The following is a 137,772-nucleotide window of genomic DNA, read 5'->3' on the forward strand; positions in this document are numbered from 1 at the left end:
CAGGAGCGAAATTTCCGGGGATGAAATGTGACCGGGACGAAACGTTCTAGGGGCGAAATTTGCGGATCCCGTATTGTATGTACATAGTAATGTTTATGTGCGTCACCAATTACATAAAAAAGGAAATTTATAATATGTATATAGCGTATATTATGTAAATATATGTGAGTGATTCAAATGTGAACGCCCTGCACTATGAACGGAGGCTCTGTGTTTTCTGTGCGTGTGTATATTGCATATTCCGTTAAAAGGAAAGGGAAACAAAACTTCCCAGAGCACAATGTGTGTGGACGGAATGTTTGTTTCTTCGTTTCCCGCGGGGCCGGGTTTTCCTAGGAATAGGTTTTTTGCGCCACGTGAATCGAATTAGACCATTTCGCGCCGGGAGAAAAGCGTTACATAATTACGCTACGCGTTTGTGTTTCCCTAGCGAGGCGCATCAGATCGAGGGCGGCTATATTATAGTACATGGCCATGGCATCAGCTACACTGTAGTCTGCATGTTCCGGTTCGAAGGGAAGGGGGAAAAAAAACCCACAAGAAGTGAAGAGAACATCTTCAAAACGCGCGGCGCACGACGCATTTGACTCCTCCAGAAGCATTCCGCCAGTCACGCCCGACGTAAAGCACCGTCGTGAGGCGTATTACGCTCTGTAGGAAAACAGCCGTACTGCTTTTCGTATTGGTGAGTAGACGGCATGTCGCGCTAGGTGAATCACGTTGCGCGCGGCACAGGAAACCTGCTCCTAGGAAAAGAAATGCTACCAGGTGTAAATTACAAACTTGAGAATGCATTGTTCTATAAATGGCCATTCTAAGATTCAATGGTTTCTCCTTGGAGTGTTGTCACAGCCTTTATCTCATCAACCCTTCGTCGTAGTGGTAGGGTTCTAATTTTCAAAATTCTCAAAATGCGACCAGAAATCACCCTGTATGAGTTTTGAGGACGAAAATACAGTGTAAACAAAATAAAAAATGTAAATTTTTATACGATCCCCCCCTCCTCTAACTTCCAATTACATGGTTTCTCTTTTGAGCCCAACAAACAAATTACATGTTTTTAACTGTATTATTCCCTGAGATATTTAAATTCCAAAATAGCAGACAGGTCCGGGCTTAGGAGTAATCCGCGGCCCAATGCAAAAAAATTTTTGCGGCCCCTATAAAAAAAATGTTATGCAGTTGCTCCCCGACTTACAAACTTTTCAAGTTACGAACATAAAACTCGAAGGGGAAACTTTTTTTTAGAAAGAACGCATTTTATTGCACTAATTTTTTTTAACATTTCAGGAACACGTTGATAGTCCGTATCGTAAGGGGCCATTCAAATATTACGTAAGCAGATTTTCATCCTTTTTTTGACCCCCCCCCCTATCAGCAAAAAGTCAGCAAAACACTTATCCTCCTTCTCCCTGTCAGCAAAATTTTGTCAGCAGCTTAGAATCTTTCATATCTTCAAAAAGGGGTGGTGATGACATAAGCAACCTTCAAACCTCCCCCCCTTGTCATCAAAAGTAAGCAAATCCGAAACCCCTTCCCCCTCGATGCTGACGTAATACTTGAATGACGCCCTAATCAAACACGATCCATTGAGAGGGAATGACATTTAAATTAATTTTATAAAATTCATAAATTATTAATGATAATTAGCGCGTGGTCCACCTGCTGACACTTCATCGTGGCTCGAACCACATTGAACAGACATAAATTTTTATCACACGTTTAAAGCGCCTTCATCACCTCTTCATCAAATATACGTTGCAATTCGATAAAAGATCGTTTTTCGAATTTTTTATTGCTGTTTTTGTTTAATTAATGCAAATTAATAGAAGTAAAGGAATCAAATACTGGAATTACATGACCCCCCCGGGGGCCCCTCAGGGTGAGGGCTGACAGGCACGAAGGATCGTCATAAGAGCATCATGGGCCCCAGAGCCAAGGGATTTTTTTGGAGGCCCCTACCTGAAAAATTCAACTACGTCTAGTTTTTCTGAGGCACCTCTTCTCTTGAGGCCCTTCGGGCACGGCACAGGGCCATCTTTAGAGTATCACGGGTACCCGGGCGAAGTGATTTTTCTAAGATACCATCGAAAATTTTAACTGGTTCTCATTTTTGTGAGACCCGCATTCGGGCACGGCCCGGGGCTGGGCCCATGCGTTAAGACGGCACTGGCGCGGCCCCAGGGTGGGGGAGGCATGCGTTAAGACGGCACTGCCTAAGGTTCGCACCAGGCGTCCTTTTTTTTTCAATTTTGGTAACCCTATCTGAAGAACCACATAATCCGTGTTTTCATTCACTTATTCGTTCGATCATCCATTTGTGGAAAGAAATAATAATTTTTTTCTACATAAAATCGATTCTTGCAAATGTACGAATTTTGTTACCGAATTTTTCGTCTCATTAAAAAATTTTATGCTAAAAAATAACAAAGAACTCTATAAACTCTCTCACTCTCTCCCTCTTTTCATCATCGCATGAGTTGTTTGAAATTTCGGCATTAGATGGCAGCACAAACAGTATACAAATCAAGCCTGAGAATCTCTGTCGTCTGCTTCCCTCCAGGTTACCTGTTTTGGGCGTCTCCTTGTGTCCTGAAAAAATTACTGAACTGGCAGTTCGAACTTCCAGTTCTGTTTGTGAGCTTAAGCTTGTAGGGAACCGAACAAACCGACTTCTTGTCTGTCGTCTGCTCATTAAGAGGTGATTTGTTTTCGACGTCTCCTCATGCTCAAGTAAAATAACCGAACTTTCAGTTTAAATTTCCAGTTCAGTTTATGAGCTTTGTTTATAAGGAACTGAGCGGAATAAGGAATATAGTTTTTTTTACTTAAACTTCATTATCACCATATGAGCCACTTTTAAATTCGATATTAGATGGCAGCATATAAGATAGAATTTGGAAAAATTTACTTTTTACTATCTTACCTGTCGTCTGCTTATGTGGAGGTCCTTTGCATTGGATGTCTCAAGGGTCTTGAAAAAATTACTGAACTGGAAGTTTGATCTTTCAGGTCAGTTTATAAGCTTTGTTTATAAGGAGCAAAGCTGAATGAAGAATTTAGTTTTTTATACTTGAGCTTCTCTCTCGTCATCACCACATAAGACACTTCTGATTTTGAAAGTAGGTAGCAGCACCAACAATATTTTTAAAAATGAATGTCTTAAAGTATTGTAGAGTATTAAATTAATTTTAATTCCCTTAAATCTGTTAGTGCCATTGTGAATTCGCGACAAATGCTACAAGGGAAGAAAACTGCTATTGGTAGACGGCGTAACGTATCGAGTCATCCGGTAAATATATACTGGACTCATTACTTCCTAGATACAATATCTATAGGACGTACTGGCCTAGTCGGGAAGACTGTATACATTTATCGCACCCACGTCCTGCAGCAGGGCTTTGTTGGGGCCTTAGAGGTCAGATTTTTCACCGGGCCCTCGATAAAGAATTTATATAGTAGTAAAAAAACAAATATTTTATAAGAAACTAGGCCGAAGCCTTTCAGCCCAAACAGAGGCCGTGCGACCTGTGCAGCCATATGGGGCACCTCTCTAGAAAAGGGTGCCAAATCCGAGTTGGAAGGTAAAAAAAAATTTGTTGAGTTGATGAACGTCATTTGGGGTACCAAAAATAGATCCCGCACGGGCAGAGATTCCTTTCTCTTTTTCTGCCCCTACCCATTGGTACATCAAGGCCACCTTAAGATCATCGTATACCCGGGGTCACAGCTAGAGGTTTGGTCAGCTGTGTCAGGTAGGCATTTTGGTTTGTAATGTTGAAGCAGAGATTAAACGGAGAAATTTGTTCCCCCACCAGCACCCGATTCACCAAACCAGCCGGCTCCGCCCTAGTTGCGGCCCTGCATAAGCCTGCATAAAGTGATTTTTCTGAGTCCCCCTCTTATATGGCTAGAAAAAATACCTGCCTACCAATTTGTGTGTTTGTTCTCAAATTTTTCTATCAGATCGTATATTCATGAGGCCCCCCTTTCTACACTTGAACCCCTAAATGAAAGTGGTCTCCCTCCAAACAAAATTTCTGGCTATGGGCCTGCGCCCAGGAATGGTTCTATTATCATATTTTTGTTTTTTACCACCATAAATTCATTTTAGAGGGGCCCGTCAAAGATCCCAGCCTAGGGATCCTGCTGCAAGGTATTGCGGGGGGCGGAGGGCACCGATTTTTTCACAGGACAAGTGGAGGATTTCTCGGGGTCTCATAAAAAGTTTTCTCGTTTAGTACGACTTATTTTCGTGATCCTAACTTTTTACTAACACTTATTGAAATTTCCCGTTCAAAACGTTTTCCCGCCAACAACGTTTTTCATGAGTTTTTGGAAAACGCTATAAGTGATATTCACTGTATATGAGCTCTTCAATGTTATCACTTCTTTAAAACCAAGAGTTTCTTGTGCCACAAATAAAATCCAAGATTGCAATCTCAATATTTGAATATTCAAGTTCGAAATGACGCTCTGGAACAGGTTGTGTCGAATATTAACAGCATTAGCTTCAATCAGCCTAAACCTCAGATATAATTTATTTAATGGTAGGCAATGAACTACCGGTAAGCAACGTAGCTTACATCCTAAATGTTCGGAAATTTGTGCTCTTAAATGTTTTTTATGCATGAACTCTCTATTCATGAACAGAAATGTCGGTTCTGGACATTTTTCAAGTGTAAGCGAATGATGTTTTGGTGCTAAAAAAAAAATCACCCCTTTCTGTTGGAGCCTTTTGCGGCCGCCTAGTTCGCAGCATTCAAGATTCGGCTCCGTTCATGAAACAAAATATCTCTAATGTTGGTACTGTACTAAGTGAATAAATAGATTGAGAAAAAAAAAAATCAGAGAGAAACGTCTTACCCTTTTTCGGAAGTTCAGTAGTAAAAACTATCAAAATTTAGAATTCATATATTGTATATCCGTCTTCCCCAGAATATATGAGAGAATGATTCGGAGATGTGGAGTGGTGTTTATGAATGAAAATTTCGAAGAAGTTCTCAAGCCTCCCTAGGGTTCCCAGAAAGGCATGCATTTAACACTCCGAATGACAGTCGATGTTGTCTCTCACCGGGTCAAAATCGTCATCTAGAGATATCCATACTACAGTCAAGCGAGTGACCGTATTAGTTATCTAGTTGGTGACCATGAGTCCCCTGGTTATATATATCTCTTTGTTGAGACAAAGCGGCGGGCTAGGTTCTGGTCAGAAGGAGGGAGTGACCGTATGAGTGACCACACTTGGTTGCTCATACGGTCAATCATCCCTTCAAATGGTCACTTATTCCGGTAAAGGCATGCGGAATGTCAGGGAGAAATGTACCGGGAACAAAATATGCCCAGGAGAACAGGGCCGTAGCTAGGCTGGGGCAACCGGGCCATTGCCCCGAGCCGAATGGGGGGGGGGCATAAAAGCTTACATTTGTTTTGCCTAATAATAAGAATTTCAAGAGGCCCCCCCCCCCAAGGAAACGTCTGCCCCGGGGCCCCCGAGAAGGCACACTACGGGACTGCAGAGACAATGAACACTCCGAAATGTCGGAGGCAAAGTTTCCGTAAACCACCACAAGATACGACCCACGAGGAGACTTCCGAACGTGAGTAGCAAACGTATGACTATGAGAAAAACCTTGTCATGCAGTCACTCACGTATTTCATGCACGAATTGATGAATGCATTATCTTGACGGGAGAAAGAGAAACGTATACCACAACAACTTCTTTTAATGCCTAATCGGAAATGGCACCGCGAATGGGCCTTATCTCTCTGCTATACTTAGGCTACATTCATTTATAAGAGCGAACGCACTTCCGACTAATCTCGAACTCGACGACACAAAGATGTAAGGAACTAGTGCTTTTTGAAAACATAAGATATACAGGGTGTCCTGTAAGTGCTAATGCGGCCTTTATCTCATCAACCGTCCTTCTTAGAGGTTTGATTCCAATTTAAATAAATGATCGAAAGGTGTTTAAAAATTTCCCTGAATCAGTTTTGAGAGTGAAAATACAGTGTGTAACAAAAATGGAAACAAATCTAAATTTTTATATAACGTGGGTCAGTGTGTCCTCTAAATACCAATTAGAAAGCTGTTCTCTGAGTCCAACGGGGGGGGGGGGAATTACGGGTTTTCCAAGTGCAATATGTGCACAACGGAAACGACGACATGACCACAGAAGAAGATTGCTACCGCAGGGAGCCCCACATCGAGGGGTTAGCGCACCAACTTCTCGGTGAATATATAAAAAAAAAAAAGCTGTCGTTCGGAATCGGAAAAAAATTGAAGGTATAATTAGCCCTCGCGTGCAGAGAATGACCGTGGTGCGACAAAAATGATCTAAGTGCAATATTCACTGCAATATTTGAATTCGAAAATCGGGGGGGGGGGGGGAAGATGGGAAAGAATAGCAGAACACGGCAAAAACTAACGGACAACGAACGCCCCCTTTCCCTCATTTATGCTGTCCTTTCCCAACAACAGGGCAACAACTTTCTAGTTGGAAGCACAGGGGGGAGAGGCGTGGACGTATAAAAAAATTTGATTTGTTATTTTGTGACACACTGTATTTTTACTCTCAAAACTAATACAGGGAAATTTTTTTAACACATTTTCAGCATTTTTTAAATTGAAACTGTAGATTGCTTCAAAATTCGGAAGATGGCTTTAGTTCTTGTACATGACATCATGCCATGGCGAATACCTTACCCCCCCCCCCTTATGCCCTGTATATATGGGGTCATTCAAGTATTACGTCAGCATCGGGGGGGGGGGAGGTTTCGGATTTGCTGGTTTTTGATGCCAATGTGGGGGAGGGGGGTTTTTGAAGGTTGCTTACGTCATCAACCACCCCTTTTTGAAGATATGAAATATTCTAAGCTGCTACATTACGCCCGGATAGCTCAGTCGGTAGAGCGTTAGGCTTTTAACCTAACGGTCCAGGGTTCGAGCCCCTATCCGGGCGGGTGCAACTTTTTTGTGGTCGGCTGAAGATGGTTTTCTGTGGTTCGCAACTTCAAGGCGCAAATGCGAGCCGATCTCCCTATTAAAAAGTCTCGCCACAGAGAGCAACAGTCCTACAACGATAAATCATTCAATCATAACACTTCACTCATAGTTAGAAAAACTAGTGGCAGATGGCAGCACTACACATAACAAGCATTACAGAGAAACAACAAAACTTCACGTCAGGTTTCACTACACGTACACGCAAATTCCCGCATGTACCGATTCGTTGGGGAGTTCCGGGGGGGGGTGTAGTAGTAGTAGTAGTAGTAGGAGGAGGAGGTAGGGCCTCCAAAAAATGGCTCGGGGATCCATGATGTTCTTAAGTCAGCCACCTCGTTGGGCAATTTGTCTGTTGTGGCATTGTATTTGTATTTGCTGACGGGGGGGAGGGGTCAAAAATGGCTGAAAATCTGCTTACGTAATACTTGAATGGCCCCTATGTGTTATGTAGTATTCATATAGCCCATTGCTAAAAACAAATTGCTTGGAATAAAAATCGAATAACACTATGAAAAGTTAGACTGCACGTTTGTGTGCGTAAAAGAAAAAGATGTTTTATTGACGCCGCTTTATACACCGGTCCATACGGGATCGAAGAAAATGTTGCGATTCTGTTGAAGAGTCCTCTCGTTATAAACGATGTTGTCGACCGCATGCAGCACTCCGTTGTGGGCTGCGATGTCACAGTCTATGATACGAGCTTCTCCTATCCTCAGCACTCCTGCCGGATAAGATAATATTCTCAACAGAGATCCATCGACGGACCTCACCTGGGGTGAACCGGACATGATGTTCTGAGCCAAGTGATCGCAGCAAAAGTAATCTTGAAAAAGACAGAACATAAATTAATAATATCCTTTTAAATGCACAAATGTGGTCAAAAAATACATTTGCACCTGAAACGTGTCTGCACCTGATATGATGTGCGTCTTGAGAAAATGCGTAGCTCGTAATCTATCCGTCCTCAAATTTTCCAGAAAACTCCGAGGCAGCCTGAGGAAGACTTCATCAACGGGTGCTAGCACAGTAAAAGCCTCGCTCTGCTCCGATAGTCTGCGATCTAGACCACTGAGCTTCAAAAGTTTCAGAAACACTGAAAATTCGGGTCTGGATTCCAATTCTTCGACGACCGTCTTTTTCGCTGGCGGTAAAACCTGCATAAAGAAAAATGATTCTACATTTTAATAGATTTTCTACATTATATTCAACATGTAAAAAGTTGATCCAACATCATTTTTGGAGGAGTTTTGAGAATGACGTATTAACTATTTAGCAACTCACCCTGTCGACAACATGGAGCGTACTTCCACAAAGCCTATTATCGGGACTGATTATATTAGCGCATTGTATCGTCATCGTTTTTGTAACAAATGGAAACTGAAAGAAAAGAAAAACGAGATAACAATGAATAATAGTCTATTGAACACGCAATATGGTCAAAAATATATCTGCATGTGAAATGCGTCTGCACATGATATAATGTGTGTCTTAAGAAAATGTGCGGGGCCCGTAAAGTGTCTGTTCTATTCTCGAGACAACATAAAATAATATTCTGTTAAATACACAATATAAGGCAGAATTACATCTGCAGACGCTCACCGTGTGCCTCTGCACTGTTTGCCATAAACGTCATTCAGACTATACCTAGCAAGTTTGCACTAAATTAGTTATAATGATTTAGTGAAATGTGATGATTGAATTGTGATGATTGAATAATGATTTAGTGAAAAATGAAACGTGGCATCTAAGGTTTGTTAATGAGCGGACGGGGAAATCACTAAACGGGGAGGTAAAAAACTTCTGCCATAGGGTTACAACGAAGCTTCTCGTTGATGAAGAAAGAGGGTAAAAAGAAATAGGGCGAGACCCGGAATGAATTTCTTCCATTCGCGTTAGGATGAAATATGGCGTCCGTGATCGTTAAGAGGGTTAACTAAACCAACGAATCACATAATTACCGCTCTATGGGTCCTGACCCTTAAGCTTCCGTTCTGCGAAGCCGTGTGTAGTTCTCGAACGTTCTCCATGTCAGCGACGGCGACTTCGGTCCTGATCACGTGGTTCAGCATGAGCTCGTCCAGCTTCTTCTTGTCGGACACAATGCTCTGCATCTCATTCTGTGGATATTTCTAAACACAACGAAAGGATTAATCGATTCATCGATTCTTACTTCATTAAACGGGACAACATACATTCCAATTTCATACTTACTCTGACAGCAACGTTGCTGGGCACTAAGAAAGTAACGTTCTGTATCTGATCGAAGTAGGATGCAAGTTCGGATCTTTTCAACAAGTCCAGGAACTGATTGATGCTCGTCTCTTCCAGGACTTGAATCACGCGCTTCGCTATTGGAGAAAAGAAACGTGTAAAAATTCGACTTAAAAACCTTTAATACACTCGTATGCAAAATTAAGAGTATTATGTCGAATTTCTGAAAAACTAGTGGTCAGATTTTCAAGAAATAGTACGAATACACTGTTATAACGGAGAAAGAGATGTACCGTGCAAAAGTCATAGTACGCGCACATGATTGTCAGTAAAGCTCATCATTGCAGGAATGCCCAAAATCCAATCGAAAATGAGTCTGATATGGGGTATGGTCCCCTCTCACAGTCAGACAAGTCGCACAGCGCGATTGCATACTGGACACGACGCAGTTGAGAAATCCCTGTGGCAATCGGTCCCACTCCTGCAGCGACGCAGTTTTCAGTTCCGGGATGGTTCTCGGAGGGGGAATGGTGAAATGCAATTGCACTCCCAAGAGTGTCTCAGACATGTTCTATAGGGTTTAGGTCAGGAGATCTGGCTGGCCAATTCATACGCCGAATATCCTTACTTTCCAGATAATCGTTAACCAGGTGAGCCCGATGTGGACGAGCGTTGTCGTCCATGAACAGGGACCTTTTCAGGGCCAACTGCGCCCCTGAAAAGTCGGACATGGGGCTCTAAGATCTCTCTATATAGGATCCTAGCAGTCACGGACCCTCGGCCAAACACATGGAGGGGTGTGAGGCCGTCCAACACGATGCCTGCCCAGACCATGACATCTCCACCACCATAGTGGTCCATTTCCCTGATGTGGGAGGGATGGTAGGGATGATACCAGACTCTCTCCAGATGTGTGCAAGTGGAGAATAAGTGTCCAGGCTGAATATCGACTCATCTTTGAAGAGCACGGTGCTCCACCGAAGTCTGGTCCAAGGCTGATGTGCTACACGCAGATAGCCACTATGCTACACGCTCTCCCTTGTGTGGTGCTGCAGTTAGCGGGACGCAAACAACGGGTCTTCTGACATAGAGCCCTCTCTCGTGAAGCCAGCGGGCAACAGTAAACCGTGAAACTCGAGTTCCAGTGGCAGCATGCAGCTCACGTGAGAGCTGTGATGCCGTAGCAGTCATGTGGTGCCACGCTGAAAGTGCCAAATAACGATCCAGATTGGTCGTCGTGGCTCTTCGACGACCTTGTCTAGGTCTTCTCGATATGGATCCAGTGTCCTGAAACTATTTCCACAAATTGCAGACGACACTAGGCGTAACATTGAGCTCTGTAGTCACCTGCACTTGTGATTGTCCTGCCTTCGATCTACCGACGATTCTCCATCTCATTCCGTCATCCATACGTTTGTGGCTAATCATTTCACCCGATAGCTTATAAAATTTACCAAACTCTTGCGAGAAACACAGCGAATGTTGCAGAGGAGCCCAAGCACACGAATCGTGGAAAACACCTCGTACCTTTATCATCCCTTCCGTGGTCACAGCTCCGCCCACACGCACGTGTACGCTTACGTATTCGACACTGAATATTTGCATACTTCTTCGGTGGCATTATTAGTACCTTTGGTTCAATACTTTTTGTGAAAATAGAAACACAATGTGCAAATTCTCCTAATTTTGCACACGAGTGTAGTTACCATCTCCTCTCTCTTAGATCCGAGTTTAGACCGGTCCCAAGATCTTCACTCAAGTTAAGACCGGTTCGTACAATTCTTTCAGTACCTAACAGCTACTATACACGGTGCACTATAAGTCTTAATTTGGCCTTTATCTACTCAACCGTTCGTCATAGAGGTGTGGTTCCAGTTTAAAAAATGCTTAAAATGTGTTCAGAAGTCACTCTGTGTCAGTTGTAAGAGTGAATATACTGTTTTCAACAGCTATTTAAATTTAAAATCAGAGAAAATTTGGGGAAAGACCACCATAATGAGGTTTTCCGTTAGAGTTTATCCGTTCCTTTCCCACGTTTTTCCTCCTGTTTTTGAATTCAAATGTAGCAGCAAATATTGTACTTGAAAACGTGGAACTTGTTGGGTTCAGAAGAGACAGGCCCGCAACTTTCTAATTAGAAGTTAAAGGAAAAAGGGACCGTATATTAAAATTTAGATTCTTTATTTTGGCACATGATATTTTCACTCTGAAAACTGGTACCGGATGATTTGTGAATGCATTTTGAGCATTTTTTAAGTTAGAAGCATACCTCTACGACGAGCGGTTGATGAGATAAAAGCCGGATAAGGACTTACAGGACACCGTACGCACACCTCGTGCACATTAAACTGCGGAATTTCTAAAGAATTGGTACATGCACAAACATGTTGCATCGTCTCTGAGTGTGTGTGTGTGTGTGAGTGAATATGCGTGACCCTAACGTATTTATGTTTTCGAAGTTGCGATTGTTTCGTTTATACTGGAGCTGCCATCTGTATTCCATATTTTGAAGTGAAAATGCAAAATGCTTCAATTTTTTAAAATATTTTTTCAGTTCATTTGTAACCATCATTCTTATTTGACTAATGAAGTAAAAATTTTGGCCAAAGTCTATTTTTCATATATGATTCGGGTTGGGGTTTACATTGGCCGGCCATTTCGGGAAGTTTCCGCAGATCTCTGGCCAAAGTTCGTAGTGCTGATGTAAGACGCTCCGTTAGGCACCAAATCCATTTTTTTCATCGTCAACTTGTGATACATAGCTATATATAGCAGCCATATTGGGACAGCTTGATGTGATGAGAGCAAAAAAAAATTTGAGAGAAAAATGATAAAAATAATGTAGACAGAGTTTTTACTGTCAAATTTTGAAAAAGAAATGATAACCGCATAGTGACTGCGGTTTGATAAATAGCCATAGCTAACGTGGCCATAATTATCACCAAAAAATACGCCAACTTGGTGATGACCTCGAATCATGTCTTTTGTTATCGGACTTTGGCTTGGGATCTACGGCCACATCGCGAACTGGCTGTCCAAAGCCCGAAATTCGAAAATTGGCAAGGCCAATCCGCGAACTGGTCAATTTCGGGCTTTGACAATAACATATACACGTAAATAAATAAATTATAAATTATAATGTGAATGTCGTGCTGAATGTCTTCCTGCTGTCTGTGGGGAGACGTTTTCATGTGGGAGACTTTCTCCCATTCACGCCCACCTAGAAGTTAGAGAGAGAGAGACAGAGACAGAGAGAGAGAGAGAGAAACACGGCATTAAACCTACTTCAGTCATCCGCCACTGTGCCATCAACAAAAATTTTACGAATAAGGTCGATCTTCGGTCCCACGGGCTGGAGCTCAGTGAGCTTCCCCCTTGTCCTACTTCTGAGCAGGGTCGTCCAAACGTCATCAGTCCCCGGAAGAGATTATGTTCTAGGGCTCAATACTTAGCTGATTGTAACAGCTGATATCAGGACCGTAACTAGGATTTTTGCCGCCCGCGCAATTTAAAATTCCATAATATTACAACGGTGTTCTTTGTTTTACCTGAAACGGCCGTCCCCCTAAATTTTGCCGCCTGGGCAGTTCCTGCCCCTGCCCCGCTCTAGTCCCGACCCTGGCTTAGATACTGTATTTACATAGGCCTACTTACTGTCAAATCGTAGTACCAGATCTCATCATGCAGGTTTCATGGCTCCCACAAGAGTACGGCTGACAGAGTTCCATGCTAGGATGATTCTTTTTTGTTTTTTACACTATCGGAGGAGGGGGTCTCAACCAAAGACTCCAGCTGAGGATGCTATCATGGGTAGGCTCCCCCCCCCCCTCCCCAGACATATGAAGCCTCTCAAGTCATGCGCGGATAGGCCCACGATGGCCTTGGCTGTACGGGCAGTTCTGCTGGATTCAGAATTCCATTCACAATTTTTCCCACCATACTTCAATTAGAAACTTCGTTTTTCTTCTCGTCTCAATTTTTCCCCCAGCTGTTTGTGGCCATCTCAAATATTTTCCATGGCTCCCTTCAACGTGGTTTCACCCGGGACCCCCCCCCCCCACCCACTTCCCATTAGAATATCCCCGGCTCACTAAGAGAGCATATGATCCAGGTTGAAAAGCACTGCTATGGAGGATATAAATTGACTTATGACTCTATTGGACGAAATTTTCATAAAGATTTCATGAACGATTCGTGGTCTGACGGTTCCTTGAAAGTAAAGTACCTTGCCTGGGGTTTAGAATCCCGTCGATGATGTGAACGACCCCGTTCGTCCCGACGATGTCCTTCACCACGACCTGGACGTCGTCAACGTATATTTTACTGTCCAAATGTCTCGAAAGCGTCAGGAATTCTCCCAAGAGATTGGTTGTTTGAGCTTCGTTCGCCAGTGCCGAGGAACAGATCACGTGATCGACGATATGGTTCTTCAGCAAATCTGTAAAAGTTTTTGATCGATGAAATCACGGTATATTGATGTGTAGATATTAAATGGTATTTTTGTAAATAAGCGGGCATCTCTTTATTATAATCACTTATACGATCAATTAGCCATCACACTCACTGTCGACACACGCTGTGCCATCGATCAACGAATCCAACATCAGCGGATCAATCTGAAAAGAGATGTCGCTCGGTGCAAAGACAGTGAAATTGCCTCTCGGATCTCTCAGCGTCGGTACAAGTCCAGCTTGGCTCAATACTATGTAAAGGAAAAAAAAGTACATAGTGCAAGGGACATTTTACAATATTAGACATATCAATATCGTCATGACAAGTGAATTTATCAAGATATTCGGGAAGGTATATTCGATGGTGTGACGGAAGCTATCTATAAGGAAGCCGCAATGCACTTGTGTCGGATATAAAACAGCCATCCGAGCAGCTTTCAGACAGCAGATACCATCCGTGAATGCAGGCCCATTATTTAGAGGGGGCAGGGGAAAGCCGTAGCCCCCCCCCCCGGCTTTTGAAAATACACGACAAATGGTATATATATATATGCGTACCTTTAATATATATATGCGTACCTTTAGTAAATGATCTTTGCCCCCCCCCCCCCGGAAAAAGTTGAAATGAAGGCCCTTCATGAATGACAACTTCGGTCAGCTCACTACACATTGGGCAACCTGAGCCCATCACAAGGGGTGATTTATTGCACGACGACGATGTTTGTAGTTATTTTGCGAACATTATGTTGAACCCTACATTAACATGAATATGGTATGGGCTCTAAATAACCAATCCAAACCCCAACTTGTGATGATACGATTTTGCTCTGAAAACAAGTCTAAAGCTGGTGAGCACAACTTTCAGCAGGCGGGGCGAATAATTAATAATAATAATAATAATAGTGACGTGATGGGCATTTTTAAATGTCGGATCTTTTTTTCTTGAAAACCGAGCACAATTTGAACCTATCGCTATGGGCTACCCAGTGAGCCTACTACTACCTAGTGAGTTGTGCGGGAAGTGTAACTGCGTGTACTTGACAGTCTGAGTGCGTATGTAGTGATGTGTCTGATTTTTCGGTGCTGCCATCTATATTTTAGAGGGCGCGGTAGCCCGGTCGATAAGATGCTCGCCTAAAGTACCAAAGGATGTTTAGAGGTGTCACGAGTTCGATACCCAGTTCGTCCTTGTCAGAAAACTTTCCTGACACAGGGGTACAACAAAAAAAGGCGACTTGACCGAAGCAAAAATTGCTACCGCAGGGAGTCCCCCATCGAGGTGTTAGCGCACCAACCTCTTGATGAGTATGAAAAACAAGCTTGTCGTTCGGAATCGGCAATAAATTGTAGGTCCCGGTCTAATTAGCCCTCGTGTGCAGAAAATGACCGTGGTGCGACAAAAATGATCAAATAATGATCATATATTTTAGAAGTGCAGTGGATTAATGATTGAATATATGTACCGTTTGAAGACCTGTTGCTCTCTGTGGCGAGAATTTTTAACGGGGAGATCGGCTCGCATTCGCCTAAGGTCAGATCTGGTATCAGCACCCCCAAAAACTTATTAAGAACAGCTAAATTTTTTCCACGTTACGTAAACTTTGTAGACTGGTGCAATTAACGATAAAAAAGTTGCCGTTTATCACTGAAAAACCGCCAATGGAGGGAAATGAAGCGCTACAGCAAATTGCAGTGGATTAAAATGTAATTCACGAAATAAAGGTTCAGTTTTGAATGATTATAATTAATTACAATTACAGTCATAGCTATCACGATACAATTTAAAAGTTTTGAAAATAGTCTCAATCCTTTGATTTTAGAAAAGAATTAGGACACGAGAGTAAGAGTATGTTGAAACTTCCAGATATTTTGATAAAGTCAGTACGGCCAAAATTACGGAAATGCCCGGCAAAATGTGGTTCGCTCAGTCATCCAATATTCAACAGTTCCTGGCTCGCGAGGGGGTAGCAATATCGTAAAGCTGCTCGCGAGGGGTAGCAATATCGCGTAGCTGCCCGCGGTCTGAAAAGTTTGTGCACAACCCCCCCCCCCCCCACTTGCTTTAACACGTTCTCAGTCCCGTGAACTACACATGGCTCATAGTGTGACGTTCTCAGAGCTACATGTGGTTCACGGGACAAAGAACGTGTTAACCATTTAACTGCGGGAATAGACGAAGAAATGATTCTCTCTGTGCGGGAGCGAACAAGAAAAATCCTTTTTTTTCCAGTTTTCTTTCTTGAAACGTAGATGGCCTCCGACTCAGCCGTAGCTAATTCAATACAATTTGAAAAAAAACGGGACGTTAAAAACATCAAACCTGGTTCGAACTCACAGTCACCGACACTCTATCACTACATCATTACGTGCATCCATCAAGCCATTGCCTTTTAGATACAAGGCCAGTCAACGCGTATCTGTGACATCATTATAATAGGTCGTTCTCTTTCGTGGCCCCTGTAAGTTTTTTTCCTTCATACAAGGGGAACATAGCTTCCTTTCCTTGTCAATTCGGATTCGTGCTTATATGTGTGTATCTCTAGGAGGTAATGATCCAACCCATACAGTATACGCAAACTTGTCAGAATAGAGAAAAAAAACTCCCAAAAATAACCATAACATGCGCACGCCATCTATATACATGATTTTAAGAGTTTCATCTTGAATTTTTTTTCCCTTCAAATTATAAGAGGATAACTGAGTGGTCTTCTACGATCATCATCCATAGCTGATGGGAGCGCTATAAAGGCTAAAGAGACATGAATGATGGTAAGAGTTACGCAACTGAAAAAAAAAATCACGCAACTTTTTTTCCGCACACTAATTCCAGTCATATCACCCCATTCAGCAATTTACTATCGAACGAGTTGGGTCAGAAATGAAGGCGCCGTCTATCGGTGGTCACCTCAGGTTCGGTAGGGAAAAAACTTGTTTCTATGTCCACCAGGATTGAACCTGCAGACTTGGTGGTAGACGAGCATGTTACCACTGAGCTACTCGGGTGCCAACAAAACGACACTAATTAAAACTAAGCCAGACCACATGCAGCTTGCTTTGTGTCATGCAGTGAACTGACCAAGGTTCCCACAAACGGACGGTCTCTTCCTTCTTCACAAGAATTTGGATGCCCTTCTGGATGCCCACGGTGACATTCGAAGAGCTTTCTGGCTCCCTTACAGATTGCTGCATTCGCACCATCACCTTTCCGTCAGCCTCAAATTTGATCGACGCTTTTGAAGGTAGAACTTACGGCGCTTGAGGATGGAGAACTGCGAATCACCAGCGATGATGTCAGCTACGGTTTTTGTCGCGACCGGCAGCTTCTTTTCGACCGTATGAATTATACCATTACGGGCATAGTTGTTGTATGAAGTCACGGGCACGCAGTTGGCCATAACCAGCTACAATACAAAAAATAAACAAATTATTAATCCCATTATATATATATATCCGATTATTCCAACATATTTAAAGTCGCAAGAGTACTTGCCTTGTAAGGTATATTATACACGTTGAGCCGGATCCGGACGTCCGGGTTCTCGGTGTCCACTACGATCTCGTCCTCCAAGTCGTCAAGCCGAATGAATCCCCGGGTCAAGTGGGACGTGAACGTCTTCAAGTTGGCGTCGGCGGATTTGGACCTTCTCGTTTCCACGTGGTGCTCTTGAGGTATTACGTTGCTCTGACGTAGGGAAAATACAAAGAAAACATACACGAGTGTGATACACCAAACCTTTTTTTTCACATGTTAACATGCGGGGATTTTGCTCCGCTAGAATTTCTATTTGAACCACCAGTGAAGAAAAAAAATAGTCACTGGTGGGCCAATGCCTTTTTTCAGTAGCTTTTTATGCAAATAAAGGTCACAACAGGCAAAATGCCCAACGAGGTGGCTGAGAATAGAATCAAATCTCAGCAGGCTTCAATTTCAAACACTAATAATGTGACGAGGAGTTGAAGCTTAAAGCAAAAACGTACGAACATCGAGCTTGGATGCTCCAATGAGAACCGCGGTGCTCACGAGCATACCGGCTTTAAGCTCCATGAAGTCTTAGGAGTGCCTCAATTTTTCATCTTTTTTTTCTCAAATACTATTCGAGATGAGATTATTTTGTGCTGGTCGCGATGTAAATCTTTTAAATTCCACCAGAATATGACTTACCATCTCGTCGATCATGGCATCGTCGTCTGTGTCTTCGAAGCTGTTGTCGGGAGGACAGAAAACAGTGAAGTTCTCATCGTGCAGTCGATCAACGTAACCCGCCATTTCAGACATCTTGACGAACTTCGTCGCCTTCAAATCCCTTAGGGCTGGTATCAGATCTTTGAGGTCAGCTGTAGAAAGTTTTAACACGAATTATTTATTTAAGATATTTTTATTGGCTATGATTATGTCATTTACGTCATACTTGATGCCTTCGTTAGTGTAAATATTACAAGCATAATGTGATCGATCGTGTTATAATTCATTGGATGGAGCTGAAAGAAATGGTGACGAAGGCTGGAAACAAAAAACATACACAGCAAGATTTGCCAAAGCTGAATGTGGAGTTCCGCTTCGTGCAATCGGAAGCTACAGTGATCTCTCAATTATGCGTCGGTGCAAGGGAAAGAAGACGTATAAGTGAGACAGGCTTATGAGTGAAAATAAGGATAAAAATAAAATAACATATATAACATGGAAATTTTGATATACATATATATTTCGATATTTGTGAAATCTCGATATAATATTATTCTGCGGACGATAAAAATATCGTTGTAGAGGGGTTTATCATTATATCGAGTATCGTTGTAGAGGGGTTTATCGTTATATCGAGTATCGTTGTAGTGAAATTTTACTGTATCCAAGTACCAAATAAGTATTGTACAAAATAAGTATATATTGTACCATGTAAGTATTATACAAAATAAGTATATTATACCATGTAAGTATTATACAAAATAAGTATATTATGCCACGCAAGTATTATACAAAATTATAATAGTATTTCTTCATCGAAATCTATGTGTCCCGTGATTAAAATATTATTTTGCTGTATTTTAATTTTTTTTGAGTAGCTTAAGTAATAATTTTAATGAAATATAAGTAAAATGATGGATTAAAATATTACAATTTAAATCAAATAATGAAAGAAGAAAACAGACAGTTTTTGTTGCCGTCTATGATGAAAAACCGCTCTTGCGAATGAAAGAAAACCACATCAGCTTCTGAAGTACACTATGCATAATTACGAAGAACTCCTAGTGTTTCTAAAGCTTTTGCAAATGTCCGTGGGCATTCTTTTTAAAAATTATCTTATTATCCGCATCGACCTCTTCATCTGTATCTCATTGTCCCCATTTCCTTCAGCGTAATTCTCCAAACTCAGTTATCATCAAACTTCCGTGCTTTCATTTACCCACTGATTTTACCCATTCATTTACCCAGTGTATGAGAGCAAAACAAACTGGAATAGTCAGACCTCGACACGAAGTCTGTGCAGCAAAAACGGGAATTCGTCATTTTTCTGAAACTGATTAGGCGCAAGTTTATTATCCGTAACACCATTGGTTAGAATTTTTTTTGTCATTCACGGCTTCCTTGCTCGATCCGTGGCTCATCTGCGACTCCTCAGAATAGTTCAGTAAGAATTTTCCTTCCAAAAAAACCACCTCAAAGCGTGAATAGACACATAAATCAATAACTCCAGTTCCCCGCGACGCACACTTTGAGAATCACCAACTAACACCATTCTATAATCACATGACTTACCAGTGGATAGTAAGGTCCATTTATATCATCTTTCATGGAGTAGTACGGTATATTGATACAGATAAGCCTCTCTCTCTCACAGGACAGAGTGATGATACATACCAGAATCTCAGTTTTCAGATGTACGGAATGCAAAAGAATCGGCAAAGAAAAAAAATTGTTCAAAGGAGAACCCACTCATTGATGTCAGTCCCAAGACCTGGCCTAGCCACGAAAGAGGGCTCATCCGAGTCCCCAAGCCGAGAGGAGAGATGCGGTACGGCACCTGGGCTGGTCACCGCGACACGATTGGCTCACCCGACCCACAAAGGTGAGAAGCGTAGACGTTGTCCAGGTCATGGCTTGGCCATAGTGAACAACATAGGGCTCACTAAAGCTACAAAGCTATAGACTCGAAACCAGCTCACTAGGTAGTAAATTGCCCATGGCGATAGACCTGAATTGTGCTCAGTTTGAAAAAAAAAGACTCGAAACCACAGTGGATCACTATGGTAGACAATAGAGGGCTTACTGGAGCTGCCAAGCCGAGAGAGAGATGTGGGGCCCAGCATCTGGGCTAACCACAATGACACGAAGAACTCACCCGAGCCTACAAGCCGAGAAGCAGACGTGGTCCAGGACCTGGTCGAAGCTCAAGCCGATCTCACCACTGGTTGAATCTTCCGACGCCCTTGAATTTATCCCCGTCCACTGAAACTGAGCTTTTAGATTCTAGTACCATGCATAAATCAGCGACGTAGAATGAAACATTTATCAAATAAAAAGAAAGAAATTGATTGTAAGAAATCCTCAAGTGCAATATCTTGTCGAAAAAGAACGATTGGGTATAATATAATATGGACAGATAACTATATAATGCCTAATAAACTGCTAGCCAACTATATAATATCGAATTATCATGGGTGTATATTTGTATCCGGTCAATGAGCCCAAGCCCACTCAATATTTACCACCATTTCCATAAGGCCTATAAAAATATTATGTTCAGCCCCCTCCCATAATATTTTTGAGCCCTTCCAATATTTTCAATAATTTCACGCCTTTGCATATACTTGATATCATTTCTAATTTGATAACGCACTACACACACACGGTGTTAAATCCTCTCCCTACGATATTATGTTTATGTACGAGACCCCTCGAGCAAAGACAAGCATAGAAACAACGGAAAAGGAAATTTCGAGTTTTTTGAGGAAAAACTACTCACAGTACGGAAACTTTAATTAAAATCACCCTGTATTGTATTAAAGAGACATATTTTTACTTATTAGTTATATTAATGTTAAATTTTCTAGAAATAACATATCTACTATCCATAAATAAAATATTTCATTCCCCCTAGAAATTGAAATTCAACTTCTTAGAAAAATTAAAACATTTTGTCGCTAGATGGTGCTTGCGAATACGTTCTTATTTGTTGCAAATTAACAATAAATAAAATAATAATAATAAAATACCTACGTTTCCCTATATTTTCCACAATATGATAATACAAGAAAAATAACTATGTAATTTTTTTTTTAACATCGATATCAATCATGCCGTCGTAAAACATGCAAAGTTAAAGAATTGTTAGAACAGCTCTAGAATACATACGTAGAAGAATCCGTCTGATATCGTGGAACAGCGGGCCGGATAACAGAAGAAGCCGGGTAGGCCGAAGTTATATAAATCTCCTACTCTCACCATATCAAAGGCATCATTTTAGTACCAAAAACCGCTCCTATTCATATTTTGTAACCTCTTGGTACAGGTCAGTACGGTACTCGATACATAATGCAAATGTTTGTTATGTACCGCAGTGGTTCTCAACCTTTTTTTAGCTTATGGCCCACTTTGAACCACATTTTCTTCTCGTGGCCCCCCCCCCTCGTCTTACCTAGGGCCCCCACCCTCATTTCGGACACATCATTATGGGTCTGCACCTTACCGTGGGCTGAAGTTCAGTGAACTTCCTTCTTTTTGGGGTTCTATGCATGGCTGTTTCACTATAATGATTCCCCGGGCAAAATTATATTCTGGGGCACCCCTTTACATAATCGAAACAGCTTACATATTTACACTCAAAAATTATTGTACCATATGTGACTATGAAGGGCCTCCATGAGCATCCCAAGCCACATAGGTTTAGATGGCTCCTGCTTCATGGACAGCTTTGCTGGATTTTGAAAGTTAAGTCACACTTTTCCCCCCCAACATATTTCACTTGAAAATTTCTATATAATTTATAATTGTGTTATAATTTTTTCATATCTCTCTGCGGGCTCCTTTCACCACTTGTCATGACTCCCCCTTTCCTCTGATTTTCACTCGTGGCCCCCTTAGAATATCCCAGGACCGCAAGGAGGCCATATTGCCCCAGGTCGAGGAACACTGATGTACTGTACAGTAAGTTTCAAAAATATATAAAGAGAAAGGAAGTCCAATAATATATAAATATTGTTATGAAAATTATGCAAAAATTAAAATAATAAAATAATTTTGATTAATATTAAAATTATGTAAATAGTTCTTATGTATTTATCATTTACTATACCATTTTTAACCTGTAAATATAAATTATCTTATGTATAAATGGAAATTAACGCATTCGTCTGTAAACAGCGCCAAATTGGCAAAAAACTTAGTGAAGTTTGGTGACAGTTCCGATGATTTGGCGACGTCATGGCGTCAAGCGATTAGACCGGATAGTTTTATCATCTGTGTGAGAAATAAATTTTTTCACTCATTAAAAAATTAATTTTTCATTAACTCCGATTTTTTTTTCTAAGCACAAAATTTTTTGTTCATTCATCATAAAATTATTTTTCATTCATGAAATTGGTTTCTCTTTTCGTTATAAATATTTTTTGCTCATTTTTCACTTATAAATTTAGTATTTTTGCCCGTTACAAAATTACTTTTCAATAATTATGAAATTCTTTCGTTTGTGTTGAAATGTATTGTGTTGATCATGTATGGCTTTTTGCATGCTGCAGGAATGCTTGTTTCATTGAGCTGCATCACACTCAAAGTATTGCCACACGGAATTTTGAACCACCCTGTACACACAAATATTTTTGGGTGAACACAAGATATTAATCAATCCTCACTCGCAACTGAGATATTGTATCTCAAACGGTTAAAAATAATTATGAAATTACATTTTTTTCACTCACTAGAAAATCATTTTTCAATAATTATGAAATTATTTTTTTCAGTCGTTAAAAAAAGTCGTTTATTTTGGGTGGACACAATACATCAGGGTTGCACAACCCCCTTCTCACGGGCTAAATGCGGTGCGTAAAAGGACTTTACCCGGCCCGCGAAAATTATTTCGGCAAAGCATCAATACTAAGGTTTTAACAACTGGCTGTTGCGAAGATATATTTTGGAAAGAGAGAAAATTCCACTGCCCCTGCGGGGAATCGAACCCACGTCCTTTCACTTTCCGGATGAACGCCCTAGACTACAGAGGCACCGAATCTCTCAATCTTTCTCTTGGAGCTCGTGCTCACTGAAAGGGACCGTACATGGACGGCCGGACCAGACTCAGGCCAAGCTCACAACTGCTGACGCTGCCACCAGATGGCGACTTATACAAGGATGACGTCACTCTCCGCTACCATACGGAGGTTTTAACAACTGGCTGTTGCGAAGATATATTTTGGAAAGAGAAAAAATTCAACTGCCCCTGCGGGGACAACAGCCAGTTGTTAAAACCATCGTATGGTAGCGGAGAGTGACGTCATCCTTGTAAAAGTATCAATACACGCCATACGATAGATACCTAAGGCCTATAATGCTTAGTAGTGCGTTAATCGAATTAGTATGATTTGATGTGTAACATGGTTGTTTAGATAACAAATAAACTCCTCGAAAAGTGTAAATTAATCTGTGTACCATGTCTGGCAATAACATTTAATTTGAATACTCCTAAATTCGAATTCTCCTTCTGGACCATAGTTATGTTCAGTAAATTTACTATTGACGACTAATTAATTTACTTAATTCACGATTTACATAACGATTACTAATTTACCAAAAGAAGATTATGATTACACATAATCTTCGTTGAGTATGATTAAATTATTAAATTATCGGCTTGTGATAAAAAATTATTAAATTAGAGTTTTAGGAAAGGAATTACAGTTTGCCCGATATTACTGTTCACCAACGGGATTGAAACACATTGCAGATGTATTCCACGGGACCAGGGATCAGAAAAGTGTTCGTTAGGAGAAGTTCCACTGCATAATTAATTTTGATAATTAGTGTTCTATATACCATTATATAATTTATAAGTCATGGAAATAATCCTGATTCTTGATTTCAAAAATTCAAATACGCCTTGTTGAAAATAACAGAAAATGGGACATTATATAAAAAAAAAGATTGGGAGGGGCCAAATTACGGGAAATGTCCCGTAAAATACTGGTAATATGGTCACTGTTTATATGCAAGTTTCTCACACACACCCAGCAACACATCAATAAAGCGTCACGTGTAACTGAAATGAATGATATTAGATCTGAAACGGTGGAATCACTTTATTATCATTATTGCTTCAAAAAAAAAAAAATACTACCGGTAATACATACAGTGTGCGGAGTAAAAAGAACAGGAGAAAAAGAAAACCATAATAGGGAAGAAATACATCACAGAATACGTATTAATAATTATACGTTAAAAATACAAATCCAAATACACCAAATCACATTTAAGAAAATATTAATTTCAATTTTTTTTTTAGTATCGTCCCCATTTTTGTTGTCACGATATTTGTTAGCTCATGTTTTCCGTATCCCGTGTTGTAATCTCATTGGCTCGGTTTTTCCGGATCTAGAAAATCAAAGGAAAAAGAACAACAACATCAAAAGAAAAAAAGTACCTAATAAAACGTACATTACTTAAATCAATACTTTATTAAAATTAATACATTATTACAGTAAAACCCCTCTTTTGCGGACACCCAAGGGCCAAAAAAAAAATTTTCCCTAAAAGAGGGGGGTGCCTGTATCAGAGGGGGTTCTTGTGTTAATTGTATTATATAATATCAACAGTAATTGAAATGATTCTTTATTTGAATATGAATTCAATTCTGTCAATATGAGATGCGTTTAAGGTCAGGAAAATACATAATTATTGCATAGATACGAAATTACATTACATACTGAATAGACATTTTTTGGAAAAACTGATCAGTCGCAGTGTGGCGGGTTTTGATAAGTGTTTCAACTCCTTCAAAACGTATTTTAAGCTGAAAGACCTAAATGTGATTACGGGAAAATGCATTTAATCAATGCATGAATTCGTTTTGAAGAGCACGAAGTCCTATTTTACGTTTTTCACTGCATTTGAGACATGAATTTTGTTTTCTGTTATTGATAGACAGTAGAGCTGGCGACATTAAACAGCGGGGGAATAGTGTAAAATATAGGAGCACAATCAGCAACACATGATTTTAGATTCTAAACGGACATCAGAGGTGCCAAACATTAACAAACTTCAATCCAAAATTCCATTCATAGGAAGCCAAATATGAAAAAGTTGATCAAATATTTAAACGTTTGCTGCCATCTAGTGAGCGTAATTCGAACCAAAATTGCCACTATCGGTGTCCGTCCCGTGTTCTAGAGATGGATCGTACAAATCCACTAACAATCAGGCCTATTGATCCAACTGACTTCACGACCGAAACTCGATTCGCGGGAAGGGGGGGGGGCATCTGATATAGGTCGTACAAATCCACTTATATGTAGATAGGGATTCTTGATTTTTATCACGACCCAAACCTCTGAATCGCCGGGGCTACAACCCACTAACAAACAGGGGGTCTTGAGGGCTTTGGGCAATGACGCAAACTTGATTCACAGCGGCTTCCTAGATGAGTCGTACAAATCCACTTACAGCCCTTTTTGAGTTCCTAGAGCCCCCAAATAGCATTGAAATTAACAGAAATAGGTTATAATAACATATTACGGAATTTTCGCAATGTTGATTTTTTTTAAAACACTTTTTGCATGAAAATAAAAATTGGTCGTGGGGGTGGGCTCCCCCTGCTCATCGGGGGGAGGGGTGGGCTCCCCCCCCCAGGCTCGGATCCCAATATGCGTTAGGAGGTAATGGGCAGAGCTGACGAATTTTTGCTGACAAGATGGGCTGGGGTCAGAAACGGCTAAAAATCTGCTGACGTAATACTTGAACGGCCCCTAATTATGTTCACGTACTTTACAGTGTAGGACATTTCCGTATACCCATAAATGTGTCGGTCCCAATTTTTTCCCCCCGTAAAATACGTTATAATTCCCTCAGGGTCTCTTATGAGCATCATAGGCCGTCCGGGAAAGTAATTTTTTTTGAGGCCCTCCTCCTGGCTAGAAATTTCTGACTATCAACTTCCTTACATAATCTCGAAAACTGCAACCAGATCTCATTACCATGAAGCCCTATCTACACTTGAGGCTCCCCGAGCCATATCCAGGCAGGCCCATGCGTTAAGACGGCACTGAATTCACAGTTGGCCCTGAGTTTCCCACCCATTTAGTGTTGCCCCACAGTCATAAAATCTTCCAACTAGACATCTTATTCATCACAAAATTACTAAAAACAAACAGAATAAATTCTAGTCATTATTTGGATAAACCCGTGTCGTCCTCTTCCTAATAAGAACAAGGACCGCAGCTCTGTTTCGACGAAGAGATATGTCCCGTATTTTCCGGGAAATTCCAGTACAGATACAAATACAACGCCACAAAATGCCCAACGAGGTAGCTGAGGAAAAGATGCCCATAAAAATATGGATGTCATATATTTCAAAAATATAGCAACCCAATTAAAAATGCAATTAACAAAAATTATAATCAATATATAACAATAGTATTTTCATGTAATTTAATAATAGACTACTGGGACATAGGAAAAGAAAAACAACTAGCAACTAGATGGATATTTTTCCAACTAAAATAGCCAAGGGGGGGGGGGAAGGGCAGATCTAGCTCGACAATAACTAAGTTGGCGTCACTTCACCCATTAGAAGTTTTGCAAGCGCGCTTCCTAACTCTCGTGCTTTATTTTTAGTTTGTGCTGCCATCTAGTTCTAAAGATAGCAGTTCACTGAAAAAAATGTGTCCCTTATTTTGATTTCGAAATCTGGCTATTTTTCGAGAAACATGAATAAAATAATTAAAAAATCTATAAATAAGGAAATTGAATATATTTAGGAAAATCTCAATGCTTACCAGGCTGCTTAAAAAGAATAATTAAACATAAATAAATTTATTTTAATCTATAATTGAATTAATTGTCGATAGAAATTAATGCTTCACACCTACAATGGAATGGGGTGCAACCACTAATGTAACCTGTAGTGAAATCAATGTGAATCTACTTATATATATATAAACTGGATTTGTGTGTGTGTTCTCTATACAAATCTACAATTTTAGATCGATCGCCGCCAAATTTTGCATATATACCAAACGGACCCGACGATAGGCTACTTTAAAATTTCGTCAGAGCAGGGCAAGTGCCACAAATGGGCAAAAAACTGCCGGGCAACAATGGTTTTTGGGCCTCAACAATCACTTTCGGAATGTTTATTTTAGTTACCTTGGTTCCCTAGCAATGCGTTTCAGACATGCATATGCCTTTATAATGGTTTGCCATTTCTTTAATGCTGCCAGTATTATGAATGGTAGTTCATGACTTAGTAATGGTTGTCAATTTTTCAATCCTCTCAGCAATTGAAGGAAACACGGGTATTATAGCTAGTTATTAATAAAAATAGCACTTTTTTTTTTTACATAAAAACGTAATGAATTGGTAACGTAGGGTCACAAGGTGTCTATTCTTTGATAATATTCAAGTGACTCGTCTATTTAATGATAATCACTCATTAATAATAACCAAAATATGTAAGTTTCAAGACTTAAATTTTAGAAATTATTCATATACATAATGCCAATTCTCAACTTACCCAGTGGTACGAACGCCATTTGGGCGTTACCGAGGTTGGAGCTGCTGCTGCTACTGCTACTTTGGAAAGACGATTGCTGGTAGTTTGGATTTACTGGTGGAACGTTGCCGTTACCTGAAAATTGTTAGTAGTAAGTAGCAGGTATGAAGCGTCAAGAAAAAGCGTTATAAATATATTAAATGCAGCAAAGCAACTCGATTAAGTAATGCAATATAAACTATACATTATGCTAAAAAAAAACCCTTAAAAAAACATATTTTTGACACAAATTTGACATTTTTTTGTGTTTTTTTGGAGACTTCCGCTGGTGTGGAAAGAAAATAAATTTTGACACCATTGCGTGTCGAAGGTGTGTGAGATAAATGGAAGTATGGTAGTATATGACGTCTGGTCTGTGCGTTGGGTGTGATAAGGCATCCCAGTCTATGTCTTGCAGAGAGCAATCAGGCCCGCAATATTTAAAATTCAGTGGTAATTACAACAGGAGGAATAACCTACCGAATTTTTTAGATTCCGAATTTGCATGACAGATGGCAGCGCTTTTTTTTATACACATGACGGCCATTTCTCAGCAACTGACTCCACGTTGAATACACAACACATACACGAACCAGTCCAACATGCACCAATTCGTTAGAAGTTCCTCAGGTGAATATTTACGAGATTATCTCACGACATTTTTTGAAAATCAGGCCTGAAACATTGGTTTGAAAAGTATGACTCGCTGAGAGATCTATACTCTCAATTTTTTCCCACGACCAATTTCCCAGTCTTTCAAATTGTAGAATCGATTTCAAGTCTCAATCTTTCTCTTGAGGCCAAAAAAAGAAAATCCACGTTTCCAAGTGCAATTTCCATTGAGATATTCGAATTTAAAAATCGTAGAAAAGTTGGGAAGGGACATTCATTCATTCAAACCGAGCACAACTCCGTAGGCAATTTACTACCGATTGAGTTGCGCCGGAAGTATGAGTGAGCATTCCTTGGCAAAATGGAGTGGACTTGCCGCTCCTCCGCATATACAATGACCGTTGTCGGAAATTTTGAAACGCTTGGAGTTGGTGGGAAACGGTCCATGGCCCCGAGTAGAAGATTGTCTTTTCCCTACTCCAGGTAACGTTCTTTCCACTGGACGTTTGGGATGACTCTTTGAATAAGCCGTCCGTTTGTTTTTGGATCATTCCAATGCTTCTGCCATTCCACTATTGTCTGCTCTTTAATCATTCTTTTGACCACCGTTGCCATCGGGATCTTCTTCTCCTGGGACGTTGTCTCCAGTTTCCTTCGCTTCCTTCGCCAACTGATATGCCTGCTCGTTTCCACGTTCGCCCGCGTGGCCTCTCACCCACATCAGTGCTGCATTCCCCCCCTTCAGTATTCTTCTTATGGTCCTGGCATCTTCGTGTCTTGTTAAAGACAGCATAAATGGGGGAAAGGAACATCGTCCGTTAGTTTTACCTGTTCTTTCATAACTTTTCTCCGATTTTGGAATTTCAAATATCTTGGCGAATATTGCACTTGGAAACGTAGATCTTTCTGTTGGCCTCGGGAGATACAGGAAAACATGTTTCTAATTGGAAACTATTGCACAGGGGGAACCGTATAAAAAATTACGTTTTTATTTTGTTACACACTGTATTTTCACTCAAAAAACTGGTACAGTCGAATCTCGTTTTAACGAATACCGTTATAGCGAAAATCTCGTTTTAACTAACACTTTTCTAATACTTCAAATAAGTTCACATAGGAACAATGCAAACAACCTGAAATTCTTTTATAACGAAATTTCGTTATAACGAAGTGATTTCTCCGGTCTCTTGGAGTTCGTTGTAACGGGATTCGACTGTGCATGATAATTTTTGAATGCTTTTTGAGCATTTTGTAAATTGGAATCATACCTCTACGACGGACGGCTGGAGAGATAGAGGCCGCAATAGCACCCTGTATGTCTTTTATATAATTTCTTGGCGTTTTATTGCACTCAAAAGTGCTTTTTGAAGTGCATTTTATTTTTACACAAATAACAAATAACTGTATTTGGTTGCTTGTATTTTATAGTCTGCAATTTTTTCATGACACGAAAACTCAAGCATTTACTATCTTCACTTTAAAGTATGGAAGACTGAGGGCAGCACCACACAAGCACAACTTTGACACCATAAATACGTTAGGGGCGATTTCTATGCATATACACTCACAGAACACGTTCCGCCATGTTTGGATTCGTCAGAAATTCCGCAGGGTAATGTGAACGAGGTGCATGTACGGTTAAATAGTAGTAGTCTGTAGTTATTTCTGTCTGTTTATCTGCACTCGTACGGAGTTCATGCAAGGCCATCGCAACAACACCACGGGTCTGCGGACAAAAGGATGTCTGAGGCTCTGACTACTGTCAGGGAGAAGTAAATGAGTTTTCTGAAGGCTGTCTGTGTTTCCGATTAATTTATTTTGATCATATCTGTAAGTATATATTACGGGTGGCCCATATTTAGGACACCATTCGAAAGACTACGGTTTTCGCAACTTATGTGATTAACCACTTCACGTACAAGGTTTTGGCAAGAAATTTGGATAACCTCTATTTAACGAATCGGCGATGAATCTGGTAACCTTGTCCTAACCTAACCCCACGTTAGAAAAATAAAGAAGGGGGAAAGAAAAAATATGAAAGGAAAAAGTATAATAGATAAGGTGAAGCTAAAAGGGTAGTAAGTAAGGGATAAGGGAGTTTGAGTTCCTCTATTTATTCTCATCCTACGTGTTCTCTTTCGCTCTCACATGTATTTATTAGAAAGATACATTATAAAGAAAGGAGGGGGAAAGAAAAAGCAACTTCCAACTCTTGCAAAATAAGGTCGTTATAAACTTCCGCGATAGTGAAGAGAGTGGAAAGAAAAACACGTAGAACTTGTTTGAATTCATTCCCACTGGTGTTTAGACGTAATATTACGCCCCCGTGATCGTAAAGAGGTTAAACTCATTATAAAATACACGGGATAAGCGCGGAGTATTTTAACATTTCTTCTGATATCTTGATCGTTACAGGTTGTGTTAAAACGTATAAAAATCTTGAAAAAGAGACATATCTTGCTGACCAGATCTCAAAATGAAACATGTATCCCACATTTGGACCTTCTCCTGTGGCGAAGTTTCGCCAACTCTTGGCGTTAAAAGTGACTCCGCAGATTACGCGCGCCAAGCGACCAAATCACAAAAAATATACAGTTGTTGCGTGTCAGTATAGGTCCTTTATAGCATGTTGATGTCTTTTCGTGTGTGGGGATTTTTGTAAATAAATTAATGTTGTGATTGTTGACAAGTCGTCTTATAATTAGAGTGGAGTCTCTCTCTCTCTCTCAAACACACACACACACACACGTACGTACGTTATCACACCAACACAGTCGGCATCCCAAACTCCCCCCACCCCATTAATATTAATACACGAAATAACAACAATGAATAGCATACATATATCAGAGACTTACTTTCAACACAGCCGCCCCTGGCATCATAAGCTCTGACGAATCCGTGGCAGCACTTGTATTTGGTGGCGTACATCTTTGAGCCTTCGTTTGTCATGGTCCTAACAACACAGAGTATAGTGAGCATAATATCAGTGACTGATCGAATAACGTTAAACCATGGCAACAATTTACTGAAATGGATTCAAATTACTTCAACTGCATAGACGAGATATCTCGCCTCGTTAAACGACCCTTATTTTGCCAATGACAAGCCTGTATATATTTATTTTGTACAGCTGATTTTTCTCAGTGGAACATTTTTTCCTCATACTCCTTACTTTGTACCTGCTGAAATTCGGAAGAAATCCTATTTCAATAAAAAAGTATAGCAGATTCTGAGCTATCCGGGCCTAATGTGACGAAATAGTGGGCCGGATAGGCCAGATTTCCATATATTCTCACGGCATATCTCAATTCATATCATCAAAAACTACCCATTTTATACTTAAAACCAGCTCTTATTCATATTATCTGACCTCTAAACACTAGTGAATACTTTATACATCAGAGGTCTTCAACCTCTTCGTAGTTGCGAGCACTATACTCATCATCAAAAGAAGAGCACCCTCACGGTAAGTTTGACATGCGAATGCATGAAATCAGGATGATTTCCACCGTTGAATGCAATTTGTACATTGTGTTCAATGGGAACGTTGATCAAGTGCTCGCTATCACTAAATCGGACACGAACATCGAGCACTCTAGGTACTTTAGGGAGCACCATGGTGCTCGCGAGCAACAGGTTGAAGATAGCCTGTTATACATGCTTGTCACGTACTACATACATTTTAAAAATTTATCACCGAAAAAGGAAATCTAAGAATATTGTACACATTTTGAAATGAATTTTATAATGTTAGACATTATAAAATGTCTAACAATGTTAATATTGCAGGAAACATAAACATCACGTGGGAGTTAACGCCGCCTGGAGGGGCGGTTGAAGTTAAGGTTATATCATAGGATCCTATGGGTTAGATTGCGTTCGGGGGGGGGGGCGATGGGAGAAAAAAAAATTTCTGAAGAAGGGGCGATGAGGGATAAAAAAGGGTTAGGAAATCATGCTGTATAGTATATGAAAGCATACACGTTTAACCCTCCCAGTGGCATCAACGAGATATCTCGCCTGCTTTTCAAAAGTCTTTTATTTTAGCAATGACAAGCCCAGATATTTTGTACAGGCGAGTTTTCCTCAATGAACAACTTTTCCCCTACACCCCTTAGAAAATCGGGAGAAAGGCCTGCTTCTCATTAAAAAGATATGGCATTTTACAAAGGTTTTAGTGACTTCTATTACGCCGTGTGAAGGATTAAAATAAACAAAATATTAACGTAAAACGTGGGCTTAATTCTTACAAAAGTTGTTTGAACTTATTTCATTGATAAATGATTACACAAATCGATTACACTTGTAACGCCTTTTGTCAAAGTAAATTATTCATAATTTTATTTCGGAGAATAATAATTATTTTTTTAACCAGGCCGGACAGTGGCGTATTTACATGTTGTGGGGGGGGGGGCATAGAGCGCGCGCGCGGGGGGGAGATATAACCTAGTGCGGCAAGTTCGGAGGGGCCATCTGGCACTCTAGCCGGAGATTGTGCAACCCTTGCTATAAACCAGTGATTCTCAACGTGGGCGTTAACGCCACCTGGGAGGGGGGGGGTGATGGAATGTTCCAAGGGGGCGGTAGAAGCTACGGGTATATCATAGGATCCTATGGGTTAGATTGCGTTGGGGGGCGCTGGAAGAAAAATATTTCTGAAGAAGGGGGCGATGGGACAAAAAAAGTTGGGAAACTATGGTGTACCTCTACAGAAAAGGGAAACTTTTTTTTTGTTTCCCAATCGTATATTGTACCTGTAGCTTCTACCGCCCCCTGGAACATTCCATCACCACCCAGGAGGCGTTAACGCCCACGTTAGAAATCACTGCTGTAGGCGAACGGAAGGACAATTCCTGACCTCTAGCGAACAATCTCGCAATTGTGATTTTAATAATAACACAAGAACTTTTTGAAGCAAAAACTTAACTGATAGTATTTAATTCTTTTATTTTACATTAATAATTCGATTAATTTCTGTGAGATGTGCAACTAAATGTAATTATTCACCAGTTTCTGCAGGTAATTAATTTTATGACGTATTTTTTTCAGCATAAAACGTTATAGCAGTCTTTAAAAATTTTACGTTAAAATAAGCACGAACCCGAAATTGGTGCTCAAGACTTGTGTCAGCTAATTAGTGACAAACCACTGGTTTCATTATATCTCCAGCGTATCGGGACACCCAGTAGTGTAGTTACTAGGGGAGGACTTCGCGGGCAATAGCCTAAGGCGGAAAGTTTTGAGTGGGGGACGCCGTAGTTTTGAGGAATGAGTGCTCAACAAAATTGGTAGAAGGGTGGCAAAATTTGTTTTCAAAAGAGTGCAAGCATGTGAATCATCAAAAGCGTGACCTAGAGTGTGTGTGTGTGCCATAGGCGGAGATAGACTTGGAAGTCTGGGGGTTGCACTGTCATTATTGCTGGGGGGGGGGCACGATGATGATGATGTCAATTCATATATAAATTAGATCAGTCGACTACACCTTTGACGCTGGGGGGCAATGTCTCCCCACGCCCCTCCGTATCTCCACCCATGGTGTGTGCAAGCATGTGAATGACCAAAATCATGACCTAGAGTGCATGTGCTGCATGTGCAAGCATGTGAATGACCAAAATCATGACCTATAGTGCATGTGCTGCATGTGCAAGCATGTGAATGACCAAAATCATGACCTATAGTGCATGTGCAAGCATGTGAATGACTAAAAGAGTGACCTAGAAAGAGAGGGATCATGACAAGAAAAGTTAACATTTACCGTGAAAGAAATCGTCAAATGTAAGCAAAGATCAATTAAGCCAAAAAAAAAAAAAAAAATTGCCAAAGGCAAGTAAAGTGGCCATCTATCACAAACAGTTGCTGGAAAATCGCCAATGGCGGGAAGTGGAAGGCCACTACTGCAGGACGCAATCGTTAAAAATTCACCAAAAAAACAAAAAAAAACAAACGCACATGTTCGCCAAATATGCGAGATGAATATATTTACATGACCTTAATTAATATTGTGATAAAGGCATAATTATCAAAAATATGTTCACTACTACATTATGATAATTATGTGTTTATTTATGAGATAATTATGACATAATTATCATAAGTAGTAGTCGCGTAAATATATTTTTGATTTAAAAAAATTCAAGTTACCCTTGTTGGATAAAACGGGACATTTTTTCTAAAAAAAAAAAAAAAAGTCACAGCAGCTAATAATACAGAATTGTCCCGTAAAATAAGCGTCATATGGTCACCGTATTTCCGGCCGCGGAAACGATGTGGACTCCTAATCTAACTAGTTTCATTTGGCTGTGACCCCCGCGACAAGTCAATAAAATTGTTCTGATCTTTTCAGGGTTAAATCTCGTTTGGGGTCATTCAAGTATTACGTCAGCATCGAGGGGGGGGGGGAGCGGGTTTCGGATTTGCTGACTTTTGATGACAAGGGGGCGGGCAGGGGAGTTTGAAGGTTGCTTAGGTCATCAACCACCCCTTTCTGAAGATATGAAATATTCTAAGCTGCTGACGAAATTTTGCTGACAGGCCGACGGGGGGGGGGGGGGGGTCAGTGTTCAGCTGACTTTTGCTGACAAGCGGGGGAGGGGGCAAAAATGGCAGAAAATCTGCTTACGTAATACTTTAATGGCCTCTTTGGATTCACGCACGCCATAACGATAATGTACTGCAGGGGCACCCCCAAGCTTTTTGAAAGTGCGGGCCACTCCCATCGGTATGAAAACTTACCACGGGCCACTTCATTTGTTTGAAAACTGGTCACGGGCCACATAATCAAGTGTCTCTGGAACTGTGCTGCGGTGATCTATAAATATGCCGCTGGCCACTTAAGTGCTCTGTAAATACGCCGAAAGTGAGAGAGTGACCTGAGAATGTGTCGTGGTGATCTGTAAACAAGCCGCCGGTTGCTCAAGGGCGTGCTCAGGAGCTGTGCCACGGTGATCTGCAAACATGTCGCGGGTCACTTAAGTGATCTGAAAATGTGCCGCAGGGAAATATATGTAATGTGCTCTGGAACTGTGTCGTAGGTCACTCAAGTGATTTGTAAACGGTTACTCACAAGTTATCTGAAAAATATTTCGCAAGCCGCTCAAGTGAATGCGCCGTGGTGATCTATAAATACGCCGCGGGTAGCTTCAGTGCTCTGAACCTGTTCCGCAGGCTCATCCATGTTTTTACTCGGTCGAACGCGGCACTAATGGGCTCTTTAACTATGCCGCGGGTCACTCAAGTTATCAGAAAATGTGCCTCAAGTCACTTTAGTGATCCGTCACGGTGATACGCAAATTCACCCAGGGTCATTCAAGGGATCTGTAAATGTGCCACGGGCCACTTAAGAACCTGTACATATGTCGCGGATCACTTAAGTGATCTATAAATGTCCCGCGAGTCGCTCAAGTGATCCGTGAATATGCCGCGAGTAACTCAAGGGTTCTGGAAACGTGCCGCTGTACCGCTTGAGTGATCTGGAAATATATTACGGGCCACTTAAGGGATCTGGGAAATATGCCGCGGACAGTCAAGTGATTTGAAAAAAAGGTGCCGGTCATCTTAACACTCCCCAGCGCGACCCAACCCGCATGGGTAAAAGGCTCATATCCCGGGAGGGACAGAGCCTGGATCGTGTCTAGTTTGTCGGTCATCTTTACAAAATCAGGTTTGAGATCGCGGGTGCCACATCAGATGACTCGACGGATACATTTGGCCCCGCGGGCCACGGGTCGAGCACGTATGATGTACCGTAGCGAACTTACCTCCCAGTGCAGATGTATACTTCGCCGTTGCCTCTGCAGCTTTCGGATTCGTGGCTGAAATCGAAATTGGTGATGGATGGTTCGTCCATGAGTGCGGTGATTTCTTCCGGTTGGTCGAAATATTTGGTGTCTTGGCAGACGTTCGGTCTTGAAGAAAAACACAAACAGGAGAAATCACCAAATTAATTACATTCTACTAAACAAATAGGTCGAGCCACAATTAAAAAAAACTCATCGAAATGCTCATTAATAAATGGATTTGTTACGAGTAGAGCCCGGATTATATATGCACTAAAAAAGTGGCAAAATATGCTCTAAAAATATGCAAATATGCGCTTAAAGCTTAAAAATATGCACTTAAAAACGAAAAAATATGCACTTAAAAATGCAAAAATAAGCATTTAAAATACAAAATGTGCACTTAAAAATGCAAAAATAAGCATTTAAAATGCAAAATGTGCACTTAAAAATGCAAAAATAAGCATTTAAAATGCAAAATGTGCACTTAAAATACCAATGCGCACTTAAAATACCAAAATGTGCACTTAAAATACCAAAATGTGCAATTAAAATACCAATGTGCACTTAAAATACCAAAATGTGCACTGGGAAACTTCACACGAAGCCCGCGGGACACCAACTCATTAAATTTAATGACATCTTAATAGAAGAGGTCAACGTGAAGGGGGGGGGGGGCAGGCCGAGCTAAACGGGGAAAAAAATTAATCGCAGACTTTTATTTATTCTGAAATTATTAATTATCAATTTCGATTATTTCTCATATTTTTTCTAACAACCAAGTGTGAAAACGTTTCTGAATAATTACTCATTAAATTAATCAATTCCGAGATATTTATTTTTACCCATCAGCTTCAGCGTAGCTGTAGCCGTGTGACCGGGCATTCCACGCACGGAAAACAGGAATCAACCGGGTCGCGGGCATCTAAAGGTTGAGAACCACAGACATAGAGGAGGAGACATTTTTACATTTTTCTGGTGGGGGGGGGGGGGGGTGCTAAACGGGCTATAGCCAACACCTGCTAGAGAATTTTCAGTGTTTTCTAGTGGGTGTTGCTATAGCCCAGGGTAAAAAATTCGATTAATATAAGAAGGGAATTGTACCAGAATGGGTAAAGGGTAGCAAAAACATCTTCTCTTCTCATAATAATTGCAATTTCGTGTGTCGAGTTATCCACAGGCTTCTTCAGGGTATAAGTACACGTACAGAAGCTTTATTATAATTGAACCACCGGCAGCAGCTGCGAGTTTTAATATCGCCAGCGCAGAAACGCAGTGTTTTTTACGACAGGGGGCGGCTATTATTACTATCAACAAAGATTTTGCACAAAAGCAGCTGAACAAAGACGGTGCGAGAAAGATGGAAAGATGTCCGCGAGAGATGGCGCCCGCCGTCTCGGCAAATAAAACGACAACAAATTTCCATCCTGAGAAAATTCAATTTGCGTTCGCGTCGGCGGGAAAAACGCCAGAAAATTTTTCATTTTCTTTTCACTTTCTTTTCTTTCCCCAGCTATGAAAAAAACCGAAAATGAAATCTAGAGGGGGCTTGGAGTTCCTGTTAACAATTTTCCATTTTGAGCAATTCCGCGTTTCTGCGTGGTGCTGTTTTTTTGTGTGTGTGATTTTTGATTTGATACGTTTTTTATAGCTTCAGATATATATGAATATACAAATACAAATACAAATACAACGCCACAACAGGCAAATTGCCCAACGAGGTGGCTGACTTAAGAACATCATGGATCCCCGAGCCATTTTTTGGAGGCCCTACATACTACTGCTACACCCCCCCCCCCCCCGCGGAACACCCAATGAATCGGTACATGCGGGAATGTGCGTGTACGTGTAGTGCAACCTGACGTAAAGTCAGGTTATGCATAATATGATTCATTCATTCATTCAGCTTCATAATTTGGAAATAGTCCTCAAAGCAGGGGCATAGCCAGAAATTTCGCTCGGGGGACGACGAACAAAGTGGTAGAACAATAGATTTGGCCATCTTTTTTCCCTTTTTTCGGTGATTTTCTCACATTTCGGGGGGGGGGGGGGTCCGCCCCCACTACGCCCTTGCCTCAAAGTACGAGAATGCACTTTGATATGTCGTGTGTAAGGATACGTAAATTTTGCAAATAAAAGAAAAAAAACGAAATTAGCTTAATTAATTTTGCTGACACAAAGGGGGAAAAGGATCCGTGCTTCGCTTACCTTTGTTGACAAGAGGGTGAGGGATCGAAATTCTGCTTACGTAATACTTGAAAATGCTCCCCCGGAAACAAGATACTTTTTTTCCAACAGGTGATCACGCTCACAAACATTTGAAATACAGGCCCTATATCACTATACCCCAAACAGTACAGCAGTACCAAACGTGTTTCAAGAATGAGGTCTAAGACATATTTCAAGTTAGCTTTCTAGTCCTCGCACCACTCCCCCCCCCCCCAGCTATCTAGTTTAACTTAAATTTCTTAAAAATTCAGAGAAAAGCGGGACATTAAAAAAAAAAAGTCGGGATCGCAAAAATCACAAGAAAATATGGGAATACGAAGATTTTTAACAGCTGGCTGACGCGAAGATATATTTAAGAATCAGAGAAAATTCAACAACTCGTGCGGGAAATCGAACCCACGTCCTCTTACTTGCCGGGTTAGCATCCCAGACCCAATAGACTACACAGGCAACGAATATCTCGATCTTTCCTTGGAGCTCGTGTGCACTGAACGGGACCGTACATGGAGACGCGCGGTCAGACAACCGAATTTACCTTTTTTCCTAAATATCTTCGCATCAGCCAGCTGTTAAAAACCTTCGTATGGACAGCGGGGAGTGAAATCATCCTCGGATAAGTCGCCATCTGGTGGCAGTGTCAACGATTGTGAGCTTTGGCCTGAATTAGATCTGACCGTCCATGTACGGTGCCGTTCAGTGCACACGAGCTCCAAGGAAAGATCGAGATATTCCTTGCTTGTGATATTTGTATTGAGCTCATGGTGATATTTGTTTCTAATATGTATTACCTTCATAATGTACATTCCCAATAGCATAAAAAAGGGACATTTTTTCTAATGTAAATAATATATGTGAGTAATTCAAATGTGAATGCCCAGCACTGTCAACGGAGGTTCTGTTTGATTATTCCCGTCACAGTGGAGGCTATGTGTGTTTTCTGTGTGTGTGTATATTGCATATTCTGTAAAAGGAAAGGCAAACAAAACTGCCCAACACTGTGGACGGAGGCTTTGTTTCCCGTCACAGTGGAGGCGCTGAATATATTTTTTGTATACATCGTGATTCAGACCATTCTCAAATCTCTCCTACTTTAACATGCCAACTTCTTCTTACTTGTCCACAAGTCTTATCCACACTCCTTTCGAAATCCAGGCTGCGGTCTCCGGCCCTTATGTGCCACTGGGCGCACGTGCAATTTTTCTCCCTAGCCAAAGGGTTCAGCTATACATTTTCGTTAAATGGCTTGTGCGTTCCATCGAGTTGATGGCTGTATTCATGGGGAGAACGACGCGAGTGATTCGATACTTGCGAGCACGGGGCAAGGGGAACCACCACTATAAATCTTTGCTAACTTTTCCGACGCAACTCTGCCTCTTTTGAGGAAGTAAGTAACGGAAGTAAGGTGCTTTGCATCAGTCCGGGGTTGTGAGCGGTTCTATGTATGTATGTATGTATGTATGTATGTATCTATCTATCCCTTGCCTGTGCAGTCTAGTGGTCAAGGGCACTCACCCGCCAAGGGAGAGGACGTGGGCAGTTGAATTTTCTCTCTTTCCTAAATATATCTCCGCATCAGATGTTAAAAATCCTTCGTATGGGTAGCGGAGAGTGACATCATCTTCGTTGTTGGTTTCCCGTAAAGAAGGGTCATTTAGTCATCCTATGTATAAGAAAAGAAAAACCACCAATGGTAGAAGATTACGCTCAGAAGGGTGATGTGTTTGAAGTTTCGAAAAAAAAAAAAATCGCTCCCTGAATCTACTCATTTAAATGAACATAGAAATATAAAAAAATCAGGCGGAATTATTATGATTAACTTAGAAAAATCGAAATACAGTATTAATATTTTGAACGCCAATAAAGGCCAAGAATGAATTTAAAAATCCCGCAACCCTAGTGACGTCACTCGAACAATACCAGATTAGGTACATCCACTTATAGCCACTGTATGCGCGTTATACATCCACTGAGCTGTATAGAAACTGCCTGAGCTATATAAAAACTCCTCATATCTCAGTGGGTACAGCACAGAAGAAAGAAAGAGGATAAAAAAAAGTTCTATATATAGAGTGTATAAAAAACAGTGAAAAAAGAAATTTTTTATAGTTGTCGCCAAGAAGTGCGAGAGTCGATGAGTAGCCAACTGTTGCCATTTTGATAACTTTTTGCGGCTTTAATAATTGCATTCCGTCTCTAAATTTTTTTGTTTTTATGTGTTTCTAGGTAAGTTGTGCGTTTTTAAATCTTTTCATACGACACCTTGGGAACCCTTCCTTGTAAGAAAAAAATGTAAGGAATTATTGATCTAATCGAATCATATTTTAAGAAAAGATTGACCCCCCGAACTCAAATATGTGAAGTCTGGAATGTACGGGGTTAAATGGCCGTAATAACAAACAAGATTCCCCCTCCACACCACTCGATATTCCATATGTTTCCAGTGATAACACTGACGGGGGGTTTTTTTTTTTCTTCTGCTTATCCCCCCTGCCATCTTATCATATTGACCTTGATACATTGACCATCCGAAAAGCTTCTTGAAATGTTAGTGGCCTATTTAGAGTTCTTTTTTTTTTTTTTTTACTTTTGTCTGGAGGAATATTATACATACTGTTATCGTTCAAACTTTAGATAACAGTTGAGAAAAAAAAACCCTAAAACAAAACAAAGGGTGTTATGGCCTTCAAGTGGTAACTATCATCGAAATTTGCGCGTCCTGATATTTTATTTTATTTTTAATGGCAACGGGCCTGACAGATAGTTAAGGTCGTTTAAAGTTGGTTTCTCGGAAAGAGTCTGTTTGTTTATTTTTGTTCCTTTTTTGGAAATAGCACAGATAGTGCGTGGCAACTTCGAATATCATCCAAGTTTCGAATAGAATCTAATTTTGATTAAAACTTTAAAAGGCAAATTAAAATTATATCCACATTCTAGGGGAAAATCCTTGAAATAATATGTTTCCCCAAAGCAGTGTTTCTTAACCTTTTTCCCCAAAGCAGTGTTTCTTAACCTTTTTCCCCAAAGCAGTGTTTCTTAACCCTTTTCCCCAAAGCAGTGTTTCTTAACCTTTTTCCCCAAAGCAGTGTTTCTTAACCTTTCCCCGGCAATGACCTTTTGTCTTTACCAGAGTACCCTAATCGCATGGGTAGGTCTTTTCATAGGTCTGAGTAGGGTCAGTATAATTATAACCACCCTGTATTTAGACATTGTTATACTTCAATAGTTCCACAAGGGTTGAAAGTGGAGAAACATAGAACTCGTTTTATGCCTTCAACCCCTATTAATAATGAAAATAAAGCACCAGGTTTCAGTGTATTTTATGCAGAAAGAAATTAGTATAAATTGCAGGACGAAAAAATACAGTACACAATACAGTCTTACATCACTTGTCAACTTAAATTTCTTGGAAGGGACTGGGCCTTTCGTGTGCTGAATGGACTTTCACATGCTCAATCTGGGCAATTCGCGTACTGAGTACATTTCATACAATCTCGTAATTGTGACCTATAGCCTACAACAATATTTCCTAACTTGTTTTGAAGTCACGGAGCCCCTGTAGTTAATTTCAGTTCTAGGTCACCCCCCTCCCCCATAAAATTTGAAATGTATTTTTTGTAAATATCATGAGAAATTAACTTAATATAAATTACCACATCATTAAATGTGCCATCCATGCAATGGTAGTAAATGAAAATGACGCGAACCCCCCTTACAAAGGACCTCCTGGGATCCGCGGACAACAACAGAGAAAAACACTTTCCCACATGATGATTTAGTTTATATTTCTATTTTTTCTTTGACTTACCCTTTATACCACGGCTGAGGGAAAGTGATGGCAGGGAATGGAATCATTCCGAACGGGAACATGGGTGACATGCCGAACGGGAATCCGAACGGTGGTACGAATCCACCGGCACCCGCGAAGGCCATTCCTGGTCCAGCGAATGTCGATGCTGCCGGCCACCTAAAGGAGAAAAAGAGAAGTAAAAATTTTATTTTTTTTTATATTAAAATATAGTGTTAATTTTTTGAAGTCTATAAATCGAATGGGGCGTAGAAATTTTATTTAAAATAATTTGTAAGAAAATTATAAATTTTACACGGTTTCGTCGATTTTTAAGGGTTAAAAAAAACCCCCATATAATATATGCTTTTTACAGAGTTAAAAAATACTGTTTTTAACTGCAGTAAAACCTCGATACAACGATATTCTGAGAACCAAGGAAAAATATCGTTGCAGAGGGATTATCGTTACATTGAGAGGCAACATTATCCTTCAGTGTGATCGAATTTACGTTGCTGTTGCCATCTTTTCTACATTGGCATTGCTAATACGACAGAGAATGCGCTTTTATGTATTTATTGGCCGCAAAAAATTGAAATTGATTAGTTTATTAATAAAGTTTACTTAGCTGCATTGCCTCTGTAAAGAAGTTTGTTTACCGCATTGCAATTTTGTCTTACACAGAAAATAGTGATGCTAATAACTTCTTTTAGCTTTTGGCGATTCCCCCTTAGTGCAAAATATCGATGTTATATTAGATGCTTTCAGAAGAACGAAGACAAGTGACGAAATTAAAATTAAATTCAAAATTATTTTGAGAAAAATATCAAAAAATATCGTTATACATAATTCGAAAATCTCCTGAAAATAGCGGTACCGTTATATTATTAATTATTGTAGTAAAGGATATCGTTATATCGAGAGGAGTTTAAACATTAAACTGTAGGCAATGCCAAACAAGATTTGAAACACTATCGTAGTAGAGGGATTTATCGTTACATCGAATATCGTTGTAGCGAGGTTTCCCTCTATTTTTATTACTATAAATGTATATTTTTACTGTCATAAATTACACAAATTAGTCCGAATATTTCACACGCTATTGGTTTTAATATGGGTATTCGTGAGTTATCATTACAATTTTAAATTTTGTGTTAGCATGATATTGAAAAAAAAATTTATATTTACAAAACTTCAAGCCGTTGATTTTCACAACTGATGACATGAAGAACAAAGGCTGAAGGTTGTCCGTTATAATGAAAGTCTGGTATATAACAAATAATCCTTATAGGGATGTAATGTATAGGGGCAGGGGTTTCTAACGTTGAGTTGCTCGCGGAACCCCCCGATAGTTATAAGCCTGTTCAGCGGAACCCTTCATGATAATGAGGCTGTTCTACGGAACGAAGTTTTGAATATTTATCCAAAAAAATGTTTATACCTACTGCCGTCTCAACAGCAAAACAGCCCGAGGGCCAAATGAAAGAGGGCCTAGCAGCACTTCTTAATCAGGGGCATAAGCAAGATCGACCCTTTGAAGGATGCCCAAAAGGCTCTTGGCGGGATACAAAAATTGTCTTCCCGAGAAATTTTGATTTATCGATCTTCAAAGAGCATCAAATTAACAGGTATTTAAAGGTATTTTCTATTTGGAAGGATGCATCATGGTCCCCCTATTCCTCCAATGCGTAGGGGTCTCTCTGCTCTTAATATACATGTATATATTTTTAGTCAAAAATCATTGCGCCAGATCTTATCGTGGAACCCCCTATTCAAATGAGTTCCCCGCACGTCCCCTACAAAGGGGTCGAACTGACAGAACTCCAGCCCGAGGCCCTAGATTACTTTCATCGTTTTTGTTTTTCACACTATAAGTTTATGATAGAGGGGCCCGTGAAATCTTACCCGAGAGCCCACCAAAGATCCTAGCTTAGGGGCCCTACGGCAGGAGGGGGGAGGTAGCATGGGTCTCTGCGCCGTGTCTGATTGAACTGGGGGTAATTCATTCGGGCACGCGTTGTGCGTGGGCAGAGATTGGAGCTTAGTCATATTAATTGGGCGGCATATTCACGAATCAAGATCTTCGCTTTTGACCATCACCAGAGTCTCAGTACAAGAACTCTAGCATGTGGTTTAAATAATCATGATGCTAATAATTTAATCATAGGGATATCTAATTTGTCGGTTTTTTACACTTTAAATTCACTATAGTGGTGGCCCCCACTAAAGTTCTCAGTCTGGGGGGGGGGGTCTAGATGGCGGGAGAGGGGTATAATGAGCGCAGAAATGCGCTCGTGGGAAATGGAAAAATTTTACTCCCATATTAAATGTGCCCTCCAACATTGTTTTCTTCCCAAATGGGGTCTTTCATTTCACCTGTACTGGCTTGTTTCCATGCGCATGGAATCTCAAAATAATATGCTACCTTATACAATACAAGAAATTTTCTTTCTGAACAGCAAAAAACTCTATGAACATGGAGAAGCATGCTCAGTCTATAAACATCCATATTTTGTGAACATACAAACCATGAAAAAATGATGCCCATTCTTAGTTACTTTTTTCCCCATAACCATTGAACATAAATTTTATCCCCCACAAAATACGCCTTTCAGAAAACATCTAGTACAGTCGAATCCCGTTTTAACTAATACCGTTATAGCGAAAATCTCGTTTTAACGAATACTTTTCTAATCCCTCCAAATAAGTTTATAGAGGAACAATGCTAGGTAACCTGGAATTCCTTTATAACGAAATTTCGTTTAAACGAAGTGATTCCTCCGGTCTCTTGGCGTTCGTTGTAACGGGATTCGACTGTATATAGCGCAGGATGTATGATATTGAGAACCATCATTAAACTGAAACTCATTTCTGCCACCTATCAAATAAAAAACACAACTGCTGATTATTGGAATCAGGTGACTGGTTATTAATTAATATGCTCCATGAAAAAAAAAACCGTATAGTATGATATTAACAAAAAAATTTAGCAATAATGTAAGTTTTAATCAAGTTTCGATAACTGATGTTTATTTACAGGAAAATAAATTTTGTATTATTTGCGAAATGTGGCCCTTATAAGGCATTGTTTTTCGTATAAAGGCACATACATTAATTATTATTTACACATTTCATTTCGAAGGAACGTTGACAATTGTGTTTTTCATTTAATAGATGGCAGAAGGTGTTTACTTAAATGATGTTTCTGAATATACAGGGTGATTATAAAAAAAACTATCCCGACACATGGGCCCCTAACTATCATACCATTCACAGAAACTGAATGAAATTTTGGCATAAGGTATTTTGAGGTATGCGCTCAAGAATGATATGGAAAACAACAGTGTCACTCTAACAGTTACGGTTACAGTGAGAAAATTTCGAAAATATCAAATGGCAACACCAAGTTTTTTGTATTGGAATGCGATCTCCATACTGAAAAACACTAAATAGCGTTGGAATGGCACCTGTAGCACGAAAATGCCCGGAGCTAGGCAAGGAAAAAGTAAAAAGGACTTTGCCGTGCACCAGAGCATTAATGTTCGTTTCATTCGTTTCTTCGGCTGATATCCCACAAGGCCTGATTAGTCCTCCACAAGGTCATGTGGAAAATTTGTGAAACACAATAAAATGCTTTATTTTATGCTGCTCCTCTGTCCTTATTGGTTGTCCTCACTTTTAGCTTATCTACCGCCGGTGATTTTCATGCTACAGTTGCCGTTCGAACGCTATTTAGGGTTTTTCACAATGGAGATCACATTCCAATACAAAAAACTTGGTGTTGCCATTTGATATTTTCGAAATTTTCTCACTGTAACCGTAACTGTTAGAGTGACACTGTTGTTTTCCATATCATTCTTGCGCGCATACGTCAAAATACCTTATGCCAAAATTTCATTCAGTTTCTGTGAATGGTATGATAGTTAGGGGCCCATGTGTCGGGATAGTTTTTTTTATAATTACCCTGTACATCCTGTACTGTATAGTTACTATCTAAAAGGGATATTTTGGCTTATAAAATTTTCTTTTTGCTTATTTGCGGGTTATGAACGAAGGTGATTAAGAAAGACACCATTTTTCTTGGTTAATAAGTTTAAAAAATATGGACGTTTGGAGTCTGAGAATAGCTAATCATGGGAGTACTTACTCCGTGTAGATGGAGTTTCTGTTGACCAGAAAAAATTATTTATGTACATGAGGGGTAGTATGATGGGTTTTTTTTCATTCCGCACAGATATCAAAATTCTGTGCGCAGAGAAACAACAGGTCCGTGCAGTTGAAATTAAAGATAACGGGGACTGTTTGGAGTTTTTCATTTATTTAGAGGCTGGGATATTTTGCGGGACCCTTCATGATGAATTTATAGCGTGAAAAAAAACAAAAAAATTATGCAAATCGTCCCGGGCCCTGTCAGCCCCACACTTGTGGGGGTTATGGTGCCACTTCAAAAACAATTTTTTTTCATATTTTAAGAAACTTTTATACACCTAGGAAAATTTTTGAAAATTGAAAACCCTATCAATCAACGGGCGCGGTAGCCCAGGTCGATAAAATACTCTCCCGAATGTACCAAAGGATGTTTTGAGGTGTCACGTGTTCGATATCCTGGGTTCGTCGTTGTCAGAAACTTTCCTGACGCGGAAGTACAACAGAAAAGGCGACATGACCACAGGAAAAGATTGCTACCGCATTGAGTACCACGCCACGGGGTTATCGCATCAACCTCTCAGTAAGTATACATAAAAAAAGGCGAAATATCGGACGCTGCCGTTCGGAATCGGCAGTAGACTGTAGGTCCCGGTTCGATTGGTAATCGCGTGAGGAAAATGACCGTGTTTTTTGCCCCAAAAGTGATCAAATTTTCAATCAAAACTGAATGACACATGTACATATTTTACAAACAGAATTGTACACTGCGTAACGTTCAGTCTAATTATATTTTCTCAACTAGTTTGGCATGAAATGAGAATGATCTAATAGACTGAGCCATGGTTTCAAAGTGCAAATTGATAATTACACACGAATGAATTTGAATCGTAATGGGCTGACATCTCCGTCTAAAAATTGTGATACAATACTATTAATTACAGAAACCTTTCCTCAACCACAACTGAACCTTCACTCGTATATCGGGGTGCCGTAGATGAGAGTTTAACAGCTCATACCCCTCCCCCCGATCATCTCCCTGCCAATTAAATGCAGTAGTGCATTGAAGCCGTGGTTGGTATAAGAGAATAGGGATGATGACAATTTAACAGTCATCTTGCGCCATCTTCAAGATGGCGAAAAATTTAGAAATGTGGCTAAAAGTGCATTTTTGCCCCAGGAGTTAACAGCCACCTCCACAGGAACTAATGGATATCGTATATTGACGATAACCAATTATATGTGATATGATTTAGTAGGAATAAATGACAATAAAGCCACCATGCGATGAGTCATATGCAATATTTCCATAATGACATATGGTAATGAAGATGTGTAAATAATAATGAATAATATTGCACTTGAGGAAAATCGGGAATATCATCAATTCTGAATTTTCATCAACGCTGGAACTAACTTTATTTACAGCTTTTATTAGTTCTAGAATTCTTTCATTAGTTTCAACATTCCATTAGTTCTAGAATTCTTTCATTAGTTTCAACATTCCATTAGTTCTGGAATTCTTCCATTAGTTTCAACATTTCATTAGTTCTGGAATTCTTCCATAAGTTTCAACATTTCATTAGTTTTTGAATTCTGTTTGAAGTATTAAGAAGAAATAATTCACTTCGTTCAAATTTTTTCAGCCAAGATAAAGCATTTTTGCGCATATATTTTTTTTCAGAATTTTATTGCTAAATGTTATGCAATGTCATGCCCTCTGACACAAAGCCCTCAGTTTATATTCAACATAATTCTAATACAAAACTTACACAATCTTTTAAGAAAGGGCTTAACTTCCTGAGGTAAAAAAAAATGTATAGTGTGAAAAAGCAGCCACCACATTTGTGCATGCAGGAACTGAAAGGATTAAAACTTGACTTATATTTATGTTGAATTTCATTCTTTACTTAATTGTTTAAATTGAAAGCTGGCTATAACAAAAACTTGCTACATTGAAAGCTAACGAACAATTGTTAGTTGAAAGCTTTAAAAAAAAGAATTCTGGTTTTTCTTGAACTTTAAGAGAACTTTACCGGGAGGAAATAACTAAAAAAGGAGGAAACTAATAAAGAAAATTTTTATACATATAAAAACTATAGAAATGATAATTTTTTCATTTTAATATTGATCCTATTGCATAATTTTGAATATGGTATCCGTACTGTAATTCCTAGCATTATTTCTGGGGGGATATAACTATAACTTTTAGCTCGTTTACCATTCCCGATTACTTAAAATTATTTATAAAATAACTAGGGAGAGACATAATTCTGTTGTACTGAAGTTACCCTAACTTTAATACAACAGAAGACCCCCCCCCCCCTAGAAGAAAAAATAAAGTTAAAAATTACTGTACGGATACCATATTCAAAATTATGCCATACTTGTCCTAAAGTGAGGCGTCTTCAACCTTTGAAAGATTGCGTGCCAATAGAAAGTTTCCAAAAGAAGTCCGAGGGCCAATAAGTCTTTGTTTCTAAGTTCATACAGTGGCGTATTAACGGGTAAGGCTCCAAGTCTAACAGGAAGCCCTCTATTGTTGGAGAATTTTATTTATTCTGAAATAATTTTTCCCAAAAATATGAATTTTCATAAATTTTATTCTGACATCATTACTTTTTACATTACATGTATGTGTTTCTGGAAATATTTTCTCCACTGAATTTCCCATCAATTCTTCATTAGTTTTAAAAATGTTTTCAACATTAAACATGAATTTTCATAAATTCTTAAAATATTCTCTTCAATGATTCTGGAAATATTTGTTTTAATAATTCTGAAAATAATTATTTCAATAATTTTGGAAATATTTTTCATTAATTATGAATTTTCATGAATTGAGAAATAATTTTCCCCCTCACACTAGTTCTGAAATTATCTCTTTCAATACGTATGAAATCATTTCTCTCATTAATTCTAAAAATTACCTCTTTCAATAATTTCAAAAATTATTTCTTTCAATAATTCTGTGACTATGTAGGCCTTTTCGTTGGCGGGGTTACTACAAAAATGATTTGGGGGGGCCCCCATGCGTTGGAGGCCCCCTGTCCTAAAGTTACTCCAGTTTACGGTAATTAATAAGATAACCATACTCACATCCTATCATCAGGACCACCCCATGGATTGAGAGGCCCCGCGGAGACGATAACTGCTGAGAAGACGATCAAACAAACGCTCCTCATCATTATCTAGAATCTAAAGATCGGAAATGTATAAAATTCTCTCCTCGATTATAATTATATAATTGTCGATTGATAATCGCTAGCGTGTACACAAGAAATAATAGAAGACGCTACACACGTATCCACTACACACAAGGAGATCGAACGAAAACCAAAATCTTGGTGCTCCCGAGCAAGTGGTTCCTATTTATGCTAGGGAGAGATTACCCGAGACGGGATTATTTGTTTGCTCGGAGGGAATTATGGGTTGGGAGTTGCGCAGTGACGTCACGACCCGATTCCAGCCATCCCATTGGCGGAGAGACTCGAAGCGGCAAATATATGCCGCGTATGATTTTTTCGTGCGAGAATTTTATTACTCGGGTATTGTGTAAATTACGGCAGGTGTGTGTGTGTTCATGGAATTTCCGACTTTCTAGAAATTTCCATGGAAGGATCTAGGTATTGCACTAGAATTTTCTAAAACCGTGGTTTAAGTGAAGGATTTTATTGTTTTCTGATCCGTGATTTTGTGCAACTTCGAGATGCGTTGAACCCTCTGTGATAATATTTTAGGGTTTTGGGGTTCTTCAACCCTCTTGAACTGCCATCTATAGCAGAAGTTCTTGACCTTTTTCAGCCACGACTCGAAATCAATAACAAGATGAAATTCGCGACCCATGGGACTGTTTGGTTTATGAAATTAGTGGGACCATTGATGCAATAAGTGCAATTATAATAAGACTGAGTGGATTTGTAAGGCTCATCTAGGAAGCCTACCGCGAATCAAGTTTAGGTCGTGACCCATAGCTACAGAATCCATGACTGCAATTGGATTTGCACGACCCCCCTCTCGGAAGCCTCTGTGAATCAAATTTGGGTCGTGACCCGATTTCGGTCAAGGCGCCAAGACCTCAAGAATCCCTGTTTATAAGCGGATTTGTACGGCCCATCTAGATAGCTCCCAGTGAATCAAATTTGGGTCTTGACCTAAGTATAGCTCAAAAATCCCTGGCTGCAAGTGAATTTATACGACTCGTCTCGGAAGCCCCTGGGAATCAAGTTTGGGTCGTGACCCATACGTTAAGAATAACAGGCTATAAGTGGATTTGTATGACTTATCTAAAAGCTCCAGTGAATCCAGTTTGGGTCGTGACTTTGGCATTGTTCAATAACCCCTGGCTGTAAGCGGACTTATATGACTCATCTCCTCGGGAAGTTCCTCGGGAAAAGTTTGGGTCGTGACCCATAGCCCCAGAATCCCTGGCAGCAATTGGATTTTTACTACCCCTCTCGGAAGCTCCCGTGAATTATGCTTGGGACGTTATCCATATTTTGAGAATACCTGGCTAGTGGATTTGCATGACCTATCTAGGAAGCACCAGTGAATCGAGTTTGGGTCGGGACCCATAGCTCAAAAGCTCCTGGTTGTTAGTGGATCTGTGCTACCCATCTCGGTCGTGACCCATGGGTTAAGAACCCCATGGCAATTTCTATGGCCATTACCAGCATGGCACACAGGTCTTCTTCGACCTCTTGCTTACATATCATCATTGAGACAGAGCAGTGGGCCATGATCTTGTTAGTACAAGAATCTGCAAAAGAATTTTTTCCAGGTGATGATATTGGTTCCTTTCGGTACTTTACAGAAGTGATAACAATATTCGAATGGTAACATTACCCATGATTCTAATAAGTAGAGTCTATTGTACTTGTTGTGGTGGGGAATTATTATTTTTTTTGAGCGTTTTAAAAACAACAACAATCAAGTTCAAGTTTTTAGTGATGTACAAACGTGCTTTATGATTGTGCTTCTATGAATTTATTGGCATGAATTGCAGTACAAGTAGACTCTCGATAATCCGGCCCATCCAGTAATACTAATACAGCGTTTTCAGGCGGGTTTTCTTCGAGCATCGAAGAGGAAAACGTGCCACTGTATTATGTCTGAACGCAGAAGTTTGTACTATTCAAATGGGCTTTTCTCAATTGACTTCATCCAATATCCGGCTTCCAATAATCCGGTACACCCTGATTTAATACGTGCCGCATTATCGAGAATCTACTGCAGTTTCGTTTACTTGCGAGATTCTTGTCTATTAAGCCGGGTTTTCCTAGGAGCAAGTTTCCTGAGCCGCGCGCAACGTGATTCGCCCAGCGCGACACGCCGCCCACTCACCAGTAAGAAAATCATCATAACTGTTTTCCTACAGAGCACAATACGCCTGACGACAGCCCTTTACGTCGGGCGTTATTGGCCGACTGCTTTTGGAGGAGTCAAATGCGTCGTGCGCCGCGCGGTTTTGCCGATATTCTCTTCACTCTTGTGCGTCTTCTTTTCCTTCCGTTCAAACCGGAGCATGCAGACGACAGAGTAGCTAATGCTAAGGCCATATACTATAATACAGCCGCCCTGATCTGATGCGCCTCGCTAGGAAAACACAAACGCGTAGCGTAATTATGTAACACGTTTCTGTCGGCGCGAAATAGTCTAATTCGGTTCACGCTGCGCAACAAACCTATTCCTAGGAAAACCCGGCTAAAATAAATACGAACGACACACCGCGTCGTCAAAATTTCCATTCACTCTCTCATACACCAATTATTTGCTTTTATAATAATTTTTCAAAAGATTTTGGCTCACCCAGCTTTACAACTTAGGTAATTTACGTACTTGGAAGGGCGCGGTAGCCTAGGTCGGTCTGATACTCGCCTTAAGTACCAAAGGGCAGTACCGTCTTAACGCATGGGTCCACCCGGGCATGGCCCGGGGGCCTCAAGAGAAGAGGGGGGGCCCAGCAAAAATGAGATTTGGTTGAAATTTTCGAGAATTTACCTGGTAGGGCCTCAGAAAAACCACTTGGCCCGGGGGGGGGCCCATGACCCTCTTAAGACGGCCCTGTCAAAGGGTGTTTAGAGGTGTCGCCGCGAGTTCGATATCCGGTTCGTCCTTGTCAGAAAACTTTCCTGACACACTGGCACAACAAAAACGGCGACATGACCGCAGCAAAAAATTGCTACTAATTACGGCCTAATTACCCCTCGTGTGCAGAAAATGACCGTGGTGCGACAGAAATGATCAAAAAATGCACTTGGAAGGCAAATAATATCTAAATTGTTCTTAACCCATTACTGATTTTTTCCAAAATTCTTATCTGTAGCCCTGATTGAAACCATCAGGGCTAGTAAGAGCAGCGTTTTATCCTGTTTGATGTTGCTCTTGCCGCCTTGGCTCAGTGGGCGCGGTCTCGGAGCTACTCCGTGGCGTCACTGCTCTGACTCTTTTTAATCCTTACAGCGACTTTTTGGCAAAAGTGCCCCGGTCTTTCAAGATTGAAATCATTTTTCAACTCATAAATTAAATTATGATAATAACAACTATAAATAAGAACTGATAATGACAGCCTGATAATGACAACTAATAATGACAGCCCAATCTCCACATTTGTCTTGGTGAACGTTTTATTCCGTAGAATTCATTTTAATCAGCTGTAATTTGCAGTAATGCTTCGTTTCCCGCCATTGCGATTTTTCCGTAATTTCAGTAATATTTGGCAACTTTGTACACTTTTAGGGTCGTTCTTGGCGATGTTGCGTATTTGGAATCACAATTTCCCGTATTTCTCTCGAGGAAATATGGTCAGCCTAGTTTTAAAGTATAAAAAGAGAGAAATTTTAAGATGATGAAGGGTATATATAGTTGTGATTGTGCATATACACTCATTGCCATAAAAATTTGCGCACCAAGAAATAATTGTGGGATCGAAACGAAAGTTGGCCTGAAGGTACATGTCGGGCAGATATGGAAATGATTAGAAATGCAGCGTGATTGCGCATTGCGTAATGCTACTAGAGGGCGTTGAACTTCGTTCTCCTTGGAGTATAAAACAGGTAAGCAGAGCTTGCTGGAGTGTATTTAATCGTTTCCAAAGGAAATGATGAGGTAGACATGCCGTAACGCCGCCGTCGAAGACCATATGAGTAGTTTTCAGAGTCCGATAGGGGAAGAATCATCGGGATGATGGAAGCTGGGTGGTCAGCTCATCAACTAGGCCGTTCTGATTTTACTGTGAGGAGGTGTTGGGACCAGTGGACAGAAGAGACGTCATTTACACGGCGACCAGGTTCAGGACGCCCTCGACAGACCAGTCGTCGAGAAGACCGTCACATCATCCGAAACGGACGCGTAGAGCCAACTGCCTTATTGGCCGCTATCCAGACACAGGCAGCAGCTTCACTACGGGCCCCTGTGTCTTCCCGAACCATCGCAAGGCGCCTGGCTGAAGGACATCTGGTATCGCGGCGCCCATTACGTGTGCTGCCAATGACACCCACCAACGGCTCCGTTTGGAGTGGTGTCGAGCACGACGGGATTGGACTGCAACGGAATGGAACCAGGTCATCTTCAGCGACGAATCGAGATTCAACTTGAGCAGTGATGACAATCGTGTTCGTGTGTGGAGGCCCCGTGGTGAACGCTTCAATCCTGCCTTCGCTTTACAACGACACACCGCTCCCACAGCTGGTGTCATGGTATGGGGTGCCATTGCTTACGATACACGGTCACCCCTAATATTGATCCATGACACAATGACAGCCCAGCGGTACGTCCATAACATCCTTCAGCCACATGTGTTGCCACTCATGGCAGGGCTCCCAGGAGCCATTTTTCAACAAGACAATGCTAGGCCACACACAGCAAGGATGTCACAAGACTGCCTCCGACACATTACCACCCTTCCCTGGCCTGTTCTATCCCCAGATTTGTCACCAATCGAGCATATCTGGGATCATTTGGGACGGCAAGTTGGACACCCTACGAGGTTGGTTGAACTAGAGGCGTATTTACAGCAACTGTGGAACGAGATGTCTCAGGATATCATACGGAACTTGTATGCCTCAATGCCCGCTCGTATCGCATCGTGCATTCGCGCTAGAGGGGGTCCAACCGTAACCCTCGAAAACTGAGAGGGTTTTCGAGGGTTACGATCCTACCCACAACGGCCACCTTGACCTATGGCCCTTGCGGTAAACCAGCTTTTATCTCTTGTGGGGGACAAAGCGGGGGTCAAGGTTGGTCTGACTACCCACGACGGCAGTTAACAGAGTCAATAGTGGTTAAGTAGAAGGTAGCTGTGACCGCTCCCTACGGTCGCGGACCTACGGGGGCTTCACTCCCCGTCTCGCCACGTTCGCGGTAACGGGTGATCCCCCTTCTCCTAAATCCTCCTTAACTAGTAGTCCGATTGTACACGCCGGGGGGTTGGGGGAACGATATATCTCTCAAAGTATTGAGTTGAACCCGTAACCTTTCCTAAGCCAGTGCTATGCTCTACCAACTGTACCTGAAGCGGTTGCCAGTTCAGGTTAAATAAAATATCCTTTCCCAATTTTCACTCATCTGTTAATCGCCAAAATGTTAATCGAGACTCTTCGGGGGGGATATAAGGAGGAGAGTTCTTCAGAATTTTTATTAGCAATTGCCTGTCTCTTTTCTTGACGGAAATACGTCTTGTTCATCAAGTATAGCCGAGCCCTCACTCGTGTCCAGTCTGATCCAATTTATTCCAAGGTTGGTAAGGGGCGAGTAGTGGCCAATAGTGAGTCCACCATTGGCGATGATCGTCAAATGTTAAAGTCTACTACTTTAACGCACACCAACTCCTGTCATATCGCCATACGGCGATTTTCCCACTGATGGAGTTGGGTGGGAAATTAATGCGCCATCTATCAGTGGTCTCCTCAGGCTCAGTAAGTAAAAAACTTGTTTTCTATGTTCTTCCCTCCGATCGAACCCGTTGACCCTGACGGTAACCTCCATGGAGCATCGTACCACGCAAACGCTCAAACAGCGATTAATGTTGGAGGCTGAAAAGTATTGAGGAAGGCTGACCGAAGAGAACGATTAAGACCTTCCAGCTCCCCCACCACCACCACCACCCAAAGTCGAATGATCCGCCTTCCTTCCCAAATATTCCAATCCATTTGGCGACACATTGATCGAAGAACGCCAACAGTCACAAAACGGAGAGCGTTCTGGAACATTGCGTCAGGCTGAGCCGGTGTGTAACCATCCTATCTCGCTGGTGCTTCATTGCAGGAGGGGTGGGAAATGAGTAATGTTCAATACATTAAATGTTAATACAGTGGAGCCCGGATGAGAACATGAAAAACATATATGATACTCTACAACGAAAACACGAGTTCAATGAGCGGACAAAACTTGAAGCAGTGTTTCTCGGCCTATGGTCCTCGGACAGACTTAACTCCTTCCCTTATAAGAAATTCGGATGATCTCCATTTGACGAACCAGCAATAAATATGGTAACCGTGTCCTAACCTAACTGCAGGTTAGAAAAAGTCCTATATTTAAATTAGTCTGCTAATTTACAGAAGAATCATAATTGTTCTAACAGTGAATTAGAAAAATTTGGATTCTTCTTATGACCCTTCATAATTACTTCTGATACTGTTTTTAATGCGCTTTCATTCCAACTGCGATTCAACGAAAATGCCTCCATGGCAAGAAACCACTTAAAATATTATTACATGCATGGAATGGGTATATATAAAAGAAACTATATATATGTGTGTACTTATAGAAGGCTTTGTCTTTGTTCAACATGATGCAACGTTGATTGCTGCATGTTTGCCGGACAAGAGATGCGCCGTTGTTCGTACGGAAAGGTGACATGTGGTTTGGCAATCGTTCCCAGCGATCGTAAAATCCGCGTCCGTCAGAGCAACGCACCTGTTTATTTATTTATTTTTCTCGAAGTTTCTAAGAATCCGTGTGACACGAGGCAGAGAAATGCACACCCAAAATTGCTGTTGGGTGAATATATTACTGCGTCAGGAGTTTTTTATTGCACCGCGATTCGTCACGCACAGCCGTGGGTTTTCTTTTGGAGAAATGAATCATCTCACGTGTATGTTGCAGCAATAACACGTGCGTTACCCGAGAGAAAAGAATCTTATAACAGCGTTTCTCGACCTATGGTCCGCGACGATGGCGTAAGTCAGGGGGTTTTTCAACCCATGTCCGACGGGCCAAATGTATCCCTTCGTCGAGCTTCTTGTTGTGGCTCACAGACCATTTTTACAAAATAGCTACTTTACATAGAAAAACGATTAAATTCCAAACAAAGAAAAATCATTAAAGAGCACTTTCCACTGAAATCTGAACTGCTGCACTTGGAAAAACTGTGAGATACTTTCCAGATTCAGTAGCAATGCTGTACATTTGATACATTAAAAGGGCCGTCATAATTAATTCGGGGGACCCTGAGCCGAAACAGTTTTTTTAGACCTACGATTTCTTAGGCGACATATTTACAGAGGCCAACTCCGTTATTCAAAAGTTATACACAATTACAGAATTTACAGAAACGCTAAAATACACCTTAATAAAAAATAATTATTGAATGATTGAAAAAACATTTTCATAATTGATGAAAATTTGTAATTAATGAAAAAATAATTACAGAATTACTGGAAGAAATAATTACAGAATTGCTGGAAGAAATAATTGCAGAATTGCTGGAAGAAATAATTGCAGAATTAATGATAGAAATAATTTCCGAATTATTGAGAGTAATTTCAGTATTGTCAAGAGTGATTCCAGCATCGTCAAGAATAATTTCACAGTATTGTAAAGAGTAATTTAAAAATGGTCAAGAGCAATTCCAGGACTGTCAAGAGTGATTCCAGCATCGTCAAGAATAATTTCAGCATCGTCAATAATAATTTCAGCATCGTCAATAATAATTTCAGCATCGTCAATAATAATTTCAGCATCGTCAATAATAATTTCAGCATCGTCAATAATAATTTCAGTATTGTCAAGAGTGATTCCAGCATCGTCAAGAATAATTTCAGTATTGTCAAGAGTGATTCCAGCATCGTCAATAATAATTTCACAGTATTGTAAAGAGTAATTTAAAAATGGTCAAGAGCAATTCCAGGACTGTCAAGAGTGATTCCAGCATCGTCAAGAATAATTTCAGCATCGTCAATAATAATTTCAGCATCGTCAATAATAATTTCAGCATCGTCAATAATAATTTCAGTATTGTCAAGAGTGATTCCAGCATCGTCAATAATAATTTCACAGTATTGTAAAGAGTAATTTAAAAATGGTCAAGAGCAATTCCAGGACTGTCAAGAGTGATTCCAGCATCGTCAATAATAATTTCAGCATCGTCAATAATAATTTCAGTATTTTCAAGAGTGATTCCAGCATCGTCAAGAATAATTTCACAGTATTGTAAAGAGTAATTTAAAATTGGTCAAGAGCAATTCCAGGACTGTCAAGAGCAATTCCAAGATTGTCAAGAGCAATTCCAAGACTGTCAAGAGTAGTTTCATAGAATTCTCAAGAGTAAATCCCGAATTGTTAAAAGTAATAAGTGTTAAAATTTATGAAAAATTCAGGTATTTAAATTCATTAACAATTCATAATTAATGAAAAGCTTCAAAATTTATGGAAAAATTATTTCAGAATAATCGGGACAAATTTCAGGTTTAATAAAAAGAAATAATTCATCAAAAAATAATTAATTCATTCATTAATGAAAAGAAGTCATTTGCCAATAAATAGAAATTCAAATTCAATAAAAGAAATTGATTCAGAACAAATAAAAGTGTTCAATAAATTTTGGAATCGTGTTTAATAACCGAGAACACCAAGGCCATCTAGTCTAGATGACCTGCGGGCTTCTGGAAAGTTAAATTTGGCCGCAATGTCTGAAAGGTTGAAAGTTCCTGGCATAACTGGTCCTCAGGCAGACTTGATGATATAATTCTAAATGAAAATTCTTCACATTCATGACTCACTGACCATATCCCACCGGAAAAAAATACGGGAAACTGCTATCTTAAATACGTAAAATACTGCATATTGCCGACTGTCACCAAAAAAAACGATGCCGTAAGTCAGCACAATTTTATACATTTTTATCGGGGAGGGGAATCGGTATCCAGTATTTCAGAAAATAACAGGAAAGTTTCAGGAGAGAGAGAGAGAGAGAGAGAGAGAGAGCGAGGCTATTCACAGGTTTCAATATGCTGCGGGTAACTCAAGTGACGTGGATTTGCACCGCGGGCGGCTGAAGTGACCTGGGGGCTGTACTGCAGGTCAATTACGCGATCTGTAGGTATGCCGCGGGTCATTACTCTAGTGATCTTTACATGTACCGCATCCCTTAACACTTTAAGAGGTTTTTGAAAATTTTCCTGTTCCGCATTATAATTGCCACATTTGTAATTGCGAAACTGTCGCAAATCGTCACCTATTTTCAAGAAGAAATATTATTTTTTTCCGATGGCGAGCTGATAACTGCTTTCCTCCCAAACAAGAAAATTCCGCCCATCGCTTTTATTTCCCTCACTATGATACATAAATACCTGCCATAACGCGCGTGGCTTTTATAGGAAGAGAAGTACTTTTTTGCGGAGGGAAAATCTTTTTGTATTATATATACTGAGAGTGTATATGTCTTTATTGTGGTGGAAAAGGGGGGGGGGGGAACACACACACACACATAATCCAGTTTTCTTGATTTTTCTTTTATTTAACCTTGAACAACAGTTGACTCCACCCACTGGCAGTTGATTGGTTGGGGATGGGGGGAAACATGTTTAACGGTAAAAATACCTTCAGCGCGTTTTTATAAGACGAAATATTTCGGGGTGGCTGAAATAAAGCAGATCAAGTTTGACGAGATATCTTGTGAATGCCGCTGAAAGGGTTATGTGATCTGTGAATATGCCACGGGTAAATAAGTAATCTGAGAATGTGCTACGGGCCACTAAAGTGGTATGAAATTGCACTATGGATCACTTGAGTGATCTGCAAATATGCTGCGGGTCCCTGAAGTAATCTGTAACTATGACTCTTTTGGATCATTTCTACAAAATTAGGCTTGAGTTCGAGAGCTGCATCAGATGACTACGAGGGCCACATTGGGCCAGCGGAGCATGAGTTCAACATGTATGCTCTAAATTAACAATAGAAGAAAAAATTTCCCGAAACTAACGAAAATTTTAGATTTGATGAATTAAAATTAATTGAAAGAAATGATTCTGACACCAAAAGAAATTCAGAATTAACGAAGGAAATATTTGAAGAATAGATGAAAACCCCCGCGATAATTTACCGTGAGTGCGGGGCCCCCATAAACCACAGGGCCCGGGACCCCGCACACCCTTGATGACGGTTCCGTCCCCTACTGTACACTTTCCATATATTTAATCATTGTTAGGTCTCATCGACGGGATATTTGACAAAAAACGTGCAGTAGAGTTACATTTCCTTTCGCAATTCACGGGCGGGGGTGGCTTAAGCAAGGATGCGAGGGGTGCTGTGTACCAAAGCCTCCAGATAGACCTGGGAGGCAAAGTAGTACCAAGGAGGTTTTGAATATACCCGGGTAGTAGGTTGTAGTCCAGGCTCTTGTTAAGAGACATAAATTTTGAATAATAAAAATTTACATGACGCCATCTCTGTCACCGTTTTGAGCCATACCTTGACAACGAAGATGTTGAGAAAACTTTCGGGAACAGACAGGACCCGGGGCCCCTAATATCACAATGGATTCTATCACGAGGGGCAAGTGTGCATTTGGGTACTCCCAGTATCGGTCAAATGAAGGCAAAGAAAGATTTCGGGTTCTCTCTTGTTAGGACCAGAACCTCAGAAGAGGTGTAGGAGCCTCGATCTCCTCGAAGACCATCACTGCGTAACTAAGCATGTAAGCTTTGTAATTACGCCATCCGGTTAACTCGCCTTTATTTCTAACAAGATAAAACTTAGCCATCTTCATTAACGGCAATACAACTTCATGACTCGGCTCACTAAGACCAAAGTAAGCGTTTTCTGGATGCTGGATTTTATAAAACTGATCAAGTAATGGAAAAATTAAAGAATTAATTATTTAACATTTCTTATGTTTATAACTCATCGAACAATAATTAAATTTAATAACAAATAAATAAAAGTGTGCAATATATATTTTTGCGTCAATACAAGTCATTTTAAGTCTAATTGATCTAATAATGACAGGTGAAAAGTTTCTACAATAGTTTGAGAAGAGAGATGGCAGTGGGTGCCTGCAATATACATTAGGGTGGATCGAAAAAGTATAGCAATTTTTTTTTTCGAAATTACTTTCGACGTGGGGTGGAAGAGTTGTCTTTTTTGGATGCATAAGTTTGAATAATTTTTTTTTTATTGAAACCCATTCATATCTTATGGTGGCCCAAGCGCCCCAAAAATAGTTAAAAATTCACACTTTTATGAAGATGTATTAAAAATTGCAAATTAATGAAAAATGTTTATAAATTTTACAGTGTATTGAGGTATTAAAGTATGAACTTATAAATGATAATAATTTTATAACAATACATGAAGTGTAAATTACAAAATCAAAGCAATAAATCATAAAACTTATAAAAAGGGAACTTATATAATGGCTTTTTTAATTCTATTAATTTGAGAGAGGGATTTACATATTTCTAAATGTTGTAATGCTTTTGGGTTTTAAAAATGTTTGATATGGCTTCTTGATTTTATCCTATTTAATATGAAGCCGTGTCTGTTCTCCACACACTTTCCGACGCCTCAGACACTAGGCGAATGCATCTTTCAACTGCTTGGGTATGACATGAATATTTTGAGGATTCCTTCCAACTTTTACTACACTGAATACATTTAATAATGAACAATAAACAATTTTTTCATTCTTTGCCTAAACTATTTTCTCTGTAAAATCGACTCTTTTAACTCATTTCTTTAAGTTCAAAATTTGTATCAAAATCGATTTTTGGCAAATATTTAAGAAATTAATTGAAGTTGAAATTTTTTTATGTTTATGCAAGTATGCTTAGAAGACAACTTTTGAACCCCACACCGATTCTTTTATTCACATTTTGATTTTTCGATCCACCCCAATATACAGTAAACGCAGCTTATTAGAATCACGGAAAATGTTATCATTCAGGTATTGTTATCACTTTCGCTAAGCATGGAATGGCAGAATATCAGAGCATGGGGAGGGGGAATTCGCTTGCAGTGATAGGATTCCGGTTATCAATTTTTTTTTTCCGTAGAAAGTTATTTTATTTTTGCATACTCTGAAAGTAAGGTTGAACCTGCTATATTGTTATCAACCTGCGAGACTATGTAGAGTGTCAGATGGCTCCATTATTGACAAAAATTTCTCCCCTTTCAGTTCCCGCTTTATTCGGGCCGTGATAGGGCCGCTACGTGATCCGTGTACGTGCAAATTTCTTTGCAAGTTTATTGTTCTTTTGAATTTTTTTTTCCCCATGATGAAAGCGTGGTTAAGGTGTGAAAAAAAAATCCCTTTCATCAGTTCATGACAGTTATTTTCAGAGGGGGGGGGAGAGGAAGACACAGAGGAAGAGAGAGAGAGAGGGGCAGAGAAGAAGAGGGCAGGAGAGGGGGGAAGAGAGAGAGAGAGGGAGAGACAAAGAGGTAGAGAGAGGGGGAGACGGTGAGAGAGAGAGGGAGAGGAGAAGGGCAGGAGAGAGAGGAAAAGGCAGGGGAGAGAGGAAAAGGCAGGGGAGAGAGGAAGAGGGCAGGTGAGAGAGGGGGCCGAGAAAGAGAGAGAGAGGAAGAGGGCAGGTGAGAGAGGGGGCCGAGAAAGAGAGAGAGAGGAAGAGGGCATGAGAGGAGAGGGTGAGGGGTCTTTACATAAATAGCGTTGTTGTATAAGAAGAAGTTGTTGTAAGAAGTTGTTGTAAAGAAGTCCCGCACAATAGAGCTGTGGTCAAGTTGGAAATAAATACATGGAAACTGAAGTTTCATCTACACCCGTACGATAGTGATCTTCAGTGGCGACTCTCTGGCCTTTCTTTAGTTGCCTGCAGACAGCCGAACGAATTCATCACCACTGAAGATGCATATCGTAGGTTTAGTCCGAGGCTCTTCAACCTTTCAGATACCGCGGGCCAAATTGAGATTCGAAGGTTTTTAACAACTGGCTGTTGCGAAGATATATTTCGGAAAGAGAGTAAATTCAACTGCCCCTGCGGGGAATCGAACCCACGTCCTTTCACTTTCCGGGTGAAGACCCTAGACCACTAGACTACAGAGGCACTGAATCTCTCAATCTTTCCTTGGAGCTCGTGTACACTGAAAGAATTTTCTCTCTTTCCGAAATATATCTTCGCAACAGCCAGTTGTTAAAAACCTTCGTATGGTAGCGGAGAGTGACGTCATCCTTGTACAAATCGAGATTGCCCGCGAGTCATCAACTATACTGAGGTATTTATAACTACAAGAAGGATCTCCGGAAGACCCCCCTCGCTCCCGGTGTAAACGAAACGTTCGGTCTAATTTCGACAGAACCACAGCTCTATATTCAAGAAAACTTATTCAAATTGCAAAATCAAAACTTTCACCGCCCGTGAAAGTTTGCATTTTTTGAGGGTATTATGGGATTTATCTCAACGTGTGATTATTCATCATATGTATGTACGCATATCTTGAGATCGTAAAAATGCACACATTGTAAAAATGCTTTTATAAACTGACTCACTGAGAGCCACGGGCTACATTGAATATTCCATAAACCATGTTACCAACCATCCTCAAATGCTAAGTCTAAAAAAGTCATTGGGAAAAATAATAATTACTATAACATTTTGAAATTAATCAACTCATCAAACAATGATTAACTATAATGGAATAAAAAATTAACAAATTTGTGCCAAAAAGTAATTATCAGTTCTTATTTATTGTAATGATCGATTAAGCAGTATGCATGATACTTGCGCACACTTTTGTACACTACAGTATATTTTTATGTTCGCAGATAGTGTTTAAACGTATTTTTCGTAGAACTGAGTAACAGGAACTGTTCTGTTCTGTAACAGGAACACCTCTATTTTGAGGTGTGAATAATTAAAAAATATATTACAATTAAAGAAATCTAAACTTATATTGTGCACTATTTTGCGAAATTGATCGCTTAAAAGTGTTAAAAGGCGGAGAAAGAGGTCGTAGGTTGCAAGTCTCCGAGAGAGCGATAGAAATCCGAGGAAGTTCTTTGATACTGATATTTCTAGATCTAATTTGCTTATCTAAGGACCTGAGGAAGCGCTGCCCCGGTGATGACAACTCTCGGGCTCCGTGGTACTCTATAATGTAATGATAGTGCGTAATATCACCGAATGGCAATAGATTATGGCCCCATAACGGTGGGGCTGACAGGGCTTGGGACAATTGTCATCATTTTTTGTTTTTTCATTCGATAAATTCACTATAGAAGGGCCCGTGAAGAAACTGGTTTGAGGGAATGCCAAAGGTCTCATTATAGAACCCTTCTCCAGGGTATGGGGGCCATGATAATACACGAATAACAAAAGAATGGATACATGACAGCACAAATCGCACACACTCCTGACGGGGCTCCAGCCAGGGACGATTCTAATAAATTTTTGTTTTTTCACAGTATAAATTCACTATGAGCTACTAATTTTCCAACATTAAAAACGATTCGCAAAGGCCTTTGGCCTACAATAAAGATTTGTTAACCAGTCACCGCGAGCTTATATAAACTAATAATAATAATATTTATACATGAAGTCTTAATTTTTGTTACTTATCAAACAATAATATTATAATTGGCATAAAATTACTAAAAAAAAATTTGTGTCGAAATTGATTTTTTCCAGTTTTTACCGATGGATAAAGATGAAGTTAAAAAGCGTCGAAATTAAATTGAGAAGAGAGATGGCAGCATAAGCACAGTATATCTATAATATATTCTCCAAACCTAACTGCTTCAACCTCTTTTTATATCTAATTTGCTGGCATAAAGGACTTGGGGGGGGGGGGGTGGACATTGCCCCGGTTGCTCGTGGGTAGTTAGTCCTCGGAAGTGAGCGGTATCATTGATACGTTCGGAATTTTAATCTTTTAAATCGTATTGCATTGATATACGATCTGTTTGGACGGGTATTTAAAATCTAGAAGAGAGAGAGAGAGAGAGGTCCTTACAGAAATGGCGTTACTGTAGGAAAAGTTTCCGGCTATGAAAGCCGTGGTCAAGTTGGAATCAGACCAAAAGTTTCGTCTGTACCTACGATATTAGCCATGGAAGCTTGCCTTGAAAAGTTGAAAAAAATCGAGAACCTTTACCTTGACCATTTAATGTTATATCTGAGTGCCGCTGTGATGAGACTATAACCGTTCATACCCCCAGATGCCACGGAATGTAAGTGGTAGGTGATCTATTGTTCATTCACCCAATTTTATTCAACTATTCACGCCCTAGCTCACGGGAATTTTTTTTTGACGTACACAGGTCAAAGAAAAGATACGAAAATAACGAACAGAATGTCTCTAAATCGTTTATTACAGCAGTATGTGTTCCACATGACCACCATCACAGGAGACAACACATTGCAGGTGAGTCACAAACCCAGCAACGGCAGAGTGCAGCAGGTCCACTGTGGATTAGGAACACGCAAGTTGTTATAAACGTCTCGTTTGCATATTTCCACCGAAGTCGCTCATACCAGCGCCACCTATCGGCTGGTTTTTTAGTTCTTTTTTTTCCCTGTCTTAAAAAAATTCCCGTGACCTAGCGATGCTAACCCTGCAAACCGTTTTTATTTCGGTTATTTTCAAAAGTTTCTATGGATTTTTCGCTCACCCTGTATCTCCTCAGAATTACTGCATTAGCCGGCATGCCGCCAATAACGAGGGACACCATTTTTTTGCATTTAGCGAATTCAGTTTAATTTTAGAATAAAAATATTACAGAATATTCTAGAATTCGTGATTCGAATTTCCCGGCATGCTGGTCTCCCTCGATTTTTCCGGACATGCCGGTTAATGCGGTACGTATTATTCTAATCATTGCTGTTTGTGTTTCATTTGATCGGCCGTAATCATTTTATCATCTGCGAGTTGAATAACTTAGTTTTTGTGGTCTCATCATTTCAGGTCGAAAGGACTTTCTTATGGACCCTATACAGCAGTGATTCCCAACGTGGGCGTTAAAGCCCCCTGGGGGCGATGGAATGTTCCAGGGGGGCGGTAGAAGCTACGGGTATAACATAGGATCCTATGGGTTAGATTTCGTTGGGGGGCGATGGGAGAAAAAAATTTCTGAAGAAAGGGGCGATGGGACAAAAAAGGTTGGGAACCTATGCTATACAGTATAGTGTATCTGAGAACGAAACATTCATAAAACTGGAAAGCTGATTTCCCGTAAAATAAATTAGAACCAATAGATTCAAGAGGAATGCATTCAAGTAGAATAAACGGAACCACCTCATCAAACGAAATCCAGTCTACAAGAACTATTAATAGTCTGAGGACATGAGAGTGAAAATATGAAGCAAGAAAAGGTTTGTGAACGGACAGCAGTTTTTAAAGGTAGTTTCATTTGATCTCTATGCCTAGAAGCTAGCTGAATGTACTGTGAAAATAACAGTACATTCAATTCATAGAGTTTTTTGATGTCTTGTTTCGAAAATTGCATGAATTTTACTTAAAATTTGACAAAAAAAAATCTTTTTCACTGAATGTGAAGGCAGTCCAAAATTTATTGATTTCACCATTGATACTTTCTATCAGAAAATGTTATTAAAGTTCACTCCAGTACTATTTTATAGAACAGCACCTCATGAACGTAACTGGATACCTTAAAAGATATTTTACAAGGCATTTTTCGCCCTCAACATTACAAAATTGTAGTCATTGAACAGACATCTTTGAATAACATCGGGTGAACGACTAATTGATCACCTACCACTTAAAGAGACGCTACAAAAATTCTTGACTGTTAAAGTTCAAAAATAAGAATTACTCATAGTTTTTTAATTTTATAACTCGTCAAATACTAATAATTGAGTATAATTGAGTATTAATATTACACAAATAATTTGATATATTTGTGAATTTTTTAGTCAGGAAAATTATTGTTGGTTCTCACTAATCATGATGATGGATCATCAGTTGAAAAGTTTCTGAAAAAATTTAAGAAGCCAGATGGCAGTATAAGCACAATATCTTCGTACACTTTCTTACAGTATACGGGTTGTTCTGTTAATGGGGCCGACAAACTGAGAGGGTTGTTAGTAGACATCAAGAGGAACAAAATATTGCAATGGAACATGGTGCCTCAAACAACGTCGAGACGGTGAAAATCGCGAAAAACGCATGCAGGTTTCGGCGTGAGCTGGAGCGACAAAAAGTACAATAATAACTATAAAAAGATTTATTCGATTAATTATTACGCAAGTTGTTGGAAATGGCTGTCGCTTACGTCATTGCACAGTCTACAACGACTTAAAAACGATTTCCATACGCTCTCGAAGATACCAAGTACCAGACCAGACCAGAATTAAACTTTTACCTCCCGGGCCTGGTTCAAGGGAACCATCTGCGGGCTTACAAATTGTAGCCACGGGGACTACGTGTGAAGAGAAAGACAAGAGAGTATGTGTAAATTAAAAGTGCATGTGTATTGGAAAGTTGTCAAAATTGGGAGAAATGATAAGGTCATGGTCCTGTTTAAATTAATATTAAATTTAAACGAATTTTGCAGGTAAAATGCTGGCAGCAACCTTCTTGTGTTAGTACTATTACGATTATGCTTCGCTGTGAAGAAGTTCGGAAGCGACAAGGTAACTTCGCCTCTGCTCGCACGGGATTGGCTGGTGCGATCTCGATCCCTGGTTGGCTGGACCTGTAATCGATATAGATTAGTAACAAGAAGAGAAAATTCAGAGACAGAATTAGTATGTTATTTTTCAAAGTTCAGAAAATGGTAGAAGTAAAAAAAAAAGTAAAATAAATCACAATTTTTTTTTTTTTCCACAAATTTTTTAAGTTTTTTTGAAGAAGGGTTTTTTGATTTTTTGAAAGAAAAAGATGGGTGAAAGGAAAAGAAGAAAAGTTGAGAAAAGTCCGATAAATATGCTGAAATAAAAATAGAGTTAGAGAGCTCCTTATCGTCAGTCTTTAACCAGGATATTTCCGGCTTCGACGAGAAATTTGTCGATAACGGCTCTCTTCTCTTTGCCAGAGTTCAACTTCATAATGTCTTCTAGGCAAGACTTCGCAAACTCGAACATTTCATACGTCGAGTTTAGGCTTATAGCCGACCCAGAGTCAGAGGCGTCCGCTAGGTCGTCTGCGGATGTGGCCGTCGGAGTCTCGGCATCTGGTTCTGCCAGGTCGCTGGGTGGCAGGCTTCTGGGTACGGGCTGCTGCGAAGATTTTCCGAAGTTTTCTCTGAAGTCCGTAGACGTTCCAAGGTCCGTAGAGCGGGACTCTGAAATTTTTTGCCTCGGCTTGGCCTGAATTTTTTCAAAGTTTTTCTGCACCTTTTTTGGCTGTGCACTGGAGTCCTTGAGGCTGGACTCTGGTTTTTTCGGGCTAGCTTGGGCTGTAGATTCGACAGAGTTTTTCACCAACTCGGTAGATTTAGTGCCGTTGTGTCCCGGTAGGCTGGACTTGGCTTTTTTCGTCGCTTGTTGGGGGCGAATTTCACCGTGGGTTGTGGCGGTGCTGGCTTGGCTAGTCTGCGAGAGAGCGGCCACATTATGAACCAAAAAACCACTTGAAGGTAGCTTGTGGTCCAACGAAATATCAGATTTTCACCGTATCGAAATTCAAGTCAACAAACTGATAATTTTCATATTTGCAAATCTGATTATTTGTATTATCCGATGTGCTTGAAATCCTGATAATGAATCATTATTATGTTCACATGAACATTTTTGTCACTGCGTTACGCAATGACAAAACTCGTATATACCTGGTGAATCGAAATGTCCGCCAAAGCAGTTTTTTTTTTGCCTTGTAGCATTTGCAGCGAATTCACAATGACATTAACTATTTTAAGGGAATTAAAATTATTTAATACTCTAGATCACTTTAAGACATTCATTTTAAAAATATTGTTGGTGCTGCTACCTACTTTCAAAATCAGAAGTGCCTTATGTGGTGATGACGATGCTCAGGTATAAAAAACTAAAATTCTTCATTCAGTTTTGCCCCTCATGAACAAAGCTTATAAACTGACCTGAAAGATCAAACTTCAAGTTCAGTTATTTTTTCAAGACCCAAAGAGACATCGAAAACAAAGGACCTACACACAAGCAGACGACAGGTAAGATCGTAAAAAGTGAATTTTCCTAGTATTTCTCCTCGATGGAATTTTCCCACACTCCACTTTATAGTAATGTGCTGCCATCTAATGTCAAATTTAAAAGTGACTCATGTGGTGATGATGAAGTTCAAAGTAAAAAAACTATATTCTTTATTCCGCTCAGTTCCTTATAAACAAAGCTCATGAACTGAACTGGAAATTCAAACTAAAAGTTCGGTTATTTTATCTGAGCATAAGGAGACGTCCAAAACAAAGAACCTCATTTTTGAGCAGACGACAGACAAGAAGTCGATTTGTTCGGTTCTCTACAAGCTAAGCTCATAAACAGAACTGGAAGTTTGAACTGCCAGTTCAGTAATTTTTTCAGGGCACAAGGAGACACCCAAAACAAGCAACATGGAGAGAAGCAGACGACAGAGATTATATTACTGGAGGGAGCATCCAGCCGCTGCGACTGCAGCGACATCAAACGTGAGGCGTGACTCGGAGAAAACAAACTTCCCGCCTGGCAATTTGCCCATAGAAATGTACAGTTTGGTCTCTAAATATTGCGTTTTAAAGATTTAAAAAAAGGATAGAGAGAGAGAAGAACTCATCTAAGGATAAAAAAAGGTTAAATTATTTAATTTCATTAATACCGGAATCATTTCTTTCATCAATTCTGGAATTTTCCTCCATCAATTCTGGATTTTTCTTCATTAATTTTGGAATTTTCCTTCATTAATTCTTGAATTTTCCTTCATTAATTTTCGAATTTTCCTTCATCAATTCTGGATTTTTCTTCATTAATTTTGAAATTTGCCTTCATTAATTCTGGAATTTTCCTCCATTAATTCTGGAATTTCCCTTCATTATTTCTCGAATATTCTTTCATCAATTTTAGAATTATTTCCTTTATTAGTTATTATTTCTTTCATTACTCCTGAAATTATTTCTTTCATTAATGCTGAAATTATTTCTTTCATTAATGCTGAAATTATTTCTTTCATTAATGCTGAAATTATTTCTTTCATTAATGCTGAAATTATTTCTTTTATTAATGCTGGAATTATATATGTTGGAATTATCTTTTTCCTTCATTCTGGAATATTATCTTTCATTAATGTTATTATTATCTCTCACATTAATTCTAGAATATTTTCTTTCATTAATGCTAAAATTATTCTTTAATGCTGAAATTATCTTTCTTTAATGCGGAAATTATAACTTTCATTAATTTTAGAATTATCTCGTCGATGCTGAAATTATTTTTTCATTTATAGTTTTAAAATCTTACTTATGCTATAGGGGTCATTCAAGTATTACGTTAGCATCGAGGTGGGGGGGAGGGGGTTTCGGATTTGCTGACTTTTGATGACAAGGGGGAAGGGGGGTTTGAAGGTTGCTTACGTCATCAACCACCCCTTTTTGAAGATATGAAATATTCTAAGCTGCTGACGAAATTTTGCTGATAAGGGGGGGGGGGTCATAAATGGCTGAAAATCTGCTTACGTAATACTTGAAAGGCCCCATAAGAAAATAACAGGGGATCGTGTTTGTTTTCACCGAGTCAAGTGATGTTCCGACGAATTATGTTGGGGGGGGGGGGGTGAGTCAGCCAATACCGTCTAGAGCAGGTATTGCTCTAGAAGGTATTGACTCAGCACTGCCAAGGCGGAGACCGCTGACGTCATACTCTCTCCGGAAGCTTGATTTATATACTGTTGGTGCTGCCATTTAATCTCGAAATTCCATGCAACTCATGCGGTGATATAGAGAGAGATTTTATATCCAGTATAAAAAAAAATTATTCCTTCCACAAAAAAATTTGGACGATATGGATGATCGAACAAATAAGTGAAAACACGGATTATGTGGTCTTCAGATAGGGTTACCAGATTCCAAACTGAAAAAGGAGGACGCCTGGTGCGAACCTTAGGCAGTGCCGTCTTAACGCATGCTTCCCCCACCCCGGGCCGCAACCGAAGGGCCTCAAGAGAAGAGGTGCCTCAGAAAAACGAGATGTAGTTGAATTTTTCGAGAATTTTTCAGGTAGGGCATCCAAACAAATCATCCAAACAATGCAGGCCTATGCATCATACGTATGAACGTATCAGAAATTAGTAGCTATATTTGATATTTACTTACTTTGTTTATCAAGAAAGTGTAAAATGAAGAGGAGCTGTTTTCCGTTTTGTTGGTAATCTTGCGTTAATAACCGAATGTAGTTTTGTAATACTGTATACAATTCACAAAAATGTGGGTCCTGCCAAGCTCCACGTTTTCCCCCCTTTTTTTCAGGAAAACGTCACATGAACTGTCCTTAAGACCGAATCTCCACCTACCATTCTGTACCCTGATTTCTTTACATTCCAATTAGTGACTGCAAACGGATGTTGTTCTGTATTGACCAGCTTCATCCCATTTCGGTTCCCAAACAATTAAAAAAAAAATCATTTTGTAATCGAATTCATCCATTTATTTTATAGCCACTTAACACTGTTTATATCCCCCCAGACGGTCAACCATCAGGGGCGGCTTAAGTGAGGGTGCAAGGGTGCGGCGCACCTGAGTGGCAGGTTGTAAGGGGCGGCGGCGTAGACTTTACTTAAGACCTAAAAATTTGACACACACAAAATTCCCAAGACACCAGGCTTTTGAGTCGACAACGGAAACGTTGAGAAAATAGACAGGGCCTGTAATACCAGAAACAAGAACGTAAGCTATCTGGGCGGCTCGAAACAAAATTCGTACCCGACATATTTTTTTCCTGCTCTTTATTTTACCCACTTAGATATCACATGGAGCGGCAAACCAGTTTTTTGTTAAAAGATTTAGGACGATGAGTCCGCTCTCTTTTATAGATGTCTTATTCATATCTGGTGCTATAATCAAAAGTGCAGTTCGGTGGGGATCTCTATCTCTCTCTATCATTGAACAGATTTACGGAAAATTTATTGCCAACAATTTACCGCCACGCAATTTACTGATAGCGATATTCACCGACAACAGTTCATCATCAGTGAGTGAGTGACCGAGTGATTGAGCAAGTGAATGATTATGTGAGCGAGTGTGAGTGATGAAATGAGTTGGTGAATGAGTAACAGCACGAGTGTGGCCGATAGAGTGATCGTATGGATCACCACGTAAGTATAAGTGATCGTCGTAGTGATCAAGGGATTGGGTGAGTGACCGAATAAATGAGTAACCGTGTTAGTATTCGAGTGAGTGAGTTACCAACAGATGAGTGACCAAGTGGATAACACGATGATTGGTTGACAGTTTTAGTGAACCGGAGATTGGCTGAGTGACTGAGTAAGTGAGTATAATAGTATAATGACAGACCGTATTAGCGATCGAATGCGTGGGTGAGTGACCGTATGAGTGACCAGGTGAGTGGGTAAATGATTGATTTTATACCTTATGAGTGACCGAACGAGTGAGCGATTGATCAAGTCAGTGAGCATATTAGTAACAAAATGAGTGGGTGAGTTATCACGTGAGTGATAATATGACTGACTCACTCAGTCACTCACCCACTTGCTCATTTTCTCATCTGCTCATTCATTATTTTCCGGTCGGAAATATTTCTGGCACGATCACGCCCTCTGGAGCAATGAGCTTATTCACGCAAACGACAGATCCAGGCCATGGTAGGTTCAATCTGCTCAACCTGCTCACTCATCAGCTCATCTTCTGACTCATTAGCTAATGTGCTCATCTGCTCGCACAATTAGCTCATATGCTCTTCTCTTATTAGCTAAAGTGCTCATCAGCCCGCTCATTAGCTCATTTGCTCACGTCATCAACTCCCTGACTCACTTTATCACCCACTCACTGGCTCACTCAGCTGCCCATCCACTCACTTTTTCGCTGAATTGTTTGTCGGTGAATTTTTCTTGCGGTGAATTGTCATGTCAGTGAGTTGTTTGGCGGTGAATTTTCCCAGCGACAAATTTTCCTTTCGGTGAATCGCGTGGTGTTGAGTTGTTGTCGGTGAATTTTTAACACCCGCTCAGAACAAAATATGTTTCGAAAACATTTTCTCGTTATTTTTCCTTCAAGCAAGAAAAAACAGGCACAAGAATGAAAATGAATGAACAAAAAAACAGTCGAAACTGAGAGGAAAAATAATCAATTGCTGAAGTTGAAGAAAAAATAAACACAGTAGCAGTCTGTTAACTGCGTCTGGAGTACAGATCAGATTATTACCGATTATGGTTGTCCGGATCAGGAAGTTCCTATCGTGCTTCCACGGGCTGAAACGGTTCCAATGACTCGGTATGTGCCCTTTCTCCAGTGCGTGAGTAAATAAAAATCACGGCAAGTAATATGAAAAGTGCAGCTGGGACCGCTGCAAGTGCGTATATCCACATTTCAACTTGCGTGACACTTTCCGGCCCCAATGTTCCATTAGTCGTTGTTAACCCAGCTCCTACTGTTGCGTATCCCGTACAGTTATCTGAACTATCATCGCAAGGTGTAGTCGTTGATTCCATCGTGGCAGTTGTCCCATCCACGCAAACACCAGAAACACCGCAAGTCCCTTTCTCCCCGCACTTTGTCCCGGAAATCAGGAACACGTCATCGAAGCCCGATCCACCCATAGCTTTCGCCGGTAAGCAAGACGAACTTTCCTTGTCCCAGCAGCAGAAACGGCAATCTTCACCGACGTCGCCACTGCATCTGCAAGGTGCCGTTCTGTAGCGCGTCTCGCAGAACGATGCGCCACAAGAGACGTAGGTACAGTTCCCAGGTCTTCCGTGACATACTCTACGATCAGGATCGATCTTTTTGAATCCCGAACAATCTCTCGAGATACCGTCGCACTCCTGCACGATGCAACCGTCGACACCGAAGTCGCACAACTTTCCTGCCGGTTCGATGGTGCACTGGTCATTGCAACACGCGTCGTCCTTAGCGCAGGCTCTTTCTCCCTTATTCCGGTATCTGCACGTCAGTCTACCCTGTTCAGGGCGAGTTCTTTCGCAACACTTGTCTACGAAGTCGCATACATCTGAATTTCCGCAGTCACAATCTTCTCCGTCTTCTCTGATGGCATTGCCACACGTCGGACGGGCCACGAGTTTACGACCACATAGTTTCGACGGTACCACCCTATTCAAGTTTTCAGATATACTTTTGATGCTGCACTGAGAAAACCGATTCAAGAGATATTTGTTATCTGGATTTTCGAATAATCTATGCATCACATATTTATAAGGTTCTCTTACACAGCTGTCGGTGTCGTCTTTAGCGCCCAGAAGATGGCCGATCAGGTGGGAAAACGTCCGCAGAACGGAACGCGGCGGACGACGCTTCCCATCTTCGTCGACTGCTCTGACTATCGCGAGTCCGTCGTCTCTACAAATCGCTTTCCAGAAAGTGGCTTCGCTCGCTTTTCCCTTGTATGGCTTGTGCGTGAAAAAAAAGGCAGCGCTGGATGGAGTTGAGTAATACTCACGGAATTCTGCCAGTGCACGTTCCACAGTCAGGTTCGATTCGAAATCTCTTCCCATCGGCGTATCTATCAACACGTATAATCTCAACGGTATTAATCTCACCTTCATGTTGATAAACTTCGTCCTACTGATTATAACGTCAGCAGCTTTGGCGTACATGTATAACTGTGCTTCCAAGAACTTCCCGTAGACATTGTGCATTTCTTTGTCGCCGAACATATCGATTCCGAAGGAGAGAGTCTTAGTTGTTGTTCTATTATTGTCCGTGTCATGTGAATTGGATGCTCTGAAACCATAGCTATCGGAATAATTACGGCCATGGTCATGTTGTTCCGAATTATCCATGGTATCTTGATTTTGCCTATATACTACAGATTTCGAAACTACCGTCAAATCATCGGGATAATAGACACTAGCCGGTTCTACGGTATACATCGTATGGCATGTCCTTGTCATAATGAAACCCTGAAACTGACCATGGGCGTTCCTGTATCCCTGAACATTCGTCGTGGCGTTATTGAACTCGTAGTATTCGGCACTGAACTTCCGGATCTCCGAGCTGTTTATTCCGCGTGTTTCCACCACGGTTCCGTGTAGTTCGGGATCTAAAGATCTGTGAACCAGAATGTCGATGTCGTCGTTGAAAGCGCTGAAACTAAGCCGCATTAAATCGTGCTCTTTTCCATCATCTGAGGCAGCGATCTGTTCGGCGTGTTCGATAGTTTCTCTCAGGGGACGGAAGGATATGTCCACTACTTGGTGTTGTCTCAGCTGCTGGTCGTCGTCGCAGTCAATAAACGTCAAAAATAATGATATTACGAGAACTAATTGTAAAAACATACTCGTTGATGTCACAGACGTAGAATAAGACGCTTTTTCTTGAGACATTTCTGCAAATCTAATCGATGAAGGGCGAAAGAGAATAACAACGTGGTTTTCTTTTTTTTTGCGAATCACGAGCTCATGTTTATATCTACATGGCCTTTTCAACGCGTAAGCAGTCATTTACATGTATTTATTAGTTATAATACCGACAGACCAGTCACGACCCAGGCTGTGTCCCTCCCGGGATATAAGCCTTTTACCCTTGCGGGTTGGGTCGCGCTGGGGAGTAGTTATAACACCCGGTGCTGCCCGGGTTTTCTTGAATAACTGGGAGGATTGAAAAAGTGACAAACAATTATAAAGCCATAAACTACTATACATAATACGTGCAGCATTAAAGAAGTGACAAACCATTGTAAAGACATATGCATGCTTGAAACGCATTGCTAGGAAGCCACGGTAACCAAAGTAAACATTCCGAAATTCATTGTTGAGGCTCAGAAATCATTGTTGCTCGGCAGCTTTTTGCCCATTTCGGGCATTTGCTCACCTCTGACAAACTTTTAAGGTAGCCGATCGCTCAATCTGGGCCTTGTTTCGTATATATGCAAAATTTGGCTACGACAGATCTGTAATAGTAGATTTACTATATAGAAAACAGACAGACAGACAGACAGACATACAAACAGAAAATAAATTTTATATACAGTACATAGATACATACATGTAATTTTTGAGTGGCAGCAATCTGTGCATAGCTTGTAACGAGTTCAAATATATGCGATGAATGTTGTTAGGACCAAGTCGATAAGAAAACCGTGGATTGGGCACAAACACTAGAAATTATTTTTCTTTTTTCCTCTCTAAGGCCGGCATTACAGTATAAAAGTTTTGTAAAAGCTCTTTGATAAAACTTGAAAAAATATAACCAAATAAGTGTATCGGTTACATTTGAGCGAACATAACCGAGACGCTTATTGGTTGCATTTTTGAAATTCGATAAAAGAAATTTTATCAAACTTTTATAGTGTATGACATGAATGTCGCTCTCCACTTGTTAATACAAGATATACGGAAGACTGGATGTTGTGAAGATATTTATTATTTGAGATGTTAATTTTTTTTTTTTTTTTTTTAAGGAAGGAAAAAACTCATCACTACCTCTACCGGGAGTCGAACCCGGGTCCCTCGATTGCCGGACGAGTGCTCTGACCACTAAGCTACAGAGGAGATAGAGATTTTCCTTCGCTAGAGCGTATATATGCCGAACGGAACCGTGCAATGGACGGTGAAACCGATCAGCTAATAGCTCATGGACGACGAGCCACCAGGGGGCTATATATATGACATGAATGTCGCTCTCCACTTGTTAATACAAGATAATATATATACGCTCTAGCGAAGGAAAATCTCTATCTCCTCTGTAGCTTAGTGGTCAGAGCACTCGTCCGGCAATCGAGGGACCCGGGTTCGACTCCCGGTAGAGGTAGTGATGAGTTTTTTCCTTCCTTAAAAAAAAATTAACATCTCAAATAATAAATATCTTCACAACATCCAGTCTTCCGTATATCTTGTATTTTATAGTGTAGAAATTGTTCAGAATATACCAGTGCTTTTGATATCTCGTCAAGGCAAATCTAACAATACCACTCTGGTTTCAATGTCTTTTCCGATCTGGGCAGCGAAGCTCACGGCCCGCTTTCGTAACGAAGTTGTTTTAGGCTATATCTCAAGAGGGGGGGGGGGGGGTTCACATTACAAATACAAGCCAGTGATGTTTTTCCAGATTCGTGTTTGGGTCAGGGTTCCAGAGATCAATCTTATTTAAAAAATTTTGTTCAATTATAAATTTAATTTTGACTAAATTCAATTCAAGTCCAAATGGGGCCATGAGGATGGGAAAAACGGATGAGAACCACTGCTAGAGAGACACCAGGGTTCCACAACCGTTTCAGTTCGCGGGCCAGTTATACACAGCGGGACAGAAACTTGTTTAATATAGTGCGTGACATTATATGACCCGTATTTTACGTGACATTATATGACCCGTATTTTACGTGACATTATATGACCCGTATTTTACGTGACATTCCCGTAATTTTAGCCACGCAAAACTTTCTAATAAAATGTCCCGTTTTTTTTCCAAAAACCTTGAATTTTCGAAGTCAAGAAAAAGTTATTTTCGTGACTTTTCTAATTATTACAGTAATTGTGACTGCAATAATTTGTTATAGTCGTGTAAATATATTCATCTCACATCCTTGTCGAACATATACCGGTTTTTAATTTGGTGAATCATCTTTCTACCGATTGTGATTTGCAGTATTGTTCTGTATTTCCCGCCATTTGGCGATTTTTCAGCAATTTTAACTATAGAAGGCTACTATACTTGCCTTTCACAATTTTTTTTTTTGCTTGTTATTGGCAACTTAATTTGTTTGCCAATTTCTTAATTTTTACATAATTTGTTTGGTTGTAATTGACGACTTTACTTCCCTTTGACAGTATATCCAGCTGTAAATGACAGCTTTACTTGCCGTTACTTTCAGCTTTAATTAGCATTTTTACTTGCATTTCCGAAATGCTATTAGTGGCGATAACGTGTGATATCCTGTGTGGATCCCGATTCCTCGTGATTTTATGAAGAAAATATGGTCAGCTCAGGTATTTAGCGTGTTGTGTGTGTGTGTGTGTGTGTGTATTAATACCATAGCCCCCACAAAGGGGAGAGACTGACAAGGCTCTAGCCCTGGGCCCGGAACAGTTCTCATCATTTTTTGCTTTTTCACGCTGTAAATTAACTACAGAAGGGGTCCGTGAAAAATCTAACTGGGGATCCGCAAGAGTTCAGCCTGGGGGCCTCGGTCCAGGATGTGGGGGGGGGGGGCATGATTAACACTTTTTACCAGAACACCTTTCATGGGACGGATAGCACTCCTTGAAGGGCCGATACTTAGTTGTCCTGATCAACGATATCGTTATCAAAAAGTTTCCGAACATGGTGGTTGGCGGACAATGAAGTACCAACACATTATGCGTCCCTATGCATTATTTATTTTGATGAACGCTATACAAAAAATAAGAACAAAATATTGCCCTCTTATATAGGGTAGGCAATATGAACATGAATTTGTCTCTTTCTGAATATACAGTATATCGGTCAGCTCATTCACGTTAAAACATTTTTTTTACAAGATCTCCTGAAATGACTGCGGACAGTCCACGAGCACGGCTCACGTGATACGCCCTTGTCATCCGACGACAGCGTATTCGCCACCTGGCGTTTGTCCATGGGGTACCTGTCGATTTTGATCCGCAGCCTTGTCGTCGGCCTCGCCGGAGAGAAACTCTGCATTGTCTTGAAAAAGCCCTTGCGTTGTTCAGGTGGCGTCGAATGCCTGGAGAAAGGGTGAGAAATACACAGTCAGTTGCTCAGGAGTTACCGCTGTGTTTTGGAGATTCATCAAACATAGAACAGCACGTTTTATTAAGCTGAAAAATCTTTGAGTACAGTTATTACAAAGTCGGCACTGAGATGGGGGAAAATATGTACGGTGGCCAAATACGAAATCTGACAGTCTCAATAGTTCTATGCCTTCCGTTAACCTCTTCGCTTGCAAGCGATTGGCAAGAAATGCGGATGATCTCTATTTGATGAATCGGTGATAAATATGACAACTTTGTCCTAACTTAACCGGTACGTTAAAAAAGAAAAAGGAGAAGGGAAAGAAGGAAAGGAAAAGGAAAGAAAGGAAAGGAAAACAAATGAAAGAGTAAAACAGTACAATAGATAAGTTGATAAGAATTTAGGTACAAAGTAGATTTCTCATCCCTACTTGTTCTCTTTCACTCTTATAAGAAAGATACATGTGGGGGAAAAAATTACTATAAGGGCATACAAAAAACCAAGAAGAAAAAAATGGAGGATTGCAACAAAGCTTCGCGATGGTGAGGAGAGAGGAAAGAAAACAGAGAGCACTTGTTTGAATCTATCTCACTGGCGTTTGGACGCAATATGACCTCTTTAAGTGGTTTATTAACCTCCACTTAAAAGTGATTAAGTATTCATAAAGCGGATCCACACCGGCCACGTTACGCGGCTTCAACCCTCGCAAAATCTCGTGGTTAGCACTGCAAAGGGCTATTTTAATGGTCAATTTTACGTAGTCAATCCTATAAAAACCGGTTTCTGCGCAACCGCGTCGCACGGTGGTTGTGGATTCTGCTGTAAGATTGACAATCATCAATGCCAATAGGGACTAAATAAGCTCTTCCATCGAGGGTCCTTGAACAAAAATTAAAAAAAAAAAACAAAAAAAAACAATTTTTGGAATTGAATCTGCTTGATATAATTACCAGGACTTCCAGAACTGCAGGAATGGTGATGGAGCCTTATCGGCTTGTCCAAGTCTATCTCCAGGCTGTCTGGTGGCAGCTGTCACAGTGGCTGTCGTATCTCCATCTCGGACTTCGTTGGGTTTCGGTTCCTCGGTTGATGGACCATTCACTCGGGCAATCGTTGAATCCTCCTTCGACTGAAGACAGGTCTGGTAGAAAGTCGTGAAGACGATTATGGATGTGATCCAAGGATAGAAGCTCCCGAAAGCAAAGTAGCTGAAGTGTAACATCAAGATCCACAGCATTTGCGTCACTGCGAAGTCCGTTGGAAGCTGAAACTAAACATTTGATTACCACTATCACAATAACCTCATACAAATTGGCCAGCGCCATCAAGAAAATCATCATTGAAAAAAAAAAAAAAAAGACTTCGGATAATGCTTACGATTAGCATGGATTGTATCCTGGAGCCATCGAGATATCCACGCGCCTTCGCGTCGCGTCGCAGTTGCTTTAGCAATGCAACGTTAAACAAGACGTACATGGTGACGTAAGAGCCCATGTTGAAGACGAGCCTCGAGAGAAGGTTGGCTTCGGGACCAGTCAGCCTCCATTGATACGGCAGCGGAGCCAATAAGCACTTGAAAGTGAAGGTTATTAGGCTTCCGAGGCTTGACATGACGACGCTTGGAAATCTTTGAATCCCTCGCTTGTGTGATTTATTTATTTCAATAGTCAGAGATTTCCGGACTAACTGCCCAATGCACTTGCCTTGACGTAGACGAGATGAATTTGGATTCCAAATGATGAGAATCAGTACTGCTCAACTCATTAAGATAGCTCCAGTCAACAATCGGTGCTCAGCGACACCCTTTGTTGAAAACGAAGTTTCACGAAATTTTTGTTATATTTGTAACAGTAGGTTAAGCGACCGTTCAAGTATTACGTCAGCAAACTTTTGGCCATTTTTGACCTTCCCCCACCCCCTCCCCCATCAGCAAAAGTCAGCAAAACTCTGACACCTCCCGTCAGCAAAATTTCGTCATCGGCTCTGCCCCTCTTAATCCTAACGCGTATTGGTGGCATCAGAGACGTACATCTGGGGGGAGGGGGGGGGGGAGCGCTCGTACACTCCCCCCGATGATCAAATGCTCATTTTTTTAATTGAAATTTCGGAAGAAAATACTTTCATACGTAATTATTATCGATTTCCGTTAATTTCAATGCTATTTGAAGGCTATGAACTGAAAACTTATCTTTAACAGATTCATTGCGACCCATTTTTTAAGCCATGTATGGTAAATCGCATAAATGCCCTTGGACGAAATATTGCCCTGGGGGGGGGGGGTGCCTGATATCTGATGCTGCCTGTCCTCCACGAACCTAATTTTGAGAAAATGAAAACTAAACGGCACATTTACAGATCGCTTAAGTGACCCGTGGTACAATTCTAAAGCAATTCAGCGATCCGTGACACATTTAGAAATCCCTTGAGTGATATGTGGCATAGTTGTAGATCACTTAAGCGGCCCCCAGTGATGTTCTACATTACTCAAGTTACCCGCGGCACATTCTCAGATTATTTAAGTGATCCACGGTATACGATTACAGATCATTTCAGCGATGTGTGGCACAGTTCTTGTTATATACATAATTAATTATAAGAAATTAATTTTTCAGTATCAATTCTAGACACTCATCCTCCGGGATTGCTACGATTTCTCTCTGAGATGGGAAAGGGGTGTGTCCGGGATTTCAATGTATTAATTCCAGAAATGCTTCTGAACGAAAAATTCTAAATCATAGGTGGAAATAGACTTGGAAGTCTGGAGGGGGGTGGGGAGCACGTTCATTATTGCTGGGGGAGCACGATGATGATGTCAGTTCATATATACATTAGATCAGTCGACTCCACCTTTGATGCTGGAGGGGGGCATCGCCCCCCCCCCGTATCTGGAACTGTGCACTTGAGCGATGTGTGGCACAGTTACAGAGCATTTGAGTGGCCTGGACACATTTCCAGATCACTTGGATCCTCGGGACATTTAGAGATCACTAAAGTGACTCTGTAGGGCACTTACCAATAGGGGGGGGGGTATTTACTTCAAGTTCCCACAAACTATCAAAAGGTTTTTCTCGTTTTTGGCCCACCGAGTAAGATGCCATCAAGAATATGTCATATTTTCATGAAGGGTGGTTGATGACGTAAGCATTATCGGTATCAATTCTGTAGACACTCATCCTTCGGGAATGCTTCGATTTTTCTCTGAGATGGGAAAGGGGTGTGTCCCGTCCTTCAATGTATTAATTCTAGAACTGCTTCTGACCGAAAAATTCTGAATCATAGGCGGAAATAGGCTTGGAAATCTGGGGGGGGGGGGCACGTTCATTATTGCCGGGGGAGCACGATGATGATGTCAGTTCATATATACATTAGATCAGTCGACTCCACCTTTGATGCTGGGGGCCATTCCCCCCCCCCTCTCCCCGTATATCCGCCCATGTTCTGAACATTTTCATGCAATAAAATTTCTTCTGAATTATGTCTTCTTTATTAATTAATAGAATACTTCTGAATGGGAATTTCTTCTGAATATTAATTCAGGCTGGTCGTTTGGGGGGGGGGTCAGGGGGCTTTTGAAAATACACTAAAAATGGTATATATATATATATATACCATTAAAAACCATTACCACTTTAAAAGAATACGCTTAATATTTAGACATGTTAGTTGACATGGCCACAATGAGAGGTCCAATACTAGAAGCAAATACAAAATATATTGTATAACATTGTGCCGTTGCTAGTTGGTGCGAAGTGACGAACATTGATAAATAGCATTGATATAATATTAGCCTGAAAACCATGGCCCCCCACATCCTGCAGTAGGGCCCCTAGGCTGGAATCTTTTGCGGATCCCCCGACCAGACTTTCACGGGCCCTTTTATGATGGATTTATAGCGTTAAAAAACACAAAATAATGAAAATCGTCCCGGGCTGGAGCCTTGCCAGCCCACCCCTTTGTGGGTGCCATGCTGAAAACCATAATTGGTGATTCCAGGGTTCCAATGCGTGTGATTATTGTCCATGAAATCCCCCCTTCCATCACTACTCTGCCGTAAAGATTTATATACATCAAGTGGGTGAATAGTAGGTTTATCTATCACCGAAACGGAGTCAACGTAATTTAAAAAGAACAGCATAATCACACAAGCCCAACCAGAACCGCAATTTTCGAAGAAATCAATTTAACATTTATTAGACTTTCAAATACATATAGTATACTATTGTTAGAATAAAGTGATATGCAAAGCATACTTATCACATTAATGAAAAAAAATTCAATACTTTTTCCCCACGCTGGAAATAAATATGGTCCTATGTGTTTGCTAATGAATTCACAAATCCAAAAAGTTAGGGGTTTTCAAAAGTTATCAAAAGATGGCAGCAAGTGAAGATCCTTGGTTACATTATAATACCCTTCATTATGAGCGGTCCGAAGCTTACAGGAATTCCTCTCTTGAAACCCTTCATTATGGGTAAATTTAGTAATTTATCTCCCAATTAGAACCAAAAAATTTATTTTTCGTGTCAGATAACCTCTTCAAGCTTTTTTATTTTCATATTTTAACCCTCTCCATAGCTGTCTATTTACTATACAACTTTGCAAAGTCTAGCAAATTTTTTCCTGTTCTAGATCCTACTTTGCCTTTGGGAAGATAGATGGCGACACCACAAAATCACAAAGCAAAATACACTATTTGATATGAAAAGTCATTATAATTTGAGTAGAACCCAGACAAAGGGTTCAGTGCATTTTTTCGGGGGGGGGGGATTTTTTCCAGGGGGGGGGGGCACAGAGCATGTATACATACATGACCCTCAAGGTCAACGTTTGCATGCGCCCTCTTGGTGACGCCACTTTCCCCAATCCCTCAACAGATGACGCCAGTATACTCACGAAAAAAAAAAAAAAATCCCGAATTCCGAAGTGAAAAATTCTGTTCCGAATGAAAAATATCAAATTACCGAAAATGTGATCATGTCGAGCAAGTGATAAAAAAAATCCCAAATTGCAATGGAAAGTCTCCTCCGTTTTTGCTAACCAAAGTCACATGTATCACTAAAGAACAAGAAAATTATGTATGAACAAATTATCAGACCTGTTCTTACACATGGGGCACCGGCTTGGGCTTCCGCTCAGAAAAGCAATATTTACAACCTCCAGAAACATCAAAATTATATTCTCAGGAGATTCACAGGTGCTCCAAAATACTTCAGACTAACCGACCTGCACGCTGATCTTCAAATTCCATCCATCTACAAATATATAAAGAAACTGGCCAAAAAGTACTTTGAGAAGCAAGAGGCTTCAGAAGTGGATATTATCAGCTCAGCATCCAACTACCCAGCTGAACAGAAATTAGCACAGCTAAGACCAAAGAATATCTTGGTTTTATATCAAATTTTAGAAAAGAATTTTAATTGTCATAAAACAAGCAATAATGGTTAATCATACTCAAGTTATGGTTGAAAAGACCTTGTATTTTTTATTAATACAGACAGACAGTTTATGTAAATACAGTCATTCATAAAATTAATTATTAATTGAAAGGTATATGATATGAACGCTTGTGAATTATATAACCATTTTTTATGTGACCTAATCAGCATAGATTTTTTTTTAATCTAATATAATTGTCACATGTTCAAAAGTTACATAATACGATTCTGATGGGACTATGAGGAGTGTATTAATGTCCTGTAAATTCTAATGACCATTTGTAACCTATTACTCTATCTTTCTATTTTATAATTATTTATTTTTTAAATATTGTTTGTCAAATGTTTAGAAATCACAATGAATGGTTTTGGTGACATTGTTGGAGTTTTCATGTACTATATACACATATCATTTTTGTCTAAATGGAAATATATTGCAAAATATGCTGTAAACTTATGTTGTAAAACATTGGTAATTTTTGCAATTTGTGGCAAAGTGGGTCACTGTGAAACTGATTTGTTCAATGCTGTAGATACTGAGAATATTTGCAATGGACGAGATTTATTTTGAAAGTAAGTGTAACCTGATGGGGGAGTAGGGGTAGAAGATGTTTTAACCCCCGAAAACTGTTGACAGTATATTGATATTGTTTTGTATTAGTGAGAATATTTTATATATAAAGGGTTATATATAATTAAAAAAAAAAAAATGTACTGGTGGTTGTTTTTAAGCAACCATTTTGCCATTGACTGATCAATATCTCTACCTAAGTAGAGAAACCAATACGAAGAAGACGAGAGCCCAGTGCTCGGTACTTCGCATCAACTAGCAACGGCAACGGCAGCTGCATACAGAGAGCGAATGTTTAATTCCCAATTCGAACACCTGAGGGAAATTGTTGATTATGACACTGGCTTCTTGAGAAAATATAGGAGGCCCAAGCAAATTGGGCGCCTTACATGAGAAAATTTGTAAGGATACTTTCCCCCATGCAAATAATTTTTGAAATGCACATTCCCCAAATCATTTTTGTATATCCACACCTTTTCATAGTCTGTATGTATTTGCTTCGACATTTCCATATCTATATGTATTTTTGACATTATTCGCATTTATCTGACATTATTCGCATTTATCTGACTTATTCGCATTTATCTGACTTATTCGCATTTATCTGACATTACTCGCATCTATGACCTGCATCATTTGACTTTTTATTGACTCGCACTTCTCTAGCAATTGGCATACTGGTCCATTGAACTGCATATAATGTATATGTTTTAAGGGAGAAAAAAAAAAGAGCGAAGTCTCTTTTTGATCTGAACTTGTGATGTTGACATAAACTTTACCATGTATTCCCCTTTAATTTCTGATGCACCGAGTTGAAACAGAACTTTATTACCTATATGCATTTTTGATGTTTTTTGCTGGGGGTTTTTTGCGTCACGGTCCCCATGTGATGTTTTTTCCCCCCATTCCACTTCGAACAGATGGTGCTGACTTCAGACTGTGGGACTTGCTTCTGTGGTTGTGGCGGCTTTTGCATGTTTCGCCAGATCATGACTTTTAGCCAATTATGACCAGTTCTTTTTACATGCACTACACAAACATGCAGCATATATCTATTCACGAACACTATCACCTTTTTCCTCTTCACAGGCCTTCTTGGCCAGTTTTTATGCCGGCAGTTGACCCCATGGGCTAGGAATCGGCTAAAGAGTTTAATTCTGGTCTGGTCTGGTTAGCTGCATACTTTCCAGGCCATTTTATAAGAAATTTAAACTGGTGGGGCACTAGAGAAAAAGGGCACTCGAAGCGGACAAAGCTTCAGTCTGTTCCGTACAAATGGCATAGCAGACAAAAATTTCGAATTTTAATAAAAATATTAATTAATAAAAATATTAATTAATAAAAATATTAACTAATGAAATTATTTGAAATTATTAATTATTAAACTTATTAATTAATTATAACTCTCTCTCTCTCTCTCGGTTAATGCATAACATATGCAAAACAGGGTATGGAGATGTGCAAACTTTCAAAAAAAAAATACATAGCAAGAAATCTATCAGAGAAGATTTTATAGAGCGAGCTGCGATTAAAAATTATGCACAGTATGTGGATAATGAAACATTGTGCTGGCATTGATTCAAAACGATATAAAAAACACATGCGAGGTGGAAAATTATTACAGGTACAAAAGGAAGCAAGATGACATTGTAATATATATAATAATAGCACATGAAGAAAAATTATAATGTTTTTTAAAAAAGGGATGCACATCCATCTCTTTATCGAAAACAATTAGAAACCGGACTTTAACAACCAGAATTAATTTTAATCATTACTTGGATGACCATACGTCTCGTATTTCCCGTAACATTCCCGTATTTTCCAAATGATTTAATAATAGACTATTTAGTACACAGGAATTTTTTTTTGAAAAAGACAGACAACTGGATGGGTATTTTTTCCATCCAAATGACCAAAAAAATTGCCTGATCTAGTTGGAAAATAACCAAGTTGTCAACACTGTTCTAGCTTGAGCAGGCACTAAAGAAACACGTGCAAACACTCAAATTTTAGAATGGAAAATAAAGACAAGAAAAAAATTCTACCCTTTTTTTCGATGTTAAAATGTAGATTTTGATTTCTATCTTTTTTCAATTATAACAAGAAAACAATCAAAAAGGAACACAACAAGAGATAAAAAAAACAAAACAAATACTCAATTTAAAAAAAAAATCTGAAAAAAAAGTAATTTTACACGAGTCCGCATTTGCGAATAATAAATTCTCAACATCAAATTCCCAGTTATAATCATCTCAAATTTTATCTTATGTAACACAGATCCTCCTTGAAAGGCGTGCACATATGATACCCCAGGTCTTGATTGGGAATATGATTGGTATTTTTTGATGGTTTGTTATTACTGTATGGCCCGCTTGAGAGTGGCCATTGGCTAGCTTCATCACAAAGAGATTCTGTCACCAACACATCCCTCAAAGACAGAAGCCATGCCACTCCCCCCTTCCCCCACCTCTCTAATTTTTACAAATATTTGCGATTCAATAGTGACGGAATCACTCTTCAAATATTGTATACTCACATAGTGGTGTTCAGTATACGCAGAAGAACTCATAAAATCACAACACAGTGGAGCACTCCTTAATACGACTCTCATTTATACGGCATTTACTCATTCATTATACACGTTTGGCTTCGGTCGCAGTTTATTCCTATATATATATACTAGGGGGGCAAAGCCCCCCCCTGACGCCTACGGTGTCCAACTCCCCCCACCCCAACTCCTCCAATGGAGGAGTGGGTTCACTCGTCACATTTTCTTCAATTATAAAGCAAAATATTCCTCAGGCACTGCAAATGCCTGCGAAATAGTTATTCACTGCCAGTTTCCCATTCTGATTTCGATAAGCAATGCACTGCCATCATAAATACAACAGAATACTCGATGCACCGCAATACATACGTGATACACCACAATAGGCGATACAGCACAATAAGTAATGCACCACCATATCAGCAATACAGCAAATTATACAAATACAAATACAACGCCACAACAGGCGAAATGCCCAACGAGGTGGTTGATAAAAAGATGCCCATAAAAATATGGATGCCATATGTTTCAAAAATACAGCAACCCAATTAAAAATGCAATTAACACAAATTATAAACAACATATACACATGATAAAATATTATACAATGCCCATAAAGAATACTTATGGTTGTCTTATTCTAAGTATGGATAGAGCTTCTCGATTTACCCCAACATGTTTATCGTATTTCTTTGGTGTCAATTGTGTTACAATTTACTACCTCCGGGGGTAAGCTATTCCATTTATTAACAACCCTATTAGAGAAAAATTCCCTGCGACACCATAACCTCGTATTGTCCCTCACCAATCGATACTGGTGTCCCCTTGTAAAAGCAGTCGATTGGCGGTGTACTAAAAGTTCATGGTCCATCCTATCCATCCCATTGAAAATTTTGAACACTTCGATCATATCTCCTCGACACCTGCGTTCATCCAATGTAAACATATTCAAAAAATGAAGTCTCTCTTCATAACTCAAGCCCTGTGTGCCAATAAGGACACGCGTAGCTCTTCTCTGCACCCCTTCAATCAAGTCTATGTCCCTCTGTAGGTATGGTTATGGTCTCCAAAACCTTACAGCATACTCCAATCCAGGACGAACTAAGCCTCGAAAAAGCGGAAGAATGACTTTAGGAGAACGCAAAGAGACTTTTTTGAAAATGAGACCAAGCATTGTATTCGATTTTTTGAACACCGCTGAACAATGTTCAGAAAACCTAAGTCGCTCGTCAATGAGAATTCCCAAATCGGTGACCCTAGTTGCATATGGGATAGTGACACCATTCAACTCGTAAGAGAACCGTGGTTTGTTCGAACCAAAATGAGCGACCGTGCACTTATCAACGCTAAACGTCATGCTCCATTCATTTGCCCATGTTGCAATCCTGTTTAAGTTGGTCTGGAGCAACTCCCTCTCTCTTTCATTCCTGATTACCCCCATTAGTTTTAAATTAAGTAGTGATTCACTATATACGGTGTATCACAAGACGCAAAGCACCACTATAGGCAATAAAGCACAATACTCAATCCACCACTATATGCAGTGCACTACAATACAGCACAATACTCAATCCACCACTATATGCAGTGCACTACAATACAGCACAATACTCAATCCACCACTATATGCAGTGCACTACAATACAGCACAAAACGCAATGTACCACCATCGGCAATGCAGCAATAAGCAATGCACCAACATCAGCAATACTGCAAAATAAGTAGTGTACCATGATAAGGAATGCACCACATTACGCAATACAGCGCAATATGCGATGCATCGCAATAGGCAAAGTACCATAATATGTACCACAATACACCGTAAGCACTGCATTACAATAAGCAATACAGCACAATATGCAATGCACCACAGTACGCAATATATCGCACTGAACAAAACACAATAATATGCAATGCACCACAATACGCAATAAGCACTGCGTTGCAATAAGCAATACAGCACGCGATGCACTGCAATACGCAATGTATTACAATCAGTAATGCACCACCATTTGCAGTGCACCACAATAAGCAATACAGTACAATATGCAATCCACTACAAATACAAATACAAATACAACGCCACAACAGGCAAATTGCCCAACGAGGTGGTTGACTTAAGAACATCATGGATCCCCAACCCATTTTTCGGAGTCCCTACCTACTACTGCTACACCCCACATGCAACCCACCCCACCCGCGGAACCCCCCAACAAATCGGTACATGCGGGAATGTGCGTGTACGTGTAGTGCAACCTGACGTAAAGTTTGTTTCGGTGTAATGCTTGTTATGTGTAGTGCTGTCATCTGCCCCCAAATTTTCTAACTATGAGTGAAGTGTTATGGTTGAATGATTTACCGTTGTAGGACTGTTGCTCTCTGTGGCGAGACTTTTTTAACGGGGAGATCGGCTCGCATTTGCGCCTTGAAGTTGGGAACCACAGAAAACCAACTTCAGCCGACCACCACTGTGGGGTTCGAACCCGGATCCTCGCATCACGAGTCCGGCACTATAACCACTCGACCACCACAGCGGCAAAAACACTTCCCACGCCGGGAATCGAACCCGGGTCTCCTGGGTGAGAGCCAGGTATCCTAACCACTAGACCACGTGGGATACGCAAACGCGATGTATCGCATCAAGCAAAGCAGAATAATACGCAATGCACTTCAATACGCAATAGGAATTGCATTACAATAAGCAATACAGCACGTTATGCACTACAGTACGTAATCCATAACAGTACAAATCAACAACCAGCAAAATCAGCAATGCACTGCAATCAGCGAAACATCGCAATATGCAATAAAGCACAATACATCGCAATAAACACCACAATACGCAATACACACCATAATTAGCAATACAGCCCAATACGCAATAAAGCACTATGCATCGGAATAAGCACTACAGTACGCCATAACCACTGAAATAAGCAAGCGATACACTATAATCAGCAATGCACAAGTATTTGCAGTACATCACAATAAGCAATACAGCCCAATACGCGATGCGCCACAATACGCAATAAGCACTGCATTGCAATGAGAAATACAGTACGTGATACACTATAATGCAAAAACAATTAGCAACGCACCACAATCAGCAATGCACCACAATAAGCAATACAGCACGCGATGCACCACAATACATATAACTATATGCAATACAGTAGGACGACATCTATATTGCAAATTTCTGAGCGAAGTGTGATATTTGAATATTTATACTGTTGTGAGACATCGGATGTGTGTTGAATTGCTCCAGTGTTTACATTTATATTAAGTGATAAAAAAGGAGATATTTATACTACTGAATTGGTTATTATTTTTTTATTTATTTTTTTCATCGGTCATTATCAACCGATTTCCGCAGTTGAATTTAGATGCCGTGTTGGTTATTTCTCTCATGTGCAGTATTCAATTATCCCGAAAATGTGTATATCTGTGAACCAACAAGCGACACATAGAGGGGAAAAATCTGGAAGTGTGTTTTACATTTTGCTTTACCTGCTTGCGGCAGCAGTATCTACGGCGTTACTCTTTCGTTCCGGTATCGAGCGAAATCCAGGACCTGTCACTCCGACGGAGAATGAAAGAACTCTGTCACTACAGGATTTTGGTTTCAAACCTCAAAGGACTTTGGTACGTACCCCGACTAGTGCACCTAATTACACCTCCAAAAGGCCGCGGGTTTTGTCGTCACCTGACCTTTCGAATGGTGGTCGTTCTTCGAGATGTGAGTGCGAGAACTATTTCTTGGAAATCAAAAATTTGCTGCTATGTAATACAAGTGTCGTTAATGATCTTAAATCTAAGTTTGACATTTTTGAAAAGAATTTTGCTCAAACAAAGTCAGATGTTGAAAACCTGAAAGCAAGCAACAGTTCTTTATTAGACCAAAACGAGGAGCTAAAGTCTGAGATCTCCACTCTTAAATGGAAACTGGTCGATCAGGAGCAATACTCGCGTTCAAATAATCTGATTTTTTACGGAATGGACGTCGACAAGAACTCCAGCTCTGGTGAATGTGAAGACAGACTTAAGGAATATTTACGTGCCGTGAAAATCCCGAATGCCGCTTCTGTGGCATTTGACATTGTGCATGTCCTCCCGCATAGTAATGATACGAATCCTCCTGTTATTGCAAAATTTGTTAAGAGATCTGACAAAAATGAGGTACTTCAAAGTTATCGTAAAATGAAGCGTGTAAAATTTTCAAAGTTTGATCCAGTTCCGAATTCAAGTGCCTCCAATGTGAATAAAAGTCCAAGCGGAACTAATGACCCATCAGTAATAAGTAATCCAGTAGAGGAAAATTTCAGTGATACAGCGCATCGCATAAAAATTAGTGAAGATTTCTGTCGTGTATTTAAAATAATCCGAGAGCAATTAAAACCAATTATGAGGGTGGCCATATTTAAGGGTAGGAAAACAAGATTGCTTAAAGATTGCCTAGTTATAGAAGGTATGCGATTTACGTACGATTTAGATTCGAATACTTTAATTTCAACCAATGGTCATGATGATTTTTTGAGAACATTAATCAGTGATTTACCAGCGAATAATAGACTATCGAATAAGCTCTGAAAATGTGGCCGAGAGCCCGTGAAATTAAAATCTCATATAAATAAATTGTCCAAATATTCTAAGAAATCAAATCCTTCAGTGTATTATAATGCAAAGTCTTTGCTAAATAACATAACTTTTAACGTAGACTCTGGAATCTCTAATCATCATGGATCTAATTTACATGATGAAGTAATCTTTTGCGATCAGATTATTAATCTGGTTGAGAGTGATTTTGATTCCGATTTATTACCTGCAAATCGAAGTGTTGATTTGTTGCCTTTATCTCAAAATGCGAATTTGAATTTTGTTGATGCACACACTGATTTGGTCATTTGTAACAGAAATGCCGATTTAAATGTTGATGGTCAGTGCCGTATCTTTAATGTTAACAATCAAAATGTCAATTCAAATGAAAAAAATCAAAATGACAATTTTTATGTGTTAAATTCAAATAATATAATTAACGGTAATCATGATAATTCCGATGCAATTGTTGGAAAAGAAAAAAATCTGTGTAGCCAAAGCGAATTCAATATTTTCTATTGGAATATTAATGGATTTTTAAATAAATCGCATAATGTTTTCCGCCGTATATCCAATTTTGACATTTTTATTCTAACTGAGACCTGGATGTCAAAAAATATACTGCCACCAATAATTTGGAAAAATTTTAAGTTATTTCAAATAAACGCAAGTAGAACACACAAATTTGGTAGATGCTCGGGTGGGATAATGTTTGGAATCAAATCAGGTATCGCAAATATTGTACATTTTGATTCATCGCAAAACTGGATCGTTTGTAAAATTAATAAATTAAAACAAATCAACGTGTCTCCGATTGCTATTGTTGGTGTATATTTACCCCCTGGCACGGATCATGATCATTTAGTTTTCCCTCTAAAAAATGTAATCCTCAATCTGATCGATCAAGGTTTTAATGTTATTTTGTGTGGAGATGTTAATGCACGTATTGGACTGAAAGGTGATCTATATACCGGGGATAATATTTTTCATAGTTCCCTTTCATTAATCCGTAAATCTCTTGATAATAATTTAAATAATCGTGGAAAATTGTTTTTGGATCTATGCAACGATTGCTCATTGACAATCCTAAATGGAAGAATAGCGAGTGATTTTATTGGACAGTTTACTTTTATTGGGGGGCAGGGATCTAGTGTCATTGATTATGTTGCAACCTCTCCCGCTTTATTGCAGCTTATAAATAAATTTGAAATTGTTCACTGGATTGAGTCTGACCACAGCCCTTTGGTGACATCCTTTCATTCACATATCCGAACATCCCAGAAAAATAATAAACAAAAACCTCGCACATTAACCACTAACAAATTGATTTGGAATCCTGCTCTCAAAGAACATTTCCGTAGTGAGTTAAACTCTAAAATGACAATCTCTCCAGAATTTTTTTCAAGTCTCTCGGTTGATAATTCAGTTTCTGTTGTTGAGAATGCCATAAAAAATGCTGCTTGTTCCGTGGGAATGGTGAGAAGTTACGGCTCTAATTGTAAGCTGTATGAACCATGGTTCAATAATGAATGCAAAAAAGCGCTGACATTACGTAAACGGGCCTTAAAGAGATTTAGGTCCTCTCATTCAGAAATTGATCGATTAAACTACATATCTTGTAAGAAAAGTTACAAAAGTACCCAGAGACGAAGTAAACAAAATTATTTTTTAGATTTTAATGCTAATTTAATGAATACCAGAAATTCAAAGGAATTTTGGTACCTAATAAATAAATTTAAAAGAAATCGCAGAATCGTTCCAGACATTTCAATTGAAAATTGGTACACTTATTTTTCCAATTTTGTGCCCTCAAGAAACTCAAGTGCACCTGCGAGAGATATCATAATTTCTTATAAAGATCCAATTTTAGATCGGGACATTCTCATGGTCGAACTTGATTACAATCTTAAAAAACTCAAGCAAAACAAAGTACCTGGACACGATGATGTTAGAAATGAATTTTTAATTCATTTACCAGAAAATGCTAAACTTCTTTTACTAATTCTTTTTAATAAAATATTGTCATCCAATACATTTCCCGACGCATGGTCAAAATTAATTCTTAACCCCATTTTTAAAAAGGGTGATGTCCATCTCGTATCAAATTATCGCGCAATTTCTCTAGTTTGCTGTACGTGCAAACTCTTCACCTCCATTCTAAATCAGCGACTGAACTTCTGGTTAAGTGAAAATAATATCATTAGTGATTACCAAGCAGGGTTTAGGGAGGGTTTTGGCTGTATTGATCATGTTTTCACTTTGAATTCTTTAATCCAATTGCAGTTTTCGAAAAAGAGACGTAAACTTTATACCGCTTTCATTGATCTCAGTCGCGCGTTCGATTCTGTAAATTATAGCATTTTATGGGAAAAGTTATCTCGTTATGGAATTAGTCCCGGGTTCATCTTAACTATAAAAAATTTCTATGATAAAGCAAAAGCATATGTACGTTTTAACGAGGAGATTTCATCAAGTTTCCCTATAAAATCTGGTGTATTGCAGGGAGAGATCTTAAGCCCTAACCTTTTCTCCCTATATATCAATGATATAGTTCCGTTATTGGAAAATTCGGGTATTCCTGGCATATGTGTTGACTCTAATACTGAAGTACATATCCTGCTTTATGCAGATGATATGGTCCTGGTTGCTGATACGAAGCAAAATTTACAGCGAAAAATCAATTTAGTTTTTAATTTCTTTGAGAGTATCGAATTGGAAGTTAATTTGAATAAAACAAATGTTGTTATTTTTAGAAAAGGGGGCAAAATTGCCAAATCAGATAAATGGTTCTAGAAAAATCAAGAAATAGAAGTGTCCAAACGATATACTTATCTGGGTGTGCCTTTTTCTTCTTCTGGTTCTTTCTCCATAGCTGCTTCTTTTTTTTATTAATAAAGCAAAAGTTGCTGTTAACTCTTTAATACCTTTGTTAATTAAAACTAAATGCAATAACCTTGGTACTCATTTGAAATTGTTTAACTCACTTGTTTCCTCGGTGTTATTGTACGGTTCTGGTGTTTGGAGTCACGGGTACCTTGACGAAATTGAAAAAATCCATTTAACTTTTTTAAAAAGAGTTTTCCGATTGAGATCCAACACACCTGGCTATATAATACGATACGAAACTGGACGAGCAACTCTAAAACGATCGGTAATAAAATTAATTCTGAATTTATGGGTACGCATTCTGAATCTTGGCGATAACAGGCTAACAAAAAAATGTTTTATTGCCCTTAAAAATCGGAAAAATAACAATACAACTTTTAACTGGGTTTCCCAAGTTGAACATATTTTATCCGAATATGGCTATGCTTATGTATGGTCACTGTCTATTCCCGAAATTAAACGTACTATACCTTTAATTTTAAATCATATTGTAACTTGCGATTATCATAAAGATTATAATCATATTTTAAATTCAACATATTTCCCACATTATAAACATTTAATTTTTTCATTTTTACGCGAGCCATATTTTAATTTTAATTTACCGTTCAGAGTCATTCGTACTTTTTTCCGACTGAGATCTAGTTTATCCTTTCTGAGTGACAATGGTGAAATTACATTTTGTTATAACTGCGAAGAGATCTGTGCGTTTTGTAGTTCTGGACTCAATGGCAGTGTCGTACATATCCTATTTCATTGTTCCCTTTTTCATGTTTACCGTAACAGATATATTTTGTCGCACTGTGAATTTATTAATTATAATGAAAATGGATTTCTGCAATTATTAAATATTAACTCATCGAATAGAAATTTTATATTAGATATACACAATTTTTTTAACAATGTCTGTTTACTGCTATCCGAAGTTGATATGTAAAAATTAATTAACCCCCGACCCTCGTTTCATTTTATTACTATTTTTGGAATTATGATGTATTTTTGTAAATGTATTTTTGTGTGTAATTATGATGTTGCCGGTCTTTGTAACGGGCCAATGGCCTATATGCAAATAAATATTATTATTATTATTATTATTATTATATGCAATACAGTACAATATGCGATGCATCACATAAGCAAAGCACCATAATAAGCAATGCATTAGAATAAGCAATACAGCACGCGATGCATTACTATACGCAATGCACCAAAAATAGCAATTTACTTCTATTTACAGGCACAATTTATCACCCGCAATACAGCATAAAACGTAATGCACCACAATACGCGATGTATCGCAATAAGCGAAGCACCATAATATACGCGAAAAAGACTATTACAGTAAGCAATATATCACGCGATGCGCTGCAATGCGCAATGCACCACAATATATCACGCGATGCGCTGCAATGCGCAATGCACCACAATATATCACGCGATGCGCTGCAATGCGCAATGCACCACAATATATCACGCGATGCGCTGCAATGCGCAATGCACCACAATATATCACGCGATGCGCTGCAATGCGCAATGCACCACAATATATCACGCGATGCGCTGCAATGCGCAATGCACCACAATAAGCAATACAGCATAATACGCAATGCTACACCATCGGCGATTCGGTGCAATAAGCAATGCACCACTATATTCAGTGCACCACATTAAGCACAATACGCAATGCACCACTATATTCAGTGCATTACATTAAACAAAATACGTAATACACCACAATAAGCAAAACAACACAATGCGTAACTTACGCAATTGCGTAGTACGCAATGCACCACAATACGCATTAAACGCTGTATTACAATGAACAATATAGCACGCGATGCACTACAATATGCAATGCACCGCAATCAGTAATGCACCATTATTTTTGCAGTGCCACAATAAGCAATGCAGCACAATGCGCAATAAGAAGCAAGTATTCATCCTCGACTCAAAATGAAACCTATCAATTTCCCCATGAAGAGATCAGTCCAATGCGCCACCCTGGGTACCCGGACCCTGTGTGTTGGGAGCACTGGTGGTGTATACATACCTCTGGGTACATGCACAAAACTCGATCCCTACAGGTCAAGCGGTTCCCGATGTGTTGAGGAGTTAAATGAAAACTCGACCCAAAATCGTAACCGACTTCCGTAACACAAAAACGCAACAGATTTCCGTCACCTATTTCCGTAACATAAAAACGTCACCAATTTTGGTTGCTTAGAAACAGGCCCTTTTCGAGTTTGTGATTTTATATTATAGAGTAGTTATATAGATAAACCCAACGTACGTGTAAATTAATCTTGAAACATTATCGAAATAAAAAATCGTGGGGGGTATATATGCGTGTCATATTCGTCATATATTTACAATGTGCGGGGAGGGGGGGGGCGGCTGACTCAACCACGCTACATATATATTTCTAGTGTGGAGTTCGCTGACTCCGTCCGTGTCTGTTACATTATAGCAAGCTGTGACATAATAAGAGCCATACGTTGGGTGACCATACATCCCGTACTTTCGTGCACAGTCCTGGTCTTCTCTGTTTTTCTGGCTGTTTCGAATTTTTTGCAAAAATGTCCCGGTTTATCACGTATTTTCAGCAAAGCCAACTTTACTTTTAATTCTTAATTTTATTCATGAAATCAATGAATAAAAGTATATTTGAAACTCAGAAATATTATATCAAGACCACAAACAAGAAAAATTTCAAATTTTTTTCCATGTCTTTTTTATTTTAATTCACTGCAAATTGAAGCGGGCTTCATTTCCAAAGATTGGCGAATTTTCTATGATTTCAGCACGAGTTGGCAAATATGCTTACTTCTATCATTAATTTTGACGATAATTGGCGATATTCCGTATTTCTGAGGTTAATTTACAGTATTTTCTCAAGCAAATATGGTCAATGCACCAATGATGAAACTTCGGGTCATAAAGACTCAATAGATGTCACTGCAAATAATTTGTAGTCTGTAACAAATATAAGTAAACAAATCAACATTCTACCAATGCCTAAAACATAGTAAAAGCCCAATACACTTCTCTCAACTTATGTTAATGTCTTGGCATATAAAGACTCGTTAGGTGTCACTGCGGGCAGTTAGTTGTCTGTAACAAATATAAGTAAACAAATCGACATTCTACCAATGCCTAAAACATAGTAAAAGCCCAATACACTTCTCTCAGCTTATGTTAATGTCTTGGCATTTAAAGACTCAATAGATGTCACTGCAAATAATTTGTAGTCTGTAACAAATATAAGTAAACAAATCAACATTCTACCAATGCCTAAAACATAGTAAAAGCCCAATACACTTCTCTCAGCTTATGTTAATGTCTTGGCATTTAAAGACTCAATAGATGTCACTGCAAATAATTTGTAGTCTGTAACAAATATAAGTAAACAAATCAACATTCTACCAATGCCTAAAACATAGTAAAAGCCCAATACACTTCTCTCAGCTTATGTCAATGTGTTGGCATATAAAGACCCGTTAGATGTCACTGCAAACAGTCTGTAACAAATATAAGTAAACAAATCGACCTTCTATCAAATCCCTAAACGTAATAAAAGCCCTTGTATTAGCCCCTTTATACACCAAAGGAGGTGTATTTCTTATTGTTCTGTATTGCAGATGGTGGGATATTACGCATTGTGTTGTTTTTGTTATCGCGCACAATAATTAGTGCACCACCATATTCAAAGCACCGCAATAAGCAATGCATCACTATATTCAACACCGCAATAAGCAATGCACCACTATATTCAACACCGCAATAAGCAATGCATCACTATATTCAACACCGCAATAAGCAATGCACCCCTATATTCAACACCGCAATAAGCAATGCACCACTATATTCAGTGTGTATTGCCTATGATGGTTGGAGCATTGCGTGTTTTATACGCCGTATTTCTTATTGTAGTGCTTTGCAAATAATGGTGCATTGCTGATTGTGGTGCATTGCGCGTTGCAGCGCATCACGTGATGTATTGCTTATTGTAATGCAGTAATTTTGCTTTTTGTGTATATTATGGTGCTTCGCTTATTGCGATACATCACGTATTGCGGTGAATTTTATGCTGTATTGCGGTGCACTATAAATAGTGGTGCACTGCTATTTTTTGGTGCACTGCTATTTTTTGGTGCATTGCTATTTTTTGGTGCATTGCTATTTTTTGGTGCATTGCCTATTGTAGTGTATCGCGTATTGCTTATTCTAATGCATTGCTTATTGCGTATCATGCATCGCGTATTGCGTATCATGCACCGCGTATTGCGTATCATGCATCGCGTATTGCGTATCATGCATCGCGTATTGCGTATCATGCATCGCGTATTGCGCATTGTGGTGCATCGCGTGCTATATGGCTTATTATAATGCAGTGCGTATTGCGTATCGTGCTGTATCGTTTACTGTGGCGCATTGCGTATTTTTATGCATCATAATGTATCGCGTGCTGTATTTCTCATTGCAATGCAGTGCTTATTGCGTATTGGGCTGTATTGCTTATTGTGGTGCACTTCAAATTATTACAGTGCATCGCTGATTATAGTGCATCGCTTTCTTATCGTATTTCAGTGGTTATGGTTTTCGTATTTTTGGAGCTTATTGCGATGTATAGTGCGTATTGAGCTGTATTGCTTAGTTTTGCGTAGTGTGTGCATCGCGAGCTTTATTGCTTATTATAATGCAGTACGTATTGCGTAATGTGGTGTATTTTGTTTTGGGGTGTATTGCGGATTGTGGTATATTACGTTTTGTGCTGTATTGCGTATTGTTATGCATTACGTATTTTAGTACTTCGTGTGCCGTATTGCTTATTATAATGTCGTGCCTACTGCGTATTATACTGTATTGCTTATTGTGGTGCACTGCAATATGGTGAATTGCTGCTGGTGCGTTGCGTATTTTTATGCATTAATGCATTGTGGTGCATATGGTGCAATATGGTGCATATGGTGCATATGGTGCAATATGGTGCATATGGTGCAATATGGTGCATATGGTGCATATGGTGCAATATGGTGCATATGGTGCAATATGGTGCATTGCTGATTGTTATGCATCACGTATTGTAGTGCATCGCGTGCTGCATTGCTTGCGATAATAATAAATTAATGCAGTGGTTATTGCTATTGTGCTGTATTGCTTAATTGCTTATTGCAGTGCACTGCAAATAGTGGTACAGTGCTGGTTTTAGTGCATCGCATGCTGTATTGCTCATTACAGTGCACTGCAAATAGTGGTACAGTGCTGGTTTTAGTGCATCGCATGCTGTATTGCTTGCTTCTTATAATGCAGTCAGTATTGCGTATTTTGCTGTATTGCGTATTGTGGTGCTTGCTTATTGCGATGCTTCGCTGATTGCAGTGCATTTCCTATTGCGATGCTTCGCTGATTGCAGTGCATTTCCTATTGCGATGCTTCGCTGATTGCAGTGCATTTCCTATTGCGATGCTTCGCTGATTGCAGTGCATTTCCTATTGCGATGCTTCGCTGATTGCAATGCATTACGTATACGTGCTGTATTGCTCATTGTAATGCAGTGCTTATTGCGTATTGTGGTGCATTGCGTATTGTGGTGCATTGCGTATTGTGGTGCATTGCGTATTGTGGTGCATTGCGTATTACTGTGCTTTGCTTAATGCGATACATTGCGTACTCTGGTGTACTCACAATATGCATTGCATATATGTAAAAAATATATTGCGTGTAAAAAAAAGGCTTGATACTTTCAGTTAGAAAAAGTATCCAAATAACGTGTATAGTACTCAAAAATTCATCATTTATATTATTATTGCTACCACTTGACCGCACATTATTTATACTGCAAGGGGTAAGTTGTTAAAATAGAAATGTTAACTTTTTATACGGACACCCGGTGCTGAAAAACTGAATCAGAAAGCCGGTGGCCTGTCTCTCTTGAGACCAACAAAAAATTAGAAAAATTAGGAGAAAAACAGCATAAACAATCATTGGAAGCTTTTTTTTCCCGAATATACGCTGTTCTTTCAAAACTTTTCTCCGTTTTTCGAATTCCAATATCTCAGTGAATTGTATATAGAAAACGTGTATTTTTTTTATTATTTATTCAGTTCATTTTTTGTTTTTGTTGGCATCAGGACAGACAAGGCAACAACTTTCTAATTGGGTTTTTGAGCACAGGGTGTGACTATAAAAAGTTACCATTTTTTAAAATAAATTATGCTTGGACAGAAGGTAACTGTAGACAAACTAATGGACCTCCATTGCCTGCAACAGCAAGATCTTATGGAGGGTATCTTTTCTGAGGAAGAGAGAAGTGCCTCGCTTCAAATAAGGTTAGAGGAGATGTGTAAAATGCGGGAATCTGTGCAAAATTCTGTAGAAAAGAGCCAGTCAAATGAAGCTGTAGCACTGTGCGAGAAACAAATCTGTCCAAGAAAAATGCAAATTCCCCATTTTTGAGAAATCCTAAAAAGGAGGCAAAAACAAGTGTCGTTAGATACGTTCTTTTTTCACAAAGTCGTAAAAAAAGAATAGGTTTATTATTCTGTTGTGTCTTATGGAATGAAGCCATTTTTTTATTAGTCACTTTTATGTGAATGAATAATTGTGGAACGAATTATGCGAATTTCGATTATTTCTTATGGGGGAGTTTGATTCGAATAATGAGCGATTCGTATAACGAGCACGTTGACGGAACGAATTAAGCTCATTAACCGAAGTTCCACTATTAATATTTTTGAAGAAAGCGTCCCAAAATGATGAAAAGGATGAAAATTTTAGACTCCCTAAAAAATGTCACTTTCTGCGAAAAAAAGTAATTTTCATTTCAAATTTTAAACGAAATTCGCGTGATATTCAAAACACGGTTGCAAAACATTCTATGAATGGATAGAATGTTTTGAAAACACATTCATAGAAAACATCTTATGAATGGAGAGGCGCGGTAACCCAGGTCGATAAGATACTCGCCTAAACTACCAGAGGATGTTTAGACGTGTCGCGCGCGTGTTCGATACCCGGTTCGTCTCCTTGTTAGAAAACTTTCCTGAAAACTAACACGAAGTACATCAGCTAGCGATGGTGCAGGTTAGGAACCAAAATTTAAAATATTTTGTAGTATGCTCATAAGTCACACTCAAATCTGCTAATCTACGCATGTGAAAATTTTTTAAATTTCACACACACATCCTACATATCGTCTATAAAACACTGTAATTAGACAAATATATGTAATAGACCTTAAATTTTGGCGTTTACCCAAAAAGTGAAGGACGTGGGTTCGTTCTCCGCAAAGGCAGTTGAATTTTCTCTCTTTCCTAAGTATTTATATCTTCGCATCCGCCAGTTGTTAAAAACCTTTGTATGGAAAGCGCAGAGTGTGGACATCATCCTCGGATAGTGACTTTTCATCTTTAATGTCTCGATAAATATTGCATTGAAAAAATATGAAATTTTTTACAAATGACTTCCGAACATACTAACATGCATTTCACTCATAACAGAACTTAATAATTACTGTAACTTTTGATAAATAAGCCACAAGTATTAAAACTACAGGAGAGAAATCAGCTTTCGCAGATACAACCACGGTCAAGTACAGTAGTTCTCAACTTTTAGAAGCCCACGGCCCGGTTGGTTTCGTTTTTGTGAGTGGAAGCCCGGTAATACACACGACTAATGAGGAATAAATGGGTAAAAATGAAACGGTGAGCAGTTCGCGGTCCGGTTAGACCAGCGGTTCTCAACCGGTGCTCCGCGGAGCCCTTGGGGTGTTCAACCGTGTTCAACTCCAGGGGCTCCGTGGCGACTCGAGGAAAATAAAATGAATCAGTAAATTTGATAGATAAGTAAATAAGAGAGGCCTACAAGGTTCTGCCATAAAAATTATGTACAAACAGTGCTCCGCCATAGAAATTATATACTGAAAAGGGCTCCGCGAGTCAAAAAAGGTTGAGAACCGCTGTGTTAGACTGATGTCAAGGCCAGGTACCGTGCCGCGGCCTGGCGGTTAACTGGTCTAGTGTAAGTGAAACGCAATTTTTGTTAAAGAACTAAAAATGAAGCACTGAAATTTGAAAAAGAAGCTAAATTTCGTACGTTTAACTTATCTTTTCAGTTTTCTATAATAATTTTATAATATTGCTTATACAACATTAGACATTAACCTCTCTGGAATGAAATTTTTTTTACCTATATTTATAAGAATTTTGCAAAAGAATGTTTATGAAAAATTCATTGAAATCCCTCAAAGTCAAAATGTTAGAAAAAATAATGTTTTGAATAGGCTACGGTACAAGAGACTTCAATCTATGGCCCACGGACCAAATGTGACCTCCAAGCTTTTTGCAGTGGCCCGCTGACAATTTTTAGAAAATATCTTTTTTATACAGAAAACGATTAAATTACAAAAAAAAGAAAGAATCGTTTAGAATAACGGCCACTGAAATCTGTATTATAACTGTGAGATACTTCTTAGATTCAATAGTAATGCTGTGCATTTTTCATACATTAAAAGGGCCGTCGTAACGAATTCGGGGGACCCTTAGCCAAAACAGTTTTGAGGCTTATGATTTCATGAGGGCTACATATTTTGAGAGACCAAATTCGCCATCCAGAAGGTATACATATAACTACAGTATTTACAGAAATGCTAAAACAAACACCTTAATGAAAGAAAATAATTAAAGACTTATTGAAAAAATATAATTTCATAATCGATGAAAATGTATAGTTAATGAAAAAATGGTTAAAGAATTACTAAAATATAAATAATTGCAGAACTACTGATGGAAACGTTTTAAGAATTGTCAAGGGTAATTTCAAGATTGTCAAGAGTAATTTTAGGATTGTCACGAGCACTTTCAAAATTGCCAACAGTCAGGATTGGCAAGAGTAATTTCAGATTTGTCAAGAGTAATTTCGGAGATGTCAAGAGTAATTTCAGAATTGTTGAAAAATAATAAAGTTAAAAGTAAATTACGAATTTTTGGTACAGAAGAAATAATTTCATAATTAATGATAAAAATTGAGAATTATCCAGACAAATTTCAGATCCAATGGAAAAAAAACTGATTCATTAAATTAATTAATTAATTTAATGAATTTAATGGAAGGAAGTTGAAAATAAATTAAAATTGGCATTTTATGCAAGAAATGAATTCAGGATAAAGAAAAATGTTTAATAATTTGGGGAACCCTGTTTATCAACCGCGGGCCACCACGATATGACTTGGTGGCCCGCGGGCTCCGTGGAAAGTTTAATTTGTCCCGCGATGTCTGAAAGGTGCAAGACGCCTGGGCTATGGCTTCGAATTAGCCGCAAAATCTGAAGATAGACCTTTAGACCTGAATAGACCGCAGCTTTTTATCGCTTGGAATTACACAAAAATGCTTTTTTTCCTTCAAATAAATTTAGTATTTGTGGCTCTGTTGCATGTTGTAATTTGTTCATTCTGTGTGAGTAAAAATGTTGTTCAATCGTGACGTTCTTCAAAATTTTAAAATTGTGAAACCTCCTATGATGTTTATTGTTTAGTTTTACAGATTCGTGAATTACTTGCCTCTATATAGTGAAAACTGAACGTAAAATTGAAATGCATTTTTTGATATGACCGTTTTTAGTTGTCGGACGTTATGGCAGTGTGGGTGCTACTTACCAGCGCGTTAGAAATGATAACTTTTGAATTACCTCAGATCAACCACGTATCCAGACGAAGGGAGAGGCGATCGCTCCTCCCAAGCGCAGAATAATATTGGGAAAATTTATCTGTCCCGTAAAATACGGGATGATCCGATGCACCTTCGTAATAAGTCACTTCTTCAACACATTGTCCTGGATCCAACTGCCTTTGTCGTGTACCTCGGATAATGTTTGAATTCTTATTTGTTTGTGTCAAAAGACTTTTGATCCACCATGTAAAAGGGATAAACTTTTTTTTCTTCTGATTTTACAAACTCTAGATAAGCTATTGTTTTTGGTCATAATAGTCTGTAATGAGATTCGGTGTTTGTGTTTCATAGGATAGATTTGATTAAAAATTCAAATACGAAATTCGTAGACAAATTTATTGTCAAAAGACAGATGACAATTATATGTCAAAAGACGTTCAAGTGCTACTTACTGTACTCGAAATCTATTAGAAGAGGATTCAGCAAGTCGATCAATCGGGGTATCAGTATGTAAGTTGTCCTCATTAACGATTTAATCGAAAAGTTTATCATAATGGTGATGAATGAGGTACCAAAAAACACATTATGGGTCTCTGAGTATCATTTATTTTGAGAAACTTAAAAAAAAACATATAAACTACAAAATAAATTTCCCTCTTCTGAGGGAAGGTAATGTGCAACACACGAATTTGTCTATTTCCAAGTATATATCGGTCAGTTCAATCACGGTAAAACGCTGTCTTTTTACAGGACGTCCTGAAGTGGTAGGAAGCGACTCTGTGGACACAGTACGGTTCACGTGATGCACCTTCGCCTTCCGAAGACAGCGTTTCCGTTACCTCGCCGTGTGTGCTAAGGGTGCGTGTCGATTTTGATATGCAGCATTGATGGAGGCCACGTCAACTATCGGTAAGACCTGCTGCATTCTCTGGAAAAATACCTCACGTTCTGCAGGTGGAATGGAACGCCTGGAGACAGGATGAAACAACAAACTTACTCAGCCATAGGTTGACACGGTGAAATTAAGATGGATTGTCAAAACACTTGATAGGCTGAAAAATTTTCGTGTACAATATCGAGCCCGCTTTTAGTGAAATCGCACACTACGAAGTATCCGTTATAACGATTTTTTTCCCGTCCCAGTGAACCTGTATTGCCGAAATCATGTTAAAATATCACTTATAGCGAATTGACATATTTATCGATATCGGATGTCATGAAGTTTACGGCCAGAATAGAATTTTTTTAGAGCTCCTGGAAACCCAGGGCTGTCTTATCCACCATATTTGTGTGAAGTGTGGCGTCAATATTATCGCGCAATCTAGTAGCTGAAGAACCAGGAAAGGCCCGGGCTCTGTGAACACCATCTACTGCAGATGGCCTCCACGTGACGTCACTTGAAATATTCAAATTCTGAAGAAGTTCATCGCACCTATAGCCATTGGATATAGCAGGCCGACGCATGAGCCATCTTTACCATTTTTTGTAGTATGTATATCCAATGGCTATAGGTGAGATGACCTTCTTCAGTGACGTCACGAGCTTCGCACAGAGGCCTTCTATAATAGATGGTGTTGGCAATGTCCCGTTAGGGATAAAACGATTCAGCGTCACTTTGACCAGAAAACTGGTTTTAGCACCCACAGGGTACGCGCATGGTGTACACTGGTTTTACATTTTGCAAATCTGCGCCGTTACGGTTTGGTTAAAATTTCATACTTAAATTTCAGGTTTTTTAACCAATCCGTAATGGCACGGAGTTGAAAAATCAGAAACCAGCGTGCACTATGCATCCTTAGATGAGTCCGCTCGTGTATATTCTAGATGCCTCACTCAATGCAATTAAAATGAATTTAAAAGATTAGCAGACCACTCAATAGCCGATTTGAAAGGCAGAAAAGAAAGCCGATTCAGTCAATTGCAGCCCCCTTGCCTCAGTCAGCGTTTAACGCGGCTCCCTGGAACAATCTAATAAGAACTTAAAGCACTAAAATAAAACTGAAATTCACTGAACAGGTACACAACAATATCGAAAGATCACCTCTGACAAAGATTCAAGCACACTTCGAGAACCACTGACTTCCAGTACATGGGTCGGAAATTTTATTCAAGCCGATGTGAATATCGTTATTGTTTGTGACAAGAATTATTTCAATTTTCAATTAAATTGTCAAGCCTGTCCGCAAACTACATGTCCCGTCTTTGTGGACCATAAGTTCAGAAACGTTAGTTCAAATGGATTTCTTCTCATTAAACTCGAGTATTTATCGTGTATTGGTTACAACGAATATCGGATATAGCTCCCGTGTGACTTCGTCATATCCGGGCTCGACTGTATAACTGGGACAGTGTGCGTACATAGATGTCCAACGCACTGTGCGCGATGGACGTTACGGCTAATCGGAAAAACTGCCAGTCCCATTAGATCCATGAACTTCTGCTAAGGTTGTCATAAGGATGAAAACTTATCTCTAAACATTCCCGTACTCTTCAGATGGATTCGTTTACGGAGAGCCGGCAGGGAAATGCTTACCAAGGATGATGGAAGGATAAGAATAAGGCCCGTGATATATATGCTACATGTATTGCGGCCCTTACATTTTTATCCCCTAGGGAGACAGAACTGGGGCCACGGTTGGTCTGGAAGCCCTTACATTCAAAGGATGAAAAATTTACTTGTCCGAAGAGAAGATGATGTGGATATAATTACCAGTTCTTGAAAAATTGCGCGGATGGTCGCTGATTCTTATAGACGTATGCATGTTGATCTGCAGTCTGTCTGGGGGGTTCTGGCGTGGCCCAACACTTCGGGTCAACGTGCTTATATCCCTCATGGGACAGCGCTTGGGCCATGTCTGGTCTTACAGTCTGCCTTGGGGTGCTTGTCGTACCTCCATGGGGACCTCCACTCTGTCTAGAAGATACCACCGTGTTTGACTTAATTCCATGTTGATCTCCAGTCTGTCTGAAAGCTTCCACAGTGCTTCTTGTCGCGTGCTTGTCACCATCTCGACCTTTCTTAGGTTTCGGTTCCTCGGTTGATGGGCCATTCATTCGAGCAATCAGTGAATCCATCTTTGACTGAAGATTGGTCATGTAGAAGGCATTGAAGACGACGACGGATGTTGTCCACGGATAGAAGCCCCCGAAAGCAATGTAGTTGACGCGCAACAACGCCATCCACATGATTTGCGTCAGCACGAAGATCGATGAAAGCTGAAAACAAAAATCAATATACCGTTTTCGTTTCACTTGCGCATAGGACGAGGTTTCCATTCAATTTTCACTGCTTCGAGGTCGTCCTACGCACGCGAATGAATATCTAAACAAAAGATTTCAATGAAAGACAAATAAAAAAAAAAATCTCGATGAAAAATGGGAGTTAATTTAAGAAATAATTCCAGAACTAATGATAATTTTGACCGATTGAAAATGATAATTTGGGATTTATCAAAAATTCAATACAGTCGAATCCAGTTATAACGAACGCCAAGAGACCGGAGGAATCACTTCGTTATAACGAAATTTCGTTATAAAGGAATTCCAGGTTATCTAGCATTGTTCCTATGTAAACTTATTTGGGGGATTAGAAAAGTGTTTGTTAAAACGAGATTTTCGCTGTAACGGTATTCGGATATTTTGATATTTCTGTGCATGTGTAAATGAGTAGAATTAGTGGTAATTTTTTTTTCTAAACTTTTTGAGGATGACAGCTTTGGACCCTTCCCTTGCCCAGGGCCGTCTTAAGAGCATCATGGGGCCCTCCGGGCCAAGTGATTTTTCTGAGGCCCTACCAGGAAAATTCTTGAAAATTTCAACCAGATTTCATTTTTGTGAGGCCCATTTTCCCTTGAGGCCCTCCGGGCCGTGCCCGGGTGGGCCCATGCCTTAAGACGGCACTGCCCTTGTCAGGAAAGACAACAGCTTTCTCATTGGGTTTTCGAGCACAGGGTGTCCATATTTTTTTTTAATTTTAATAACTATACAACCCCTTGCAATAGGAATCACATATCTGAGTTCTACATGATATTTGGATACTTTTTTTATTTAGAAGTATGCCTCTAGGATCAACGGTTCACCCGTAATTTGCGGTTCGGGGAGTTAGCTATGCACCCTGCATAGATGCTACCGTGTCACTATCATAATAACCTCTCATAAATTGTCTATCAAGAAAACCATCATTTAAATGAGTCTACGAATAATAATACCCACGATTAGCATGGATCGCCTCCTGGTGCCATCGAGATACCCGCGCGCCTTCGCGTTGTCTCGCAGGTACTTCAGCGCCGCAGCGGAAAACAGGACGTACACGGCAACGTAAGAGCCCATGTTGAAGACGAGTCTCGACAACAGGTCGGCGTCGTGACCAGTCAGCCTCCATTGGTACGGCAACGGAGCCAACGCGATCCTGAAACTGAAGGTTATGATGGGAACTAAAGGTGACATCATGCCGTTTAGAAACACTGATAACCCCTTGCTTGTATGATTTATTTATATCTCAATGGGTCCGAGTATTCGGGATTTGCCAAGGCCTTGATGAAGGTGAGATGAATTTTGGTTCCGAATAATGAGTATGGATTACTTTGATCACCTTATATAAGGATTGCTTCAGTCAACAATCGGCAATTGCAACACCTTTTACAACAAATCTACAATACAAAATTCTTAATGCGATATTTACTGTTGCTATAAGGGTAGGTTGCTTATAAAGGTACTGTTATTTAAATATGAATACGATAACATACAATGTACTTTAGATTCAATTTTTTACAATTTGTAATTTTTTGGTCACACCATGATAATTTTATTATCATATACTCTCGGTATCATATTATATACTCACTGGTGAGTGGCCTAGTGAGCAGGGTTTAAGCTATATGAAAAATTCCTTTAGCGAAAATGAAAACTTTAGAAAACTGCTAAAATGCTAATGGTTAGATGTCTACTCGTTTCGTACCTCCTGTACACATTTTTTGCGAAAGTGGCTACTACTTCTTTCGCATTCTAAGATTTTGCGAAAAATGCGACCGTAGCTCAAACCCTGCTAGTGAATGAGTGATATAATGAGCGACCCACAGTGAATAAGTAATAGAATGAGCCACGTAGTGATTGAATGAATGACCTGGTGAGTGAGGGCGGTATTCAACGACATAGTTTAAACTGTAGTCACAATTTTTGGATAAGAGACCAATATAGATTGGTTAAAAACCTGAATTTTTAACCAATCCGTGTCGATCTCTTATCAAAAAATTTGTGACTATAGCTTAAACCATATCGGTGAATACCGCCCTTTAGTGAGCTAGCTCTAGTGACAGGCTGGATTCACTCATTCACTCTCGACTCATTCACTTGCCCACTCGATCATTCACTCACTCGTGTCGAACTGATGTCGGTGAATTGTTTGTCGTTGAATTTTCCATTCGAAAAACTGTTGGTCGATGAATTTTCCGGAAAAGGTGTGAAATATGTAAGATTGGTGGCATGTATAAGCCACGCTTCAGATACGAGGGCATCCATTCACGACTACAAAATTAAGTTAAATATTTGGATGCGTACGTACTCTTGCCCACGTCGACTGCGTGCTCATACCCGACAAGGTGATAAGGTGTACGCATTCATCATTTCTATTTATAGAAAACTCACTCATTCTTTGAGTTACCACTTTCAATTCCCGTGTGCCTTCATTTCTGATTTAATGAAATGTATGTTTCATGAAAACTTTAGGACATTTGCTCTCTTCAAGTTTTCTTTTTATAATCGAAAATCCACGAGGTGCGTACTTATAGCCACCTTCGCCCGTTATGCAAATGCTTTAGACACTCCTGAATAGTGACTTCTCAGAATTATTTCCATATTGTATGAATCACTTAATCGAAGCAGTAAGTCACCAATATGTGTACAATCATATTAGAGAGTACTTTTAATTAATAAGAAGTCAGTGTAGTTGCCACAGGAAGGATGATTTAATTATTATTCAATCGCGTGATATATGAAGCTAGAAGATGTATTGCAAACTGACGTGACAAATTGTTGTGTTAAACTTGTTGAAAAAGTGCCCTAGGTCTTCCTTCGATTTGTAGAGCTTTAAATTAACGTCGTTGGGGGGGGGGGGGGGGGGGGAAGTGCCAACGACAAAAAAAAACTTTTGATTTACAAAAATTTTTGCTGGAAGAATCAAGTGTGATAGAACAAATACATTGTCAATATTATGCAAAATAAAAGATAATTTAGAATTTTATTTGGCATTTTTACAAGAAATATAAGTATATGCATTACTCACTTGATCATCAAAATACATTTTAATGTAGATAAAACGGAAAACAGGAGCTAAATGTAAGTGCACTGAAATTTACACAGAAGATCACGGCAGGTGCAGATTCTTGGGTATGTTACTACCAAAGCTCGAACTTATTCAATGTCCGACATTCTTTGGCAGGGCTATGACCATACCCTATATATCGATCTTCCTAATTCGGGGTCATCACCACGTTGGCGTATTCTTTTGTGATAATTATGGCCATTTATAATTAGCCATAACTAAGCATAATTATTTGGTTAGCTATGGCAACCTTAACGATCAAAGGAATCTGAATATCGATATCTATAGTGATCCATATAAAGTATAAAGGGATCGATATATATAGGGAACAGCGGATGGTTACCCCCAGAGAGATCGTATTAACACTGGAACTACCGGACTTTTAACCACTATTGCAAAAATACACGATACAGCTGTGAATGGGGATTTATTTTGGATTAAAACAAGTGTCATAAGAACTTGGGTTGCCTGTCTTGAGATGTTGTCGTATGAGGGAGTTTTGCGGGGACACACGGTTCTTGGGGGCCCAAACCCCCGTGAAAAATGTTTATATTTTTCAGATATATAATTGCGTATTACTCATTGATTTCAGAATTTTGGAATGTATGCTGCACCACAATGACTGAATGACGCCCCCCCCCTCTCTCCGATCTTACACAGGGGTTCCGATAAGGCAAAACAATGAATGGTTACTGGAGATGCCGGCCATCTGGTTTTAAGGTTAAGTATTGAATCGCAACGTACAGTAGTATATGTGCATTTGTTTAGGTTTATGAATTATTGAGAGAGCATGCTTTTTATATAAATTCCTGGGGGCTCAACTGACCTCAATCCTAAAGGATTCACCACCTATGGTACCTCCCTCTCACCCCCACTCCCAGCTGGAGCGGTCAAGAAAATTTTACGTTGGAAGATAATACTGAATTTACTAGCAGAAAAAACGTGAGGTGTCGTTGCAACATGGGCGGAGATACCGGGGGGGGGTGTCCCCCCAGCGTCAAAAGTGGAGTGGACAGATCTAATGTATATATGTATATGTGAATAGACACCATCATCATCGTGCCCCCCCCCCAGATTTCCAAGTCTATCTCCGCCTATGCATTGCAATTTTGTCGCTTATGTTTTCAAGTGATTGCAACAGGCAAACCATTTTTTTTGTCACTTAAATCATATATATACTGTGATTGTATAGGTATCCAAGGTACTGTACAACTATTACTCCCACATAGTCATTCCTTTGACACATCGACCTGGTTCTGCTGTCACAAAATGCATGGTTGGATGTAAAATGTGATTAATATACTTGAAAGTCTGATAACTAGAGCCCGGAAGTTCAGGCACTAAAAAGGGTCAAAATAGTCAGGCAAACATTCTCTCCCTGTATTCTCTCTCCCGAAATTCGAAAATCGTCATCGACTCCTCACACTGGAAAAATTCTGAAGTTCGAGAACCGGTCGATTCGTCAAAAATGGCTGCCCAACAGAAGAAAAACACCACTAGACCCAAAAACAGCAAAGGTGGTCACGGAGCCGGCGACGAACCTCCAACCCAAAGGGTCTCCATGATCGAAGAAAAGCTTGGCACCGGGGTGTATGAAGCCATCAAGGTGGTGATCGCCAAGGCCAACGATCTCGTCCAGAAGTCCAGTTCCAGGCAAACAAGGCACTAATAATGTTAGACATTAGTCTAACACAGCTTATAACAGTTCTGAAATAGGCATTAAATAAAGGCTTTAATAATTACTGGAATAAAAGGAAAAATAACGGAAAAAAGCTGCGATAATAAGGCTCCGAAAACTTTCTAAAAATTGACTGCGCCCACTTTTTCTGTTTCAATGATAGGTTATAATAATTGGCGTGGAAATGGGAAAAATAAAGTATATGAGGAATATATATATAGAAAAATAATACACACACACACACACAGAAATAAGGAATTCCATGCCGATGGAAGTGGTACCAGAAATAAACAATTCGGAATCTCGAGCCGGAAGATGATCCCGAGACAACTAATACAGTCGATTCAGCTTGTAAGGTTTTTCAAAAAAATAATCATGAAAAAAAACGTTGTAAGCGGGGAAACGTTTTAAACGGAAAATTTCGATGAGTATTAGTGAAAATTATAACTACGGAAATAAGTCGTACTAAGCGGGAAAACGTAGTGAGAAGTTTATTAAGAGGGGTCCACTGTATGCAATGCCACTGAAGGAAAAGCGGTGGGAAATCGTGAAAACAGAAATCAGTGCCTCTGCTTATTCAAAAAATACCAGCGTTAAAGATTGAGAGTATATACAGCATTTTTGGAAATTTTTTTGTATGTGGAACGAAGAGAATGTACAGTGGGGGAGGGACTTCGGTTAACGAGCTTAATTCGTTCCGCGAACGTGCTCGTTATTCGTATCAAACTCCCCCATAGGAAATAATGTATATATATATATAAAGGTATATAATACAATAAAATACATATATTGGACAAGCCAATGCATTTTCGGAGATATTGACCTTGGCGCTACCTACCCTGGGCTAGAAATCAGTGAACTTCCCTCTTGCGGGGAGGGCGTCTCAGCATCATGGATCCTCGGGAAAAGTGCAGGGTCGTCTTTTAAGAGCCCCCATCGGCTTCCCCCACTTTCTGGACACAGTAATTTTTCTAAGGCCCCGTACTTGGATAGAAATGATTGTCTAGTATGCTATTCACATATTGAAACTCTCGAAAATTTTGACTAAATATCGTTATCATGAGCACTCCTTTCAAACTTGAGGCACCCTATCCGTTCCAGGGTGGTTGCACGTATTAAGACGGCACTGACAAAGTGTTCTGGGGTCACCCGTACTTGTCTGGAGAGAAGTAATAGCTTACATATTAATTACATCCAGAAATTGTAGTACCAGATCTTATCATGTCCCGCCCCCCATTGATATGAGGGCCCGGGTCCTGCCCATATGGACCCACGGATGGGTCCTGGATGGTCCTTTAGATGGTCCTGGTTCCATGCTGTGCTACATTCGGAAGCTTGATGAAATTTACAAATTTTTATTACTGTACACATATATCAACTGATAAATTTTTTTCAGTAAATTTAATATTTGTATATATATTATTGTTTTTTAAAATATTTTTGATATGATACAATATTTTTTTTATTAGTTTATTACGTTATTCAGAAGCCGGTCAGCAACTTTAATTGGAAAATTGTAACAGTTTTATTCGATAGATGACAGCAAAACTTCCAAAGAAATTATTTTTCCTCTTCGCATGTTATATAGTAGTTCGCAACTTGATGGCATGCGGCCCGTTTGTGGTCCTGGGATACTCTAAAAGGGAGCCACAAATGGAAAGGGGAGCCACGACAAGTGCTGAAGGGGGCCACACATACAGAAAGAGAGGTGAAGAATTAGAGCTTTCAAGTGAAATATGTACAGTATATATAATGTAATAACGCCATAAACAAACATGCGATACGATAATGTATACAAATTAACTTACTATAAACAACGAGAGAGAAGAGGACTATCTCGCGTTGGACGATTAACGGACTCACTGTTGTTTTGCATTCTTATTCTTTTTGTGTGATTTAAAAAATAACGTATCCAAGGACACTAGCTTTTTGCCTCCTCTTTAGGATTTCTCGGAGATGGGAAATTGCATTGCCGTAGGACAGATTTATCGCTAGCTTTATATACTGTCCTTCTATTTCATTGTTACTTTTCTACAGAATTTTGGACGGATTCCCACATTTTGCACATCTCTCTAATCACATTTGAAAAGTGAGGGACTCCTCTCTTCCTCAGAAAAAGATACCTTCAATAAGCTCTTACTGTTGCATGCAATGGAGGTCCATCAGTTCGTCTATGGTCAACTCCTGGCCAAGAAGAATTTATATAGAAAACAAGCGCACATACTCACGATTACAATGAGTCTAGTTTCGTATAATAGTTACACTCAATTTTTTCAGAGAGGCACGCTGACCGAACACTGTAGGAGAGAATATTACCTACAATAAAGCGAAAAATCATCAGCTTAGTTATGAAAACGTGACAAAGCACAAAATTTTTGCTCGTAATGCGAATCATGGCTCGTTGATCGAATCAATTTTTTTTTTCAAAATCTTTGCTCGTTATGCGAATTGCTCGTTAACCGAATTTCATAACGAATGAATGGTCTGGCAGTTGAACCAATAAGTTTCTCATTGCTCTTTCGATTCCGTAACCAAATTCCACGTAATTGTTGGATATGATTCTGATTACTTAAATACCATATTTTCCTTCGTATAATCTGTGGTGGAGCATAATCCGCATGTGAAATTTGAAGGAAGGAAGGAAAAAAAACGACGTATAATCCGCGGCAGCGTATTATCCACAGGATTAAAAAAAAAAACTCTCTTTGTGTTTCAATAATCAATCTATTTTGGTACGATAATTAATGAAGTTTGTTTACGAAACAATAGCATTATTTACGCAACAAAAAAACATTTACAGTTCAATCAAAAACCGTCGAATTCAGACTTATCTGAATCGGAATTAAATAAGAGCAACAGTTCTTCATCTAATTCGAAAAAGTCTGGCCTCTTCATCAAGAGTCGGAGTCACTGGAATCCAAAATTTTATGTGCACATTTTGTGAATGAACTCTTTATAGTCACCTCTTCCCAGGCATCACTAAAAAACTGGCATACTACAGCATACGAAGCTGGGCGTACAGTATGCACAACTTTTAACCGAACGATGGCGATATCTCGGGTTCTAAAAGTTATAGAATGAAGCGGTTTTCACCAAAAATTATGATTTGTGATTTTCTACCCGACTATGTGCAATTCGTCTAAATGAGGGGTCATCTACATATTTATTATCGTTCAAACTTCGAAATCTTTAATGTAGACCCTTATTTTTCTTTCCATTTTATCTGATTTATCGCATTGGCAATAGCCCTGATGATAACGTTGTCGTTTTTAGAAAGTGTTGGTTGACATGTTTTTCTGTAAAAGTACGTAGTGGTTTTTAAGAGCCCCACTTTGATCTAAACGGGGGCCAATGATAGCCAAAGCAAGAATTAAAGTCAACTACTAAGACCACAGTGAAGAGGGGGATTTCCCCAGCCCAAAATGCGAGGAAAATGGGCGATGGAGATGGGATAACATGATTAAGAGTTTGTTATTCTATATATTCTTTGGTTACACTCCCTCCCCTCCTCCTTCCTCCCGCAGGGCCGTCTTAAGTGCACCATAGGCCCGCACTGGCAAAGTGATTTTACTGCCGCCCTCTCTCACCAAGCTAGAAATACCCGTTTTCAGACTATTGTAACTAGATAATGTACTAAAAATTGTAACTAGATCTCATTATCACGAGGTTCCTTTTTTACTTGAGGGCGTGCCCTGGTGGACCCATGCGTTAACACAGCACTGTCTCTTCCAAAAAAATTTACTGGTTTCATAGGCGTACGCAGAATTTTCTAAGGGGGGGGGGTAGATTTCATTTTTTTTTTTTCTTCCCGGTGGGGTTTACGTTTTTTCATGCAAAATAACACTATAATCTCGGCTTGAGGAGGGTAGGCAACCCCCACCCCCAATTGCGTACGCCAATAACTGGCTCCCACTGAGGTAAAACAATTTTTGGTTTTGATTTGGAGGCTCGAAAAATTATGAGACCCCGAGAAATAGCCCACTTGTCCTATGGAAAAATGGATGCCCCCCCCCCCCCCAATATCTTGCAGTAGGATCCCTAGGCTGCGATCTTTGACGTTAATAAAGTTAATTTACGGTTTTAAAAAACGAAAATACCCCCTTTTTCCCCATACCCAGCCCTGAGAGCTGATTGTGGGATTACAAACGGGACAGGTTGGCCTATGAAGAAAGCAGACAGAATAGAATGTATGCATGCTAGTGTTTTGAATGAGGAAAGAAAATTTGTCAAGCCCAGTGATAATGGTCATTGACTTACAAAATTTTTTGCCTGAAAACGTTATGCCAGAAACAATAAAGTAAAAATTCAATTATTAAATAGGTGCCAAGATAAAAGTATTTAATTTCGTTAGATAGGTGCCAAGGATATACCTACAAAGAAAGTCGAAAAAAATGAACCAATTTATTTACAAGTTTCCCCAGGGAAGATGAAATATTTGTTTAGGCCTCCTATACGCCTTTTTATCTTGATGTTCATTAGGGTGTAGGCCCCTTTCACTGTAGTCGACAATCTCTCTAATATGTGCATATTCAGATTCACTCATTCGTTTGTATTGATCTTTATTAATTTTTTTTTTGATCTATTGGAAGATGTGGGGTAGCTAAAGATCATTTCTAATGTTCTTATTTCTGATAAAGAAAGGTGCATTCACAAATCTTCTCGGTATTTTGTTTTGCCCCGCTTGTAAGTGTTTAATATTCTCTTTACATGCAAAAGCCCAACACTGGGGAGGCATATAAAAGTGTAGGTCCAAGTACAGATTTAAAGAATAGGAATTTTATTCTTTAATGACAGTTTTGCTTGGGGAAATGTGACCTTGTGTGCTTTATTACGGACGTATTTAATATGAGGGGGTAAATGTTAAAATGATTTTTTTTAAATACAACCAAGGTATTTGATTTTATCAACAGGTTTTATTGAGTGGTTGCCAATAATTAAGCGTCTTTGTCAAGGTATTTCTTGCGTCGTCTGTGTGTGTGTGTGTGTAAACCATGCAAATTGACTTTTATTATTTAGTAAAATATCAGATTCCTTGCACCAATCCATCACATCATCTATAGTATTTTGTAAAAAGTTAGCTGCAGCGCTAGCATTTTTATGTCAAGAGAGAATTACAGCATCGTCTGCAAATAGTGTTATTATGCCAGCTTGGGGGCTGGAATATCATTAATATATAGCAAGAATTATTGGGGTCCGAGGGCACTTCCCTGCGGAACCGAAGCTGTGATGCATTCCTCGAAGCACCTCCACCCCACATCCTAGCAACAGTCTTGAGATTGAGAGTTCAATGGAAATTTCACATCATTTTTGTAAATAAATCACAAAATAAATTGAAATTAAAAATAAAGTATTTATTGATGAAAAAATTCATTTACAATACATGTGATTGCAGCCACTATGCACATGCAAAGGACTTTCTAAACTTTCAATCATTTCTACTTTCCTAGCATAAAAGTGTCGAACTCCAGTTGGATGTTCTGTCATTTTGGTGATTAAATGTTTACTTTTCAGAACTGAAACTAACGAATCTCTGATATCATCTAGTGTTTTGTGGAGAAAGACCCCAGCTTTCATTTTATCTGGAAAGAAAATGAAAACAATTGTAAAATAATAGACAAGCAGTTATTATGAAAAAACATTCACTAACAATTAATAACACAAATACAAACTCAAAGGTCACAACAGGAAAATTGCAGTCAATTAATTATCCAGATTCAGTTTTTGCTTGAAAGACTGTTTCAAGAGATCTATGGAGAGATTTATCAAGCCCCGAGCTATGTGGAAAAGCAAAATGAAGTTGTCCTGTTTGACCAAACGAGATTCAAGATCATCATATTGGCTTATGGGTTTTTTCGGCTATAGTAGTTATCAATCGGTTATTGTTATCAGAAACCACATGAGTCCCTATGTGATCACATTAACCCCTTTATTAACCAAGTTTTTGGCCCCAAATTTGGATGACTACAGTTGAACAAGCAGACCAAAATTTAAAATGGTTCTCTTACTGTAATCATTTAAAATCAAAACTTCATTTCGTTTTATATAAATTCTACAACCTGAAACCATATGTGGACCAATCTTTTTTTTATTAACCCATTATACTTCAATGTTCCACTCACACTTGCTTTATAGTCTGCAACTCTGGGGAAGTGATTAAACTGAATCTATATATATAAAATTGATTTTCTGTCTGTGTTCTCTATACGAATCTACAATTTTAGATTGATCGTCGTCAAATTTTGCATATATACCAAATGGGACCCGACTTGAACGATAGGCTACTTTAAAATTTCGTCAGAGCAGGGCAAATGCCCCAAATGGGCAAAACCCTGTAGGGCAACAATGGTTTTTGGGCCTCAACAATCACTTTCCGAACATTTACTTTGGTTACCGTGGTTCCTTAGCAATGCGCTTCAGATGTGTATATGCCTTTACAATGGTTTGTCATTTCTTCAACGCTGTCAGTATATGTATAATATTTATGCCTTTATAATGGTTTGTGCCACATTTTCAATACTCCCAGTCATAAGGTTTTTTGAATGACGTCGTGATCATCATCAGCATCACTTTGATGATCAGGAAAAGGGTAATCCTCATAGAAATCAGTGTTAAAATAGCCGATTTTAATGTAGAAATACGAAAATTTGGTGGGGGTTTCTGTCACATCAATAATTTTAAAAATTGTATTAAATACCCGATTTTTGAAATATTGAGTTCGCTTAGAGATATACGAAGCCCAGGAGATTAAATATAAAGTAATTAATTAGCCGGACCTACTGTTGAGTTGGATATCCATGCAATAACATTGATTTCAACTTTTTATTTATATCTTCTCAAGAATGAAAATTAATGTCTCCGTATTGTCTTTTAATATTCAACTGCATAAATTCACATAGTTTAGGATGTTTTAAAATTAATTATGGGCCCGTAAAAAGTACATCGAAAAATTCCACAGCTTAATTAAGCATTTTTTGAAGCAGAAACGGGCAGAGATGGATAACTTGAAGTTCAAAGGAAGGAATCGAAATACATAGCACCCTTTAAAAAAAGAAAAAATATATTTATTTATTTTTACGTTCCTTTAAATCTAAATTTGTTTCTTTCATGAGTCACACTGGAAGTCGCCATATTGGTTAACTTAAACACGGTTTGCATGTCCCTCAAGAAAAAGAGAGGGAGATATCACGTGATCCAAAAAAGCCTCATTGAAGAAAACCCGGGTAATGCCGGGCATTATAGCTAGTATAAATATAAACTTACCCGATATTGCTCCCACCATTTGTTTACAAAAAAAGTTATTAGAATTTTGGCAAACAACTACACACAACACCCACAAATGAACTTTTTCTTGATCTAAATATCCTTCCATTAAGACATTTATACTTTTTCATATCTAGACAAATCAGTTTTCTCTTTAGCTTTCTTTCTTTCAAACCGAGCACAATTCAGTCAGGTCTATCGGCAGGAGCAATTTATGCGCCAGAAGTGTAAAAAAAAGTGTGTAATTGACAGTCTGAGTGTGTGTATCTAGTGTTGTCTAATTTTTTTTAGTGCTGCCATCTATATTTCAGAAGTGAAGTTAGTGTAGTGATTGAATATTTGTACAATTTGTAGGCCTGTTGCTCTCTGTGGCAAGACTTTTTAACGGGGAGATCAGCTCGCACTCGCACCTCGACGTTGGGAACCATAGATAATCAACCTCAGCCTACAACCGTTGTGGTAATAGTGGAGTTTGAAACCAAGACCTCGTCACTATGGCCACTCGACCACCTCTAAACTTGTCACAATTTTATACAATCTAGTTCATAAAACTATTCTCAAAAAATATTTCAGCTTTCCCATTCCTAAATTTTATAATAGCCTTCTGAATGATCTCATACAGTTTTCCAAATTTATTGATTTTCAAAAAAAATCTCAAACAATATTTAACCGTTTAAAGGCCAATGTTCCATAAATGGAAGCCTTTTTCCATAAATGGAACATAGTTTTTATTTACAAAAATATCAGATGCAAATTGATTCAAACGTTTCCGGTTTTTTATAGTGTATATAGATGAGAGTTCGAAGTATTTTTTGAAATAAATTCGGAAACTTCAGGTTGATATAAACACTTTTGACAGAATTTTGAAATTTGGCATTTTTTGGCCATTTTTCCCCATATGGTTTAAAATTTTCCAAAATTTAAATTTGGAAGTAAATTGAAAATTATTTTGTGTGTTTCTACCACTTAATATATCAATCAAAGTAAATCAATTAGTTTCTGTGTACTGTTAAACATTAAAGAGCTATGTGTGTTCAAAAATGCATGTTCCATTTATGGAACATTGGCCTTTCAAGAGAGTGGGATTCTACAGATATCTAATGTGCAGTGCGCTGCTTCAATTTTTCCCGTTCGAACCCCCATCGTTGTCATCGTTCAACATGTGTATAGGGGCTAATTCTGGGTAATATGGCATAGAGGAATGCACTTTTTGGGGTGGATTGTTTGTATTGGGTGAGTACGTTTTTATTTTTGCATTCTTAGAAATTATGATTAACGAACTGTAGACTAATCAAACCGAGTTTGAAAATCTTAGATAGTCTTGTTGTGTTCAGCTGAGTGTAACCATATCAAGAGATATCTCACATTAGAAGAAGCTGTAAGATATTTAGAAACTCTTTCAGATTCCGAATTAGGATGTAGATATATTCCAATTATGTTCTAATGAAAATGGGAACATCATGGATGAAGATGATATTGTTAAAAATGATCTAGTAACAACAACACCAACTGATGTATGTGAAATGCTAGATAATTTTACAACAACGAGGATGAGGTGTTAGAAAACTCCGGAAACGTGTTCTTCTCAAAAGATGTAGGACAGAAAAAAGCAGAAAAACGTAAGTCCAACACTCAAGTTTCAAGAAAAAGTAAAACAATTTTGAGCAATCTGAAAAAAAAAAACTATTGCATGGGATAGAAAAATTCTTTCTAGAATCCGATCAAAACCTCGGCTCTGGATTCCATTAGAAAAGGTTTGCCATATGACCATTATAGCACGTTGGATAATTCATTCAAAGTTGCGAGAAGTGGATCGTATTTTGAATTTGGAATTCCGAAGATAAGTGACAATGGACCTTCTACAAATGAAGGAGGGGTTAATTATTCATCCAGGTCCACGTTGTAAACTGCAAAAAAGATGTCGGGTCATTTGATGGCCATTATATTGTGTCTGCAACACAAGGACAGGGTGCGGTTTGCTAAAAAAACACTATGTATAAATGCTACCAATGAAACAAACGTGTCCATCAAATATATATATGTTATTCTTCTTTTATCACAAACAAAAAAAAATTTGAATTTTTTGCATTAATTTTTATGTTAAAAATACCAGTATGTGTTACGAATTTGAATTTGTAGTAGAAAATAGAAATTTTTGTGTGATCACTGTACTCCAGAAACAAATAATTGTGAGAATATAGACGATACCAGTTTCCGCTTTCACCTCTCCCCAAAAGCCAATGTTCCATTTATGGAATGTCATGAAAAACAAAGAAAATTTTTTTTTCTTCAAATTTCAAAGTTGATCTATGTATAGGCATGCAAAAGGACCCTCGAATTCCAAATTTCAAAACAATAAGTGACTTTTTTCATAGTTTGGACTTTAAACGGTTCAGACAAATTGGTAACATTGAAACTAAAGGCTCATTTACATGCGTTAAATGATTTAGTAATTAACTAAATTTCAAGTTGGCAAGTTCTCAAAAAAGTGTCCACAAGCTATTTAGTAAATGCTCATTAGATAATTTTTATAGAATGTCAGGCCCAATTATCCCATGCGCATACAGCCTACTCAAAGGGAGGGATATTGTTGTTTTTTTTATATGGGAAAATATGTCTTCTAAATCATTTGACGATAATGGGTGAATTCACAAAAAAGTTGCTTAATGAAATAATTTAAACACCCATATCTCAGGAAACATTCAGAATATATCGGTGTTTTTAATCTGGCAGTGCTGGCTTGTATATGATGCTTAAGAAATTCCTGTAAATTATTCTTAGTGCATAAGTAAGAATAACTAAGTTTTTGACTACGATATGGTATATTTACTAGCATTTATAATGCAATAGTCTTTTGATTGAAGCTGTATCTAAATATGCAATGGGTATCATGTACTGCCAGCTCTTCTTGGATTAAAAATACTTGTTAAAACTCTGGACTTATACGAAAGCTATGAAATTTTTGTGAGTGAAGAGAGTGAGAATTTTTTAATATAGAATAAAATTTTGGGTAGATCAGAAAATTTAAAACATCAAAATAGATATTTTGTGCTCAGTTATAATTCAAAATATAAAATATACTAATCTACATAAAAGTACGTGTTTTGCTATTTAACGTATCTATCAGGTTAACAAAAACTATTTGACATCAGTAAGTTTCTGACCGTTTTGATACTGAGCTAATTTCTGAGGTAAGAAATCTATCTCTGATCTCCTATCACACATATTATGAATAAACAGCTCCATTTTGCTAAGTAAATTCAGCACAGGTAATCAGTAGTGTGGATAAAATGGAACATAAAATTATATTTTATGCGTTTCAGACTCTTTTTATGTCAAAAAATTCGAAATTGCAAATCATAATTACATTTTTAAAAATTATTGAAATAAATTAATGTTTAAACACAAAACATTCTAATGTGCAAAACGGTAAGTTTTTATCACTTACTTATTACCTATACTTATTGTGTTCAAAACGTTATCCAAAAGCATTCAATTAAGCTTTTGAAGGTTTAAACCCAAGCCTGGTTTTTACATGAAGTAATCTGTGAATGAAAATTTTAAGAGCGTTTTATGAAGATTGTTATTTATGACATTTTAATTGGGTTTGAAACACGATTTCTAAAAATCTATTGGCTATCATTGCAAAATTTTAATATTTTGCCATTTATTGTTAAGGGTCATAAACTAAAATCTAAGATGTATAAAAATCTAAGTATTTGTCTAATTGCAGTGTTTTACATACACGATATGTTAAGTGAGATTTCAAAAAATTCCCATGTACATCAATTGAGTGAAATGACACTATTGCCAAAATTTGGGATTCGAATCGGAGTGAAAACGTAGTGTAGTTGAAGATATGTGATGCATAAATGAAATATTTTAACATTTTTTTAAAAAGAGTAAAGAATAATTGAGGCTAAACCTAAACATCATATAAATGAGAAAAATATTATAAATTATATAAACGGGGTTCCTATGTAAATAAGTGATTTCCCAAATTCTCGGGAAATATGATTTCCCATTCGCAAAGGCTCAAAAGTGTCGGGAATTTAGAAACCCTACTGTCAGCCTCTCGTGCAAGTCTCCTCTAGGGGCAGCACATGAGGCTTTGCACCCGGGCGGCAGTTAAGCTCGAGCCGCTCCTGGTGGGGGGGAGCAATGGTTCTACTATTTCTACTATAACATTGATTTTTAGATTGTTTGTTTCTGTAGTTTTCATGTTTGTAACATTTTTGAAAAAAAAGAAGGCACAATTGAATATAGAAAAATTTAGGTTAGCATGTTAATGGCTCCATTGCTACCAACATGTCATATTAAATAGAGGTATAAGCTCAATAACTAGGAAAGATGCATTAAATGAGGAAAAAATTAACTCACTTGAAATTTCTTACCTCTCTGCTTTGGTAAAAAAATTATTGGTTTGTCCAAAGTGACGTTGCCAGTGCTGTACTGATTCCTGAACTCTCAAGTAATATTATTTCAGCAGGACACTAGACGTTCATCTTTCCGCTACCCTGACTTTTGCAACATCTGGCCAGTGCATCTGCTGGTGAAATTTCCTGACCTATCACAGACGAAGGTCTTACACATTCCTTCTTTTGTATCATTCTGATGGTGCTTTTAATAGAAATATTCCGACTGCCCTTCCAAAGATCAGAATCTACAAAGAAAAATCATGTATTTTAAAAACACAACTCAGGGCCAGAACTGGGGGTGGGGGGGGGGGAAGGCAACAAAATTCAGAAAGGCTGCAAATTTTACGTGGAAAAAAAAACAGTTGTAAAATCATTAATCAAATTCCATAGTAGTGGGAGCAGCAAAATCACGCTTGGCCCCACAAAACTCACAGTAAGCCCTTACAGCAGCAATCCAGATATCTTGTCAAACTTGATCTGCTTTATTTTGCTCATCCCGAAATATCTTGAGTTATTATAGCATGCTTTTATAAGCGTAAGTGGCAGTTATGATGCAGATCAGGAAAATTTTAAAAACTGCTTAAAGGGTTAAAGTTCTGTCATAACTTCAATCTTCAGTCATTTTAAAGTTGTCGCCACCGACGGTTTCGTGGTAGGGGTGAACAAAACAAAATGTTTTAGCTTTGTGTTTGCTTTCCCACACGCAACAAACATTTAATATTTAAGAAATATGCCAAATACTAAGGATATTTGTTTACGGAGATTAAATGAATTAATGGCGCTAAGTGGTGACGGTGAGAAGATATTATTTACATAGTATATCTTTACAGTAGATTAGAGATAGAAAGACGACGTTGATACCTCTCGTGTGAGAGCTGGAGCAGAACTGACGTTCTCACACACATGGCCCTTCGGACCCTCCGAAGGAGCATCCGGTCACATGATCATCTTGAGTCTTTCACATGACAGAGCGTGCTTGTTAAGAGAGAGCCAACGTGCAAAGTATAATAATAATAATAACACATAAGAATATATACTGAAGCTCTACAATGGAAATAGTCAACAAACGTTATAACGACTCCATGTTATAGTGACCATTCCATTACAGCATTAGGGATGCTTTAATATAATGATTACTGCTGCTGTACATTTTTTCACTGTTATAATGACCATCTGATATAACATCTTTTCGAAGGAATTGCAAAAAATTGCTGGTATAATGCAAAAGTGACATTTCTTCAGTCTTGGAACGTACCAAAAAAGTGCAAAATACAGTATCTTCATTCCAGTGGCAAGCAGCACTGGATAAAAACAATAGTAACTTCCAAGCAGAATTGTTAGCGATAGAAGCAGCTGCACAATACGCAACGGGAGCAGAAGAATGAGTTTTAATAATAACTGATAGCCGCTCCTCCTTTCAAGCGCTTCTAGATCCAACAAATAGAAACACAATAGTACGTGTATTGAGGCAGCGTCTATTAAATAACCCAAAAATTTTCCTAGGTTGGACCAAGGCCCGTGTAGGTAATCTGGGAAACGAGAGAGCAGACTATCTAGCCAAAGCTGCATTCAACTGTGACAATAAACTTGATAACCCTTTCCCACTAACGCTCCTGAAGCGACAACTTGAACATGCAACCCTCCAGAAATGGCAGCAAATTTGGGACCAAGGAACAACGGCTAGGAAAGTGCACGAAATTGTCCCTAGAGTCACATAGAGCACACTAAACTAGAATAGGGAGGTGACTATCTTCATAACAGGACACGCCCCATTCCCTATATATCTACATGAACGGAAACGCTGCTGAACAGACAAATGTGCCTGTGGTATGGTGGGTACTCCTGTTCACTAAGCAACAGAGTGCAAATTTACTAAACATCTACACATGTACAAATATTCCGAAAACAATGGTTCACTCAAATAATCAAAAACAAAAACACAGAAGCAAGGATTACAAGCCTTGTCAGATAAGTATATACACACCAATGAAAAACAAGAAATCTGTCCACCAGATTTATAAAATAATGTTTCAAATATTACAAAAATAAGTGGGAGAAAAAAAAGAAATGGATAAAAACAATAACAAAAATCATATCCACATGACTGCCCCTACTAATACATAACCATTACATGTACAAGATATAGCAGGTACTAACGGGACCTGAACAAGAATTTTTATGACATTCCCGTTACAATGATGTAAATGTGATAACCACAAGTGTCCTTCATGCCGCTATTCTAACTAGGGTGCTAGGCGGGACGACACAAATGGTTTCATAATAACCACATGTAGTTTATATTTTATATATATTAATTTTTTTTAAATATAAATATAACCAGCCAGATCGAGTCAACCAAAACACCAAGACCGAAGCTGATCCTTAGCTAAGGCTCTCTCCAGATAATCCCCCATTTAAACCAAGACCTAATTGCTCACCAAAATAGGTTTAGGGCGAGACGACTCGACCTGGCAGTTATATATATGTATATAAATGTGTGTATTTCTCTTTCCTCCATTCAAGTTCATGCATTTCATGTCCACAACACACGTGCATACTCATATTGTCGTATTCATGTTGCTCACCGAATAAGGTGCTAAGCGAGATGATATGGGTGATCCCTAATTGTATATATTTCCCCCACACAATACTTCTATTTTGTATATTTTCATTAAAACCACTGGAGCGAGTGAATTCGACCCAATAAAACTGATGCTGGCTTCTAGTCCGCAAGTTATCAAACCCCTTTGCTCACCAATAAGTTGCTAAGCGAGATGACTCGCTCCAATGGATACATATATATATTTATTTTTTTTCTTCTTATTTCACAATAAGATTCTCATTTCTCTTTCTTTTTGCATCCTGTGTATATAGTATGGCAAGTGTAAGATAACAGATGAGATGGCATGGGGGGGGGGGAGGGGCCTTAATTGCTTTTAAAACATAGCTTCATCCTAATATGTGTACATTCATCTTAACTAAACCCAGAAACTTCTCCAACTCCCAATCCCATCTCGTCTGTAATCACCACAAAATTTGTTAATCGCGACACTACCCAATTGTCTGGGGAAAATATGTTGTAAAAATTTTGTATGTTTTGTTTTCTTTTGACACAAAATAAAGTGTTCCAGACTCTGCCACGAAGCTGTGCTGGAAGAGATCTCGGCAGCGGGATAAGTCCAGTGGCAAAGTTCTGGCATTCATTCATTCAGTATCTTCATTCCATATTAGAGGTTGATAATTGAATTAGATCAATAAGTAAATGCTCAATTTTCATTATCACTACCTAAGTCTTCAACGTTTCCTATAGTTTAAAAACCATTACTTTATTCTGATTAGTTTATTTGTTCAATATAAATTGATATCAATCTTTTGAATGTATCATGTTATCCTCATTGAACCTCGGTTTTCCCGCATGCCGGAAATGGACCAGACTCCAACTTTCAATAAGCTGGAATCTCTCCGATTTTTGTGGCACACCAGCTAATGCACGAAATACTATAATTTTGATGCCAGTAACAGTGTCACCTTAGCATGGGAGTACCCCAGCGTGTGGGCTGCCCCCCCCCCTCTTCCCAGCATGGGGACCTTGAGAGCAGCATGACTGTGAGATCCGGTTTAAATTAGACAGTAAGCACAGCGAATGGCGGACAACAATTTCTAGCCAGGTGGGAGTCCCCGTTGGGGGCGTTTGATACATTAATTTTTCCTAATTTTTGGTCGGCTTGGGGAGTCCCCCCACCGGCACTGCGAACGCCTCTAGGGCCTGTGATGCTCTTAGAACGCCCCTGCCTAGCAATTTTAACGGCAGTCGTATAACGATTTCCTCTATTTAAGGGATTTTACAAAGTTTCTGCGCATATATCTGCATTAACGTTACCCTCCAATAAAACAATTTTTCTCAATTTAAGGAATGGAAATGCCGGTTTTACACAATTCGTTAAATCGGGGTTCAACACTTAACGAATAATTTTAACAAATGAATCAACTCACCCTGGATCGATGTAAATATATACTCCTCATATTCAATTTCTTGTCAATAGCTTTCAATCAGATGATTGCGAAGAATATTGAGCCAAGTGAATATACTTTCACACATGGGTGGAGATAATGGGAGTCGACTGATCTTAAGTATATATGTACATATGAATTGGCATCATCATCATCATCGTGCCCCCCCCCAGCAATAATGACCATACCCCAGACTTCCAAGTCTATCTCCGCCTATCAATGACATTATTGCGAAAAACTGAAAGATCAAACTTCCAGTTCAGTTTTTTTTGTCAAGACCCAAGGAGACATCCAAAAAACAAAGAACCACCAAACAAGCAGACCACAGGCAAGATCGTAAGTGAATTTCCACACTACACTTTATAGTTTGTGCTGCCATCTAGACTTGAATTCAAAGATCACTCATCTGGTGATGATGAAGTTCAAAGTAAAAAAACTATATTCTGTATTCTGCTCGGTTCCTTATAAACGAAGCTCATAAACTGAACTGGAAATTCCAACTGAAAGTTCGGTTATTTTATTTGAGCGTAAGGAGACGTCCAAAACAAAGAACCTCTTAATGAGCAGACGACAGACGAGAAGTCGCTTTGTTGGGTTCCCTACAAGCTAAGCTCACAAACAGAACTGGCAGTTTAAACTTTCAGTTCAGTAATTTTTTCGGGACACAAGGAAACATCCAAAACGAGGAACCTGGAGAGCAGACGACAGAGATTCTGAGGCTTTATTTATATATATATAATGTTGGTGCTGCCATCTAATCTCGAAATTTCAGGCAATTCATGTGATGATTGAAAAGAGAGAAAGAGAGAGAGAGTTTGTTATTTTTTAGCATAAAATTTTTTATGAGACGAAAATTTCGGTAACAAAATTCGTACATTTGCAGGAATCGATTTTATGTAGAAAAAATAATTATTTATTTCCACAAAAAAATTCGAACGAAATGGATGATTTGTATGGTGTGACCATACATCCCGTATTTCTTGGGACATTCCCGGTTTTCTTTATTTTTCTGGCACAAGGAGGTATTATATATTATTCCCATAATACCTCCATGTTCTGTCCGTCCCGACTTTTTGGCAAAAGTGTCCCGGTTTTTCACGTGCGTCTACAGCCTGCGGTAGACCCAAAACCAGCAACCAATGACAAAGCAGCATTTTATGACGTCAGTGAATAGGGAGGGGAGAAGGTTTTTTCCTCTCATCTTCACTAGAGCTTGATCGCAGGATATGATCTTGGTTATTTGGCACGATTGTTGATTGACGCGAACATACTTGGCGACATTTAATGATAGATATGCTTAATTTTACAGGTGTTTTATAACCGCAATTAGGACAGTGGTTAGAGCGTAAGGCCGGCGTTACACTATAAAAGTTTGATAAATTTTCTTTTATAAAACTTGGCAAAGATCTTTTATAAATTTTGTATTCAATTTTTTTTAAAATTTATTTTATAAAGGAAATGGACCACATTACACTATATAAAAGATTTATACGGAATTGTTTTTGCAAAAGTTTTCGTCCGTTTGTCAGTCTTCGTTAGGCTGGTATTACACTGTAAAACTTTGGTAAAAATTCTTTCATAAAACTTGAAAAATGTAACCAATAAACACATCTGTTACATTCGAGCGAACTTAACTGATCCGCCTATTGGTTGCATTTTTGAAGTTTTATAAACGAACTTTTATCAAACTTTTATAGTGTAATCCCGGCCTTAGTCACGAACTTATTAGTTCCTGATGATGATTTGTTTATGAATAATAATTCATTAATTATAAACAAATAATGAATTAACAAACGGAAATAACCACCATGATGAGTTTTGGATGCTATTTAAGTAATTGATGCTCATAATTAATTTACTCCTACCAGTTAAAACCCGTTTTAATTAATTTAACATCATTAACTCAATCGTTCCCCCAACCATCTTGATTAATTAATAATTGTTTAATAATTATAATTACTAGTGTGAATGATACTTATTGATGAATTAATAGTAATAAGTATTTAAATAAAACTTATTTCTTCATGAGATGGCGCGCGGGGGTGCCGAGCATGGGCGGAGATACGGAGGGGGGGGGGCATGGGGGGCATTGCCCCCCAGCATCAAAGATGAAGTCGACTGATCTAATCCATATATGTATAGATGAATTGACGCATCATCATCATCGTGCCCCCCCAGACTTCCAAGTCTATCTCCGCCTGTGATGCCGAGTGCGCTTTGCCCATTGATCCGCCTCTCCACGCATTGAGCGCATGATGACCCCGCACCCCTCTGGAAATGTCGGGACCCTAACTAATGGTCTTGAATACACGTGAACCTAAACCTGGATGAAATGAGTAATTTTGTGGGAAGCGAAATATTCTAGTTGATCTGTAGCAAAAGAAATGAAATTTCAAATTTATGGATTCATTATTTTTTATTTCGTGAAAGGTTCGTTTTTCGGATACGGAGTTTTGTGAAGGGTCCGGAAAGCGGACCCAAATTTTGGATGAACAGACCCCTAGTAAGTGTAAGTTTTTGTGCGCCACATTCGGCTCGGAGCCCTGGGACAGTGCCCCGATTGCCTCAGCCTAGTTATAGATTCTTGCGGGTTTTTTTTTTTCAACAATAAATATGATAGAAAACCAAGTTGTTGTTTTTTTAATCCAAGAAATACACACGTAAAAGAATCTTTTTTTCTCCCCAGAGAAGGGAGTGATAAGTGAGAGGAGAAGGTAACGTAGCAACAGGGCCGTAAATAGGGGGGGAGCAGACGGGTCTGGTGCCCCGGGCGCTGAACCAGAAGGGGGTGCCGAATTCACCCTTTAACTGCTTCTACATTACAAGGGGCTCCAAAATGCCGACTTGCCCCGGGTGACAAAATATCTAGTTGCGGCCCTGCGTAGAAACAACAGGTTTTTGAAGAGTTAATACATCACAGTGCGGGATAGGAAGTGCATCAGCATAACTCTTTTATCAAACATTGATGAGGAGGCAATATTTGATAAAAGATTTCCCACCTGATATTGGTTTACTGTCAACTATCTCAGATGATAATGAAATAAATGTATCATCTATATGAACCAACAAATCCGGTGATGTGTCATTCGAGCCCGGATATAGCGAAGTGGCACGTGAAAAAAATTCGACAGATCCGATGCTCGTGAAAACCGATACAACGTAAATATTCGAGTTTAATGAAGAAAACTGAGTCCTCAACCTATTCGCGATAATGGAAGAGGTGATCCTCAAGCAGACTTAATAGAACATTAACGATGTTCACGTAAAATATTAATACCCGTGTACTGCAAGTCAGTTGTTCTCAAAGTGTGAGTCGCTGCTTCTATGGGTGAGTCACCAGCCTTTACCAGAGCCAAGCTATCTATATTGATGTGTAACTTTTCAGTGATTTGAAGTAGTACTTCAAGTATTAAGTGAGCCGTGGGTAAACCATTGACTGAGACAAGGGAGCCATGGAATCATGGCTGTAAGTGGTCCATTGAATTGTTATCAATATTTCAATGGTTCTAACGTTTACAAAGACTTTCTTCCAAACCTAGCAAAACTCCGGTCTATCGGCATGGGCAAGTTACTACCGGGTGAGTTGTGCCGGAAATGTGGGAGTGTACCTGTCTGAGTGCCTATCTAGTGTTGTCTGATTTTCCAGCGCTGCCATCGATATTTTAAATTGTGAGTGAAGCGTAATGATTGAATATTTGTACTGTTGTAGGACTGTTGCTCTCAGTGGTGCGACTTTTTAACGCGAGATCGACTAGCCTTCAGGACTCAAAGTTGAAAAATCAACCAACGCTGTGGCGCATTGGCTTACGAAGAGTGAGGAACTCTGACACAAATCTGTAATTACGTCGATCCTTCTTTGAGTGGTTATATGGAAATGAACAGAATCAGAGCGTTATCTAAAGCTAGAGATCGCCATCTAGCTATCGCGTTGACAAAACACACCCGACGTCGATTCTCGCAATAGTACGGTAGTGCTTCAGAGAGATATTCGGGCTTTTTTCTTGAAATACAACTTTCGATTTTATAGGAACTTAATCCATTGAAAAAAAAAAATCGATCCACCAGTGTGGCTCCCCAAAGTAAAACTTGGAAACAACCCTGCCCCCTAAAATTTGCGGACTCGTAGATTGTCACCCACGACATGTAACCTTCAGTGACCCATCCAACCCCAATCTTGCTATAGCCCATGTCTGTAAAACTTAAGAGCATCATAAGGCCCCGGGCATGGCCCCCACATCCTGAAGCAGGGCCCCTAGGCTGGGATCTTTCACGTTCCCCTTTATGATGAATTTATAGTTGAAAAAACAAAAAAAAATTATGAAAATCATCCCGGGCCCCAGGCCTGGAGCCTTGTCAGTCCACCCCTTGTGGGGGCCACGGCCCCAGACCGAGTGATGTTATAGAGCTCCCACTACCTGATTGCAAGTACCAGAAGTATAGGGCCTAATTTACATAAATACCTTACTTTCGGAAATAATATACCATTTCATATATACAAACCAAATACCATAACCCAATTTCATATTTTCTTACCCCTCTATTTCTCAAACAATCATCAACCGAACTCCTTCCCCCCCCCCCCCACCTTGTCATTAAAGTCAGCAAACGCGAACCCCGCCCCGCCCCCCCCCCCACCACCACCACGAGTGGTGACGTATTACTTGAAAATATGAGACCCCCTTGTATCCCTTAAATATAAATATGACCATTCGTTGTAACGATATATTCAACATTATTTTAGTATTGCATTGCAGGTTCACTAGGACGGAATTGAATTCGTTATAACCGATAAGCGTCCAACTGTTTGTTTCTGTTTTTGTAGGCTGATGTTCACATATACGGCATTAAGATATTTGTAGCTCCCACTGACTACCTTACAACTCATTTTCTAATTTCTTTATGAAATCATAAAGTATAGCCTATACGTAAACTTCAGCAATTGAAACTGCAGTGTAGAAAGCATCAGCATTAATCTTTTTTCAAATATAGGACGAGGAGGCTAACTTTGATAAAATAAAACTTGATAAAGAGCGACTTTTATCGAAGTTGTCCATTACACTATGAAATTTTTTGTCAAACGTATTTTATAAATGATCTTTGAAAAAGAACTTTCATAGTGTAATACCGGTCTAAGACACGCGTTGCGAAGGTTGTGGGTTCGAATCCCACTAACTCGACTGAGGTTTTTCTCATTACTATCTTCGTTTTTTTAATGTATGATTAAATGTGATTCATTCATATTACCAGTATCCAATCAATATAAACATGCTTTTATTATAAAAGCATGTTTATATTGATATCTGATATAAGAAACTATCAGAAGAATTTTCTCTTTGCAAAATCAATTGTGACAACGCTGGTAGTACAATATTATGCAATGAATGTGTTGTAATAGGGGAGAATCAGTGCGAACCACTACATCCGTTCGCATCTCCATCGCTAAGAAAGATAATGAAAACCGTTTCAGTGTTCAATAAGAACATGATAATTCAGGAAAAGTCGAGAAATTTCTAACCTTTTAGTTCAGTGGTGCCCAACCTTTTCAAGTCCGCGAACCCCCAGCTGGCTCGGTTCAGATAGAACCGCCCACAACCCGGACTGATGCAAAGCGATTTAATTCCGTTACCACAAAAGAGGCAGGGCTGTGTCGGAAAAACTTAGCTAAGATTTATAGCAATGCCCCCCCCCCAATTTCCGTGCTTGCAAGTATCGAATCACTCGCGTCGTTCTCCCCATGAAGCCAGCTATCAACTCGATGTAACGTATAAGCATTTGACTAAAATGGATAGCTGAATCCAACGACTAGGGTTTGTTTTACATTCCCTTCTACCCCCTGTGTCACCCTGCTCTTTTCATGATATTCAATAAACGAGAAATTAAAAAAAAAAAAAAAGACCCTGTGGTTTCAGTTATTCGGAATTCCGCGAATAACCGAACCCTCGAGAATACGGGAGGCCAACTGTATTGTACGGGGTTGAAAAATGATTTGCGGGTAATCATTAAAAATAAATACTTAGAGAAAGAAACCATAGACATATAGAATTTAGTCTTTATCACAAAAATTAGAAACTTTGCCTAGTTTTAATTTATACAAACGTTTTCAAGACAAATAAATTCAATTGGTCGAATGGTCGACGCGTTTCGGCTCTTCAATGGAGAGCCGTCATCAGGGCCACGTGGTCAGAATTCACACGAATCAGTCGTGGAGGGGTTATGTTTACGTCTGGTCGTCCGAAGAGTTCGCCTTTGTATTTGCTGCGTCCGAGTGGTCTTTGGATGCGAATTGGGGAGCCATCTGTTGCAAAGTGTTGAAAGTTTTGTCACGACTGAGGTTAATAAAGCCTGTCCGAGCTGACGAAATAGGTGGCGTGTTTCTTCCATCATTAACGAGGAAATTCTGGCATGTTCTGATGAAGTATCCCTCGAGAAAATTTAGTTCGGAATTGTGTGTTGCTTTTTTAAAAACAAACGCTTTATCAAAATCAAAATAATGTGAACGATGCCAATAGTGTTGGGCAATAGCCGAAGTATCCGTCTGTCCCTTCTCAACATGCTTTTGGTGTTCGAGAACTCGAATATTTAGATTTCTCCTAGTTTGGCCAATATACCCTTCTTCGCATTTCTCGCATGGGGATGAAGTAGATACCAGATTCTTTGGAGGGTGAGACAGGATCTTTCAAATGGGAAAAGGTGAGTATATTTGTTGGCTGGAATATTGTATGAAAGGAATTTGGTATTTGGAATTTGGTATAGGAATTTGGTATTTCTAATACCGTTGTTCTTCCATTCGATTCTTCAAGTTTCATGATCTCTTCTTCTATCTTAAAGAAATTTGTCTTCCTGAAAGGATGGCTCCCCAATTCGCATCCAAAGACCACTCGGACGCAGCAAATACAAAGGCGAACTCTTCGGACGACCAGACGTAAACATCACCCCTCCACGACTCACTCGTGTGAATTCTGACCACGAGGTCCTGATGACGGCTCTCCACTGAAGAGACGAAACGCGTCGACCATTCGACCAATTGAATTTATTTGTCTTGAAAACGTGGCAAATTTTGTATAAATTTAGTCTTTGTCTATGGGAAGATCTGAATATTTTTTGAAACCTGCTAATGGCTAAGAAATATGAAACAAAGAAAGGGTATGATATTCATTACATCTATAAATTAATATCATCAAATCATCATTAAACATCAAATCCAAAATTATAAAAATCATCATAAAATCGAAAGTCATTTAATGGCTACGAGAATTGGTTGAAATGCTCCGCGAATCGGTATAAGAAAAGAATGTGAGTTTTTTAAATTCATTTAGAAATAGTGAATTAGTTCAGCTCACAAATGGTTATTAGGAATAAACTCCGACAACATTTGAAACAGTATATGTCATTGGAAGCTTCATATATTCCCAATCGGGTTCACAACGCAGCTATAATAATGGACATGCGCAGTATATTGCGCCAATGAGATAGAATACAACACGAACCTTCAAAAATTTTATTTATTAAATATAAAACACATTGATGATTCCAACCATTACACAGATCTACGATGGTTTCAGACATCTCTAATGAATAATTATTTGAAATGAAATCCACTTCTATATACAAACACCGGATTTACCACGTCATCGTTGTTAGTAGTTGCCATATGTAGCATTTGTGACGAATTTTTCTATCACATATATCATCAAAATAGAAACAAGTTGTTAGGATGCCACGATTTTATTCTCACACACACACCATACACGGGTGGGAAAAGTGTATACTATCTCGTAATAAATGCATTTTATCGGGAATACATATGATTAATTTCATTCTAGAAATGGCTGGTGAGATTATGAGATGGGTTTGAGACAGGTGGGAAAAGATAACGACAAAATCCAGGGCGTTAACATGATTTATGTTATTTCCTCGGCCACAGATATTAATGGGAAACGCCATTCTCGGATGTCATAGTGTTCCCACTGCATCAAGTACCATGCTTTCTCTGGTGTTCGTGCTGCTTTTGTTCGGATGTGCGACGTGTGTCCCTCTAGTGGACGGTGAGTCCGTGACATAATATTCATTATAAATTTTTTAATTAAATTTTAATTACTTCTACAAAAGTCGAGATCAAACTAATTGTAATCAAACTTGGGGAAACAAACTAAACCGTGGGGTGAAAAATAACTCTGATCACTCGTAGAAGTTTTAAAAGTAAAATGATTTCTAAATTTGTTGGAAAAAAATCCATATTTGAACAAAACTGAAAATAATGGAATGATCGGAATCTTCTATTTATACGCTGATTTTATTCACATCAAGAAAAATATTTCACGTCTAGTCACTAAGTGCGGGAAGATAACGTTAATTTTCAGCAGAGATATCGCTGAAGAATCAAAACAGTGGTGAAAAATTGAACTATGTTTTTTTGTATTGAATCTTTATTTTCCCCACGGTCCATATATCCAATATACAGTCGAATCCCGTTTTAACGAATACCGTTATAGTCAAAATATCGCTATAGCGAACACTTTTCTAATCTCTCAGATACGTTTACATAGGAACAATACTAAAGCCTGCAATTACTTTACAACGAAATACCGTTATAACGAAGTAATTTCTCCGGTCTCTTGGAGTTCGTTATGAAGGGATTCGACTGTACCAAGTTTCATCAAAATACCTCCATCAGAATGGAAGTTACGTACATCTGAGTAGTCAGGTTATTTATAACCACCCTTTATAATTTATAACCCTTTTTTCCCTAATATTTTTTTTCACCAATTCGCAAATCATTTTTTGCCATTTATGGCGGTTCGCGAAAATTTTCACCCGATTTCAGTTGTCTGCAATGAGGTTGAGAAAAACTGAATTAAATCATACGAGGCCCGGGCTTTATAGCCAACAGGTAATTTTGGACATTGTCTTGCGGATTTTTTTTCTAAAGATGTCTCGGTATTTATCAGTGAATTCGCGTTATGTCTCGGTATTTGTTAGTGTTTGGCCCAGTTTCTCGGTCACATGATCTGGTCACCAAGTCCGGTCCCATTCTGTAAATTGGCTATGATTCCATAAGTGATGTGAATTGTAACATGGTAGCTTCTTTTCCGACACCAACAACGTGGGAAACAATTAACAGTTTGACTAATTCAAGATTTTTAATCGATGGCCATATTCGTTTTGAATTTTCGTATTTCTTTCGAAATTTCCATTTAACTCCTTCGCTTACAAGCTATTGGCAAGAAATTAGGATACTCTATATGAATCGGCGATAAATATGGTAACCTTGTCCTAACCTAATCGCACGTTAGAAAAAGGAAAAGATGGAGGTGGAAAAAAAACGTAGAACAAGAGGAAGGGGAAAAAACTACAAATGAAAGGAAAACGGTATAACAGATAAGTTGATGACAGAGTATATACGAAGCATATTTCTCTTTTAACCCTCAGCTTACCTGTTTCCTTTCGCTCTCAATATGCACATAGTACATCACACGTGGGGAAAAAATTACCAATAGGAGTATAGAAACAAACGGAGGTAAAAGTGCAGCTTTGTTTCGGGAGAGTTAAAACAAGTCTTCATGAGGAGAGAGGAGCAACAAAAAAGAGGGAGGACTTATTTGATTTCAATCCCCTGACGCTTGGGCGAAAAATTACGTCCTTTGATCATAAAGTGGTTAAAAAGAAGTACCGTAATTTCACACAACTATGGTCCAAAATAACACCAATTTCTACATTAATTATCACAACTTCTGTATTCAAGCTACTTAATTTTTTTTTTTTTTGGTGATATTGTGCCTGTTGAAAGATCAAGCATTAATGTTAAACACTTTTTTTATTCCTTATGTATCTCAAATATGGATTCTTTTGAGCAATTAAATTTTGGATCATAGTTCACTAAGTTACTAAGTTAGTTCACTAAGATCATATATCACTAAGTCCCAACACAATATTTTGTGTTATAAATTACTTACGGACCATAGTTGAGAGAATGCACTACCACTATATCATATATTGATCTTTATCCTCTTTGCTAATCGATGGAGAAGGGTTTTATTTTTTTTTTAAATTCGACCCCTAAGGGAGTCAAAAAGGTGATTTCATAGAAAAGCCACACTAAACCAAAAACACTGAAGCTATATTCATGAAATTTGGTCAGAAGTTTCGTTTCATGACGTAACTATGGGGAGTTTTTTCGAAATTCAACCGCTAAGGGATAAATCCGTCGTTGGAGAAATCAGCCGAGCCGAAACCGTTAAAACCAAAATTCAACCCCTAAGAGAAGGGGGTTCAAAGGTTATATGGAGCAATCATCACTGAGCCGAAATCACTGAAGTCATAAATATGAAATTTAGTCAATCTATATATATATATAATTGTTTTTCTGTGTGTCTGTCTGTCTGTCTGTGTGTATGTTCGCTATACAAATCTACAATGTTTGCATCGATCGTCGCCAAATTTT

The 137,772-nt window shown here is 39.1% G+C and overlaps 2 protein-coding genes, 1 long non-coding RNA gene and 2 other non-coding genes across 5 annotated transcripts in view; 2 read left to right on the forward strand and 3 right to left on the reverse strand.

Moving 5' to 3' along the window:
* Positions 1–6,892: 6,892 nt before the first annotated feature.
* Positions 6,893–6,965, forward strand: TRNAK-UUU (transfer RNA lysine (anticodon UUU)). Its single transcript has one exon. It is a non-coding gene; the product is annotated as a tRNA-Lys (tRNA).
* A 582-nt stretch (positions 6,966–7,547) lies between these two features.
* Positions 7,548–49,285, reverse strand: LOC149084469 (transforming growth factor-beta-induced protein ig-h3-like). The gene is made up of 17 exons (XM_089235317.1): positions 49,050–49,285; positions 41,826–41,984; positions 35,774–35,920; positions 30,872–30,969; positions 27,384–27,497; positions 24,228–24,247; positions 20,010–20,137; positions 17,834–18,029; positions 17,162–17,353; positions 16,922–17,072; positions 13,785–13,922; positions 13,446–13,658; positions 9,221–9,357; positions 8,968–9,138; positions 8,291–8,386; positions 7,923–8,163; positions 7,548–7,832 (listed from the first exon to the last, which is right to left on the reverse strand). Exons 1-17 carry the CDS (start codon positions 49,136–49,138, stop codon positions 7,579–7,581), a joined length of 2,544 nt encoding a protein of 847 aa, XP_089091443.1. The 5' UTR covers positions 49,139–49,285; the 3' UTR covers positions 7,548–7,578.
* A 39,757-nt stretch (positions 49,286–89,042) lies between these two features.
* Positions 89,043–89,114, reverse strand: TRNAE-CUC (transfer RNA glutamic acid (anticodon CUC)). The gene has a single exon. It is a non-coding gene; the product is annotated as a tRNA-Glu (tRNA).
* Positions 89,115–116,980: 27,866 nt separating this feature from the next.
* Positions 116,981–127,527, reverse strand: LOC149084471 (uncharacterized). The gene is made up of 3 exons (XR_016193036.1): positions 127,314–127,527; positions 123,283–123,565; positions 116,981–117,221 (listed from the first exon to the last, which is right to left on the reverse strand). It is a non-coding gene; the product is annotated as an uncharacterized LOC149084471 (long non-coding RNA).
* Positions 127,528–135,241: 7,714 nt separating this feature from the next.
* LOC149084472 (astacin-like metalloprotease toxin 5) overlaps positions 135,242–137,772 on the forward strand; it is an 11,627-nt gene continuing 9,096 nt past the window's right edge. Inside the window, exon 1 of the mRNA XM_089234886.1 lies at positions 135,242–135,376. Within this exon, the coding sequence (XP_089091012.1) occupies positions 135,262–135,376 (115 nt within the window). The 5' untranslated portion in view covers positions 135,242–135,261. The remainder of the gene's footprint in view (positions 135,377–137,772) is intronic.

Source organism: Pholcus phalangioides, unplaced genomic scaffold (assembly GCF_987345545.1).
Source record: "Pholcus phalangioides strain wild (caught in Gottingen) unplaced genomic scaffold, Ppha-v1.0 ptg000008l_1, whole genome shotgun sequence".
NCBI lineage: Eukaryota > Metazoa > Arthropoda > Arachnida > Araneae > Pholcidae > Pholcus > Pholcus phalangioides.

What these genes read in the sequence shown, in the direction of transcription:
- LOC149084469 (XM_089235317.1), bottom strand. Translation starts at nt 49,138, where the DNA reads ATGATGAGGAGCGTTTGTTTGATCGTCTTCTCAGCAGTTATCGTCTCC. An exon ending in CCTCAGCCGTGGTATAAAGG is followed by an intron (nt 35,921 to 41,825) that starts GTAAGTCAAAGA and finishes TTTTTCTTCAAG; the next exon opens with ACCGAACGTCTGCCAAGACA. An exon ending in CGCTCCATGTTGTCGACAGG is followed by an intron (nt 8,164 to 8,290) that starts GTGAGTTGCTAA and finishes TTCTTTATGCAG; the next exon opens with GTTTTACCGCCAGCGAAAAA.